Source organism: Lepisma saccharinum, chromosome 12 (assembly GCF_977018435.1).
Source record: "Lepisma saccharinum chromosome 12, izLepSacc3.1, whole genome shotgun sequence".
Lineage (NCBI taxonomy): Eukaryota > Metazoa > Arthropoda > Insecta > Zygentoma > Lepismatidae > Lepisma > Lepisma saccharinum.
The window spans coordinates 52,691,238-52,835,416 of NC_139240.1; the positions used below are offsets into that span (position 1 = coordinate 52,691,238).

Consider the following 144,179-nt stretch of genomic DNA (forward strand, 5'->3'; position numbering starts at 1 on the left):
AGGTATTTTTCGGTGAAGAAGGTTGAAACACTTCATACCCACTCCAAATCGACAAAACACAAGCACGACGCGCGATGATCCATGACGAGTGCACGCCATATTGTCTGTTACCCAAGCGGAACAAGGAAGACAAATAATATGAAAAGTTAACACTATTTTATGGAAAAAGGCATAACTTCACCTCAAAGAATCTTCCGCAATGCAGAATAGGCAAGTATCAATGCTAAAATTAACGAAATAAACGAGTGAGAGGTGTTCGGGCGACATCGCATAATTACAGATTTATTTTGGCAGCGCAAGCGCACCATTACATGGCAAGCTGCTGATTGCATCACCACGCTCTCGGTCACTTACGGATCACGACAGCGGATGAGGGTTTTTCCTCTTGTCGGTCAAGTTGTAGATAAACCTTATATAAATGCTCATTATTAGGGCTACGAAGTTGATAACAAATCATCCTTTTTTTCCAGACTTTGAAGACAATGCTAAACCTAATAGTAGTTTGTTTCACTTAAGTTAGAACCAGAAAACATTGTATTACTTTTTCATTTTCCGACCTTTTTATTGTTTTTAGGTCTTCTTTTAGTATTTTTTGCCGTCCTTATTGCGTTTTTTATCATGTTTTTCTTATTCCCAGTTGTTGCATGTATTTTAAATGCATTTGCTATCATAACTTATACATACATACTTAAATTCACTAACATGGTATTTTAGCATGTACGCAATTTATCGTAAATATGATCAATGCCAAAGCACAATACAGTAAAACCTCGTTAATCCGGACTAATGGGGGATAAGTTGACCGGTTTAACGAAAGTCCGGATTAACTGAAATAACCTAAAAGAGCAGTAGAAAGTGCATTAAAACTCTGTTCATAGCAACAAAACACGTTTATTATGGTGTATTTAAAGGGCATAGGCCTAAATACACTATACAGTACAGTAACATGTAAAGCAATACTGTGGAGCAATATGACGAATGCGATTGTTGACTTCTAGCTACATTTAAAACCTTGCATTCTGCTTTTCTTCCTTTTGCCAGTCCGGATTAAGCGAAGTCCGGCTTGTCAGGGTTCGGATTAATGAGTTTTTACTGTATAATTTTTAGTTGAAATTTTTGGCAATGCATTTTGTGCAATTAACTGTGATAAATTTACTTTTCTTCCAGAAAATTTAATACTTTGATTGAAGTCTACTTTGAGTTTCCCTTGTTGGCCACTGTTATCGCTTTAGTCTGTGATTTTAAAGCAAAATTTGTAACAACATAAGAAAAAGAAAAACTCTGAACCACACGAATCAAACCTTAATTTTCAGATGCTGATTGACTAATGTGTCGTGCAAGACCAACTCTGAAAGGAGGTGAATGTCTTGCGAGTATATTATGTAACCTCAGAGTTGAAATATAGAAAACTTCATTAGCACTAAAATTGCTTTTTTCTCTTTTCTTTGACAGTTTTATAAACCAACAAACAACAGATATTTTCCAAATTATTGAACTAGTCCTTTGTAATTTTTGAAAAACCAAGCTTTAATTTTAAGGACGGAAATTATTTTTAAGTCATAATTTAATAATTTTAAGGTCATTCAATAGGTCATTTTTAGGTCATCAACTTTCGAGTCCTACTCACTCATTACGAACACACTCTTCGAGATGGACTATGTGAATAGTCGACAACCTAAAAATAGAAACGTTCTTTAATGTACCACAATACTAAAAGCCAGTGGTGAGTTTGAGTTAACAGAGTATTACTCAGTATCAATAAATGTCTTTCTACAACAATACTTAACAGACAAATCTGCTTTATTAAAGACATACATATTTTTATTCAATACCTTATATCACCAATATTTCTGTCCAAACAACTGTCTTTTTCAATAATCTTAGATGGGGCGCCATCTTTAGTTAACCTTTGTTAAAAGATAAGTATCAGAGGTAAAAAAAGACTGTTTCTTCATGTAATGATTGTAATACCAGGTTGTACTGTACTCATGAACAGGGAACGGATTTTAAGGTGCAGCAATTTTCCCATTTTATCCTCTCTTTGATGCTTCAGCACCTTTTCCTTCCTTTTCTTTCATTTTTTGTTCAAAATTGAGCAGAAAAATAAATTATTTTGAGTCTTCTTGAGCAGCTACATAAAATCCTATAGTATCATTTTGTAGAGCAGAACGAGAGCTATAAATAGGTATGATGTAATCATTACAGACCCAATAGTTTCCAAGATAATGTAGCAAATCTCGTGAGAGAAAACACAAACTTCAACAAAACCTATTCGGCAGAACCAGTTCTCTACGCGGTCCGCGCGCAAGCACAGTTCTCTCTGCGGTCCGCGCGCATTATATACAGAAGGCGCAGAAAAAGAGAGCATTGAATAAATGCATTTTTTCAGCACCTTTTTGAAAACATTTTCCGAATCTTTTCTTCCCCTTCCCGTTCACAATTCTGCGCCTTAAAATCCTTTCCCTACAAATCAGATGGCGAGAAGTTCCTACTCTGCACGAACGCGACCGACGAAGCCTCCTGTCTTGCCCTTCCGCCAGTCTCACAACGCTACAGCACTGCTTCTCACTAAGCAGTTCACGCGTGAATAAGAGCGCGCGATCTCACAATCCCGCCAAAGACGATTACAACCATTCACATCGCATACCAATAGGGAAAATCGCTCATGGATTCGTTTGATACTGAAGAAGAACAACTTTGTTCATGAAGATATTGCATCCGCGAGCCATGTTCTGCTCTGGAGATGAATTTTGATCCCCCTGGCCACTGGCGTACGCAGGGTTTTTATTCGGGAGGGTCTGGAATTGTATGGGTGTATAGTACATAGCTGTTTTCAATGGCACCAATTTATAAGGACCCACTCAATAATTTGTCGTGTTATTATTATTTCATTGTTATACGTTTGCTTATTGAAATCTGTAAATAACGTTTTTAAAATAGTAAGGATTGTTGCATTAATATCATGGTACATGGAAGGGAGGTTTTATGAGTTTTTCTTAACTTTTTAGGAACACAATGCTTTTAAAAAGTTGGCACCCCTGGCTGCTTTGTAGAGGTCGACATGCACAATAAGATATTTCGTATATTTAGAAGTTTCAACTCTCAAAAATGGCAATTGGGAGTCATTTTAAGGGGAGCTGAATTTACAACCACTCCGAGTTCTTCAGTGCTTTTATTTGAAAATGTTGATTTTTCTCAAACTTTCGGAGAGGCTGTAGCCCCATCAACCCCCTCTGCTTACGCCAGTGCTCCTGGCCATGTACAATTCAAGGAATTTTCTACCAGTTTTGATATGCCATATGCCGATCTTTCCATCTAAAAACTTAACTCCAAGATGGTGGACTTCAAGACTGTCGCCATGTTGATGACGTAACCAGGAGTAGCTTAAGGGTTCTGTGGGAGAACCAAACCCCTTTGAGTACACCAAAACTATATATCTGATTACATAAGTGTGGCAATTTGTTTTAAAGAGAGTTTATTTTATTCTGAAGTTACTGCTGCATAGCATAATAAGCATATTGGGAAAATCATGTAACAATCGTATCATTATACTGAATGATGGGATCGAACCTGCCACTCCCAATGGGTGATGTAGCTAATCATCATTCATCCTCATTAATTATGAGAGCACTTGTTACAACGGCAAGTTAAATGCTTGGCAGCGAAAGGCACAATTTAAATAAAATACCTTAAACAACTAGATATGGCAAATAGTCACTCGTTGGATTTTAGAACCTTGAACCCGAATCATACATGGTAAGGATTGGGACAAATACCTGTCTAGACTTAGAAGAATTATGATGAAGTTACTATCGAAGAGTAAAATAAAACTATCCTTTCCCCACGCTTGGTAGGTAGTTCACCTAAGTCAGTCAGACTACTGTCCTTCTCTCCTTCCCAAAGTGCTCTTGCCTGTCTCTAAGCAAGTCGAAAAGTGAGTCCCCTGCCAGTCTGTCCGTTGCTCTAAAACCCAGTCCGTGGAGGCTACCTATACGCCGATACGCGAGTTTTTACCTTCCTATTATTGTAAACAGCTTACTACTTGTTTACCTGTTGTAAACCTTGTAGCCTCAATATACCAGGAAGTGGAAGTCTGCTTAACACTAGAAAGTTGGGCGGGTAAGGTGAAAAGGGGGGGGGCGGATGTGCCAAAAATACACATAGCCCTGGTAAAACTTTTATCTTGAACCTCCCCTGAACATAACACACTTTCACCCTTTTTCTATTTCCGGAGTTTTCACAAGTTTTCATAACACCACCATGTATTACGCAATGTCTCTTCCTCAATGTGCCCTGCTTATCTTTTTTCAATAGCACCTCGTGCTTAGTTCAATGAGACGGTGTTTCTTTTGGCCTTACCCAAAGATGATTTGACAAGCTTTTCTGAGCAATCTTGAGTCATCATGAGTCTGTGACAAAATATATGACAGCAAGAAAATTGCGTGAAGTGGAAGTTTTTCGTGGGTTGCATATGATGTTGAATTTAACGGAATACAGTTCCGGAGATACACGTCTTAAAATAGTTCTATTATATCCAGATCTCTTGTTTATATTCATTGTTTATCTAAGTATCTTTTTTTAAGAATTCTAACACGGGGCAGCTCGAATCAGAGCACAGCGCTTAGTGTGAGCTCTTCAAATCCTTTCGATTGCTTCAAATCATCAAAACTTTTAACCAACACCAAGATTTATATGTAGGCAAAACATGAGAAATATGAACATAAATATATAGAAAATCACTGAAAAATATATGCAAATATACTGAAATATGTAAAAATTATTTTAATATATCTAATCTGCCTATTCTTTTCTCACTTGTGTTTTTTTAGGTTCCTGGCAGTAAAAATGTAATTATACAAAATTGATTTCCCAATAATATACTGCTGGACAAAAGAAACGGACACCTCAATATTTGACATCTGAATTGCAATTATTTATGAATTACGCTCTCAGTTAAGTATTGAACATTCATTATTGAAAATGAACATTTTTCATACTTTTTTCCGTTTATTATTATTCAGGTTTTCGTATTTCCAATAATTTCTGCAACATTTAGAGCCTTCGAATCAGAATTTATGCGTTATCACAAAAATGCAAGAGTCCGGTTTTCCTTGTCCAGCAGTGTATTAAGAAGTTTCTGGAAATTATAAAATTATAATGTGCTAAATTACATTGGAAAATTCGGAATGTGATAAACTGATAACTCGAATGACTATAGTTTTGAGTACAGTGTGGACAGGCATTTCTAAAATACAAGGTAACCAAAAAAGTTCTTGCCGTTCTAGAGCAGTGATAAACAAAGAGCAATACAGTGGACGGTACATACCTTTAGGTTTCGAAGTAATCTCCATCAGCTTCCAACACCTTTTGCCAACGTTCCTGCAGATGCACAATACCCTGGTGATAAAACTCGGCGGGCTTGGATGCAAGGAAGTCCGTGAGTGCGTTCCGCAGGTCTCCCTCATTTGCGAAGGGTCTCCGACGGATGTGGTTGTCGAGGGAATGAAACAGGTTGGTGCAAGGTCCGGTGAATATGGTGGATGGCACAGGGTCTCCCAGTCAAGTTGCTGAAGGGTCTCCCAGGTCCTCTTTGCCACATGTGGCTTGGGATTGTCGTGCAGGAACAGCACACCCTTGCGATTCACCAATGCCGGCTCCTTCTGCCGGAATGCACGGTGCATCCTTTGCAACTGCTGAGAGTAGCGGTCAGCAATGATGGTCTGACCAGGTGGAAGGAGCTCGTAATGCACCACTTGCCAACAATTCCACCATACAGAGAGCATAACCTTTCGTGGGTGCAGAGGTGGTCTTGAGGTGTGAGGAACAGAGTCACGTGGCGACAACCAATGTGTGGTACGTTTGGGAGTGTCATAGAGGACCCACTTTTCGTCATTAGTGAGCAAGCGATTAAATATGGGTGTGTTCAGGTGCCGAGTGAGCAAGGACAAACAGGCTGTCACTCGTTGTTCCCTGTTGCCTGCCGACAATGTCTGTGGTACCCACTTGCTTAACTTGTAAGACATCCCAATCCCATGCAGATGCAGTCTTACAGTTTCAGCGGAAACATGGAACCTTTCTGCAAGTTCATCACACGTTAGACCACTGTCCTCCTCGATGGCTGCTTTCAGGGCCTCGTCATCCAACACACGTGGTCGTCCACTGCGAGGTTCATCCGAAAGGCTCACATCTCCCGAACGGAATTTCTGGAACCAATGCCTTGCGGTGCGTTCGTTTACGACATTCTCCCCCAATGCCTGGCAAATGCGACGACTTGATGCGGCAGCTAACAGGCCAACTTTAAAGTCATACAACAAACACACTCGAACAAGCTGCTTCGATACCTCCATTTCTCTTCGACACTGGACGAGCTATGACTGCTGTGTGTGCGCAACGTGCCTGTATTACTGACAGTCGATGGTCAGACTAACTCCCGAACGCTTGGCAGGCACGTGCGTCATCTCGTTTCCTCTCTGTGAGCGCTTGATTAACCAAGAACTTTTTTGGTTACTTTGTATGTATTCAAATTTTAAAAAATGCTGAAGAATATTCTCACTGATTGAACAAAATGGTTAGTAAGGCAAAAAATAAAATGTACAATTCATGCAAGAATACATCATTTCTTAAAAAAGTGATTCCGTTTCAGTGCACATCATGTTAATGCGATGCACAGTGAGCCACTAAATATATTTTGTGATTTTTTTTTTTTTTTTTTCATTTTTGGAGACATCAAAGTTCGAATGTTTGCCACACAATTATAGCTCCTTACTCATTGAAAATTGCGAAAGATGACCCAGACTCCGCATTTATGTAAAAACATGCAATGCAAACGGTAAATATATAATAATCCTCAAAATATATAACATGAAATGCACATATATATGGTTCCTAGCATTGTAATTCGCATACATTTGTAGTTTCTCCATGGGAAAAATATATAATTACATAAAATTCCGGGCCATACTTAAGACGATCTGTAAACAATACTATTTCCCAGTATTTTGTAGGCGCAAGAAAATATCGAATTTTATTTTTAAAAAAAATGCTCATTTTGAGATAAATTCACTAGACCAACCACCTCTGATCAACTGTCAATCTAGCCATAAATTCTTCTTATCAATTTTGTCCAGAGTAAAGTGCATGGTAGCCTATCATTAGAGATAGGTTTTGTATGTACACAATTACATATTCTATTCATTTCTAGATACATACCTTGAAAACGAAAATATCAACCAATTATGTAATTGCCATCATTTTGCATGAGTTTTATGTTACATATTTTTACATATTTGCCAGGATATTACATATTTTATATATTTGCTAATTTACTTTATATAAAACAACACATTTCGGTAATTTTTTCCTACCTTGATCTTTTTTTTTTTTTAATACGTTCGATCTCTGAAATATGATGTAGAAAATTTGTACCCCATGTGATGTCATATTTTCTAATCAATGAGATGCTTAGTGCTTACGGTCTCCTAAAATTGACTGCCAAGTCGACAGACATGCTGAGGACAAAATAAATAAGTAAATAAAAAACTGGAACCCCTCCCCCTTTCTGGTTACATATTTTCGTCTCGCTTTTAGGTATAGCCAAAGCACCTAGAAACCTCGTATCTGTGGACAAGAAAGCTACTTTCCTGTACGTAGAGAGTTACACAATATGTTCCCTTGTACAAAAAAGTACAAAAGTAGCTATGTATTTTCATTCGATTGTTCTTTCTGTAGACGCTTTTTTTTTTTGCAATTTGTTTCGAAAGTTACGAAGAGCTCAGGGCCGGATTAAGACGAAATTGGGTCTTGTAACGACCGCCATGTTAGGCAGATTTCAGTTGTATATTGGCATTAATATTATTCGTATACTTTCAAGTTAAGAACTTGGATTAAATTATTTATACTTAATTGTTTTCATAATTCATGTATATATTTATGTTTTATATTATATTATTCGCGTATTTTGCAACATTTATTCAGAATTTATAGGCTAATAATTATCCCAAATAATATATGCAACGTTTTCATTGTTTTTCAAGCACAAGTTAAATACATTTCTTATTAATATCGATTTTTGTTCAACAATGTACAAGATTGAAGTAATTTGTCTTCGTTATAAACTAAATCTTTATTTAATCATTTTTATGTGCAAGGGCAAATATGATTTATTTGATAAAATCAGTTTAGTTATTTCTATATAGTTTAACATTGTAATATTATAGCAAAGTATTTCTCCCTCGTTTTCAATAAAATATCGTTTTCCTACTGGCTGTTTATGGTAGGAGTGGGGGAACCACGCTACGTGTTTTTGGCGATGTAAAAACTTCCACGTTGGCATTTTTAATTGTTGCCAACCTGAACTTTAGCTTACTATCGCTAATTAACATTGATGTGTTATATAAATTATCAGTTTTTCTTGTGTTATTTTATGTTATGAGTTTGTATTGTAAGTTAGAACAATCTGTTGTGCTGCGCCTCGCGCTTGAGGTAGGCAGTTGTGGTCTTCCTATTAACTGTGAAGGCGGTGCGCGAACTCTCGTGTTGAATAAATTGCTTATGACTGCCTGCGAGCGTGCATGATCCAACAAATTATAACTTTTAACTTGTGAGAATCAGTATGTACGCGCGCGATTCGTGATTAAAGATTTTGGACATTTTAATTATAAAGTATTTGGAATTTTATTTACTGTTACGTGTCGCAATTCGGTGGTTACCTTCCTGGAGGAAGGGCGGATCGTCCCGATCCCTGGGTGAGAACTGGTGCTCCCAACTGACCAGCCGGAGCAAGGAGCGGTGTGTTGCCAATTCGGATCTCCATACCCTGGAGTTACGAGTGGTGGCACGTTGCGTTGCAGTCTGATGCTTGAAATCTTCGGTGAACAGTAAACACAACGACTTTATAGTTACGTCACAACGCAAAGAATAATAGTAACTGTATAATAAGTAACGCTGTGTCTAGGCGTCCGAAATTGGGGCTCCAAATTTCATTCTACGATGTATTTTTCAGGTTAATATAGCAATAGAAAACTGTTCAGCTTTAGGTAAATTCTGTTTCCATCTGGGCCTATTTCAGGAATGCGCCTAATTCTGCAACATCAATAGCACACACCTTAATCCGGCCCTAGAAGAGCTCTCGTTCATATTCTACCATAGTTTGCGATGTGAAAAGTAATTAATAGTTGACAAAATTGGTTTCTTTGCGTGCAAAGAAATCTACCCACCTTACACTTTTGACAGAAAATTATTTTCAAATAAAATAAGACAATAAAGGAGGTATGAAGTATGTTGTTTGAAAGATCATTTAATAACGCTTAAAGTTAACCTACATTTATCAACATTGCTTTATTCTGATAAGTAAGAACAAGTAAACATTTTATGTCAAAAGTGTGAGGTGGGTCTGTTTCCTTGCACGCAAGTATACGTGCAAGTTGCTCTGCTTTTTAGAGTTTATAAATTTGATCCAAATTTTAATTTCAACAACTTGTGTCTTTAAAATTACGTTGAATATGTTCAAATAAAATAAATATCTAACAGAATTCTTGAAATTGCTTGGATACTATATTATTATTAATATTATATATTCTATGATACTGCATATTTAGCTACATATCCTTTTGATAATACATATTTAGGTACATATTTTATAAATTATTGTTACATATTTATCAGTGGCGAAGTGTGACATTTTTACGTAGTCATCGAAAGACTTGTCAAACGTCAGGGTCTTTAAGCTTTCGATAGCTAACGTCACCCTCACTTCTACCCTGAAGATGAGAGTGACGTCAGCTCTCGAAAGCTTCGAATCTTCTCCACAACTCACTTGGTCGATAGCCCGAGAGAAACTTTTCGTCAAAGGAGAAAATGGCTTGAGTGAAAATATTGTTTGAAAGCATTGCAAAAAGTGCACAAATGCCCGGTCCATTTAAGATGCCATCACATATTAGAGACAAAAAGTAATTTATTGGCTCTCTGTACTGTTCAACTGTGTTAACTAAGCGGGATTTATAATACCACCTGGGTAGTGAAAAGGATGGGATGGCTTTCTTTTAACGTTCTTGTGTGGCAAAGTGGATAAGAATACATGATATTTCATTCATTCCCTGGACAGCACTAAATCTATACTTGAGCGTAGCAATGCGTAACTAACGCATTCGGGTACTCGTCCTGAACCTTCTTTTGCAAATCCGCTAAATGCCCCGACATAACTGCCGACCCGTCATAAGTTTGAGCAATAATAAATTTATCCTCCAGTTTCTACTTATTGACAATTTTTACATGAACAAAAAACCCGTCAGATATACAATCGGTACCCTCAACAGTAAAACCAGTAAACCCTCCTCCTTGTACATAGATCTCAAGACAGATGACAATCGAGACCTAACATAATTGAAAGTAAGTCTGATTTATCAGCTTATTATTTTTTTTCACTCACGACATCACTAATTGCATGTATTAGATCATTGCATTGCATGCTTTACAATGATGGAAATAGCACTCCGAAAATTTTTAATCCTGATGACGTCAGAGACACCCTGCCGTAAACATGGGAGCTGAAGAAAAAGGCCTTTTATGACGAGACCTTCAAGCGGTCGTCGGGTGTCTTCCGAGCAGGTAGATTCGCACATTTTCTGCGATGACCTAGACCAGCGAACACCATTACCTTCAATAGGAAACGTAGCGCGAGTGTTGGCCACGGGGAATAGTGCTGGGCTCTCATTTCGATGCGCTAAACTTAGCGAATCCCTTGATTATATCTTGCTAAGTCATCGCCGCATGTGCCGCGATATGTACATATTTTGTACTTTGACATTACATAAACAATCCGTGACTCTACTTATCGGTCACTTCAGTCGTTGCAGATTACTTATCTCCTCCTGTTTACTCTGTTGTCGAATATAAACAACAATAAAGTTTTGTGCGCATTGGCTATGTAGTTATCATTCCACAATGTGGACTTAGCAACTAAAGAACAAACTCAGATCTGTTAAAGATGTGATGCGTCATCTCTAAGTTCCGGCTTAAACTAACCAACACCATACATAATAAGAGCAAAACAAGAACGAATGGCTAACATGATTTCGCAAACCTAATTCTGATGTTTAGGTCTTCTCTGCCATTATTAAGGGCCTCTCCGATGGCGTAGTGGTAACGTCGCCGCCTTGTAATCAAGGGATACATTGCACACTGATTCGGATCCCACATTAAACTGTAGGTCCAGTACCGATTACCCAATTTCCGCATGGATTTCTGCCATTTTTAGCTAATCGCGAAGATGAGGATGAATGGACAATTTCAAATATATACACAGGGTGTCTCGAAAGTAATAGCGCAAACTGACACAGGTGCACGATAATAGAAGCAAGGAAGTCTCTCTAAACATGGGTCTGTAAACGAGCCGTTTTCGAGATAATCGCGAATGTGTGATTACAAGCTGCCACTGACTTAATTGTTTGTGAACGTCGTCTTTGTTGGTAAAATGCTAATAATACAGTAATAGTAATGTTCTCTGTGCGACTCTCCGGGTGCCTTTGAGCAGGGTATTTTTCTTGGTACAAGCGTGCAGCCTTCCGTGCATTGCCGTTAGCCAAATTATACACCAAATGCATATCCGCATACTCTTCGTTGCTGTAAGGTTCCATTTCAGTACGCAGTACAGCACAACTTACGTGATCGCCTTGTAATCAAGGGGTCCCGGGTTCGATACCCGGTGGAGGCACAAGTGGTTCGGATCCCACTTTAAACTGTAGGTCCAGTCCCGATTAGCCTTACTGTGCATAAAGTGGTCTTAAAAACATCAAATCAACAACAACTGACGTGACTCCCACAGTACGATTAGACTGTGTACTGATTGTAACCATCCTGTTTGATTACAACGCCAACTCTCGGAAATCTTCTGTTTTGCAAGCAAAGATCAAACATCGGAACGCGCAAGGAGTAAAGCACTCGGTGTTTACAAAGAGCAATCAGTGACGGCTTCTAACCACACATTCGCACACATTACGTATTAGCATTTTACCTGCTGCTTTCTTTACTTTTCTTGACTTTCATGACTTTCTTGACTTACCTGTTGCTTTCTTTACTTTTTCATGACTTTCATGACTTTCTTTACTTTTTCTTGACTTTCATGACTTTCTTGACTTACCTGTTGCTTTCTTTACTTTTTCTTGACTTTCATGACTTTCTTGACTTACCTGTTGCTTTCTTTACTTTTTCTTGACTTTCATGACTTTCTTGACTTACCTGTTGCTTTCTTTACTTTTTCTTGACTTTCATGACTTTCTTGACTTACCTGTTGCTTTCTTTACTTTTTCTTGACTTTCATGACTTTCTTGACTTACCTGTTGCTTTCTTTACTTTTCCTTGACTTTCATGACTTTCTTGACTTACCTGTTGCTTTCTTTACTTTTCCTTGACTTTCATCACTTTCTTGACTTACCTGTTGCTTACTTTACTTTTTCTTGACTTTCATGACTTTCTTGACTTACCTGTTGCTTTCTTTACCTTTTCTTGACGTTCATGACTTTCTTGACTTACCTGTTGCTTTCTTTACTTTTCCTTGACTTTCATGACTTCTTGACCTACCTGCTGCTTTCTTTACTTTTCTTGACTTTCATGACTTTCTTGACTTTTTGATCTATCTGATGCTTTCTTTACTTTTCTTGACTTTCATGACTTTTTTGACTGGTAGACAAGCTGTTACAATTCCTGAGAATCACTGTTGCAGTTGAAATATTGAAGTATAGAAAAAATAAGAAGAATCTACAGATGCTTATCTATAAAATAATAATATAATACAATTCATGTACTGTTAATACAGAGTTATATATAAAAGTGCAAATAGTGTACCTTTAATAGAGTGTGAAACCTATATCCAATACCTCGTCTGTTCATCCCAGCAAAGACAAAGCCAGACACTACTGCTTGGACAGTAAATGCTTCTTTAGGTATAATTTGTGGCTTGCAGGGTGGACCAGGAGACCCGGGATCTATTCCCTGGAACTATTACGTCTATGTTAAAGCCAAGTACTGAACTCTTAAGCTATCCATCGAAGATACCCATTTTTCGGAAAGCTTCTGGAACCATGAAATAGACTTGGTTTCCGGTGCAATTGCACTGAGTATCTTGATAAACCTTTTGTTAGCTTGACAAAGGTTTTTTCACTCATATGGGTTGTTGGTGCCCTGTCTCAGGAACCTACGGTTTGATTTTGATGGAACTTGCGGCATTTTAAAGATAATAATTTCTTCTTACCGCTTCATGTCCGTACAATGACCCCAATCATGATAAAATCAATATTTACAGCAAATATATGTAATGGCGGGAAATCTAACTTCTAAATTTGGTCCGAGTTAGAACTAGAGTACTGCATTGGACCACTTTTGTTCGCTCGTCCTCGTTCGACTCTCCCAGCCTCGAGTGTATGCAATGGAAAATCATTTTAATCTTACAATAATCGCAGACACATGTGTAAAATATCCGTCATGGCAGTTTCAGCCCACAATCATTTATTTCATTTTCATATATCACAGTAAACAAAACTACATTTTAACATGGAGATCATGACTATGTTTACTTAAGTTTCAATTTCACTGCGTTATCACTTCACGATCCATACTTGAGGACCCACTACCCCAGACATATTACGGTTATACGCGTACGACTGGGCTTCGAGCGTATACCGCTCGTGTTGCCTGTTGGAGCGTTATTAGCTCAAGCGTAGAAGCTCTCGACTCCGTACGCTATCTAGCGTCGTTCATGAGAACTATTTGGCGCTCGAACGAAATGCTCTCTCTGCGGCACTCTACATGGAACTGTAATTCGTGATATTACTCACTATTTCTCATATCACGTTATGCTTTACTTCGCAGATTTCTCGAGGTGCAAGGAAGCATGTTGGGTCTTCTGATTGCATATTTGGCAATAAGTGTATACCTGTACCTCACGTGGAACTATGACTTTTGGGAAAAACGTGGCGTTCCGTACGAGAAACCGATGCTATTGGTTGGAAAACTGAAAGATGTTGTTTTGCTCAGGTTCGTTGCGATATTCCTTTTTAGACAACTCGCCCTTCTCATCAGAGAACCGGAAATTCTGAAGTCAATCATGGTGAATGATTTCGACACGTTCGTCGACAGAATTTACGCGCCCGACGAGAAGACTGACGCTATCGCCAACCGCATGCTCTTGTCATCCAAGACAGCTGAGGGCGAAACTAACACCCACAGTCAGTTCCGGAAAAATTAAGATGAAGTTGATTGTGGATTTGTTGTTCTTAAGTCCACTTTATGCACAATAAGGCTAATCGGGAATGGACCTACAGTTGAAAGTGGGATCCGAACCACTATGTGTCTCCACCGGGTATCGAACATTGTGCTTCGGATTCGACTTTAAACAGTAGGACCAGTCTCAATTAGCCCACCTGTGCTTAATGTACACTTGAAACGGACTGACAAGTAAGAACAGAAGGAGCAGACAGAAGATTGAATGATTGATTGAATTGGTGTTTTAAGTCCACTTTTGGCACAGTAAGGCTAATCGCGACTGGACCTACAGTTTAAAGTGGGATCCGAACCACTTGTGTCTCCACCGGGAATCGAACCCGGGACCCCTTGATTACAAGGTGACAACGCTACCACTGCACCATCGGGGAGGCACAGCAGACAGAAGAGTAACAGCAATTAATGAAAGAACGGTGTCACTATCTTAGGGAGATTTCAGTCTGAAGCGACAAGCGAAGTTCACACCAAAGTGACAAGTAACACAGTCTGTAAGCAAGAATTCGCCACGCCTACACGAACAACAGACCGAGGTACCGGCCCAATCCGACGTGTCGTGTCTGTTCGTTTCGAAAGCTTGCATTGATTACTGAGGGTTCGCTTCCAAGCGACATGTGTCGCGCGTCGCTTCGGAATGAAAGTTCCTAAGTGTTTTCATTGCATTTCTGAAAGTTACAGTGCATATGCATACATTTCTATGATAAATTAAGTATTCTTACTAACATTCGATTATTTCATCTTTACGCCAATATACGAGGGTTGGAAAGAAAGTAGTGGTAACACCGCGCATGATCAAGAGAGGGTTTTGCCAGGGTTGTGCCATTTCGCGTAAAAAAAAATGTTTCTACATGACACTTAAATTACGCGCAAAAAACTCGTCAAATGCGTATACGTAAGAAACTTCAATCAATAAATATTAAAAGAAAATCTTTTTTTGTTTTGTTATGTATGGCAGTTGGCATTGGCAGAAAACAAAAAAACGGCTCTAAAAACTATCCTTCCGAATTCTTATGAGCTCTTATATATAAACATTTAAAGTGTATAACAATTTTTTCAGTGAAAATTAAAATAACGACAAAGTATTTTTTTTAGTGTTGGAAGCAAAATCTGCTAATTTTAAAATAAGTAGTTAAATGTTATAAATACTATTGCTAGACGTTTTAATCAACAGGTTTCCAAATTTTAAAAAATAAGTGAAAGTACAGTTGTTTTTAAAAAATCTGTTAGTGAGGCTGAGGAAGTGAGTTGGATTTATAAACAATATTCAGAAAATAATGATTTTTCCTGAAATATACAAGAAAATTAAAGTTTAGATTGTAATATAATTAAAGTAGTTTTTATATTACTAATTAACGGAAGAAAATTAGTTTTTTTTACATCTGCGTAAAGAACTGGCTTTCTACGTAATTTACGCGCAACTTACGTAAAAAACGTAACGAGTAAATTACGTTGCCAACCCTGTTTGTTGCTATTCCCAGTACGTCTAGATGGATAGGCGTAACTGTTCAACGCACTTACTGTCGTCCTAGTATCGAGGCTTATCCTCCACCCTATGGTGTCCTTATCGGAGGGCTGATACCCAACGGACCACCGTCCGATATGGCAAGGCTTCATTGCAACAGCCTTTTCAGAGACCCGCATGCCATCTTAATCCATGCATGCTGCTCACTCTTCGAAAGCATCGCTTTAGGGTGGTCAGATTTCACAACACCACTTCAATACTCACGTATTCTTCCGTCTGTACGCACTGCGACAATAGGTACGTCGAACAACTACTTCCCTCTAGACGCACTGAGATCAGCAACGCCCTATCTTGATCATAAGCGACGTGACGACAGTGTTGCCACAACTTTCTATCCAACCCTCGTACATTCTAATTGGAATACTAACTAACTAACTAACTCTCTAGCCTTCTTAAACCCGAAGGTTCATGGCTGCAGCAACACAGGCCTTCCATCTTTCCCTATCTTGAGCAAGTTCTATATACTCTTTTCCATCCCTACCGATTTCCTTTAGGTCCATCTCAACGTTGTCCCTCCATCTTCGTCTTGGCCTTCCTACAGGTCTCTTACCATCAGGTTTCCCAACAAGAATCCTGTAAACTCCTCTTTCCTCTCCCATTCGTGCCACATGGCCTGCCCACCTAAGTCTACTTGATTTAATTATTCTAATAATATCTGGACATGAACACAAATTATGGAGTTCTAAATTATGTAACCTTCTCCACTCACGTGTCTCCTCATCCCTTTTAGGTCCAAAGATTTTCCTAAGGATCTTATTTTCAAATACTCTCAATTTATGTTCCTCTTTCAATGTAAGGGACCAAGATTCACATCCATATAATACTACAGGCAAAATTACTGTTTTGTATATTTTAACTTTTAGTTTCTTAGATATTAAACGAGAAGACAAAAGTTTATGAAGAGAGAAGTAACATGCATTTCCTGAATTAAGCCTACTTTTTATTTCCTCTTTAATATAATTTTCATTTGTTAATATTACTCCTAAGTATTTGAATTTGGAAACTGGTTCAAACGAGTTGTTATCAATAATTAGATTTTGATTATTTCCTAACACTTGGTTTCGGCCTGTAAGCATATATTTAGTTTTATCTTTGTTAACTTCCAAACCTATCTCTTTAGCAGTTTTGAAAGATATTTTAGCATTATTCTTAATTGTATTCACATCATCCCCCAGTAAGTCTACATCATCTGCATATGCTAACAACTGAGTCATACCATTTAATTTTAGTCCTTCTTTAGTTTCTTTTACCTTCCTAACAGCATATTCTAAGGCAAAATTAAAGAGCAAGTTGCTAATTATATTCATTTTCCTATTTAGGTATTCGCTTGGGTCTACTGCAAACCAAACTTGGTGTAGCGAACATCTTGTCCAAATGTGAAGTCCATACATGCAAGGAGACGTCTGTTTCAATAAAGTACCTTAACGTTACGTCCAGCAGATGACATATTGCTTCGTATTAAGCCAATAAGCTGTTAATGAGTTTCTCCGACATGAACCATGACTATATTGTGTTTATAGTGAACATTTTTTGTTGTTTTTGTCTTTAAAATTGTAGTCACACTCTGGGGAATACGTCCAACTGTTTTTGGCGGTTTATAGCTTCGCGCAATGAAGGAGTGTCGCAATGAAGAGGGTGACAAATGAAAGCTATATGTTTTGTTATTGTTACCTATAAGTTTTATTACTGTAAGTCTTATAGCAAAATAACCATAGAAAAATAAACACATGAATTCCAATTTGGGCAAATCACCCCGTGTTCAAGGTAAAATGCCCATTCATTAGGGGTAAAATACCCAATACAAGAAACGTTGTAATACTTGACATGACATATTTAAAGGAAAATAATACACAGCATTAACTGGAAGATTATTAACGTTTGTTTCGTAAACAGAACATCATTTGTACAGACAAGCATAGCGTTTCTAACAACATTTATTTTGAATTGACCATAGCCTCTTTTACTGTTTACATTTGTGAGAAATTGCATTGCACTTTGGACAAATGGACATGAATTTGATACATATTTCATGCATCCACATACTACAACGAATACACTGGATCCAGTCACATTGTGGTCCTTTCTTATAATAATAATGCCCTTGGGCATATTGTACTTAATTTCTGTGGGCATATCACCCCACAGCTACAAGCAGAAAATTGAATCACTGGGTTGGCAACTCTGAGCACCATGTGGCAGTTTCATCTGCACATATGTTTCCCTGACTCTTGATCTTTACACCAAATATAATTCAGTTTCTTTTTCTCTTGGGAATATTATTGCACGCTGTTTGTACAGCAACGTCCAAAAAATTATTACCTCAAAAATTGTCTTCTTACCTCATGACATTAACCCTGAATGGCTTCAGATTCTACTCACAAGCTCCAAACCTGCTGCCTCGTCTCACCACGGAGGACGCTTTCAAACAAGAGTTGCCATAACATTAACGTTGCGCGAGATACGAGGGGGTGGGCATTTAACCCCTATGGGAATATTCCCCCCACTGACTCTATAGTTTTAGTGTAGTCTATGAAATATGCTGAAGCATTAATATTAATTGTTCAAAATAATGGATTTTGTGCAATAAGCTAAATGTATATTTATCAACACTAATAAAGCATGTCTGTTCCAAAATAATTATGGCGAATGTATAGAATCTTCAATTGGACTTTCTTAATCAACAATATTTACAAAGTCAATGCTTGCACTCAAAACCAGGTACTAATGGTTGTTGCTTGGATTTTCTGTCGGACGTCACACCAAAAACAATAGAAAATGTGCTGAGATCTCGAGAGAGAGATAGAGCATTTTCATTTCTTGGGGCTTTGCTATCGTGTCGTTCGGCTGCCTTCGTGTGTTTTCGGCAATCCATATGAAGGCATACGATTGATTGATATACAATCGACTTAATGTATTTTACTTCACTTTTCTGACACTTTTGGCTAATCGCGAAGATGAGGATGAATTGTGATAGTATAAACGTGAAGATAGAATCACAAGTACGTACATAGGGACGACACAACAGGAGCCCTACGGAAGAGTATACTGACTGTGAGTCTAGACGCCAGACCCTCGTTATTAGTCTGAAAAATGGAAGAGAGGTTGCCAACCTGGTGTCTTGAAACAGGATCACCCCTTATAGCCTTCAATTCCTTTGGCTACATGCCCATACAATTACATGTGTGTGTGCTTGTGTATGTGTATATTTATTTTATGTCACTTTTCTACATCTTAGGGAGAATTCACACGGAAGCGACAGGCGACACGTGCTTCTTGAGAATTAGCCAATCAGCAGCAACGTTCACACCGTAGCGACATGACAGGCCGCAAAAGCCTACGTTCAATTGGTGAAATGCTCAAGCCACACATGTCACCTGTGAATTCTCCATTAGATTAACAGCGACGGTGAGGATGAATGATGAACTTATGTACTGGATGATGGAACAAACCCAATTATACACCCAACAGCAATACCTTATGAGCACTATGAATTTCTTGCAAAAGCTCGCATGTAGAACATATCAATATTTTTAAAAGTGCAGTTGGGGTTATCACCTCTAGACGCGTAGAAGCTAAAATCATTTCTGTTACAAAGGTTGCGACCTTATACAAGTTCGTCTCAATTTAACAGTCGACAGAATTCAGAATAAAATGATGCTTTGTTTTCATTTGATGATAAGCTTCATTGGAAAGATATGGTAAGAAGAAAAAGAGGAGCTACTTATCTTGGGACAAACATAGTTCCTAGTAATTTGAGAGTTACGTACATAAGTCAAAACCAAGGTCGCTTTGAAAAACTGATTTTTGCAAAATCATCTTTTGCGCACTGATAGAGAGTATGTATTATAGTTGAAGTCACGACATGCTGTCGGCATTGTTAAGATAAGCAAGCCATTTCTTGAACGTGTGTTTTAGTAAGAACTGTGAACTAGATTCATCGAAATTTTACGTAGGTATAGATTTATCTCTGGTTATTATTATTATTTATAATGAATATGTAAGTTTATGCGTAAATACAGAAATATTAGGCAAAAATTTAATTGAATCACTTGACGTTTCTACCACGAATATTCATGTCTCATCATTAACGACTAATTACTACATACAGCCCGCAAAAAAAATATTAGAAATTGTTTTAATCTTGTTAGTCATTTACAATCCATGTGGTGTTGCAACAAAATTTAAGTGTCAATAATTGATTACTTGAAGATAAGAAAGGACACAAAATAAGTTTCAAAAGGTGGAATGTGTCAAAATTATTCCACGTTTTTCTTTTAAGATTCATTTTCATACTTTTGCTTCTAATTATCACACATTACTCTGACCATGATAATGTTTGCGGAAAGGTAGATGCACAATTCACAAGTGCATATGCATGAAAGTAATTGTTTTGAACTATTAAGAAGATGGAGACTACACTTCGAAAAATTATTTCAAAATATATTTGCTTCCCTTATTCCTGTGTACAACAGAAAATATTGAGAAACAGTTGTGATAAATATTTACCCCTTACGTGGATCAAGTAGAAGTATCTACAAGAGTTATTTTTTATTATAATAATAGTTCTTTTACATGCTGAGCACAGGATACAACCTAATAGAGCAAGCACTAAGTCACATAAAACTAACAAAAGTACAGGGATAAAATAATCAAGGTCCAGAACAATATTGCGAGAGTAAGATATTTACATTTCAAGTGATGGTCTTAGAAATGACCCTCTACGAACGTCTAATAAATGAATAACGCTGAGTAGATCAATGGCCAGATACAGCACAATATCGAGTTATTACAATTACTCATAATACATCATAATTTAAATTATTTATTAATGTTTATGTTAGTTCATAACCATTTTTCCTATTTACTGAGATTAAAGAATTTTTGTGTAGTGTTATATTTGGGAATCATATGCAATAGCCGTCATGGAAAAATCACCAATAATAATAATAATAATAATAACACGGAAAAAATGGATTTACGTTTATAAATTTATAATTATTATTGTTTTCTAATCATTATTACTGTTCTAACACACACAATTTTTAGTGATGTTCATATTTGTGTGGGGTGAACAATGTACCATTATGTGCTATCTCAACGTGGGTCAGTACATAAATACGTTGTAAATGTACTGAATATAGAAGCTAGGGAAATACAACATAATAATGAATTGCGTGAAAATATATAGAGAAAAGCCTGTATCCTCATTATAATTTCCCATTCTCGATTATTTTGCCTGACTCATCAGTTAATTGAAATGATATTTTGAGTAGCTCAAAGTCTTGATTCGAATTCCACAACGTCTAGGTATTTGTATTTTCATTCAATACATAAATATTTAAAAATAATAATAATAATACTTGGCGCTTGTACTCTGGTTCTTCTAAATTCAGATTATACTTTTGCAAAAAAGTTGCCACAAACCACAGGGACATGTACCACAATTGTATCTGTTTGTATCAAATTCCATACTTCTACGCCTCTTTCTGGTACAGTTCTCGCCACTACGTGGCCTGTCGTCTGCTGGAAGACCTTGACAGATGTCACGTGAGTGCTTCCACCCACTGACGGGAACGCTAGAGACAGCGCGTGCTTTCTTTTACACCAATCAGAGCTCGCCGTTCCCTTTTGAAGGGGAATTTGAACATTTCGTTGCCACATTTGCAGCGAAGGGGAGAGAAGGTGACCAACATACAGGAAGAAAGATTAAGGGCTTGCCATTTCGAAGGGCTCGTATAAAAGTCCGGCCAGTCGCCATTCTTGCACAATATATATATTTGTCAACAACAGCCACAGACGACAGACCACTCAGTGACAGTTTTACTGCATTTCCACATATTCGCCATACCCATTTAAGCACTTATTATAGCGTTATACCAGTTCGTTGATACCGTCATTGTATTCGGTTGCCGCCAATGTATTCAACCATGTAGTAATGTCATCGCCTTGTAATCAAGGGGTCCTGGGTTTGATAACCGGTGGAGGCACTTTGCACAGGGGTTCGGATCTCACTTTAAGCTGTAGGTCCAGTCCCGATTAGCCTATATTTGCATGAAGTGGACTTGAAAGAACAGTTCAAACAGTTCAACCATGTAGTGACACCGTCTTCGAGTTCATCAGCCGTGGCAAAGTGGTTTCCGGAAAGAAAGGTCTTTCAATTGCTAATGCATTTCACTGGCATAAATTTTTCTCGCATTCAGAAACATTATCACACTCCGCACCTCACCCTTGGCACTTTGACGCACAGGTTCAGGGCTCACAGCACATGTGCGCGTACACGTCTGCACCGTCTCGTTGCTTCGGTCAAACTGAGGGGACGTAGGTGGAATGTGCTGTGTGCTACATTAGAATGTTCCTTCTTTCCGGAAAGTACATTGGCGGCATTGAGTGCAATGATGGTAAAACAAGCTGGTATCAACCTATGATAAGGGCTTGAATGGGTATGGCGAATATGTGGATAAGTAGAGTAAGGTTTGCAGTTTGTTTTATACCAAAGCGTTCTTTTTTTTCTGGATGACCCTCGTATATATGTACATATAAAATATATGTGTTTGTAATATGGTTTACTTTATTTTCCAGATTTTTATTTGTAGAACAAAGCAACATGATCCTACTACTGGCTGGAGTTTTACCACTCCTACTTGGGGTGTACCTTTACTTAACATGGTACTTCGACTTCTGGCACAAACGAGGAGTGGCCTACGACAAACCTGAGACCATAGGCGGTACAATAAAAGACGTATTTCTATTGAGGAAGAATATCGCTATTTATCAGCAAGAGTTGTATCAAAAGTTCCAAGGCCACCCTTTCGTAGGTTTCTTTATGTTCAGGCAACCAGCCATTCTGGTAAGGGATCCAGAGATCCTGAAGTTGATCCTTGTCAAGGATTTCGACGTTTTCGTCGACAGGAACTTCAATCCTGACGAAAATTTCGACCCCCTCAATGGCAAATCGCTCTTCGCCATCAGAGGCAATCGCTGGAAGCATCTAAGAGTCAAACTCACCCCTACATTCACTTCTGGGAAGATGAAGAAGATGTTTCAGCTGTTGGCAGAGTGTGCGGACGAACTTGCGGACATCTTCGTGAACTATTCCAAGCGTCAAGACATAGTCGAGATAAAGGAAGTGATGGCCAGGTACGCCACGGACGTTATCGGTACGTGTGCCTTCGGGATACAGTGCCACAGTCTGAAGAATCCTGACGCCAAGTTCCGGGCAATGGGAAGGCTGATGTTTGAGCCATCTCTTAGAAACGGCTTCGCGACAGCTGGTAACTTCTTCTTCCCGGCCATCGTTAAGGCGCTCAAGGTAGCCATGATTCCACCCGAAGCAGCAAGCTTCTTCAGAGAAGCAATGAGGGAGACGGTTGAGTATCGTGAGAAAAACAACACTCGTCGTCCAGACTTCCTCCAGCTTCTTCTCGAGTTGAAGAATAAGGGTAAAGTAGAAAATGAAGGCGATGAAGATGACGAGGACAGCAAAAATGGATATCCAAAGATAAGTTCCGAAAGCGGTAAGTTTTCCTCGTAAGTCTTTGTCGTTACACCATCCATACATTGACATAGCCTACAACCGTCCACTGTCTTTCCAAATCGTTCAGTACTTCGACTCTGCTTTTCCTCTATACCTTCCAAAGGTTTCATTTCTATTTCCACAGTATTTAGTCACATGCAATCCTGCACTCCCATTAATACTCTAAACTACATACAGCGATATTTGAGTACCGTGACTGTCAAAAGTTAACATTCGCAATTATTATAAACTTCTTTAGTGAAAACACTTTAAAGCGTTTGCAACGTTGATACGTATTTCTTTTGTTCAAAAAGTTGTTGATAAAAATTGAATATCTAAGAATGGATGTTAAATTAATTCTATCATGGTGATTGTACAAAATATGTTCGAAGTTATGATGTGTCTATATATTTATTTGTGCAATATGTGAACTTAACGAAAAGGTAATTTGGGATTAGGAAAGGACCTTGGTCTCAGAATGACGTTTAAGTCTTTTACGCTATGCTATGCTTCTCAAATTTAAACTTTGCTTATTGCTATCAAACATCGCGTATTTTATACTGAATATTTAATCTTCAATTATTATATGTCACTTCTGCAACTTTGTTAATCTGGTATGTACTGGATTTATACTTTTGTCTTTCATATAACTCTATCGCAATTAATTGTGTCAGTATTAATGTTCTTTTCTGAATACATCCAAACATCAAGGTAGTACAACTTCGAGTGCATATTGCAGTTTCATAATCCTGTGTGTGGATCATGTTGGGTCTTATCCACGTATGTTTGCGATTGTCTTTTCACCAATTTCATCATATCGTCTTTCATCCTCATCTTTGAGATTAGCCAAAAGTGCAAGAAAAGCGAAGTAAAATAAAAACAAATCAGTCAATCCATTTTATACAATTTTAGTGATACAGCTCTCCTTGCTACCTCTATGATTTCAACTTCGAAAGCAATACAGTGTGGGCGAAAAGTCCAAGGACACCAGTTTTCTTGCTGACTTTTGTCTGCAAACAAATGTGTGCATGGAAATTCTACTCGTGATACCTTCGTCGGAGATCGGAAAACGTTGGAATTGAGTGACGGGAGACATCTGGTGGACGCTGAGGAAAACAGCACCTGAATGCCATTGTGAAGACGTCATAATGGTGGACACTAGCGTGTTCTGTGTAGAGGAGAGACTTGTGGCTGCCGTCTGGGGTGCATGAGCGCCCACAGATCGGTAAAACCATGAAGAACGTCATGCCGTTGTCTTGGCCCCCACGCAGTCCAGATCTCACCACATCAGATAATGCGTTGTGTTGCATCATTAAGGAGAAGGTGCGGCAGCGTCGATATGTTTCGAGACGCCTTCCAAGGTGTGACATCGATGATGCTTCGCAACATACATTAAAGAACATGGCCTAGTATTCGATTGTGTCATGATCACGGGGGAAGTCATACGGACGTCCTCGATACATAACAATCATATTTCCATTTGTATTTGTGCAGACATACAAATTTGTAATTTGTACTAATTATTACTATTATTGTTTGCACTCATCACGTTGCAATGTAATTTGTTTATTTGCTGCGTCTACGTCCAATAAATATTTCTGAACAGGTGTCCTGGGACTTTTCGCCCACCCTGTACTTGAAAGATAATTTAAATCTGACCAACAAACGCCTACTTCTATAATTTTGCTGTTTATAATAAGTTTATAGTCATACCTAAGTTTCACTATAATCTTGCAACAACTGCCAAGTTGAAACAAAGTTTACTTGAGTTATTAAAGGAATATATCTATTATTATACACCTGCTATAATTAAAGAGATTTTTCTAAAATGTTAAGCATTTCAACATTTAAAATTCAAATACGCGTACCTGTCGGTAGTTCTTTTGTTCTTTTAAACAAATTTTAATCTCCAGTTTATCTTAACGTTCAAATTTAATGTTACCGTTTTACTTCGTTTCAGTGAATTTCAAGTTCGATGAAACAGAAATGTTGTCGCAGGCATTGTTGTTCTTCAACGCTGGATTCGAAACGTCATCCACAACAATGGGGTTTGCCCTGTACGAATTAGCATTGCAGCCAGATATCCAGCAACGTCTGAGGGAAGAAATCCTATCTGTTCTTGACAAGAATAATAACAAAATAAGCTATGATGGTATAATGGAAATGAAGTATCTGGACATGGTAGTTTCAGGTAAAAAAAATCTACATTTTGAAGACATTTTAACTAAAACTGGTTGTTTATATATTTTTACAAAGCAATGGTTAAATCCTTAAAACTAAATCAAATTTCAATTGAGCACTTGTATATTCCAGTAAACATTCGAGGCAATTTTTGCTTTAAAATTTAAGAATAAAAACACAATTGAATATATTATTGGTACCCACAAATTGAAATTTTCAAGATAATAGTATTTGATCTGGAAGAAATTACATAATTTTGTTAAATATAAAGTTTGGACTATTTTTTAAAATCTACATTAACGCAATGCTTTCATGAAATGTGTATACATTTGAAACACATTGTAAGTGTTTTGTGAAACAGTTCAAATTGGACACATTAAATACTAAAAGCAATTGTCAATAACATTCGCAGGAAGTAAAGAAAACTAATGTTAGCGCAAAAGAGAAGATGAAGATATGCCTTTGGTTAGTGTGACTGAAAATAGTACTTACAGCTTTCGCTCATCAATCAATCATAGCCTCTCCTATGGCGTAGTGTATAAACTGTCGCCCTGTAATTAAGGAGTCCCGGGTTCGATCCCCGGTGGAGCATATTGCACAGTATTATATATTTATTTATGTGTTGTAAATTTAAATTGTAGGTCGAGGTCTCGATTAGCCTATGCCAGCATAAATTGAACCTTACATTTCTGATTAAAATTTTCTATTAAAACTTATTAATATATAGATGTGGAGATAGAGCTTCACATATTCTTGATCTCGGCCATATTTGGGATGATGCGATCAACATCATGCCCAGACGCCTTTACCCCCCCAAGGTTGCCCAAATACTCATTTTTATGAGGCTGGGTGAGCTCCAGAACCGCTTTTTGCGAGGACAGGGCCGGTAAAATTCCGACCTTATATCACCCGCCCCTGGAATTGAACCCGGATCTTCAGCGTAGCAGTCAACTTCAGAAATAACAAATTGAATTTAAAAACGTTACTTGTAGTACGATACATTAGATGACTTTCAATATACAATACATACACGATAGGCTATCGCATAGAACATAGAGAACCGAATCATAATACAGGGCTATTATAATTGATTCATTCGATTTTAAAACACTGTATTTTCCAAAGTATTGCACATACAGATATGAATGATGCATGAAAGCAACTGTAAAATCACCAAGTTTCCATCGTGACACACCAGCTGGCAGCACGAGCGCAGTGCCTGCACAAAATGGCAACAAACAGAGAAATTCGCCTGGATTTATGGAAAATTGATAAGTGTTTTGATGCACGTGTATGAAACAAATGTGGCAATGGGTGACCTTATGGTGCACCAGAAGTGACACCGGTACGACATGGTCTTTTTGTGATTCTTCCAACACCAATATCATCAATTTATTATTCACTGCAATGACAGATGAACATCTCGCATATTCCAACACAGAAAAACTCTCGTGCTGCCAACTGGTGGATCACGATGCAAACTGGGTGAATATACAGTTATTTTCATGTATCATTCATATCTGTATGTAAAATGCTTTGCAAAATACACTGTTTTAGAATCGAATGAATCATTTATAGTAGCCTTGTGCAGAAAAAGATAACTAATCAGAAGCTCATAGATGCTCATATAATCCGTTCAGTCTGTGGAATTCACAATAATTTGCTTTCTGTCTTACAGAAACCCTTAGGAAGTACCCACCGCTTGGATTCTTGGATAGAGTTTGCAACAGGGATTACAGAATCCCAGGAACCAAGGTCGTTCTTCCCAAGGGATGTCCAGTCTATATCTCAGTCCTTGGTCTGCAGCACGACCCAAAGTTCTACCCGGAACCACAGAAGTTCGACCCGGAACGATTTACAGAAGTGAACAAAAAATCGAGGCCCAACTACACCTACATGCCTTTCGGAGAAGGTCCCAGGAATTGTATAGGTAAGAGAAGTATTGGTATGAGAAGAATGTACGATTTTATACTAAACCTTTTGACATGGGATCGAGAGGACAATGTGCATTACACTATGCCTAATAATTCAATGGTAGCGTTGGATATGGTTTTATTTTTACAATAGTAATGTAAAGACACATTGCCTTACATCATAAAGGCCTCCCCGATGGTGCAGTGGTAGCGTCGTCGCCTTGTAATCAAGGGGTCCAGGGTTCGATACTCGGTGGAGGCACATAGTGGTTCGGATCCCACTTTAAACTGTACGTCCAGTCCCGATTAGCCTTACTGTGCATAAAGTGGACTTAAAACACCAAATCAATCAATCAATCTTACATGAACAACAACTCTTTGCATTCATATATGTTGCTTTGGATATACTTCAAGTATTTTTATAATTTCTACCTAACACATTTAGAAAGATCATCTCAGTCTATTCCTGTTGCTTTCTGTAATTATCCATACACTTTTTGAAATATCTACAAAATTTTCGTTGGTATTTCAAGTATGTTTGCACGTGATTGTGCAAAATGCAGGGTGGGCCGCGAAAAAGTAGCCTCAGACTAAAACAACGAGCAAATGGATAATGTATAACTACTACTTTATTATCAAGATTTTGATGTTATTACGATAATCGTTTTTTGTAAAAGATTGCTAACCTACTCACTTGTCACAAGAGGTGTTAGAAATAGTCCCAGTTTAAATGAACAATAAATACCACCATGTAGTATTGTGGAGCCTGGCTATATTTCCATCTCTTTTCAATAAATCCATCCTTTGCACAGTCAAATGTATTGTAGATCTGTGTCATCCACAAGTAATGGCTTAGTAGTTGCTATTATTACCAGAAATGCCTGCTTTTCTGGCTTTTACAACACATATCCTATTGTTTAAAATAAACCAGGGGTTCCCAAACATTTTCGTTTCACGGCGCCCTTAGTGGCTCAATATTTTTTCGCAGCACCCAAGTCAGAATGTAGGCCTATCTAACACTTGCAACGCTCTCTTAGTGTGGTTAGGTTGCATGCCTTAAGATAAAATATAAACATATATTTTAAATTCAGAAACATTTTATGTGTAAAAAGCACTAAATAAGCACATATTTGGAACAATCATATCATTGATAAAATTTCAGTGAAAATATTGGAACATTTCGCGGCCCACACTTTGGGAACCACTGCAATAAACTATCTTCTATACGTCTATATATCTTGAATATGCTTACATTGTTTAATAATATTGATTCTCGGTTGACTTGTCTCACTTTTGTAATCTGTAGTTTTGATTTTATAATTTACGGCTTTGCTTTCTGTTCTGTCTTGAAGTTCTATCAATTTTCTTATTACTGCCTTTGTTTCTGAATTCTGCACAACTCTATATCTGGAAATATCCGTGGCGAAGTGGTTAGAGTGGTATACAATAAAGGCAGAAGTTCTGAGATCTAATACATTGTAGGTGGCGCTGAAGTCCATGGTAAATTTCTACACGCAAAGTATATGTAATTGATTTAACTTCTTATATAGTTTGCTTTTAATGCACCTGTTAATGAGGTAAACACTTTTCACTCTCCTATCTATATAATAATGTCCAGTGTGATTGTTTGTAATAATTTGTAACTACCACTACATTTGTGCGCAATATTAGTTCACTCGGCCGATGTTGGGTTGGTTTCTACAATTTAAAGCTTAGGTTTCTTGCAGAAAACGTTGCAGATAAATTCTGCTACACCTTCAAATGTATCTTAGCATTTGTTATTAAAGCGAGAAAAAGCTAATTGTTTATTTCTAATTATCTAGGTAATCGTTTCGGTCTAATGCAAACCAAAGCTGGTCTGGCTAGCATCTTGGCCAAATGTGAAGTCCATGTCTGCAAGGATACGCCGATTCCTCTAGTCTTTGCGAAGAAAACAATATTGCTGCATTCAGAAGGAGGCATTTGTCTTCGAGTGAAACCGATAAACACCTAGAAGACAACAGAGACAATGTATAGTTGAAGTCTTGATTCGAACACCACTTCGGTATCGTTGACATAGATAGAAGTCGTCTCGGCGGTTTCGAGTCAGCACTTGTTTTTCTGAGAAGCGGTGTTGCCACTTTTACCTGAAGTGTTTAGACATCAAACACGAACTGAGACAACGTTACACTCCCAAGGTCTCCACATTGCGTTTTTTTTTTTAAAAAAAAATAGCACAATACATAAACACAACCAAGAAAAGATTGCCGCAACCTCACGTTAAGAAGCCTCTAAAGTAACTGAATTGGCCACATCTCATTTACTCCACGTGGACTTGACAAATGCTGTCAGTTCCTAAAATGGATGCTATTGGTGAGAAAGGTTTGAGGGGAGTATATAATGGGCTCCACGTAGACTAGACACATGGTTATCATAGGGGAAACTGATTTTTCAGAACTTTCTTTGAAGTAAAGTGGCGTTCGAATCAGGACTTCACCCTTACAAGGTCTTATAAGTTCCAACAAAGTTCTCAAAGTGCAGCTTCGATAAACCTATGAACACTAGTAGTGGTGTCCTCACTTAGACAAACTTTCCTAAAAGAAAACGAAAGCATGATGAATATACAATTACTATTTAAGAAAGATGATGATGTTAAAATCCCTTACGGAAATTATGAACACGCCACTAAATTCATGAACTAGCGTGATAGTTTCCTATCCACATCTCTGCTTCACGAAGTTTATAAACTTGAACTTGGTAAAATCTAGAAGCTAAATTTGTGCCTTAATCTAGCACCCATGAAGCGATGCAATATCAAATCTATCCGATGAAGTGAAATATGCTTGTGTTGATTGCGAAAAGTTATCTATAACGTTCGAAGACAAGTTTTATTTGTTGAAATTTAAACACTTCGTACACGCAAATGTTTGTTTTATACAGCTATCATTTAGAAAAAAAATAATTTTAAATGTTTATTGCTGCTTAATGCAACACAATTCAACGTGAAGCACGTGTGTAGTGGATTTGTATACATATGTAATAAAATAATGTAAGCGAACATTGTATATTGTTGAGCTAGTAATTCTTACTTAATGTGTGTACCATACCATTCATGCTAAATAGAAAATGAAGACTAAACCTTTCTGTAATGTATTTGTAACATACAGTTCGATTCCAGAAGAATAAATCTGATAAAAAATAAAATGGAACAATTTGAAAATGTTTAAACATGTACTTTTTACGGTAATAATCTAGAGAATATAGTTAAAACATGAGATTGCATAATCGTCTTGAATTCAATTTTTGTTTCAGTTTCGTACATTAGTTTGGATACAAATATTAGTAAGTATTATGTATTACGTTTGTCTATTTGTATGAAATGGATGAAAGAGTAATCCTAGTATGGAAACCTAAACCCTCAAAGACTTTCTAGACGTACGACTTCGGTATCGTGACTTTCACACCCCTTGCACAATCTTAAAAGTGCAAACGTTGACACACATAGTTACAACAGTAATTCTTGAAGATTTCCTGGCGCTGAATGAAGAATCATTTCCGCATATCAGTAAGGTGAGTTCTTGATATGCTTTGAAGTTTTCAAACGCTAAAATCATTCTCATCTTCACTTCAGTCCCTGATGTCACGTATTTGTTATCTGCTGTGTAAAATACTCTAACAGTGCTAATCCTAACCTACTCACATCTTTATTTCTGCTTGAGTGGGTTAGGCACGTCAGGTTTGGTGCTGTTAAAAGATACCTCTAACTTGATGTAGACCTAGTTATCGCTGGCTGGTTGTGAAGAGTATTTATACCAACCAGTTGGTACAATTGGATGCCAAAACTGGGAATCAAGGATTTTACTATCTCTTGTAGGCAATATCTAACATTTAGATGCCATTATGCGAGGGAGCACACAATGGGGGGAGCAATTGCTCCCCTATTGTCGCCGCTGACACCAACTTTCACAATTTGTATTTATTGGGATATTAAATAATGACCCGAGTCTCAATCATTTTTGACTGACCTTCGTAATCTACGGTAAGTTCTTAAAGGTGCCTTTACAAGAGGACATGGTGGGACGTTTGTGGATCGTATACCAAGCTTTACTGGGACTGTAAATCTACCTCATGTACAGTTGAAAGCGCTCTCGGATAAAAAAAATTCACATTAAAATTCTTCCTCAACCGTTTCATCAACCTATAATAGATGAATACGTAGACAGCAAGTACGTGTACAATACAATTTTAAATAAACAGCTTGTTAATTTTTGTTGAATAAGTGCATCGTAATACAATTATTTTTTATTTCTTTCAGTATCTACGACATATATTGACAACCTCTAGCGGCAAGCATGGTTTAAGTACTAAAAATCTACAAATTCCTATACTTGAATATTAACTAATCTATTAAACGTTAAAAAGTTCAACTTAGAAAAACGTTTTACCCTTAGAACCTTTTTTCTTTGCAACGGTGTGATTAATTTTGAAGTACTATTAAGTTCAAAATTAGTGTTCCTATGTTGTGTCAGTGGTATACGGTCAAGTTCTAATTTTCAATGGGCATTATAAGATTTGTAACAAACGCACTGACGAATTTAACACTGATCTGCTTCGTTTATCAAGACAGATTATATAAATTATCCAACAGAATGAAATGAATATGTCCAACATTTAGAAATAATTTCGCGCCAAAAAACGTGTCGAAGTTCTTCTTAATCTCTTGAGAATTATCATGCGGATAAAGATATCGTTGCATTTCTTGCAAAAGCATGAACATTCGTGTTTTATTTTAACTTCACCAATCCCCTGACTCCTCTCAGGTCAAGGCCTGCCAGAGGCTTTTCCTTGGGTGACACGTGGTCAGCGCATCGAGTCCCACCGCCGATGTTTTCTGGCTTTCGAGACCGGAGTTCATTAATAAAGACATTTTTTTTAATTATTATTGTTGTTAATATTATTATTAACAGGATTGTTAAAGGTCCAGCAATTTTAAATAAATTCAATTCCGGTCCAGGACAGAAAATCAACAAGCGTAAATGGGTTCTGGACAGTAAAGAACCTTTTTATCTGTACAGTATTTCAATTCGGTCCAGGAAACTTTTTTACGGATAAATTTAAATACGTCCAGGAACTTCTTTCCGGATCAATTTAAACACGATCCAGGAATATTTCTCCGCCTGATTTTAAATACGGTCCAGGAACCTTTTTTCAATGAAACAAAACGCAACTTGGACCGAATTTAAATTGTGCTAGAAAAAAGTTTCCGGTCCTGCTGCGGAACCCAATAGAACCAATTAGAATTTATCCTTAACAACCCTGGTTTAAACACAATCTTCTTAAATGTTTCTCGACGAAAAGTGTTCTTTAGATCAAACACCTAATGAGTAATAACAAATAAATGAACATTTTCCAGGTCGATTCACTTTTGAAGTCGCCAGCCTTAGAAAGAAAACGATTCTCCATCATTAAAATGTGTAGATTTGTCAGAAATTAATGTTATCCACGATTTTAACAAAATGCTGGGATGGTATAATTAACGAATACCAAGTGAATATAATTTCCTTTCCTTTTTGCGTTGTTTTCATTCTTTTTCACCATATTCACCGGTGTATCGTATATCTAGAGAGAGAAAAAGAAGAGATAGGAAATAAAATTTAAGGAATGGAGACAGAAAAAATAGAAGCACAGGAAAGGGGAGAATGACAAAGAAGGAGATGTAAAATTAAGGAAGAGACGAAGAGAAAGAATGAGGAAGGTGTATAAAAGGAGAGGGAAGAGTGCAAATTAAGAAAGAAAATGAGGAAAGAGGAGAAAAAGATAGAGAAGCAACCTCTTCCCCCCAAAAAAAACATCTTCTTACAAAATAGTAACATTGGCGATGCTAACTAGGCAGAGACATTGCCACCAATGGATCCAGTCTACCGTCGAAAAATCATGTATATTCCTTTTCCGGAATGTCTGGAGTAAGAGAACGCGAACGCGTCCTGCGCGCACGTTGCGGTGTTTTTTTCCCTCGTCCAATGAATGCGCGGAGGGGAAGGGTCGCGCGGGAAGGGGGCGACTCGACTGGTCATTCGCGGTCCAGTAGTTCTGTGGGAATTCTGCATTCAGGAGAGCGCCGCATAGTCTGGCCCCGCCCACAAGCTTTCGCCTCTGCGCGTCGCTACTCCAGAAAAGGAATTACACTAAGCCAAATAATGCACATACAGGGTGATTTTAAAGGTAGGGTACAAACGAAAACCACAGATACCTCCCATGAAATAGAGACGAAAGTTCCCCTTCCACTTTGCCGAGAGATGCCTCCGTGAGGAGCTAGACAACGCCGAAAACGTGTGAAAATGAACTTCACACCGCTGTACAGCCAGTACCAGTGAAGATAGAAAGGCGGAACAAAAGAAGTCAAAAGGAACAACAAAGTCGCCCATCCGAAAAACACCAGGCGGCAACTGCGCAACGCATGCGCATGGGGTTCCGCAAAGGAAATAGGAGTGTCCCACAAGACAAGTGAAGGGAAAAGGTAGCGATTGACAAAGGTAGGGACAAAAGAAGCAAGAAACACACCGAGAATGCAAGCAAAGTGGAGTGGTGGGGTCCGTACGACATTCCAGCAGCCTTTCGCCCCCTCCCACCGAGCGATGTGCCTCCGGCTTCATTTCTAAGAGGCTGATTGGATCCCATCACGACGTTTGTAACAACGTCTGTACGAGGTATGTGGTCCTATCTGTACGTGCACCTTTCATTGGCAATAACCTCCTGTGCCCGTAGTTGCTGTGTTTGTCCTGCTGGCGCAAGACCTCTGTGTGACATCCCCTCGGTGCTGCTACGGGGAATCCCTCGTCCCGCATTTGTTGTCTCCTTGGCAGGTACCATTCCCCGTCCGGTCCTCTTTTTCTTTTGTTGCACCGTGCTTTGTACTTGCTGCGGTGTCTCTACACTGTGTTTGAGGACTCCCCATGCGCTGCACCGCCAGCGCCGCCATTTCTGCTCCGAACCATGTGCGCGTCTGTTGCCTGTTGAGTGTCACGGACCACTTTGCTTCAATCCTCGGTGTGTTTCTTCGTCCTACGTCGTCCTCCCGCGGTTCTGCAACCTCGCGCTACTTTTCTCGACTGCACTGCTTCAGTCATGGTGTTTGTTTCCCGCTGTGCAATTGTTACTTCATGCTTCATTGTTTGTTTTGTACTGTTGTCGATCGCTACCCTTTCCCTTCACTTGTCTTGCGGGACACTCCTATTTCCTTTGTGGAACCCCATGCGCATGCGTTGCGCAGCTGCCGCCTGGTGTTTTTCGGATGGGCGACTTTGTTGTTCCTTTTGACTTCTTTTGTTCCGCCTTTCTATCTTCACTGGTACTGGCTGTACAGCGGTGTGAAGTTCTTTTTCACACGTTTTCGGCGTTGTCTAGCTCCTCACGGAGGCATCTCTCGGCAAAGTGGAAGGGGCACTTTCGTCTCTATTTCATGGGAGGTATCTGTGGTTTTCGTTTGTACCCTACCTTTAGAATCACCCTGTATATAATTTTCAGAATCATTTAAAGTAAAAAAGGTACCAGAATGAAAATGAAATGGATAACAGAGAGAGAGCGGGAAAGAAAGACATTTGTTAACATAGAAAGAATTAAAATGAGAGAGGGAAAAAAATGAAGAAAGAAATAAAAAAATAGAAAAAGAGAAAGAGAGGGATGCAAAATTAAGGAACAGAGAAAGAAATAAAGAGAAAAGGAGCTGAGGAAGAAGAAGAAAGACAGGAAGGGATGAAACAGAGACAAAGAAACAGAGGAAGGGGATGAAGGTCTCGTCTCAATTTAACAGTCGACAGACTTCAAAATAAAGTGCTGGAATTGTCTTCATTGGATGAGAAGCTTCATTGAAAAGATATGGTTAGAAGAAAAAGAGGCGCTACTTATCTTGGGACAAACATAGTTCCTAGTACTTTGAGAGTTACATAAGTCAAAACCAAGGTCGCCTTGTTAAAACAAATTTCTGCAAAATCATTTGCTGCGCGATTATAGAGAGTATGTATTATAGATGCAGCCACGACATTCTGTCTACATTGGTAAGATAAGCAAGTCATTTCTTGTTTTACTAAGAACTGTCAACTAAATTCATCGAAATTTAACGTAGGATTTATCTCTGGTAAGTATTATTTCTAATGAATATGAAAGTTTATGCGTAAATACAGAAAGATTAGCAAAAATTTAATTGAACCATGTGACGTTTCCACCATGAATGTTCATGTTTCATCATTAACGACTAATTAGTACAGCCCTTGTATTGAAATTTTAGAAATTGTTTTAATATTATTAGTTATTTACATTTCATGTGGTGTTGTAACGAAATTCAAGTGTTAATAATTGATTACTTGAAGATAAGGACATAAAATAAGTTTCAAAAAGTAAAATATGTAAAAATTATTCCACGTTTTTAAAAATCATTTTCAAACTTTTGCCCCTAATTATTACACATTATTCTGACCGTGATAATGTTTGCGGAAAGGTAGTTGATAGTACAATTCACAAGTGTGTGTGTGCATATCTGTGATTGTAATTGTTTTGAACTATTAGGCAGAGACTGCACTTTAATGTAAAAAAATATTTCAAAATATATATGCTTCCTTTATGTCTATGGACAGCAGCAAATGAAAAACAGTTCTTCTAGATATTCAGTCATCTGATGAATCGGGTACAAGTCTCCGCAAGGAAATAATAATAGTAATAATAATAGTTCATTTCAAGTGCTGAACACAGTGTACATACAAGCAAATACAGCACTAAGTCACATAAAACTAACTAAAGTTCAGGATAAAATATGCAAGTTGTAGAACAATATTGCGAATATTTACATTTCAAATTATGGTCTTCGAAAACACTTTCTACTCTACCTCTAATTAATGAATAATGCTAAGCAGTACAATGGCCAGATACACCACAATGTCAATTATTACAATTAATCATAACACATCATTTAAATTATTTATTAGTGTTTTTCTTTGTTTACCACCATTGTTCCTATTTACCGAGATTAAGAAATTTTGTCGTGTTATATTTTTTAACCTTATATGCAATTTCTCTCATGAAATAGTATCTAATAATAATAATTATTATTATTATTAGCCTGGATAATATGCTTTTATGTTTATAAATTTATAATTGTTATTATTTCATTATTATTATTATTATTATTACTACTATTGTTGTTATAATTTCTACTATATTTCTGAGAGGGAGTAGATGGGCAGACAACCAATGGATTTATTATTTTTCGCTTGACCTTTTGAAGGACTTTTCTACCTCCAGTCAGTCGCAATTTATGCACGAAACATACATTTGGCAAAAACAACCACATACACTCAGGGGTCAGTGTCCACTTCATGCACGTGTAGGCTAATCGGGACTGCACCTACCGTTTAAAGTAAGATCCGAACCACTATGTGCCTCCACAGGATATCGAACCCGGGACCCTTTGATTACAATGCGACGATGTTACCACTATGCCATCTAGGAGGTCCAAAAACTGTACCAAGATAAGCCTTCTGTCGTATATACAGAGTGCCCGGGATAGAGGTATGCATAAATACACATACCTAGTCTTACCATAAATACTGTCACAAAGTTTTAATAAATTGATACAAAATGCTGAGAGATATTGTAATATCCTAATACAATTACTGAAATGGATGCATGACAAATCAAAATCACAAATCATTATTCAAAATGGCCACCCTTAGCACGCACAAATTCCGTAAGTCTTTGTGGCCACGCATCAATTGAATTACGCAACACATCGACTGGAAAATCAGCAACTGGCTTCAAAACAGACCGCTTTAAACTTTCAATATTGAGATGTCTCTTCTTGCAAGCCATCTCCTGAAGCTTGGACCACAATTTGTAGTCCAAAGGGTATAGGTCCGGACTTGCAGAAGGCCAATCCGAAGTGGAAATGAAGCCTGGAACATTTGCCTCCAGCCACTGCTGTGCTGTTGGGCCTCATATGCTGGGGCTGAATCCTGCTGGAAGCTCCACTTCTGACCATGGAAGAGAGTGTTGTTGAGATTCTTGACTAGTCTCTCAAGCACTGTCTGCTGGTACACTTTGGCTGATGTTTTTACCCCTTTTTCACATAAATGGAGCGTGCCCTCATAGCAAATGTTCCAGACATCATTTCCACTTCAGATTGGCCTTCTGCAAGTCCGGACCTATACCCTTTGGACTACAAATTGTGGTCCAAGCTTCAGGAGATGGCTTGCAAGAAGAGATATCACAATATTGAAAGTTTAAAGCGTTCGGTCTCTTCTGAAGGCAGTTGCTGATTTTCCAGTCGATGTGTTGCGTAATTCAATTGATGCGTGGCCACAAAGACTTACGGAATGTGTGCGTGCTAAGGGTGGCCATTTTCAATATTGATTTGTGATTTTGATTTGTCATGCATCCATTTCAGTAATGTTATTAGGATATTAATATATCTCTCAGCATTTTGTGTCAATTTACTTAAAACTTTGTGACAGTATTTATGGTAAGACTAGGCATATTTGAGCATCTTTAAAGTTTATTAACTTCCTTGTCCTGGTTTTGTACAAAAAGGTATTTATGTACTCTGATACACCTCAATGTGGACACTACTTGTAGCTCGACAGATATCCAAACGATACACAAGCTCGTGCTAAGTGTTGACCAGCATTTGAGGCGTTATTAGCGCAAGGATACCCTGTCTCAAATCACCAAAATTGTGAACTTTCCTCTTGTACATAACGTCTTTATTGAAGCTCCGTGCAAGAAAGTCTAATGGTATCAAATCTGGGGATCTTGGTGGCCAGGCAGTTTCTGCGCATGCGTGACTCAACAGCACGATTGATCGTACAAGTTGGCTACTGAAATCTGGGATCGATGTTCTATCGACTGAGTTTCACTAGAAGACAAAATAAGGAGTAGTTTTCGCATTATGAGCCGTTATTTTTATATACCTCTAGCCCGGACACACTGTATATATTTGTAATGTGACTTACTTTTTTTCCAGATTCTCATTTGTATAACAAAAAAAAACATGATTACACTGCTGGTTGGAGCTTTAGCACTACTTCTAGGAGTGTACCTTTACTTGACATGGAACTTCGACTTCTGGCACAAACGAGGAGTGGCCTATGAGAAACCAGAGGCCATAGGTGGTACAATCAAAGATGTGTTTCTAATGAGGAAGAATATCGCTATTTATCAGCAAGAGTTGTATCAAAAGTTCCAAGGTCACCCTTTCGTAGGTTTCTTCCTGTTCCGGCAACCAGCCCTTCTGGTAAGGGATCCAGAGATCCTGAAGTTGATCCTTGTCAAGGATTTCGACGTTTTCGTCGACAGGAACTTCAATCCTGACGAAAATTTCGACCCCCTCAGTGGCAAAATGCTCTTCGCCATCAGAGGCAATCGCTGGAGGCATCTAAGAGTCAAACTCACCCCTACATTCACTTCTGGAAAGATGAAGAAGATGTTCCAGTTGGTGGCAGAGTGTGGGGACGAACTTGCAGACATCTTCGTGAACTATTCCAAGCGGCAAGACATAGTCGAGATAAAGGAAGTGATGGCCAGGTACACCACGGACGTTATCGGTTCGTGTGCTTTCGGGATACAGTGCCACAGTCTGAAGAATCCTGACGCTAAGTTCCGGACAATGGGAAGGCTGATGCTTGAGCCATCTCTTAGAAACGGCATCGCGACAGCTGGTAACTTCTTCTTCCCGGCCATCGTGAAGGCGCTCAAGATATCCACTATTGCACCCGAAGCTGCAACCTTCTTCAGTGCAGCAATGAAAGAGAATGTTGAGTATCGTGAGAAAAACAATACTCGTCGTCCAGATTTCCTCCAGCTTCTTCTCGAGTTGAAAAATAAGGGTACAATAGAAGATGAAGGGGGTGAAGATGACGAGGACAGCAAAAATGGATATCCAAAGACAAGCTCCGAAAGTGGTAAGTGTTCCTCTTGAGTTCATTCATATATTCACATCCTTTCCAGCACACACTATCAAATCGATTACTTTTCCTCTATGCCCTCTAACGGTTCCTTAATTAGTTTCTCTCTATTCTCACGCTCTTAATATTTAGTCACGTGTATTCCTGTGTAGCTGTCAATATTCTAAACCACATCTGGCGAGATTTCTAATATCTTACTACATCTTTTATGCTATGGTACATACATATCAGAGTCTTCTTAAAAAGAAATACTTAGTTTATTTCTACAAAACATTGTGAATTTTTAGGGTTTCTACCAAAATAACAAATCCAAAATTCTTGACTTTTCCACAACTTTTTCTTGACCATTCTTCCTCTTCTTTAATCGCTGCCAACTTAGGTATAGTTCCAAAATTAAGAAAATATACATTACTATTCAATAAAAAAACCCTATCACAAGGCTTGTTAAGATGAAAACTGAAGCTGTACTTTAACAAGAGATTCAGAAAATTATTTAAAAGTTAAAGCTTCAGACATCATCTTGTATGGGAAATGGCTACACTATTAAATATTTTTTACAAAACTTCAGACATACAAGAATGTTAAGAAACAAAGTGAACAAATATTAACCACAACCCAATTCAATTTTATATTTTCAATATTCAGTTCGATCAAATCCCAGTACAGGTAAGTTCACTATACTGTAAAAAAAAATTGCAGAAATTCTTGACCTAAAGTATAATTTCTTGGCTTTTTCTTGACTTTCTAGATCCACCTGTTGATTTCTTAACTTTCTTGACATTTTTGACTGGTAGACATCCTGATTTTATACTAAAAAAATGTCCTCTTAAATTACATTTCACCTCTGAAACTGTCAAACTGGGATTGTCTTTCATGTAACTCTATCGCCATTAACATTTTGCAGTCTAATGACTGACGTTTGGTATTATAATCGTATAAATCTCTATGAGGTATTGTTTTTATTTACTTTTTTATTTGATTTTAGCTTTTCAGTTATGCACAAGTTACAGTTGTATTGTTCATGTGAGTTTGCGATTGTTTTACACAAGTTTCATCGTATCACCTTTCATCTTTCGCGATTAGCCAAAAGTGGCAGAAAACCGAAGCAAAATAAAATTATTACTTCCAGCAAAGTAAAATGTATAAATATCATATTTGCTTGCAAAACGAGTTACAAAAGTTCAGAACCTGATAAATATGCTCCTTTTTATCGTATCGTACCCAAGGTATTGGTCAGACATGTGACAATTCAGAGAACAAGTGTGGAAATAACCTTCATCTAATTGTGAGGCAATTAATATCCTTTTCTAAACCAATTCATATCGGTTCAGTCATGGAGAGTACAGAAATCCAATTACTGTACATGTGAATTATTTTGTCATTCATTTCAATGTAAACTCTCGCATATATCATATTTAGGCTCAGCGAGTAATAACATGAATAACTACATCACCCAATACAATCTAAAGGTCTCTAGTTCGATCCCAACGCAATATTAACATTGCGTTACGTTATACGGTTTTAGTAATACACATCTCTCCCTAACCTACATGACCTCAAACGTACAACATCGAACGTAATACTTTAAATCTAATTCAAATTTGATCCAATCACCACCTTCTTTTATACACTGTAGATTTTGAGTTATCTACTTATACGTTTTCAGTAATACCTAGCATTTACTATAATCTTGCAACAACAGCGAATTTGAAACAAATTTGAGTTATTAAAGGAAGCGATCTACTATTGTACACCTGCTTTTACTATGACCATTATAATATCCAAAGAATTTTAAATATTTTCATTCTGCAGTTTATCTTATCCTACAGATATGTTGTTACCGTTTTGCTTCGTTTCAGTGAATTTCAAGTTCGATGAAACAGCAATGTTGTCCCAGGCATTGTTGTTTTTCAGCGCTGGATTCGAAACGTCATCCACAACAATGGGGTTTGCCCTATACGAATTAGCCTTGCAGCCAGATATCCAGAAACGCCTGAGGGAAGAAATCCTGTCTGTTACAGGCAAGAATAACAACAAAATAAGCTACGATGGTATCATGGAAATGAAATACCTAGACATGGTAGTTTCAGGTAAAGATTGTACATTTTGAAGGAATTTTAACTAAAACTGATTTTTACATGTTTTTATAAAGCGAATGTTAAGTCTCATTCAAAAATGTTCAATTTCAATTGAGCACTCGTCTCTTTCAGTTAACATCTAAGGCAAGTTTTGTTTAAAAATTTAAGAATAAAAACACAGTTGTACTCAAAAATTGAATCACTTTCAAGAATATAGTATTTGGCCTAGAAGAAATGCTATGCCATTTTGTTAAATATAAAGTTTCTACTTTTTAAGAAAATGTACATTTGCACAATGATTTTCATGTAATGTACTTACATGGATTGAAACACATTTCTAAGTGATTTGTGAAATCAGGGCACATTAAATACTAAAATCAATTGTCAATAAAATTCGCGTGAACTAATGTTAGTGTAACAGAAGAGAGGAAGATATGCCTTTGGTTACTGTGACTTTGAAAATAGTACTTATAGCTTGCGCTCATTGGTTACAGCAATGATGTACATTGTTTCTACACTTATTGCAAATATTATTTCTGATTCCATCAACCTTTCATTTATTGTAAATAATATTGATAGAATATTGAGTAATTTCATGAAGTACTAGTTCTCATGAAAATATTTACAGCCGACAATGTATAAAATAGGACGTAATTATTAACAATCTTGCTGATCTCGAATTTCATATCCTCACCTATGCCGTAGTGGAAAGCTATCGACCTGTAATTAAGGAGTCCCGGGTTCGATCCCCGGTGGAGCAAGTTACACAGTATTGTAAATGTATTTATGTATGGTATGTTTAAATTGTAGGTCCAGTCTCGATTAGCCTATACGAACATAAATTGAACCTTACATAAAGGTTGGGTAAGACACAGAACCGCCTTATGCGGGGACAAGGCCGGAATCGAACGTGGGTCTCCCGCTTAGCAGTCAACTTGAGAAATAAGAAATTGAATTTTGAAAACGTTACTTGTAGTGCGATAAACTGGGTATTTTGCAACATGCAACACAGAGGAGAAAGCTAATCAGAAGATGATAGAGACCTATATAAACCGACCAATCTATGAAATTCACAATACCTTGCTTTCTGTCTTACAGAAACTCTTAGGAAGTACCCACCGCTTGGATTCTTGGATAGAATTTGCAACAGGGATTACAGAATCCCAGGGACCAAGGTCGTTCTTCCCAAGGGATGTCCAGTCTTTATCCCAGTCCTTGGTCTGCAGCACGACCCAGAGTTCTACCCGGAACCACAGAAGTTCGACCCGGAACGATTTACAGAGGAAAACAAGAAATCGAGGCCTAACTACACCTACATGCCTTTCGGAGAAGGTCCCAGGAATTGCATAGGTAAGCAACACAACTGCAAAAAAGACGTCATTAGATTAGTACTAGAGCAATACACCATATTATATTAAACATTATTTTACAATGATGGGAACGAGAGGACAATATGCAATACACTATGTCCAATAATTCAAAGGTAGGGTTGGATATGGTTTTATTTATACAATAGTAACACATTCTCTTAGATAATGAACAACGATGTTTTGCATTCAAATATGTTGCTTTGGATACACTTTAAGTATTATTATGAATTATACCGAAACACATTTAAAAATATCATTTCAGTCATATCCATAGACACTTGAAATATCTACACAATACTCGATGTTATTTCAAGTATGTTTGTGTGTGTGTAAAATACAGAGTGAGCCGCGGAAAAGTAGCCCCAGACTAAAACAACAAGCAAATTGATAATGTATAACTACTGCTTTATTATCGCCATTATTATTACAATTATAGTTTCTTCTAAACGTTTGGTAACATAGTCATTTGCCATAGGTGCTAGAAATGGTCCCAGTTTAAGTGAACAATAAACACCGCGATGGGATACTGTAGAGCCGAGCTACTTATTCGTGAACCACCCGGTATATTCCAATCTCTTTTCAATATATTCATCCCTTGCACAGTAACATGTGTTTTAGAACTCACTCATTCACAAGTAATGGCTTATTATTACCTATTATGACCCGAAATACCTGCTTTTCTGGATCTTACAACAATGTCCTCTTGTTTACATTACAATAAACTATTAAATGTCCTCTTTTTTTACCATCTTCTATACGTCTCACATCATTTAATAATAATGATTCTCTGTTGACTTGTCTCTCTCCCTTAATCTGTATTTTTTATTTTATAATTTACGGTTTTGCTTTGTATCCCTAATCTTCATGTAAATTTCTTGAAGATTTTGTTATTTTCATCTGTTCCTGAATTCTGAGGTTTTGTCTTGTTAATCTTTGTACACAACTCTGTAAGAGTGGAAATATTCATGGCGAAGTGGCTAGAGTGGCATACCATGCAGGCAGAAGTACTAGTATCGAATCCACTGTAGGTGGCGCTGAAGTCCATGGTGAATATCTACACTCAAGTCTCGTTGCTGAATGACAACATGATTGAAATAAGTTTTGCTGTTTCAGCATCTTCTTTGTATCAGCAATTGGTTTACGTCTTAGTTAGCTTGCTTTCAATGCATCTGCCTATGAGGTAAACAGTTTTCACCCTCCTGTCTGCATAATAATGTCCCGTTTGCTTGTTTGTAAGCATTTTCAAGTACCACAACACTTGCATGCAATTTTAGTTCATTCGGCCGATGTTGAGTTGGTTTCTACAATTTAAAGTTTAGGTTTCATTGCAACAAAAAAAAGTTGTACATAATTTGTGTTACAAAATTATGCTTTCAAATGTATCTTGGCATTTGTTATTAAACCGATAAAATAGTAATTGCATATTTCTAATTGTCTAGGTAATCGTTTCGGTCTAATGCAAACCAAAGTTGGTCTGGCAAGCGTCTTGGCCAAATGTGAAGTCCAAGTCTGCAAGGATACACCGATTCCTCTAGTCATTGCGAAGAAAACAGTATTGCTGCATTCAGAAGGAGGCATTTGTCTTCGAGTGAAACCGATAAACACCTAGAAGAGAACAGATAGCCGCAACCTCACGTTAAGAAACCTCTAAAGAAACTGAATTGGCAACATCGCATTTACTCCACGTGGACTTGACAAGTAATGTCGGTTCATAAAATGGATGCTATTGGTGAGAAAGGTTTGAGGGGAGGATATACTGGGCTCCACGTAGACTAGACACATGGTTATCATAGGGAAAGTGATTTTTCAGAACTTTCTTTGAGTAAAGTGGCGTTCGAATCAGGACTTCACCTTTACAAGGTCTTATAAGTTCCAACAAAGTTCTTAAAGTTCAGCTTCGATAAACCTATGAACACTAGTAGTGTTGTCCTCACTTAACAAACTTTCCTGCAAGAAAACGAAAGGATGATAAATATACAATTACTATTTAAGAAGATGATGTTAAAATCCCTTACGGAATTTATGAACACGCCACTAAATTTATGAACTAGCAGGATAGTTTCCTATGCACATCTATGCTTCACGAAGCTTATACACTTGAACTTGGTAAAATCTAGAAGCTAAATTTGTGCCTTAATCTAGCACACATGAAGCGAAGTAGTCTCACTATCCGATGAAGTAAAATATGCTTGTGTTGATTGTGAAAAGTTATCTATAACGTTTGAAGACAAGTTTTATTTGTGTTGCAATTTAAACACTTCGTACACGCAAATATTTGGTTTATACAGCAATTATTTAGAAAAAAAATTCAATTTTTATTGTATTGCTTAATGTGGCACAATTCAACGTGAAGCACGTGTGTAGTAGATTTGTATACATATGTAATAAAATAATGTACTGAATAAAGCAAACATTGTATATTGTTGAGTTAGTAATTCTTACTTAACGTGTGTACCATTCCATTCATGTTAAATAGAAAATGAAGACTAAACTTTTCTGTAATGTATTTGTAACATACAGTTCGATTCCAGAAGAATAAATTTGATTAAAAACAAAATGGAACAATTTGAAAATGTTTAACCATGTACTTTTTGCGGTCATAATCGAGAGAATATAGTTAAAACATGAGATTGCGTCATCGCATCGTCTTGAATTCAATTTTTGTTTTAGTTTCATACGTTAGTTTGGATACAAATATTACTAAGTATTAGGCATTACGTTTGTCTATTTGTATGAAATGGATGAAAAAGTAATCCTAGTGTGGAAACCTAAACCCTCAAAGACTTTCGAGACGTACGACTTCGGTATCGTTACTTTCACAACCCTTGAACAATCTTAAAAGTGCAAACGTTGACACACAGAGTTACAACAGTAATTCTTGAAGATTTCCTGGCGCTGAATGAAGAGTTATCAGCAAGGTGAGTTCCTGATATGCTTCGAAGTTTTCAAACGCTAAAATCATTCTCATCTTCACTTCAGTCCCTGATGTCACGTATTTGTTATCTTCTGTGTAAAATACTCTAACAGTGCTAAACCTAACCTACTCACATCTTTAATTCTGCTATTAGATACGTACTTGAGTAGGTTAGGCACGTCATGTTTGGTGCTGTTAAAAGATACCTTCAATTTGATGTAGTTATCGAGCTGGTCGTGAAGAGTATTTATACCAGCCAGTTGGTACAATTGGGTGCCAAAACTGGGAATCAAGGACTTTACTATTTCTTGTAGGCAATGTTTAATATTTAGATGCCATAATGCGGGGGAGGGGCTCAAAATGGTGGGAGCAAGTGCTCCCTAATTGTCGCTGCTGACACCCACTTTCACAATTTGTATTTACTGGGATATTAAATAATGACCCGTGTCTCAATCATTATTGACTGACCTTCGTAATCTCCGGTAAGTTCTTTAAAGGTGCCTATACAAGAGGACACGGTGTGACGTTTGTGGATCGTATACCAAGCTTGCTTTTGTGGGACTGTAAATCTACCTCATGTACAGTTGAAAGCGCTCTCGGATAAACAAAAATAGATTTTGGTTTCGAAATTCACATTAAAATTCGTCCTCAGGCGTTCTCATTGCTGTGATCAACCCATACTCATAGATGAATCAGTAGACAGCAAGTACAATATAATTTTAAATAAACAACTTGTTAATTTAGTTGAATAAGTTGTAACCAAATATAAATTGAGCGCGATCCGGGATCTCAAAACTTCGGCAATAGCAACAGAAACGCACAAAACCGCTGGTTTGGAGGCTATCACCGTGTGGTTCACGATACCTTAGGATTTAACAATAATAATAATAGGGAGTCTTGTGCGGGACCCTTCGTGTCACCCACCCCTTTCTCCAATTTATGGTGACCTTTCCAAAATATCTATATTTAACGCTGCTCGAACAAGTATGCCAAGGATCAGAATAGTTTCAGAAAATATATGTTTAATTCAAGCAAACTTCCAATTTGCGTAGAACACAACAACAAGCATACACATACGTATCTAGAAAGTGCGTAATTTGCGTCTACCACTAAATACTCCAACCTATTTCTCTTAACGTATAGTGGGCGGTATATTCCAAGGTCTAATGAGGTACATATATATATCTTCATTTAATACTTTAACAATTTTATTCAATTAGATCTTTTCAACACGTCTCAAAAGTAAAGTAAAGTGTAAAGTGCTCCCCTGTGCATAGCACCACGCCATGAAGGCGTATAGGGGGTGTGGGGGTAACGCCCCACACTTTCATGATCCCGTCGTGAGTGGGGAGATGTGATCAGCATCACGCCCCTGACCGCCTTTACCCCCCAGGGTTTCCCCCAGGCACCCATGTTATTCGACGCTGGGTGGGCGCCGGGGCCGCTTCCATCGTTAGGAAAGTTCCCGGATTTGAACCGGCCGGGGTTCGAACCCGGGACCTTTAGCATGGTAGTCAGACGCGTTACCGACTGAGCCACCGCGGCCACGTCTCAAAAAGTATGCATTTTTAATGTAACAATTTATAATGAACTACTTGAAATAACGTGCACTTTGACACAACGTGACGTGTGCTTATTTTAATAATTGACACATCCTTATTAAAATTATTAACAACAAGAAAGCACTCGGTTTCAATTAATGCAACTCAGCCTTTATTGCTGACTGTAGGAAACTCTATTTGAATAAATACGTATACATATATATATATATGTTTCTAGTCTCGTCCACACGTAGTTTAGTTTATCTCTTATATAAGAAAAGTAATAATAATATTTCATAAAACGTGCATTTGGGTTTTTTGACCAGCAAAATTTATAACAATAATAATAATAATGTGTGTCTCCCTGGATCAATTTTACATTAACCTGCAGTTGGTTTAAAAATCTTTGTTAACCTTGTTCCATCTTGCAACAATATTCTTATACCTTTTTTTGGTAAATTTGTTACTGTTTTTAACAAAACGAAACAATTGCTCGTGTGGAAGGTATTAAAGGGTAGGTTAACAGGCGGGGCTATTTTATTTTATTACAATTTCGCGATCTTCGCATTGGGATTAGTAACATTTTTGTCAAATTATCTTTGTCTATTTATCACCTTTCTAGAGCACTAAATGTTGACAAGAACTTACGTGATTCTCAGGTTGATTTTTGCGACTCGTATTCAGGCGCAGTGTAATTATATGAACAAAAATCAGTACTTGCAATTTTATCTTTCTTATGTGTCACCAACACACGTAAAAGTACAGAGGAAAATTACACGCGAAGGTTAGCAATATCTTTTCGAATCCCGAGTCATTGGTAATTCGAAGTACATGGATTTGAGAACACTACAGTTCGTTTGCAACAGTCACTAACAATAAGTTCAATACCGTACCTTATATTGCAGAACTAGTAGATTGCTGGCGCCAGTAACACGACCGTTACCTCATCGTCCAAAACTGGGAAAACTGTCTTCGTGCATAACTATGGTAGTATCGTTACGCAATCTGTCTCCTCGCAATCTGCCACTGTGCTTGAAAAATGCGTATTCCTGCAAACTTTTATTGGTATGTTCGGTTGATGTAATTTGAAAAACGTGGCGCTTCGTTGTTAGTTTACAAAGAATATACATATACGTGTATACGAAGTGCTAAGTGTTAACTTGCCCCTTTTGGAGCGATTTTACAATACCGGGAATTTCTCCATTTTGTTTGAAATTCGGCATACTCACTAATTTTGGCCCCCTAATCACGAATCTGCAGTTAAAATTTGGCGCTCACACGTGGAAATAGCAAAATAATCTAAATTAAGTTCTTATTTCTACACCCTCGATTTCCAAATTTTCCACCGATTCCGGGCTCCGCCCTTGGGGTAATAGACCTACCGCCCCCAACCGCTAACGCGGCCCAGCCTCCGGTCCGCTCAGACTCCCCGGCTTTATCTATAGAGTCTCTGTTAAAGGCATGTTAGAAATTGGCCGGATTCACCTGCCCCAAATAAGCGACAAATTTTAAGTGCAGATTCGTGATTACGAGGCCCAAATTTCAAACAAATTGGATAAATTCCCTGTATTGTTAAATTATACCCCCCTTTTGATCGTTGCTCATTTTTTTGTACAGCCAAAAACACTGGTCAAAAGTTCGCGTTCCTTTCAACTTATGATGCAACGAGCAGGTTATGCATGTTCAAAAATGGCATTGCGAGTTCCGAAAAAGGCAACTCAAAGCACAAATACCACATGCTTGCATACAACAGTGTCTTACGGGTACGACCCATGTCACAACTTGTTGATGCTCGGGACGAACTGTTACACACTGAACAGCTGAGTCGAGACTGTCTGTCTGCTTCTGCTGGCATTTCGAGGAAACGTCATGCACAGCGTCATAGGCCAGGTGGCGTGATTAAGCCACGGAAAAGGAAGCGAAGAAGGGACTGCCATTTATTGCGAATCCACATTACTAAACAGCAAATACTTCGCGAACTTAGAGCGGACAGCCCATATCAACACTTGGGTGTTGAAATTGTAGCATTTTCGTTATAATTAGAATAATAAACACGAAGTTAACAGAAAATGCTACGAAGTGCATCGTAATACAAAATTTTGGATTTCTTTCAGCATCAACGTCATATATTGTCAGCCTCTAGCGGTAAGCATGGTTTAAGTACTAAAAATCTACAAGTGCCTATACTTCAATATTAATGAATCTATTAAACGTTAGGAAGTGCAATTTAGAAAAACGTTTTACCCTTACAACCTTCTTTCTTTTCCAACGGTGTGATTAATTTTCAAGTAATATTAAGTTCAAGATAAGTGTTCCTATGTTGTGTCAGTGGTATACGGGCTACTTATAATATTTAATGGGCATTATAAGATTTGTAACAAACTTACTGAAGAATTTAACACTGATGTGCTTCGTTTATCAAGACAGATTATATAAATTATCCAACAGAATGAAATGAATATGTGCAACGTGAAATTTAGAAATAATTTCGCGCCAAAAGACGTGTCCAAGTTCTTCTTAATCTCTTGAGAATTATCATGCGGATAAGCATATCGTTGTGTTTTTTGCAAAAGCATGAACTTTCGTGTTTTATTTTTACTTCACCAATCCCCTGACTCCTTTGAGGTCAAGGCCTGCCAGAGGCTTTTCTCTGGGTGACACGTGGTCAGCGCATCGAATCCCACCGCCGATGTTCACTGGCTTTCGGGACCGGAGTCTGTTAATAAAGAAGTTTTTTAATTATTATTATTATTATTGTTATTATTATTATTAACAATTATTGTTAAATTTCCAGGAACTGTAAATAAATTCAATTCCGGTCCAGGAGAGCAAGCGTAAATGGGTTCTGGACCGTAAGGAACCTTTTTATCTGTAAAGCATTTCAATTCGGTCCAGGTACATTTTTTTCCGGATCAATTTTAATACGGTCCAGGAACTTGTTTCCAGATCAATTTAAATACGGTCCAGGAACCTTTTTCAATGAAAATATACGCAACTTGGACCTAATTTAAATTGTGCTAGAAAAAAGTTTCCGGTCCTGCAACCCCCCAAAAACTATTTTTCTTACAAAATAGTAACATTGGCGATGCTAATTAGGCACAGACATTGCCACCAATGGTACCAGTCTGTCAAAAAATCATCTACACAACCAAATAATGCACATATATAATTTTCAGAATCATTTAAAGTAGAAAAGGTACCAGAATGAAAATGAAATGAATAACAGAAAGAGAGAGAAAGGGAAAGAAAGAAATTTGTTAACGTAGAAAGACTTAAAATGAGAGAAGGGGAAAATGAAGAAATAATTTTAAAAATTAGGAAAAAGAGTGATGTAAAATTAAGGAAGAGAGAAAGAAATAAAGAGAACTGAGGAAGAAGAATAAAAAAGGAAGGGATCAAACAGAGAGAAAGAAAGAGAGAGAAAGAAAGACAAGGAAACAGAGGAAGGTGAAGAAACACAGAAAGAGAGAGAGAGAGAAAGACAAATAAACAGAAGAAAGAGATGAAAGAGAGAGAAAGATGGACAAAGAAACATAGAAAGAGGAAGAAACAGAGAGAGAGAGAAAGACAAAGAAACAAGAGGAAGAGACAAAGAGTAAAAAATACAAAGAGACATTAAGAGTAAGAAAGACAAAGAAACAGAAGAAGAGGAAGAAGGAGAGAGAAAGAAGACAAAGAAACAGAGAAAGGGGAAGAAACACATGGAGAAAGACAAAAACAGAGGAAGGGGAAGAGACAGGGAGAGAAAGAAAGACAAAGACACAGATGAAGAGAAGAAAAATAGAGAAAAAGAAATACAAAGAAACAGATGAAGGGGAAAAGAGAGAGAAAGAAAGACAAAGAAACGGAGGAGAAACAGGGAGAGAAAGAAAGACAAAGAAACAGAGGAAGCGGAAGAAAAACAAAGGAAGAAAAAGAAAGAAAACAGAAGAAAGGGAATAAGAAAGAAATAAGATAAATAAAATTACGGAAGGGAGAAGGGGATATAGAGAAGCAGAAGAAGAGGAAGAATAGAAGAGAGAGAGGATAAGGGAAAAAGTAAAACTAAGGAAGAAAGAAAGATAGAGAATCTGAGAAATGAGAAGAAAGGAGAGAGATGGAAATAGAAGCAAAATTAAGGAAGAGAGAAGAAAATGGATTTAGAGAATGAACATCCGAACAAGAATATCTGGCAGCGCCATGTGGCCAGAACTCGAACTATAGTCAGAAGAGAGGTCCCGTCAAAATAAACAAATATCTTCACTCCGTGACAAATTTTCTCTGAATGACTAAAGTTAAAAATGTTCATGGGAAAATAACAATCTCAAATAAACATGTAATAGTGTATAACACATGGAAGGCAGTAAAAAAAATGTCCTCCTTCTTTAGAAAAGAAAAAAAACTTTCCTTCACGACCGGATAGATAATAACGGCAGCTGATAAGTGTAATTTGCGGAATCATTATTATCATAATTCCTGCCAAGAAACGTTTAATTTTTCTACTAGCATGAGAGAAACCCCAAGAAAAGTCCGTTCTGCTCGGGACCTAAATAATGGTTTTCTAGTACTTGGAAAATGACGTCAATCGAAAACAAACTCAAGGACACTCTTATTACAGTATCTGTACATGCATTGCAATTTGATGCACAATTCTGATTCAGACTTAGAAGAGGCGACATCTCAACTTGTTTCAGGTAAGCAAGGGCACTCTACCATTCTGTTACAAATAGTGTTAAAACGTGGTTTGCAGACCATGCTAGTCAATTAAAGGCTAATATGTCCTCAATTATATTCAATTTACCATTATGTAGGATCATAGTTTACATTCATAGGAATATTGATTTTGTATTACTTACATGCAGTAGCGGCTGATGCTGCTTATTGTTAGGAGGCCTGCATTCATAAAAACAAATACCAACAAATATACTCAACAATGGAGTTGGTCTTCCACGTATTTTTATGTCGTATTTCTCTTGCAGCGTTAAAGAGCTTAAACGAACAGACTTTAAATACTGTACTGAATTAATCATTATTAAAATTTCGGTAACCACCAAACGTCTCTAATTCCCTTATTTTCGTATTTTTCACATTGATACTCACATATTCTGCATTCGTAAGGATTCTTCTATTTCGCGTTTCGTTCTTTGCAGGCAAATAGTCTCAATTTTCGAAATATCGAGTATTTTTATTTTGTTCGCTTTTGCTTGCGTTACACGCGATATGGCGGAGAAATCTTGACTAGCGTAGTCCATGATCAGTGGTTATGCAGTGTTGCGACCTTCTTCATAGCAAAATATCTAGGTTCTAGTATGCAGAATACTTAAGTATGAATGTGAAAAATACAAAAATAAGGGAATTAGAGACGTTTGGTGGTTACTGAAATTTGAATGATATGGATAACAACATAGACCTTTAGCCTAAAAATAAACTTGAGTCTGCTGACGTCAGAACGGAAGGTAGCAAGAGTGTTGTGCGATAAGTGATTGAAATTAATCAAAGCAACTGATTGTGAAATAGGTAATACACGTCTCGTACTCTCATTTGATGTCAAAGAAAAAGTCTGACGAACTTTGGATTTTTTTCCCACCTACTCGGAGCGAATTGACAATATAGAGAAAGGCTCCAATTTTGTTAATTTTCGGTATACTAACTAATTTTGGCCTCGTAATCATGATTCTCTTGTTAAAATGCAGGGTATTTATCCGATTTGTTTGAAATTTGGGATAGTTACTAATTTGGGCCTCGTAATCACGAATCTGCACTTAAAATTTGGCGCTCACGTATAAATTTGGCGTTGATTTGGGGGCAGGTGAATCCGGCCAATTTCTAACATGCCCTTAACAGGGAGTCTATAGAAACAGGCGGGGCCGCGATAGCGGTTGGGGGCGGTAAGTCGATTACCCCAGGGGCGGAGCCCGGAACCGGCGGGAAATTCGGAAATCGAGGATGTGGAAATACGAACTTAATTGATATTATTTGCTATTTCCACGTGTGAGCGCCAAATTTTAACTGCAGATACGTGATTACGGGGCCAAAATTGGTGAGTATACCGAATTTCAAACAAAATGAAGAAATTCCCGGAATTGTCAAATCCCTCCTTAAAATTCCATGTTGAGTTACAAATTGTACTGGATTTTGAACCCCATCGAATTTCACCACGCATCCTTTGCACGTCATGGTGTCGCAAGTTCGTTATGACAAATGATGAACAGTAACGCAGGTTTATTTACGTTCTATAACTGTTACACAGTTACAAAACCGCGTATTTGGAAATACTGACCGGTTGTTACGTCATGAAACGCTCGCAAATATTTGGTTCACGTAGTAGACGGACAGCAAGGGAACAGCTTTCGTGCATCGGAATGAAATTAATGTCGAAAATTACATGATTTACCGCCAAAAAAAATTCAACGAGGGAAAAACAAAATTCCAAGACCTTCCTAAAGTATAAATAAACGCATTTCGGTAAGTAATTTCTCCTATAAAATTGAAAAAAGACGTTTTGGGGAAACGAAAATTTTACCTAATCATTTTTACTTGTACGATTTACCATTCACAACACTAGAGTATAGGGTAAGGACGGGGCAAACGGACACCCTAAGCACAATTTTCAAAATAACTGTGACACATTTTATTGAAGCATGAAAATAACTATTGGCATAAAAGTGTGAACCTTCAGTGAACACATGATAGCACATAGTATGCAAGCAAATGAACATCTGTCTCAAAATAGTCTGATCAATCCCCGGATGCGGCAGTGTCCGTTTAGCCCGCACGTTCGGGGCAGACGGACATTTGATCGGGGCAGATAGACACGTGATGATTTATGAACTATCATCACTCTCACAATAACAACACACATAATATGGGTAATTTCCTTTGCAACACAATTTACATGGAACCAGAGAGAACACTCTAAGCACTGCACCTAATTTTGACCCTGGTTGTACACATCTTTGCATTTACGGCACTCATCTCTTGTGGTGCGTTTGAACTTCTTTGATTTTTGCTGCAGCTTTCAGTTTTTTGTACTTGAGTCAAGCGACGAAGGAAGGATCCCTCAATACATGCGATTGCCCAGTTTTGCGTTTCCTGCTGCAGGTCCCAGAAGTTGATGGCAAAGGGTTTAGCTCCTCAAAACTTCCACGAAATAACACATCCTCTTCTCTTGCTGTAGGCTCTGATGATCGCTCATCTTGAACACGGAGAGTTGCAGGAACAAAGACATGCCCAGGCAGTCGTTGTGGATTAACGGGATATATTCCATAAGCATTGAACCCATTTACAGCATTGTTCGTTTTCGATGTCTCACCATCCTGTAACGAGGGCACAGTGTATTAGAAACACAAACATTTGAAGGGTACAAAATGCATTCTATACAATTCATACTTGCCATTTCCATTACTGAGTCAAATATACATTAGCATCTAAATCAAAAAGTACCTATCAATAGTGAAATGAAATACAATTAATCTGTGTCCGTTTGCCCCAACGGCAACCTGTCCATCTGCCCCACTTGTAGCATTTGACTTTACATTCCGAAAAAGTCCACCAGATGGCAGCACAATGTTGTCAACACGTGTGTATACATAAAGGAATCACTGCCTTCACCACACTTCAAATCACAACTTCGGCGGGACCATAGTAACGTATGCAATCCTTGAGTTCGCAACATATTTTTTAGTATTCAAGGTTTTGCACGTACATTACCTGCTTACCTGTTTAGGTTTTTATGCTGGATTCGCGTTTCCTCTTTACGATTTCTTCCGATGCTCAACACAACTGCTCGCAAACGTTCACGTTCGTACACAACTCCAACTGCTGCACTGTTGCTTACTTCAAACCGAAAATATTCGTACTTTTCTTAGGGGATGTCCGTTTGCCCCAGTGTCCGTTTGCCCCGTCCTTACCCTATAACTTACTGCCAGAAAACAAATAACTCCTTGAATCGATTCGAAAACTTAAACAATCACGCAGTTCCAGACAAGCAAAACGGACGCGTTGCATGGCAGGCCACTGTTTCTCTCGGTAATCGCATGTTTATGCACGACGTCGCCATATCATAGTGTGAGAGCTTTCGATTTCTACCACTTGGCAGCGCCACCGTACATTGGACTGCAGTGAATGCAGTTCGCTTTTTAGCATTGACAAGGACCTAGCAGGTAGGGAAGTGGAAGCAGTGCTTACGTTAGAGTTAACATGAAGATGTACTGCCAGTCCCCGAGGGGGAAGCGGCTTCACAAACCAGTTTGCCTCTTGTCGCGCGCCAAGTGAATTTGAGAGCTCCACACAGCGCAACGGGACGCAGTAATATAGGGTAAGTATAAATATTTAATTTTTGCACTAATGGCAACAAAACATAATTTGATTGGGGGGCTGCAGGACTGCAGCCTTCATCGGCCGCTACTGCTTACATGCGTCAAAAATCTCTTTTCATCTCACTAGTTTGGCACAGACATAACTGGAATTAACTGTTTCTGCTTGTCACACAGCAACATCTAGTAATATTTAGAACTGGGTCGAGAAGCAAATCGAAGCGTCTAAAGGACAATTAAATGCCCTGTGATTGCAAATGTTTATCATGTGGTGAATGACGTCATCTCGCGTTAATATTACAAGTCGCAACAACATATTAAAGTGTTACAATACGTTAAGACACACCACACCAAACGAGCTGTAGGTAAAGTATACAATTTTGTGGAAACATATTTACGCGTTCTGAAGGTAAGGTGAAAGTTTAAGTGTAAATTTCATATAAAGTGATTGATTGATTGATTTGCTTTAATTAACTTCGCTTTTTTGTGCCATTTTTGGCTAATTTCCGCAGATGGGGATGAGTGATGATATGATGAATGTACACTCACAAACATCCATGTCCAGGCCGGGATTCGAACCCGGGACAAATGGCGTCGTGGCGTAACGTGCTAACCACTCCGCCACGGGGGCAGGCTTCATATAAAGTGTTTATTTTGAAAAGCATGTGATATCATCCCTCACACCACAACCATATTAGCGCACTATGTACAGTGGGATCCATGAGTATTACAGTGCAAATTGTCCATGACTATTTTCATAAAATTCTCTCTTACATTCTGTGTGTTTTTAAGCAATGGATTTTTATGTATGCTGGTGCAGAAGTTGTAAACGGCTTGTTTTGAGTTTTCTTTTAATTCTTGAAGCTCTTATTGGGTCAAATAAAGTGCACGAACATGGTGATGGACAATTTGCACGGCAATACTCATGGATCTCACTGTACTACCGAAGATTTGTTTATTTCATTTTGTGGAGTATTTTTGTTTAATGATCCAAAAGCAGCGGGTGCCACGTTCTTACCCTTGGGTAAAATAAAAAATCACCCCCTTCCCTCAATTGAGCAAACAAATTATAGTATAATTGGAGAAATAACAAAATTGGAAGGGGGTAATAGCTCCACCACTAAATAGGAAATATTCGATATAGCTTTCAAAATTTCCTTAGATTTATGTAAAGTACATTTTCAAACAGTTTACCATAATCACGTTTCACCTTAACATACGAGGGTTGATCAGAAAGTTCGTGGAATGACTGATTTGTTTGAGAAATGTACATAAACTTTTCCCAAACTTCATTCACTTTACAAATGAATATACTCTGTTAATTGCTTCATCGATTCATTGATTTTACTTCGCTTTTCTGCCACTTTTCACTAATCACAAAGATGAGGATGAATGATGATATGATGAAATTGATGAAGGGACACTCATAAAGAACACATGGAGGTCGGCCCCATCTTTCCACAAACAACCCATTCAATAATTCAAGAACAAAATCGAAACTCTTCCAAAAACTGTAAAATAGTAAGTTATTTTCGTAGGTTTTTTTTTTTTTTTTTTTTTAGATTTCACATTAAAATATCTCATGTTTCAAGGGGTATGCCCCACTTGCCCCACTTTTTTAAAAGTGCCTGATGAGAAGACAACTTTACAACTGTGTTAATTCCGTTACATTATAAACAAAAGTTACTAAGGTTAGAGTCGTAGTTATTCATTTTAAAAACATTGCTAATTACAACTTACAATTAGTAAATAATAAATTAAAGTTAATACCGGTTTTGCTGCGATCTTCACGTTTCATTTCCGTGACGTCATGTTCGATTTGATTTGCGAATATCCGTGACGTCATGCATCGGAGGGCAGGCCTTGTGCTACACTTGTAAGTACAGAAGTATAAAACTCGTATTTCGGTAAACTGCAATTCATGCTGGTTTATCTTATCTGCTGGGGGAAGGCAGTTAGTTGGAAGGGGTCGACTATATTTGCTTCTCCTCCCCTCTGGCGAAAAAGTTAAATCCATTCTGAATATTATCTTAAAACTCTTTACAATCACGGCTTTTGTTGTAGACAAAGCACATTTTTTTTATTATTATCATTACCGAATGCACTTTCTTTCCGTAAACAAAGGGATACTTGTAACACTTGTATGTGCAGTGCACGTGTCCTCCAATCCCATGCGAAGAACTATTACCATAAACCAAACTACGCCTCAGAATATGAAAAGGAAGGACATTTTTATCAAGAGTTCTAATCGAGTCTGAAGTTCAAGGTTACGAAAGCCTTTGCAAAATCATCCGTGAGTTAGACTCAGTTCTGCAGATGCGGTGGAACTGGTAGCTCGTCCAAGGATTTCGCAAGGTGAGCCTATAACGTGAACCGCGAGCGTTTATTGGCTGGTTTGTCGGTGGGACTTTATTCAGTGCTGGCCCATGTGATCTTGCTAATATAATAAGGATGACCAATGGTGCGGTATTACATCTCGTATCTGGGTAATTTCCATAGGTGCGGAACGTAATGATGTGAGATAAGTTGAGGTGTTTAGCGACAATTAGTTTCGCCTCACTGTCTCGCTACACAAGGTTGCAGGTTCGAATCTCAATCAAGGCGTTAGTGTACAGCAGCTAAATGTAATCATTTCTCATCCTCACCGTCGGGATTATCCAAATGTGAAAGAATCGCGACGCAAAATAAGAAAAATTGCAAAAAATTGCAGTGAAATCTTAAGTGGTTATGCAATTATTATTTTTTGAGTCAACTTTATGCTTGAATAAGCTGATCGGAACTTGGCTCACGGTTTAATGTGGGATCCGAACCAGTGTGCGTCCACAGGGGATCGAACCAGGAACCTATTATTTCAAGGCGGTAGCGTTACCATTAGGCTATCGGCGAGACTCAATTGGATATCGAGTTCACACTTAACCTATTATGACTTTACATTATATAGGGCCACTATTCTCGTCCTCATGTTCGAGTTTTTGTTTCGTTAAGTCCACTTTGTGCACAGCAAGGCTAATCGGGAATGGACCGAATCACTATATGCCTTCACCGGGTATCTAACCCGCGACCCCTTGATTATAAGGCGACGATGTTTCCACCACGTCATCGGGTAGGCCCTCGCTCTCAGGTGAAGAATCTTCCCTGGTGGTGTAGTTGCTAGCGTCGTAGACTCGCAGTTGCGGGTTCGAATCACGAAGGGGCACACATAGTCAGGGGCGAACACTCCACATACCCAGGGGTAACGTGAGCTACTCCGCCTAGGGTGCGAGTGGTCGTCTGGTATTGAACAAATTTGTCAATCTAGTGAGAGTGAAGAGAAAGATAAGTTTGCTTTAGTTTTGAGGCTAAACGGGACTGAACTTACAGTTTAAAGTGAGATCCGAACCATTATGTGCCCCACGGGATATCGAACGCGGAATCCCTGGCTACCACTTCGCTCTCGGGGAGTACTATACATTTCGTTAATTATTTTTGTCGAAGCTGCGTTTTTCTCGCTTTTTGGCGCTACAGTAGCGATCTCCAGTTCTCTACGTGAGTGGTTGGGAGTTCAGAAGCCCATCTTTCCTATATAGCTGAAATCTAGACCCAGTCGAATCTACTCTACTTGGGTTTAATTTACGGATGTGGCGAAGCTGAAAATTTACCGATGCCGATATACTCACCGATAACTTTTGGAACCGATACAGATGCCGATATTTAACCGATTCCGATACATAATATTATTAAACAGAAACGGGATATTATTTTCAGCATGACAAAAATAAATTTGCTATGTACATTTCTATTGCATATCATGTATATACATATACCGGGTGTTCCGTTCAAATCTCCCTAATTTCAATTAATTACTGTGAACGAAGTACGATGAATTGTGAAATGACTATAACACCAAATGAAAGGCCAGATCTTCAAGTTTTGTTTTCATAACTTGAAGTTGTACGTTTGGTTACTACGCAGCCCCACTGTCGCATAAATTAAAATGGCAACTGTTCAACAACGCGCGCAGGCAGTGGTGTGGTATGCTGAGACAAAATCTGTGATTGCAACGCAACGAAATTTCAGACGAGTGTGCGGAGGAGTTGCACCTGATGCTAAATCAATTAGGCTGTGGTTTAGTAAGTTTCTGACAACCGGCAGTGTGCTAAAACAATCTGGTGGAGCTCGGCGTCGTGTGTCAGAGGAAAAGGTGGAAGACATTCAGACATTCGAGCGGTGTTTTAGAGAACCCCAAGTAAATGCATCCGCCAGGCATCTAGGCAATTCAATGTGACTCCAACAACAATGCATGGAGTTCTGCACACGCGGCTTCGGTTGTATCCGTATAAAGTGCAGATTGTGCAACAATTGAAGCCAGATGAAAAACGCGTCGCATAGAATTTGGTATGGAAACCCCGCTCGAATTTCTTCCACCTTTTCCTCTGACACACGACGCCGAGCTCCACCAGATTGTTTTAGCACACTGCCGGTTGTTAGAAACTTACTAAACCACAGCCTAATTGATTTAGCATCAGGTGCAACTCCTCCGCACACTCGTCTGAAATTTCGTTGCGTTGCAGTTGGTGTTGCAGTTATTTCACAATTCATCGTACTTCGTTCACAGTAATTATTTGAAATTAGGGAGATTTGAACGGAACACTCTGTATATTCTCAAGAGATGCAAATGTACATTTGCATCTACAAATGGTGGTTATGTGAACCTTTAAGAACATGGATTCTCAAGAGATTGAACATTAGTACACAAGCAGTTCTTTGAAATGCAAAATGAATTCCTGTTCTTAATGTTGGCAATTTACTGCTGCCAGATTCAACTTCACAAACACGAGTTTTGGAAGCACTTCAGGAAGTAACCTACTTCTTCTCTTATCGCAAATCTGTTCAGCAACACTGAACTCGCATTCACTGATGCAGCAGGTATGCCCAAGTATTTTCTCAGCACTTACTTCAGGTTTTAATACTCATTTTTGAATTTCCAATACAACAGCAGATCCTGGTTCAGCAATGTACTGTTTTATTTCCGATTTTGAGTTAGGTTGATCCTCTGAATGAGAGTTTGCAATAATTTTATTACAAAAACTCTACAATAATGATGAATCATGACCTAATTTTCAATAAATCTTACAAAACTAGAATATAAAACTTATTAGAAGGTAAAACTCTAGTATAATCTGTACCGGTTTAAATATCGGATTTTTGCCGATTCCGATGCGTCAATTTCTGCCGATATTCATACATCTGTAATCGGCTTCGGCACATCCCTACTTTAATTGCATACACTGCATTCAATAACCCGCCGGTTCGGTGGCCAAGTCATTTCTACTTTGGTTAGTTTACGCCATTTTCTTATCTCTCGGGTTAATCGCGACGATGAAGACGATCTGATGAAATTGTTACAGATATATAGACCACGGGATAGTAATGCCTTAGTAGGTTTCGAACTGCTGACTCTGGTTTCGTAGCACTTTGCGGTGACCTAAACCAGAGGTTCTCAAAATTTTTAGCGATTCTAGCGAGTGTGTGTTAGGTTGCTTGCCTTAGTTTAAAAATATACACATATTTCAATTTCAGAAACATTTTACACGTAAGAACTACTAAATAAGCAAATATTTGGAACAATCGTGTCATTTCAGTGAAAATATTGGAACATTTCGTGCCCCCCCCCCCTGTAAGCCAGTCACGACGCACCAGGGCGCGGCGGTGCACACTTTGGGTAACACTGACCTAAGCTATACATTGATTGATTTGTTTTATTTTACTTCGCTTCTTGTGCCACTTATGGGCTAATTTGCGAAGATGAAGATGAGGGATGAAATTGATGAATGTACACTCATAAACACAGGCCGGGATTCGAACCCGGGACCCCTGGCGTCGTAGCGCAATGTGCTAACCACTCTGCCACGTGGGCGGCGCCTAAGCTATATCATTGAACAGTCTCGCAAAGGCGTTTATATTATTATTTATTATAACCTATTCGCGAGAGAATTTTTCAATTGTGCTTGAAAGAGTAATTGATAATATTTGTTATCTGCGCTCTTCCAGCCTCTACGATAACTGGTTACATTGATTGATTTAGTGTATTAGGTCCACTTTATGCACAGTAAGACTCATCGGGACTGGGCCTACAGTTCATAGAGGGATCCGAACCGCTATGTGCCACCACCGGGTACCCCTTGATTACGATAAACTGTTTAGAATGCTGAGAAAATCAGGGATTCTATGTTCAAATAACACCATAGGTGTTCCTAGAGTAATGTTAGCACTTCATTTGTGCTCTTCTCTTCACGGTACAAATGGATATTTTAAAAAAAAAAAAAACATTAGAGAACAACTCTAATATTAGTCATCAGTCTGGGTTCGAAATACGGGTACTCTGTAAAAAATTGAGAGGTATAATGACGGTCGAACCACCGTAAAAATGACCATGTCCGTTTTCTTTATATTTACGGTCATTACATAGTTAATTTACTGGAGCTAAGTTTAATAGCTGCTTTCAAAAAAATATATTTATGGTGGACGGTACTGCAAATTATAACCAATTTATCATAACGCATGATAAAATATTTAATTTTAAATTCTACAAAACGGTCGTGTCCCATTTTTGTAAATTAACAGGCTTATTTTTTAACGGTAGAATGCTTAAAATTTTGAACCGACTTTAAATAGTGTACAACATTGATATTTATTGGCGACAGTTAATTATTTGCTTGTTTTATGTCGCGCCTTTCTACTAGTATAAGGTTAATCGCGACAGCAACAGTGAAACATGATACAACGAAATTGAAGGAATATAGTAGGAATTAGAATTCGTGCCGCTCATTGGTGGATTGAGGTCTTTGCATGCCTCCAACAGCTGACGCCATCTAGCGTAAATTCCTCTAACTTCCAACCTTGTGGTATGTGCCTAGGCCTACCTCACTGAAGAACCATTTACAAATGTTCGTTTAATAGCGTTTATAGCAAACACGTTGTTTTTTTAGGAATGGGGTCCCTTTTCCACTGATTTGATTTTCATTGTTTTTATTGTTTTGCGTCGTTTTTCTGTTGCTTTTGGCTAATAGCGACGATGAGGATGAGTGATGGTATTGTGCAATTGATGAAGGAATACGCACAAAGAATACCCATGGCCAAGTCGGTATTCGAATCTGGGCCCCGCAATTTACACAATCTGGTGCCAGTTTGAAACCAGAACAGTAAACCATAGTGCTCTCAATTACACACACGCATCATTTTTATCATCCCCAATGACTCATCGTCGCGAATATCGTAACAACGATAAACTTAAATGCACATGTATACTTCATTTTCCACCCTAGATATTTTGTATTTTCTATTTTGCCCGTTTTTACATGATTTTACACATCTCCAGGCCAATCGTGGTTATGAATATACTAAGAAAATCCAAAGAAAGATCCATGATTCTAAGAGCTATACCAACTACGTAGCTATGAAGGTTGTCACAGGCAGTTATCAGATGTCTTATGCTAATCTTTATCGCTCCTTGCACATCACCTTGAAGATACTCTTAAAGGTTGAGTAGGTTGTGACTCACAATCTATCTTGAATCTGACAATGGGGCAAAGAATGGAACACTTGAGAGTTTGAAGGGTTGAACAATTGTCCTCGTTTAAGAAGCAATTGTTATCAATGTTTTATCATTAAGAGTACAAGGGCAAATGTAAGTAGATATCGTAGGCTGAAACTGCACAGAATATCAAGTGCATACTATTTGCTTTCTCTTTAGTAGCAACTTTTGTTGCAACACAGTATATACACTATCTACCAAAAAGTAATTGGGCACCTATGATGGTGGTTAATTTAGTATCTAATTTGAATCATTTAGTATCATTTAGTGGGACCACTGGTGGTTGTTCGTGGCACAATGAACTCGCAGGCATACTGTACAATACTAGACAATGAAATGCTCCCAACCTTGTGGCGTTTTTACGGAATGGACCCCTGTTACTTCCAGGAAGACAATGTTAGGTTTCACGTTTCGGAGGCTACTATGCAGTGGTATGCCGACAACAATGTTCACCGATTGGTCTGGCTTGCACAGAGTCCTCATCTCAATCCCATAGAACACCTTTTGGAGGCATTGGACTGGCGGGTGAGGTCTCGGGAGATGCGGCCAAATTCCATTGTCCAACTGAGTGACATCTTGCAAGAAGAATGGCGACACATTCCAATGGACGTCCTCCACAAACTAGTCGAGAGCATGCCTGACAGAGTGGCTGCTGTTATAGCAGCAAGAGCTGTCTCCACGAGGTTCTAAAAGGATTCGCACCACCAGACAACCATTTTGTACACGTGCCCAATTACTTTTTGGTAGATAGTGTATATTGTATTAAGGGCATGCAGGAAGAGCTTCAGTCTATAGACGCAAGGTTCTGCCCTCTGCGTCCGCTGCGGAGCACTGTTGCCAATTTAGCTCTTTTGGAGCCAGATGTGGCTCTTTCGTGCACTCGCTTGGCTGTGAACTGGAGCGCCCGCCCTCCTGCCCACCTAGACTAACTTTTGCCATGAATATACATTATGCATGTGGTATCGTTATATTGGCTGCGTCGCCAAACCCCTCTTACCTCCATGCTTTCTTTCCTTTTCCAGTTTAAGCAGTGCTTCAGGTGGAAATTCCTAAAAGAACGAATGTTTGGTCTAACCTTGGTGCTCCTATGATTTAACATGGTGACGGGAAGGAAGCTGGGATACCAATCCCCCCGCCTCACTTCAAACATTACTACTTTGTCGTCGATTTTCATAGCTGCGGTTCAGCGACGGGGACGAAAAAATAAGTGGGGGCGACAATATTTTCTGAAAGGGCATACAAAAATGCATGTTTGGTCCGAAATAGCATTTTTAATTCTTCTTGTTTGCTGGGGGGCGTAAGCTCGCCCTAAACCCTCTCCGTCTGCCGCCATCGCTGCTGAGGGTAACTGAGCATAAAGTTGAACAAGAAAAGTTGCAAATATCGCCAATGTGTTTCATTTAAAACTGTTCAAACAAAAAAAAACATTGCACCCCTGTGCCTGTTATATTCAGTGTATCCTCCATTGTTCTATTTTGTGTTGATTCTTATCCTGCATTTATTACAGTTATGATTAATAAGACCAAATCTGTGTTTCCTTTACTCTTTCAACATTTATACTCGTGTTTATTACATTATTCTAGCGTTGACAGTATGGAACCTAGGATTTTATTTTGAGGGTAACTATACCTCGTAACAGAAAGACTTACGTGACGGAGTGGTATGGACAGCGCCCTACGACGCTAGGTCTCACGGGTTCGAATCCCTGCCTGGGCTTGCTCTTCATCATATCATCACTCATCCCCATCCTCGAGATTAGCCCAAAGTGGCAGAAAAGCGAAGTAAAATAAACCATATCAACAATAAATAAAGTCTGGTAAAAATATTTTTCAAGTGCAAGTGTCTGTGAGTGGGGTTTCGGGGGTTGATGTGGGAAAATTAGAAAAATATATACGAACATTTCTGATTAAGAATTTATATGGAATATCCATTTTTTCTCAAAAAATTGTTCCACTCATGGGAGGGTATAATCCAATTAGTCCTCCCCCCTTAAGTACGCCGTTGGGTGTTGAGTGTTAATTTCGTTTTATTTGCTTTTACTGTACGCTTCGTGTACCCGCATCCAACAAAAAAATCTTACAAAAACAAAGTAAGTATTCATTTCAGAATATTCAAATTCACAACTACATTTCATTTGAATTCTTAGATGACGCTTTTGTCCTTATTGTTATTCCCACTTTTTTCTGTTCGCATGTCTTCTCGATATTATCATGTCATATTCCTCTGATATTTAACTAATTTAACGCTTTATTGTTGTTATAGACTGCGATTAGTTCCATGAACTCCCTGTCTCTACTGCATTAGCAGCCTAAGAACGAGTGCCTCTTGTGCAGTAATCCAATCACGCAACGCGCCTCGCAGCAAGTCGATGACGTCATATAGACCAGCACCTATCCCTTGCCTTTCACGATCTATATCGCTAATAGAGTCGCTAGCAATGCTCGCCCAGTCAGCTGGATACGTTACGAAATCAAGCAAACTCTACCAATTGTAATGATATTCCTCATGGTGATTATGGCGTCACTACATTTAGAAATATAAGCGTGTTGATTGTTACATAAATAAACTAAATATAAAGCTGTTGAAACCTAAAGTTTCGTCGAATAAAAGTTTATCTAATCTGACACTAAACATTTATATCTGTTGTATATAACTTTCATAATGTAGCTTAGAAAGAATTGTGATAATCTTATGTTAGTTCAAGGCCAGTGCTGTTGGAAATTTTGGAGGTGATTTTAAATACGACGAATCCTGTTTGGTCATTATTATGCATATTCCAAGGGCAAAAGGTCGTTCAGAGTACTTGTAATTAAACAAATCTAATTTATATAATCCAGAAAATTATCTACGACATGTTTGCTAAAGCGTAAATATTTATTTTTATCTCTCACCAAACTTAATAACTAAGCAAATCAATGTTATGACTAGGTTTTAAAAGGTTATACGTGTTGAACGTATAATATTTAATTAAATATTTATAATTAAATATTAAACGACATAAATAATTAAATTAATAAATTAATTAAACGATAAGTTTCTTAAGTAACGAGAAAAATTAGATTTATTATATTTTTAAAACGTTGTCATAAAAAAAAAACACATTGGTATACATTAAGAAAATAAGTGTGAAAAGGTTTGTTTTCGTGATTTTTTGTACATCCAGTGCACCAATATAATCTTTCTTCAGAAATCATTTTAGAATTTTATTTCGGGGGATCATCATCAGCAAAATGCGAAAGTTGAATTTTTCAATATATTACAACTTATTAAAAGATGTTTTATCCTGCTCAGGAATTAAAATTAATTACCACTTTACAGTATTTAGATTAGATATTGTAGGATTTCGGGGGGGCTTCAGCCTGTTAGCCCACCCCCTACTACGCGTCTGTCCTGACATATAGACCAATAAGAACATAACGAACAAGAATGGCGTATAATACGCTACGATATTCATTAATATTCATAACAAATACAGGTAAACCATGTCTGCAAAATCTAGTGACTTTCTTTAAAAGAGTACAATCATTTTTGTTCATCGGCTGCTAACACTGTGTACATAATATTTTTGTACACTACTGTACTTGGACAATCACGTATATAATTTTGTGTGAAGATATTCGCATTTCAAGTAAAATGTGAACTCTAATATCTACGAGGTACTTACATGCAAAGTTGAACTAGTTTTAAACTTGTTTCTAACGGTCTTGAAATAACGTGTACAGTCGGGCGGATAAATAATACCAGACACTAGTTTCATTCACGAAATTTACTGATGATTGTGTAAGAAGCAACTGTTTCTTCGGCGTTTTGTTTCAATTCTTAAAAGTAGCATTCCTCAAAGTGAATGGAGACTGACAATTTGTCTGGTATTATTCTTGCACTGCACCTTCTCCAATCGTTAAGCATTGTTAATATTAAATCTTTACATTTCAGATTCTTCAGTGAGATTGCTCTAAAGGAGACACCATGATCGAGTTACTGGCCCTAATTACAGGGCTTATAGTCTTACTGTATGTGTACTTAACATGGAACTATGACTATTGGCAGAAAAGGGGTGTGCCTTTTGACGAACCAACCATCATAACTGGATCCGTGAAAGATGTGTTCATGATGAAAAAGAATATCGCCGTTTATCAAAAGGAGTTGTACGATCAGTTCAAAAACAGCCCTTTTGTTGGATTTTACCTGCTTAGGCAGCCAGCCCTTTTGGTAAGGGACACGGAACTGTTGAAAGCGGTCTTGGTGAAAGATTTTGACTATTTTGTCGACCGGAACTTCAACCCGGATGAAACTGTAGACCCTCTGACCGGTGCGATGTTGTTCAGCATACGAGGCAACCGGTGGCGACATCTGAGAGTCAAGTTGACCCCAACGTTCACTTCCGGAAAGATGAAGAGGATGTACCAGCTGGTGCTAGACTGTGCGGATGAACTCTCGGATATCTTCGTTCAGCACGCCAAGAAGGAAGAATCTGTTGAGATCAAGGAACTGGTTGCCAGGTTCACAACTGATGTAATAGGAACGTGTGCCTTTGGGATTCAGTGTCACAGTCTCAAAGACCCGGACGCCAAATTCAGAAATGCTGGAAGGAAGATATTCGAATCTACAGTGAGAAATGCCATTGCTGGAACGGGGAATTTCTTCTTTCCTGCCCTTGTGCGTCTACTACGAATGCCATTCATTCCAACAGAGTCAGGTGACTTCTTCAGCAAGGCCATGAACGAAAACATTAGTTATCGAGAGAGCAAAAATATTTACCGTCCAGATTTCCTTCAGCTTCTTCTCGATTTGAAGAACAAGGGTAAAGTAGACGAAGAAGGCGATGATGATGAGGACAAGGCGGCCAAAAATGGATTTTCCAAGTTAATATCGACTAATGGTAAGTGTCTTGTTTGTCTTGTACAATTTTATGTCTTCCAAAGATAGTTTATCATTCTTGAACAGAGATGGCAGTGCTAAGATATATACAGAATAGTTTAATGTAGAGGAATAACAAGTTTCTTACATTCAACTTTTAATTCCAAATCTATCAGTTTTCAATATAACAATGAAGAGAGCTACATATTTTGGTAACAGTTTCATACATCGGAGACACATTTCTTCAATTTTACACAAGAAACTACTTACGGAAATGAGTTTCTCCAAGGTTTACAAGGTATTTTCTTTCATCGTGGAATATATTTGACCGGGAAATTATGTATTTTTCAAGAGAAATATCTCACCGACGCACAATTGCAATTGCTTTCATTTGTTTGCTCAACGACAACCGGATGCTGGGTACGTTTGATGACGTAAGCCCCTGTCAGTGTTTCAATCCCCCTTTTTTTTACTATGCTTGCCTAACGTAACCAAACCTAACCTAACCTTATCGGAAATGGTTCGTGGGGCTATCGGTCAGCTACCGTTAATAATGGTTCGTGGGGCTATCCGTGAATGGTTTGAGGGGCTATCCGTCAGTTACCCGGGCTATCAGTCAACTACCCGTGCATAATGTATAATTTCCACCGGTGACGAACACGATAGTAGGTATTTTTCGGTGAAGAAGATTGAAACACTGCATACCCACAACGTGAGTAAAGATGTGCCCGCCATATTGTGCGTTCCGGAAGCGAAGAAAGGAATAAAAAAAAGCACTCAGAATGTGAAAAATTGAGTTTGTTTTCGTGTAAAAAGCATAATGGCACCTTGAACTATGTTCCGCAATACACAATTTGTAGTACGAACCATGCGAAACACAAAATATCCGATTTTAATGTGTCTTCGATCTATGAAACTGTTACCCATATTTTTAAAAGTAGAAAGTATATATTTATTTTCGTACGTTTTAACATACGTTCATCGTTAGTGTGATAATACATGTAGATCACACAATCAACAATCGTTTCTTCATTCTGTGACATACATGTATCTTCCCAAATAATTCTAACAACTGTTTTGCTCCGTTCTGTACAGATAGAAACGAAAGAATGCTCGCTCCTGTTACAGAAGACAGCGATATTGAGTTGGAAACACTTAATTTCTTGTGTATTTTGATTAGAAAGTGCACGGAAGGAAGGCCATCATCAGTGCCCTTAGCAGAGGCGTCTCCTGAGCGCATGCGTCAATTGTGGGAGAAAGGACAGCTTGCTCTGCGACGACATTCATGAGCATTTCTACATTCTAATTTCTTCATATAGGAGAAGCATTTATTTTACACAAGAGCGCTCAACTAAGCTTATATTACATTTATTGGATCTGAAGTGACGCATGCGTCAATTGTGGGAAAATAATTATTACTTTCTTTCACTTCAGATCCATGAAATGTAATATAAGCGTTGTTGAGCGCTCTCGTCTAAAATAAATACTTCTCCTATATGAAGAAATTAGAATGTAGAAATGCTCATTAATGTCGTCGCAGAGCAAGCTGTCCTTTTTCCCACAATTGACGCATGCGCAGCATGCACCGCATGCGTTCAGGAGACGCCTCTGGCCCTTAGCAACAAGGTCAGAAGTGTAGACTATGCATGTAAATTCGTTTCCTGCTAGTTTCCTGTTTGAAATCTTGTCAGATATTAACTGGATGGTTTATGGAAGAATTTTATGTGTCACATATTCTATTACCAATACAAAAATATATAGAAAATACGATATTTATGAAACGCAGTAATTATTTTGTTGACGTGGCAGCCTTTGTGGGAGAGTTTAGCTGCCTTAGATTCGTGGGTTTGAATTAGCTATAAGGAACGGATGTGTTTGGATTTTTTTTCAGTCATTTTTTTTACCCATTCATCACTTATCCTCACCGTCACGATGAATCTAGAGAGGTAGAAAAATGGACGTAAAAATACACTTCACTATCACTCACCGAAAACAATAACTTTCATTGTTCGTTTAAATTTTATATTTGTTTTTCCAGAGCTAATAATAAGCACTACAACAGAAAAAGAAAGAAACAAACTTTTTTTATTATTATTATTATCATTATTATTATTTTATCGCCAGCTCAGAAGCTGGTTTCTTGTTAGTTTGTTGAGGACTCGTGGTTAATACTTGTTCTCCTGTGGATGCTGACGACCTTGAAAGCTGCCAGCTCTGTCCTCAGTCTTGCATACAGTTTCGGTATTGACGCAGCAGTGTTTCCAATTCAATATCGTTTCCTTTTATAAGAGGTGAGGTTATTCTTTCGATTTTGTGTGTACCACGGCGCCGTCATTTACATCGGAAGTATTCTTATATCCTTCTAAGTCCGTTCCTTGCATTCAGAGTGTTGAGCATTCTTCTTCTTCATTTCAGAGACCTTCAGGTTCGAAAATATCGACATCCTCTCGCAGGCGATCTTATTCTTTAATGCCGGTTTTGAGACGTCATCTACAACCATGTCGTTCGCTCTCTACGAATTGTCTCTGCGTCCAGACTTGCAGACACGCCTGAGAGATGAGATCCTATCCGTCATGAAGACAAAAGGCAACAAATTGACCTATGAAGCCGTTAACGAGATGAAATACTTGGATATGGTCGTTTCAGGTACACATGGCGTTATTAATGCACAATTTACTTTGTACCTGTACTTCCGCTTCTCTTGCCTTTCGCACAATTTACTACAGTCCCGTGCGAATTAATCTGAACAAGATATTTTTATGCATAATAAGAGTCTCAAGCTTGACTATAGTTTCATGATGATGAATCTATGACAAATCGTGTAATACAAATTATATAACAGAAAGAAGAACAGATTAGCTATTAAGAAATATTACAAATATGTAATTTATTGTTTCTGAATAGTGTAATTGATGAATTAGGGTATAAGTACAAAAAAATACGTAACGTGCGTAGTTATTGTCGTATTTCAATTAATTCGCACGGGACTGTACGTGTGTGTGAATTCGTCCACTAATAAATATGGACGTTGAGAAAATATTTCAATTAAAGTAGGCCAATCAGAAATGAGGTCTACAGTCCCGTGCGAATTAATTGAAATACGACAATAACTACACACGTTATGTATTATTTGTACTTATACCCTAATTCATCAATTACACTATTCAGAAACAATATATTACATATTTGTAATATTTATTTAATAGCTAATATGTTCTTCTTTCTGTTATATAATTTGTATTACACGATTTGTCATAGATTCATTATCATGAAACAATAGTCAAGTTTGAGACTCTTATCATGCATAAAAATATCTTGTTCCGATTAATTCGCACGGGACTGCACTATAGTATCAATAGCTTACATAGGAGGGACCATAGTGAGTTAGGCATAACTTTGTTCCTTTCCCTGTCACTACAGCAAGCGACGTGAGTATGTTGTCAATAACGTCCACCTAACCTTTTGGCGGGAAGGCAACTAACCCCATATACTTCATGTTTTAATATTAAGTAAACAAACTTTTCAAGGATTCAAATTTGTTACTATCCTTGTCGAGTATCACGTTCAAGATACTACATAACTACATATTAATCTAATTCATTAAGATCATTCAACTGTTATCATGACGCCATCAGACATTAAGAAATGTTTAATTATAAATTTTCATAAGTATGCATTTCTTTGAATGTTTAAATGTCACGCGAATGTACAGGGGCGTAACAACTTGAAGAATGTAATTGGATATACTTCGTACCTACATTTCCCAATTTGTCTTGTGTACTAGGTGCATATTTGTTATATTTTCAGTAATTGTTTTGTTACATGAATTTTATCGAAACATGTCGAAGTAAAATTTTACATTTTATAAGATTTTGTTCCTTTTCACATAGCTCTCAAGTGAGTATTTACCAAAATAAATATATATATATGTGAGCCATGTTATCTTATAAAAAATTTTTGATGCTTACTATACGGAAAACAATTAATTATATAGAGATATTGCTGATATCACTACAGAATATCTACATCATATCTTCTTTATTTCATGAAGATGTGGATTACCTCAAAGTTCATACAAAAAAAAAAAACAGTTTCCTTTAAACTCTTTATTTTCTTGATACCATTTTCCTGCTCTAAATTCAAACATTGTTGAAATATAAACATATACGTAATATATTCTCTCCTTATGTTTATATGCAACCAGATTTTAATGGTCCTAATTTCTGTGGATTCATTCTGACCGATTCTGAAAGTAAGTTAATTGATTGCAAAGAACTCATTACGTATGTTACATGTTAGATTTATTTTGAACTAATACAATTCTATTTTATATTACAGAAACCCTTCGCAAGTATCCTCCACTTGCTTTCCTGGATAGGATTGTGAACAGGGATTATCGGATTCCCGGATCGAAGGTGGTTCTTCCCAAAGGAATGCCCATCTTCGTCCCGCTCCTTGGGCTGCATCGCGACCCAAATTTCTACCCTGACCCGGACAAGTTCGACCCCGAGAGATTTACAGAGGAGAACAAGAAAACGAGGCCCAACTACACGTACATGCCTTTCGGAGAAGGTCCCAGGAACTGCATTGGTAAGATATGTTGCAAATTTACTGGTAGTTGAAAGGTAGCGAAGTTAATGAGTTCTGGTAAGCAAGTGACGGTCCTTCCAAGAGATTTAAATGTTTACACGGACTTGTGTGTTGCCTGTTGTCCGATGATATGCACCTTGCAAGAGATCTTACTTTAATTTACGTATGACAAGTTTACCTCATTTTATACGCTGACTACTGTCCTATCCGAATGATTTGGTAGCTACCTGACCAGACTACTCTGCAACAAGACTAGTAGTTTTATATTTTGCGGTTGCAAGAGATTATATGCATGGTTGAAAGCTCTATCGAATAATATCCTAATGTTAAGAGAACATGATGATGAGCTTACGGTTTATTTAAGTGGTTGTCTTTCTTAAAATGACTTCACATCTTATCTATACCATCATCATTGAAGGAGGATATTGTAAAAGAAGCACACGGTTTCATTTCTTAGTAGTCATTCAAATAAATAACCATGTTTTCATGTCGGCAATGTTTCTTTTCTGTAAGAGTCTTAAGTCAAAGAGGAAACTATTTTAGATTAAATGTAGGCTAATTCTTCTTTAGACAGAGGTTTTGATATTACTTATTATATTCTCTTCCTTTCCTAATCTTCAGTATAATCTTGTATTAAATGCTATCTACAAGTAATTGAATATTCTCTACACAAGTGATCCATTTGCCATTATGTAATATTGAGACTTTACTATTAACGTAGAGAATACAGAAAAAGTTTAAGAGACAATAGTATGTGATATGTTTCAAATTAATAGTTTCTGGGAAAAAGTTCCACAGGTACGTACGTATACACCTCATATTGACCCAATAAAATGACATTCCGCCAGACAAACTCGGCACGTATTCTCTCCTCAACGTCCGTCTCCGGAAAATGATCGCAGCTCCAACACGAATACAAGCTTGCCAGGTCAATGAAGATGGTTGTCATCTAAGTCCGTTTAACTACAATGGTGCATTGCGGGAGAGCTTTGAATGCTAAAAATGTGACATATTATTAGTAACAAAGCTAGATTGTATCCGTCATCACAATTTTAGACACAGAAATATTACTAATTTCCTGGTTTTCTATTTACAGGAAATCGTTTTGGTCTTATGCAAACCAAGGTAGGTCTGGCCGCCATATTGTCTAAATGCGAGGTTCATGTGTGCAAGGACACTCCCATTCCTCTCGTATTCGACAGGAGAACAACATTGTTACATTCGCAGGGAGGCATTTCTCTCAGAGTGAAGCTTGTGAAAACTTAGTGAGCGAGTACGTTGATAACAAAAACTATACTATTCTGTTTTCACACCAATGTTAACTGAACTACTACATACACATGTTTGTTGGAATATATTATGCACTATCAATATTCAGTTTTAGGTAACATGTAGTTAAGATTAAACTGTGCTTACCAAACAGTGGTAACATAGACAATTAATGCAAAGTTTCAAATCTATCACGTGTTTAATACTTAGAGAATGGTGTTACAGTATGGATTTCAAAAAAGTGATTGTGAATTAGAATTAATTATGCTTCAAATTGGATCTCAAAATGTATGTGTTACTAAAGTATAATCAATGCAATACTAAACACAACACTTAAATAAAAGTTGTTACTGAAAATGTTTGTGATTTTTGTTGGTATTCTTTAATAGCGTATCAATCCCTAAGATTATATGTTTATTTTAAAAGTCTCTCTGAATGTTTCATGTTGACAGGGCATTCACTTGTTTATCTCAGTTAGTTGTCTCAACCTCTGAGGCATGTAAACAATGCACAGTGTTGTGCTATGCAAACCTCCTGAGGTAGTTTCTTCTGTCTATGGAGTCAGCGGTTTGCATAGTGGCTATTAAAAACACGATTCGGCATGGAGGAAGAGCTCCATGGCCTAGGGAATATAGATATGAGACAAGCTGAGAGGGGACTGACTTTGGATTGGAATTGAGGAGAGTGGAGAGGTTAGGAGAGCAGTGAAGCAGAAGTGAGGCGACGCGCTGGTCAACCTATAGAGAAGAAAACAGAGGACTTAGTATATTTTTATTCATCGTAATTATCTTCATTCGTCAGATAGACAGGTAACTATCCTAAAACAAAGTCATGATTCAGGTTCAAAGGTTCAGAAAACCCAACGAGTGACCATTGTCTTTTCTAGTTGTTAGTTCCTAAATCTAACTTGTACCTTTCGTACTGCCAAGCGTTAACTCGTCATGCCAATGACGAGTGCTCTCATCATAGAGGATGAATGATGAATAGCTAACATCACCCAGCAATTAATTGCGAAGTGACTGGTTCTGATCCCATCATTCTAAACAATGATACGTGGTGCAGTGCTTCGGGCCTTTTCATTTTTTTTCGGAAATGAAAAGAGTTGCAGTTAATTGTTAGCTTTGAAATTTCCCTCTATCTTCGTTTTGATACGTGATGGAGATGCTTAGGGCTTTCATCCATTTTTTCGGAAATGAGATGGAAAATTGTTAACCAGTTTTAAATTCAACCCCACCCAAAAATTTGTTTTGTTAATTTGTTTAATGTTTTTAGTATGTCCTTGCCATATTTGATTTTGAAAATACATAGGGCTTAAAGGTTTTCTTTAACCGAATGGGAATTTTTTTATTATTTATGTCATGATAGATGTCGAGCTTTCACCTTGCTGATGAACTCGATGAAACATTGGACCAGTTATTAGACATAGCACGAGGGACTACGAGTTTTAATTTAGATGTCAGCGGTCCAACTGCAAGTTCAACCCACAAATTTAAACGTAGCCCAATATTAACTAGACGCCTTCAGCGACAATTATTAGAAAAACAGGAATATGAAAAACAATTAGAGCAACAATGTCAGGATTTTAGAGATTTAGGCCCAACACAATTTGCAACTATAGCTCAGTCTCAGTTTGTTCCCCCAACAATTTTAAAGGGTATCCCATTTCAAGGGATAGCCGGGGAAGATGTATCAAAATTTTTGGATAAAGTAGATAGCCTTGCCATTTTAAATGGTTGGAACAGTACCAAAAAGCAGGAAATGTTCCCAGCACTTTTAGCCGGGCCAGCGTTGCGATGGTTTCAGGCTTGGAAAGACGTCCAAGAAAACCAAGACAGTTCTTACGAGAATTTAAGACAAAAAATTAAAGACGAATTTGCAGGGTCCTTGGATCAACTCCAGATCGAGGAACAAATATACAGGTTACATAGGGAAACTGAGCCAGTTACAAATTATGTTCGGGACAAGCAGTTACTTTTACTTAAAACAGATCCTAAAATGGGCATTCAACAACAGATCAAACAAATTATTTTAGGATTGCAGGTGGATTACATGAAAGACATCCATCATAAAGAATACGAGTCAGTGCATGGGTTGCTCAAGGATTTAAAATCCTTTGAAAAGCTTCAGTTTTTGATGATTCAGCGCAAGTTGAAAGAGCTAAGGAAGGAAGATCAAAGGGACAGTTTATTACTTCCTTTGAACAGCGCACCAACTCTCTCGCAACAGCAGCAGATTTTATTGCAGAATAACAATCTGGCTACTGCTGAGTCTGCACAATTGCGACCTACTTCAGAGATCGATGCAAGATTCAATGCCTTGCAGAAGGAGGTCGAACAATTAAAATTAGCTAACAATCCTCAAAGCAACAAGGCTCAAACCCAGGCTCAGGAAAGTGGTTTGGAAGCTAGATTAGCTAGTCTTACTTTTAGACTAGATAGCACTGACAATCAAAAACAGCACCCTAGCACCGACTCATCTGGACAGAGGCAATTTAGAGAACCATATTATAGAGGCAATTATCAATCAGGAAATAATTATAGAGGTTCCTGCCAGGGTAATAATAGACGACCACAGTATAATAGGGAGTATAGAAATGCACGCCCTAATAATAATAATAATAATAATTCAGGGCACAATAGGCGATATGGCAATGCCCAACAATGGCGAGGACGTGGAAACTTCCGCGGACAGAACTCGCGGGGTTCCTGGCGAGGCCAGGAATGTAGGGAAGAGCAACGGGAGAGAACATGCTGCTCTATTTGTAATTATCCCAATCACTCGGCAACCACTTGTTTTCAGAACAAGGAACAAATTGAAATTAAAGAGATTGTCCTGTTAACATTTGCAATAAACGGCCGCAATTTTACCCACCCTATTCGGATGATTCCAAATTTTGAACATGGGACAATCTTGGGTAATGATTTTTTAAGAGCTCATAAAGCAAATTTGGATTTTGAACAGAATCGACTCACATTGAGGAGATTTGGAACTCCTCCGCGAAACCAGTTAAGGACGGAACACAGAAAAACCTTTGACGTATCCATAAAAGTTGCTAGTCTGATCAGGGATCTATATGTGCCAGAATTTGTAACTTCCAGACAAATTAGAATTAAACCTAGATCTCATTTGTGTATTCCTGTCAAATTGAAAAATTCTAGAAATCAGAATTTAACTTATTTAGAACCAGATTTACAGTTTCAAATGGAGACGGGCTTAATGGTGCCCCGAGCCATTGTAAATCCGGAGTCATTTTTAATTTGGTTTACCAACCCAAACTTTTACAAAATTAAAATTAGGAAAGAGGCACGCTTAGGTACCGCAGAGGCATGGCAAAATCCAGTCCCAGCTTCGCGTCATGCTGCAGGTGACGAAGGACCTAACGTTATGGTGACCAAGGAAACTGGCACCATGACAAAAACAGTGCACGACATTACAAAATTTGATATTAACACAGCATTAAAACCCGATCAGAAGTTGCAACTTACATAATTATTAGAGAGGTATGTAGGTGTGTTTTCATGGTCTGAGCAGGACATTGGTTGTGCCACAAATTATACGCATCGCATTAAGTTAAAAGACGATTCTGAATTTCATGTCCCAGACTACCCTATACCTGTACACCTGCGTTCGGAAATTAATCGGCAAATTGACAACTTGCTAGAAGCAGGGGTCATCAGTCCTACAACATCTCCCTATAATTCTCCAGTCTTTCTTGTTAAGAAGAAATCAGGTGTTTACCGCATGGTGCAGGATTTTCGATTACTTAATGCCAGGTCTGTTTTTGATGCAGTTTCGATAGGAAACATTTCAGAAATATTACATAATATTGCCGATAAGAGCTACTACTGTAGTGCAGACCTTAAACAAGGATTCAATCAAAATCAAAAAATACACTGCCTTTACTATACCAGCTAAGGGGCAATTCGCTATGAATTTTAGACCCATGGGACATGACATCTCCCGCGGCGTTGACCCGGTGTGTCCAGCTCGCTACAGCGGGTATGAATGATAATAATTTTACATTTTATATTGACGACATGTTTGTATTTGCTAATACATTTAAGGATATGTTAGTGAATTTAGATAAAATGTTCCAATGTTTACGATCTGCCGGATTAAAATTAGCTGTGCCTAAATGTTCATTTGGACATTACAAGACAATTGCTTTAGGACATAATGTGGGCAGGTATGGCTATCGTATCAGCGACAGGATCTATCATCCATTAAGAATTATAAAATTCCTACCACCACAAAAAAGGTTAAAATGTTTTTAGGTCTTTGCAGCTACGTGAGGAAATACGTCAAAAAATTTTCTGACATTGCATCGCCATTACAAATTTTAATCCGTAAAGGTAAGAAATTTACATGGGGTCCTGAACAACAGTCAGCATTTGAGAAATTGAAAGAAGCACTAACTACTGCACCTGTTATGTTACCTTACAATCCAGCGAAGAACACCAAGATTTTTACCGATGCTTCATCTCACGCTGTCAGTGGCGTGTTGATGCAGCCCAATGCAGAAGGAGAGTACTTGCATATTGTAGTAGAACCTTGACGGACATTGAAAAAATTGAGTGTAATTGAACAAGAATTAACAGCAATTTTATATGCTCTAAAGTCATTTAGATTTTTTCTTGTGGGACGCCATTTCGATTTGCACACGGAGAATAAAGCAATTACGTATATTAGGACATCCCGTAATTTAAGCCTTAAGAAGATAGCAACATTGAAGAGGACATTCCCGAACCCAGGACACTTACATTATTTGATGCAACCACAGATGTCGCGGAACATCACAGATAGGATTCCTTTTTTGGCCCAATTATTAAAATTTTCGAGGACCCAGACAAGGACGATGGAACACAACCTTTATCCATCCAGAGGCAGGTTTATCATCATGTATTGGAGGATGGTTTATTATATAGGCAGGAGAAATTAGGAGCCACTACCAGGAAATTGTTATGCATACCAATGACGTTACGTGATTCTGTGATTGAGACACTCCACGCTTCACCCATAGGAGGCTCTCATCTTGGATTTACCAAGTGTTACAATGTTGCATTACCACGAATTTATATTCCGAATATGAAATTATTTATACAAAGGAAAATTAGGGAATGCATTACATGCCAGCAGAATAAACGCCGTCCAGGTCCACCAGTAGGAGAACTTTGTACTTTTCCCGCACAGAAGCCATTCCAGCGGATTTGCCTAGACTTTTCAAGTCCATATCCTCCTTCGTCAAATCTTCGTCACCGTTATATACAGTACTGTGCAAATTAATGCAGACAAAGAGAAAAAATATTTTTTTTTCCATTTTTTACTCTTTCTTGGAGATGTACATAACGTACACTTACACTAATATAAAATATGTCCTCCTTTGGCTGCTATTAGCTGCTTGATGCGGTTTGGCATTGATTGAACCAAATTTGAACACATAACTTTGATATCACTGTCATGAAACTACACATGAATCACATTGGTATTGACCTTTTGCTTCGTTGAACAGTCCATTTTTACAACACGTTTCTTCACAATAGCCCATAAGTTTTCTATGGGGTTCATATCCGGTGAATTCCCTGGCCAATCTAGAATCGTTTAATTGTTGTCAGAAGCAAATTTACGTACAGACTTTGATGTGTGACAAGGAGCAAGGTCATGCTGAAAAATTTCTTGTCCGTCGTTAGTGGGATTTTGAATGAGTGGGACAATTCTGCGCCTCAATATGTCAATGTATTTTGCGGAATTCATCATTCCATCCACTGGTACGAGCCCTCCAGGTCCACTGCAAGTAAAGAATCCCCAAAACATTTGCTTGGGTGGGTGTTTGACTGTCTGAATGCAATGTTCAGGTCGTAAAGGTTCACCTGGACTTCGTCGCACAATAGATGCTTTCTAGCCATGCACATCAAAGTGATACTCATCTGAGAATATTACCTTCCTCCAATCAGCGACTGTCCATTTCTGCTATTTCTTAGCCCATTTTAGGCGTTTCGTCTTCATTTTAGCTGTCAACAATTGCTTTTTAACCGGTTTTCTGGATTTTCTTCCAACTTCAAGTAAGCGACGTCGAACAGTTGATGCATCAATACTGATCCCAGCAGAAAGCAAATCACGTTGCAGGTCAACACTTGTTTTATATGGGTGAATTTTACTGTTTCTTAGCAGTAACGTGTCACTTCTAGGTGTTGTTTTGCGTTTTCTACCACATTTTCCTTTTCGCTTTGGAGAAAAACTACCAGTTGCCCTGTAGTTTCTGATAATTTTTGACACCGCTGATTTCCCAACACCAGCCTCTTCAGCGATTTGCCGCACAGTCATGGATGTGTTCTCACTCAGTGTAATAATTCTAGAACGTTTTCTGGGTGTTATATCCATAATGAAAACTCGTAGGAACACGGAGCCCAACAAAAGCGTGTTTACTACAGCCAAGCTCTCACAGTAGTCTGTTGGTTAATAATATTAGCATTGCACAACGACAACAATGAAACACCAACAAGAATGCTTCAAACCTTGCAACTGTTGTAAACATTCTCAAGTACGCATCAAAAAGTTAGCTGATACTACTAGTATAAATCTGTTACGTATTTATTCGATTATCTCACATAAAGAGCGTAAAAACTAAAAAAATGCATATATTTTTCTCTTTGTCCGCATTAATTTGCACAGTAATGTAATTGCCGCAACAGATTTTGGGACGCGGTATTTAATAGCCAAACCAGTTGCGGATTGTACGGCCAGTACAGCTGCTGAATTTGTGTATGAAGAGATAGTATTACGCTATGGAACGCCACAAGAAACTTATACCGATCGTGGTTCAGCTTTCAAATCTAAGCTTTTTCAGGAACTTGGCAAAAAATTGGGAATAACCATCAAGTTTTGGCCAGTAGGTTTACATAATTCCATAGGTCTTCAGGAACGCAATCACGGCGTTTTACAGAGTATAATTAAGTGTTATGTTAATTCAAAACACACTGATTGGGTCAAATATTTACAACAAGTGTGTTCAGCTATAACACTACAAAGAATCAGAATTTGCGGTATAGTCCATTCTTTTTAGTACATGGATTTCAACCTACTCTGCCCTGGGAGCTTGCATTACACACGCCAAGGTGTGAAAATGTGGAGAATGATGTACGGTTTCGAGTATTGGAAAAAGCAAGAACCAATGCTACGGATAACTTGGCAAAGCGACACGTTGAATTGAAGAAATATTATGATCGGAAGAGGAAACAGATCAAATTTCAACCAGGTGATCAAGTATTAATTTTTGACAGCACCCAGAAAATTGGTACCGCACGGTGCTTTTCGGGTATTTATAAGGGCCCGGCCACAGTCATTCGAGATGAGAATCCTAACACATACCTGGTGGAATTCCAAAACAAGAGAGGCAAGACAATAGTGGACTCTATTGCCGTCCAGAGACTTAAAAAAATATTAGGCACCAGATGACGGTGAAGGCGAGGAGAACTTGACAGGTCAAGATGAAGATGAAGGTTATCAGGAGGACAACGCGGACTCACGCATGGATAATGGTCACCAAAAATGAAAATTAATATAAGTAACAGGTTTAATATTTTAAATTTCACTTGCGTAACATAATATTCATTTATAATAAAAATGGCAATAATAATATTAAAGGTGAGATAAAAGCAGACTTATTATTTAATAATGTGCCTTAGGCATGAAAACTTTTTGCAGTATTAAAAATACTACCTCAGCAAGTACATCACTAAAAATTTATAGTTACACTTCAGAAGAAGGTATATAATTATATTAGCAAAGTTTTATTTTAAGCGCCAGTTATTGAGAATATTTATTTTATATGAATATGTAGACGTCGACGTCAAGATTTTATTGCGCCCCAATAACAAGTATTTTCCTTCGGATATTGGATCTAGACCAAAATCCTGGAAATCCATTCTGCCATCACAGAATGATTATGGTTAAACCACAACGGTTTTAGTTTCAAACTTTGCCACAATAATATGCTAAGCATATTTTAGAATGAGTTGAGAGAATGATAGATTCTTCAAGTTTTAGTGATGTTAGTATTTAAATGCATTTAAATATCGCATAAATAATAATTATTATTTTATTTCAGGTAGTCAGGAGTACATCAGTCTCAATTTTCATTACCTTGTACTTCAGTACGATTTGATTGATTTTAAGTATTTAAAAATAAAGATAACACTTGAAATTAAATAAGATAAGTTTGCAGTAAAATTTAAAATAAGATAAGTTTATAACCAGTGCTTAAAAATTTAGAGAATAAATAAATTACATCAGATAAATAAATTAAGCAGATAAATTGAGCCTAGATTCAGAAATAAATAAGTTGAGTTAAAATACCTAATAATTTAAACTAGGCAGGCTTAAAGTACGTTTTAGTTTTGAAGAACTGTTTGCTTTGTTGTTTAAGCAATATGAAAATCATTGCGATTTTAGTTATGTTTAACGGATTTCTTCCATACGTAAAAGCTTCAAATTTTATTCATCTGTTGAAAAAGTCTTTCGATTATCCCCATATTATTATTAGAAGTTTATTATTAGCAACATTTATTATTAGTATTTTTACAATTTTCGCAATTTGTTACTGTACATGTCAACGCAAAAAATCTATTACTTATGACCATGAGTGTACAAACGAATTAGCTTTAAGTGGACGTAAAAATGATTCACCTCCGTGGAACAGCTTTACGATGATGTTACATCACTTGTTGAAGTGGTACCGTTAAAAATAATTCACCCGCCAATATATCCACCCCTTCCTCAGTCCGTTATTTTTCAGCAAAGTGTAAAAGAAGAAGTTCAGGATCCGTCCCGAAATATATTAGTTACCAAAGACGACGTTTTAGATTTGCCTAAAAATATTGTATCTGTCAAAGATAGAGTTCAGAAGTTTGCCGTAAGCAAGGGAGCAAGTTTTGTTTAAAACAGCCGCAAAATTGAAAGTGAATTGATTAGTTCGACCTGTGTCCAGCCACTTGCAAAAGTTAAAGCTTATTTGTAAGTCAGCCAACAACAAAATTCCAAAAAGTTCCAAGTTTTATTCAAAAAGCAGAAAGTCAGCCAAATCCTCAGGTTTCCGAAAGTGTTGTATCTTTTACTGATCATATTTTTCGAAATTTCGATAGAAATCAGGGAAAATTTTATAAAAGGGCAATTTTAGCATTTTATGCACATAGATTAATCGGAATTTCCAGCAACATGCCCGGGCTAAGCGTCGGCGATTAGCACAGGCATGTGTGGCAAAAGTCGCCACGGCACCGTTAGCCTTTCAAAATTTTAACAGTGTGGACTAGCACAAATGTTAAAATTTGAGAATTTATTATTATTATTATTATTATTATTATTAGAAATTTAGTTCACTTACCCAATTTGCACCTTATTCGACGATGCAGCAATGAATTCATTACTTCTTACTGATTAACTTCATGTTAATTTTAGTACAGTAGGTAATAACTAGTTATTTGTATTTATATTCTAATATATTGCATAACTTTTCTCGACCTATTTTGTTTGGACAAACCTAAGTGATGGACACACCATTTTTATATGAGTCAAGTATATTTTTTTCCGCGGCGGGTCTATAAGACCAAGTGACTTGAAGTATACGGCGAACTCGAGAAGATTTGAGTGATTAAATTTCTTTTGTTTAAAGAAAATTTTGGAATTGAGAAAGTTTATTATCCTTATTGTGTTTAAAATTTGAATTTCACTCCTTTAATTCCCTGATGCTATATTTGTTACCGCCTGGAGTTTCAACGAAAAGTTCGAAGTCGCATTTACTGATTTTTTTTTATTTACATTGCATAATAATGAACCACGGTAAAATTGATCCAGCCTATCATTTATAGGAGGCCGTTAGAGGCTCGCCAAAGCAACCTTTTAAGACACTAATAGCTTGCTTTGCGCAACTCGAATTTTATATATATATATTTTAAGGGTTTACAACATAATAATATCTTTAAATTTAAACAGAGTTCAGAATATGTTTGCAAGACTTACTTTGGTTTATTAATTTCAAATTTTGTACTTTTGAAGAGAAGTCTATTACTGAGAACAATTTTTTTCAGTTTATTAGAACACGTGCTGGTATTTTAATATCAGGAACAGGTCGATTTCTTGTCATTCAGAAGTTAAATAATAATTTGAACACCCACAGATCAATTCAGATTAACGAGGGCAAATCTATATTTTTTAATTATCAATTTTTTTTCAGATTATTGTGGATCAACACATTTTACGTACCAGAACTTTAGCTTTTGAACAGGCAAATATGAAGGAAGTTGAGTTACCACCTGATATTCCTAAGAATTTATCTGATTTCACTATTCCCCAATGAACTCCGCTTGAACTTGCTTTAAAGCAACTTAATCAATCTATTAGTAAGGGCATTTCATTTCATTAATTAGTTTTAAACCCTTTGCCCATGTCTATTTTAGTTTTTATTATTTGGAATTTATTGCTAACTGCAGCACTTGTTTATTATTTTTATAAGCACCGTCAACTTGCAAGACAGGTAAATTCAGAGCAACATAGCAATAATTTATAATTCAAGGCAACACGTCAATCATGGACATTAATATTTTTATTTAATTACGGTTGTGTATTTTATTTAAATTTTCCTTATTTATTTTCAAAGAATTATGACAGATATGTAATCAATTTATTTTAATCATATTTTAATTTTGATGAGGCAATTTAATTTAATTTAATTTTAAGAAAAGGCAATGGAATGAGTTTGGTTTTGTGTGCATAACGTGAATCAATTATACCCATTCCCAATAGTTTCCTTTCATTATTATAATTTTCCTTTTAATTAACCTAACCTGTCTATACGAAACGACGTGGACGAGCAGTGCCTACACCAATCACGGGCATTCTGATGAAGGACTTCCGCAGCAGCAGTTAACTAAAGTGCGGAGAGACTCGTCACCAACAATTTGAAGGAGGCATGCAGACATTTTATTTTGTAATACTACAAGAGGACTACACTTTTCCCAGGAAGACAGAATTTAACCATGAATTTCCCAGTTCAGTGGATCACAGACTATTGATTTATCCACCACATTTTGTGAAGGAAACAGTTAGAATTTTCCTCCACATCGTTTGCAGTTGGGACAACATTTTCCCCTATCTCCCAAGTTCAACGGGTAATTTATTTCATATTTTACATTGCCCCAAACTAAGTTAAGAAGACAAATAATACAAAAGAAGAAGAGAAGCAGAGAGACCAGATATCCTACAGCAGCAGTTTTGGTTACAACAATAATTACAGAGTTGTTGTTCAAATTGTGCTTCAATGTTTCCCCACACATGCACATGCAAGCTTATACCATGTGTATTTATGTGGATATTTCCCATGCATCATGGAAAAGAACATTCTTCCATAGCCCTTCTTCATGTGTTCAGTTCCGTACCATTCATGCTAGCCAGTTTTTTAACATGCATTATAATATACACCATAATACAAGGAAGCAACAAGCAGTAGCTGTGCCAATTATCCAGTGCTAGCAACAAATAGTGTATATTTTTTTAAGAAGAAATTTTTATAACCGATACCCAAATGAACATGGAAGTAACAGCAAAGCATTCCTACAGCACTTTCGAACATTCCAGGAAGTAAGCTTTATTATGCCAATGTTTTATACACATGTTCAGTACAAGCAGTTATTTTTTTTTCATCAAGATGAAACATAGTAAGTGACACATTTTTTTACACATGATTCTTATGTGTGAAATTTCATTTCTGATGTATACAATCAGAGCAGATAGTTTTTGGACACTTGCAAGATCTTTTAATTGTGCAGTTATATATTAACAGTGTTTACAAGGCTATACTACAGTGTATATAACAACGCAGTAGACGAAATCGAATGTTATTTTGATTTTCTGGGCTTTTATGCCTGTAACAGTTTTATTATTCAGTGTAAATAATTATGTGCGTCGAATACTTTCTACTCATACATGTGAATAAGCGAAATAATCAGTGAAAGTTTATATATTTTGAGAGGCTTATTTGGCTTGCAACGAAGGGAAGATCTTATATAAACAGTGCATAACCACATTTTTCTTCCGTTTGGTAATAAGTGGCTATAAAATAAGTACAATGTACTATACCTTGGTGTACCCAGGCTTTTCTACATGCAGAAACAGTGATATGTGTCTTTGTGATAATTTTACAGCGAACACTTGTTCCACCATAAGATTCAATGCAACATATTACGTCTATTTTTTATATACGCTATATACGCTTATTTACGATCTTACTTACATATTTGAGAATCCACGATATTGTGAACTTCATAATAAACATTTTCTGTTCACGATACTTATTTTGAAGGGTCCACATCGGGCTCAATCCTATAGAAACATTGTGAACTATGATTTCCTTGCGAAAACACGTCGGCCATTTGCATGAAGTTTTTTTTGTTTATATCCGCTGGAACTCAAGCCTTGGCATAGCGCTGGCGATGGACAAAAGACGAACGACGAGCGCTCGCGACTTACTAGGAATGAGAATCCTGCATAAAAGGCTTACGTACGCAAAATTTTGTTACGTCGAAAGTTATATCATATAATGACATTAACTTTTCTAAATACCAGTCATGTAATAATATACAATACTTTTTTTAAGAAAACATCTTTGACATGCGTACTTATTATTGTAGATTGTAAGGTTTTGGGTAACAGAATATTTCTTTGGGTTAGGAAAACAAGAGAAAGCTATGTTATTTAATTAATTTTATTTTTGTTGTTTTTATATTATTATTATTTTAAGAAAATATATCGAATTGGCGAACCTGGGTGAAGTCAAGCTTTGTGATATTTTAAATTTTCAACATGGAAAATTTTCTATGCGGCGGTAGAACGTACCAATCCGTAAGATTATATGTTTATTTTAAAAGGCCTCTCTGAATGCTTCATGTTGACCAGGGCATTCACTTGTTTATCTCAGTTGTCTCAACTTCTGAGGCATGTAAAAAATGCACAATGTTGAGCTATGCAAACCTCCTGAGGTATTCAGGAAACAGGTAGTTTCTTCTGTCTATGGAGTCAGCGGTTTGCATAGTGGCAAATAAAAACACGATTAGGTATGGATAAAGAGCTCGATGGCCTAGTGATATAGAGGTGAGACAAGCTGAGAGGGGACTGACTTTTGGATTGGAGTTGAGAAGGGAGAAGTGGTTAGGAGGACAGGAGGGCAGAAGTGAGACTGTGATATAAATTATAAAACAAAATTTGAATGAAGGCTAAATAAAATAAAAGGCAGGAAATGTAATTTGACGCCTTAACCCTGGAACACTATTACAATGAAAATATGACTTCTTCAAAAGTAATATATGTATATATAGACTATTATATAGCCCCTGGCTTCTCCCAAAATATAGAATAATATGCAACTAAACTAAGGTTATGACATGGCACTAAAGGCCCTTTGTTGGCATGTGATCAATAAACAATAAAATAAATGAAAATATCTAGGATTAAATATTGATAAATATATAAAAGTAATATTTAGATGTTATAAAATATATCCCGTGGCATCAGAAAAGTAACCCGACGAAATCCATTAATATCATGTCAGAAATGTCAAAGCATTGTAAAAATAAGGAACTGACGAAAAAGAATAATTAACCCAAAATTTGGTAACGTCACAACTGTTAAAACGGACCTAGCCACAAGTAGATTCGGGATGATTAAGATATAATAAAAGAGTAGATGACATGGCTCCAATGAAGTTAGGATCATTAGTTACGAAAGATACATAATAAAATGGATGAATAAATCAAGGCGACATAGTGACACATTGTTAAGGCTCACTAGTCAAGGTTGGTTTGCGCCTGCATACGCCTGACGTATAGCATAAATAAACGGTTAATATGAAGTTCCAAATTAGTAATGGGATAACAGTTACTGGAAAATGGGACAAAAATATTTCATGAAATTTGGGTCGTTCGCGAGTGACTGATTCAATTTCTCCATGAGCAGGCGAAAGTCAGTCAAAGCTGGAAGAATTACATTTGAAAAATTTGCAGAGGTATTAAAAAGTGGAGAAATTGCTCGAATAGCTATTTCTGTATCTAAAGCCCTACGAGTGTGGATGATTTCATCATCAAAAATCAATTGATCAAAATTCTTATAATTACAGAAAAAGGATGTTCCTTCAGACACTGTTATTGTTTTGTGAGTATTTAAATTGCCGTTTAAAGTTTGTGATTGGATGAATTTTCCTGTGCCGGAAACTATCACTCCTGTTCGAGTGCGAACTTTCGTGAGGTGGCCCCCGACGTTGGATTTTATTTCTGTGGAACAGGAAATAGTGGAATTATGAAATAGAATATTTGTTAAGCATTTAATATTATCGTGAATTGAAAGCTCCGTATGAATACAAACGTAAATAAATGAATTAAATTTACAATGACTGTCAAGAATTTCTACGATTTGGGTTTGACCATTATGTTCTATTTTATACGATAATTGGGGAACCTTAACCCGGAACCATTTATTATCAACAAAAGTGCCAACATTGATAGTCCTAAAACGGGAGAAATAGCGTTATTAGGTAAATTTGGAGTTTCTAACAAAATATGAAAAGAATGAGTGGATAAGTCATAATTGACAAGGTAGACATTGGTTAAAGCGTAAAAGAGACCCAGATCCGTCATATATAGGGTGTCCACAATATCAGAATGAAGACTCAGAAAAACACGGAGCCAATCGGGAGAAATCATATGATAAGATAGTTTATTCATCGATAAATCGGTTACCATAAAATCAATACGGGTAAATAATTCTGAAGCGTGCAGAAGTGCCATTAGGTGCCATTCTTCCGTATAGATGTCAAAAAATTTCGAAACTAAATCCGCTTTAAGAGCAATAAGAGAACGTTTGAAGATTACCAAAATGTTATTAACAACTCGGAAAGCCTGGATTTCGTCTTTTTTCATTTCCTGTAATTCTGCCTGAATCTGATCTTGATTATGTTTTAGAGCTTGAACAGAAGAGCTAAGGTGATGAATTGAAAAGGAGTTATAAATTGAAAGGCGCGCCGAAAATAAATTCATTAAATTAAAGAAAATCGATATTTTCCCTCGAGTGCTCCCAGATACATTTCTCCACACCCCATGGCAGTTCGGCCGGCTATCGCTGGTTTTAAAACGACAAGGGAGGTAAAGTGAAATTTCGCGCAAGTATTGCTGAATACGATCATGGGTATCATTTTGAATAGCTGACCACTTAACACAGCCTGAGTAGTTATCGGTTCGAATGAATATTGGCCGTTGTATATATGTAATCGGAACTGTGAACCATAAGGCCTTGTTGCTCGTAAAATAAACCCAACCCACTTACAAAAATATCCTCATTTTCATTTGCAACTGTATATTGAAAGGTGGGAAAGATTGTCGGAAATAGAAAAAGACACCTCCAATAAAATTGCGCGATGTGTAAACAAATTGATCTAAATAAACGGAGAAAAATGGAAAAAAGCGATAAAGAATAATAACAAAAAAAAATCAAATTAAAATTACTCAAAGCAAACCATAAACACCCCGGGTGTGACCCTAGGTGGTTGCCTTGGCTGGTCTTAAAACCGTTGGCAAAATAGGGGGGGCGCATTTGTCTCCCTTAGGTAAAATGTAAATTCATAGGTGAAACTAATCTGGGTTATTGATTTAGAAAACATTTCTTGGCTATCTGTGAAGTAAATTTACGGTTCTGAGAACAAAAGGAAAACAATTATAAGGCATTATGTTAAACAGAAAAGAGGAAAAATTACTCTACGTCATGCTATAGCCCGCCGTGTATTTTCCTTGTCACTTAGCATAAATGCTCACCGCGTAAGAGATTACACTTGACCCATGACAACTGTAGGCGTATAAATCCAGTCTTTTGAGTTTTTTAGCCTAATAAGGTAAACAAAAAATACTACTTTTTTATGGTCGCCTTAGGAAAAAAATTGAAACGGAACCGTAAACGAAACATCATGACGCCGGGCCGGGAGAAAAGGTATAGGATTTGGCATGGGCAGTCACAATTAGCCGGGTTGATGTTGTGCGACGATTTCCTCATCGCTACAAATAACCTGGGAAACACGTTCCTTTCGTATGATATTACTTCAACTGAAGTCTATGACGTGTGGGAGATTAAAATATAAACACAATTACTCGCTATTACCTACTTTACGAAGATTAACACGAAATTAATCTGTAAGAAGTAATTAATTTTCGGGAAACTTTAGAAAATTCTGAAGGAACGAGAAAAAAATCGCACAAATAAGCACCCTTGAAGAGGCTCTTATTAACACCTTGGTTTGAGGCTAGGAATTTCAGTGTCGAAGCCACCTGAGTGTAAAGTTCATCTACAACAAATTCTGCATCCATCCCGACACTTGACGAAAAGAAAGGTGTCATCAAATTCTCTCTCTCGGAGACTGAAATAAGATATGTTTCTTCCGCTAACGCGAATCTGGAGTAGAAACTGAGCACCGAAGTGGCCTCGACGATGATAACTGCGAGGGAAGTGCACTTCAGCATAAAACATTAACTCGAGGAGTCTAGCTAAAGACATCTTTCAACTCTGCTGGAGGTTTGATCTGAGTCGGGGGGAAAGAGGGGGAGGGGGAAAGGTATATGGCGGCCGTTCTGGATGGGCGGAGCTCCCGTGAGTCATGACCAATAACAGGAACGTGTTCTTCCTCTGCGAGGAACACGACGATAGAAACTTAGGACTGGTAACGAGGGAGGCGGTACCAAGGAGCAAATAGGAAGAGGAAGAGAGTACCTTTCATGAACTTTTGGTTCTTGATGTACCTGGATATAAAGCGGAGAGGAAAAAAAGGGGGAGAAGTTTGCTCGGCGCCCCAAGCTGCTACGAACTCGGTTGCATAACTGCTAGGGGAGTGCGTGGAAAAAGCAGCTTGATTATATGTCGTCATAAAACATGTCTTGAATGAAAGGGACAATTGGTACAGAAAGGGGATGGGGGTCGTCGGTTCGAGACACATCTACGTTTTGTGTTTTCACCGTAACTCCTTTAACTTTCGTTACTTTAACAGGATTAGTTTGAACAGAGCGAGATGAGGTGTTAACATCTAACTTTAATGGATTAAGAGTTTGACATGCAACATTAAATGTATATAGACGGACGGGGAGAATTTCCAGTGGGAAAATTTTGTTTTGAGTACCTGCTTCGTCATAAAAGGGGTCTTGAAAGGTAAAAACTGACGAAAGATTTCGACATGTAACGGGTTGGTTGGGACCACTGTGCCAAGAGTCGCTATCCAACTGGGATATATTTAAAAATTGTACACTTGAAGACATATTTACTAGTTCCATTTCCCTTGGGCAATTATTTTCCAAAACTTTTAACTTTTTAAAGTTGTCTTCTCTGACAACAAATGAAGGCAATAATTAAAATACAAATAAAAACTAGTGTTAACGTAATTATTGAACAAATGATGTACGGTAGATTTTCAGCGAATTATTGAACCTAAACTAGCTTAAATTACCACAACTGTTATTTTTAGTTATTATTGTAAAAATGAATTACTTTTCGGCCAATAAATGTGAAATCAATAAATTTGATAAAGCAGATATTTTTACAGAAAATAAATTAAAATTAAATTTATTTGTTTTTTTGTTAGTTTTAGAAACAGCGCAATGGGTGCCATAAATAGGAATTATTCAAGGAGGGTCAAGAAGATAAAAGTCAAACTGTCGGCCAGGAATAATTTTAACTGAAAATAGATAAAAATAAAATATCTCGTCAAATGTATGAAACTTCACACCTTGCTTATTACTAGCACAAATTACATGTTCTAAATGAGAACTTGGTTCTCTGCTTCATTTTAGTCGACTTACGCAGATTTCTTTCTTTATTTAAGACTCGATGTCACGGGGACATTAACATTTCTTACGTTATTAACTATAATAACGGGTCTTTTCACACAACTACCGGTAGGTTTAATATACACAAAGAAAAGACAAATATACACTAAATAACGCTCGTGACGCACTTTCGTTGCTTTAATTAACTAAGTGAACTCACTGACAACACATTTAATTCGTTTTATAACTCATGCATGGATGGAAAAAATGCACATATATTTCAGAGCGTGTTTATAAATAACTTCATATATAAAACATGCAATTGCCTAACAAAATAGCTTTACATCTACGAGAAAACAACAATGGTGTGTACATTAGGTTTTATACGTTTGGCGAGAAAACGAATTGACGTATTGATACTTTAAGGAAATGGAATGAAAAATAACATTAAAATAAAATAAATAAAAATATAAAAATAGGGTTCACACAGAAAGTAAACAATTACGACATCTGCTTTGGGCTACGTATGGGCGGTTACTGGTTCGAAATCTTCCTCTTGAAGAGATACAATTTTCGTTTCTTCCTCACCCCTGAAGGGCGGTGATAGCGTTTTAACCTTTGTACCGCGACTGAATCGGACACTATCTTGCCCCGTTTATTTTCGTATTCCACTAAATAGGAATTGCTATTTTCCTTTCTTACTATTACTGCGGGCCCAAAATAAACACCTGAAAAGCATTTAGCCGTATTTGCCTTCTGAGTGGGGTTATATAATAATACCAATTCACCAGGAGCGTAACTTGTTGCTCAATGACGTCTGTCATAATACTTCTTTTGGGACTCAAATCGTTTGCGTAAATTTTCATGAGCCGCGTCTCGTGCCTTGTTTTAGCCTTTCAAGTTTGTCTGTGTTTGCACTATTTTCGAAGGGATCTGCGTGAAGCATACTTTCCCAGGGCAAACGGGCTTCGAACCCATGCATGAGGTAAAACGGACTAAATCGACTTGAGTCGTCGCGTGTAACATTATACGTAAACATGGCTGGTTGTAGATAGGTAATCCAATCATCATGTTTTGGGGTTACAAAATGCTTAATGATACTCTGTAAAAAACCGTGACTTGGCTTCTCTAATCCCGACGTGTTGTGATGATGCGCAGTAAAAAAAATTAACTGAATACAGAGTTTAGCACTAACTTCTTTAAATACAGAGGAATTGAATGAACCACACCTGTCAGAGTTGAGAATTTTTGGGCATCCAAATCTTAATATTATGTGCTCGTAGACAAAGTTAGGAGCCGTTTGAGCCTAAATGTAAATCCATTTAGAGAAAAATCTAAAAGTACAATTTATTTAATTGTTAAACAATTATTCGTGACACCTTTAACTAGAGTGTTAATTTTAAACCTTCTAGCATGGGCAGGAAAACCCTTATCACTTGTTACACTTATTTGGCTCCCACAATCGACAATAAACCTTTGACGTTCCCCATTTACATTATCATGTACACTTCGCAACATCTTATTTGACCGCCCTGAAAAATGTCAAAGTCCGGAATTCGTAAATTTGGCAACATAGCGCTTCAGAGCCAACTAAGAGTAGCCAAGTTTGCAACATTTCTTCTTCCTGAATGAAAACGCTCGTGATTTTTTTTCATTCTTTCATATTCCATAAACTAAAGATACCCTAAAGCAGTAATAAAATATATGAGTAGACAAAAAATGTTAAGTAGAAATACCAATGTTGAAAATATTTCAAGATTCTTCGTTCTGAATTTGAAAATAGGGAAATTTATGTGCATTGTGAAACACTGAACAGGTTCTCATCCACCTGGAAAGAATTACGGTCAAATTTGAATGCAAGAAGGCAAATTTATGATGATTTTATGCGAAATGTTTACTAAAGATACCTTGCATAACACCAAACGATTCTGCAAAGTGTGTCTTTTCCTTGGTTCTTTACGAAAAATGGTTCGAAACTCGGCACAATGTTGCTTCAACTGAGATTAACGTATTTTACTGAGCTTTCTGTTAGCAATCTTCTGGAGTAGTTGGTTAGATGACAACACTTTCGTTTTTTTACTGTGTTCGTCAAGATCGAAACATCGTAGGTTCAAATCCCACCCTTCCCTTATTATGTTTTCCTTTTTATTTACCGAGTACGAAGTGTTCTAATAACGTAATATAATATTATATGATATTACTGTAAATATTTATGTGATGCATGCTCATTGGCGGCGATTGGGTTTCAAAACTGATGGGCAAGGTGGGGGGGAGAGGGGAGGGCAAGGACTGTTTCTTTCCCTTGGTAGATAATGTTTAGCATAGTGCTGGGAATCAGGGAAAAATGCGCCCTCCCAAGAGTAACCACATTAGAAAGTGGGAAAAATGCGCCCAGCACACATGACCTTCACCAACTAATCCATTGAAGGGTTGGAATTCTCGGTTATCTAACTCTGTTCATTTGTTTGCTTCTATCGCAAACCTGGTAACTTTCCAATGACTCAGTAGTCATTACCAACCCATCTCTGGAACAGGTCAGGTGTGTGTGTTTGTGTTTCTATTTGTGATGGCTGATTTGACAATCACCGAGACGAACAGAGGCAAGCCGTGTGCTCTGTTCAATGGATTTCAATATCGAGTTAAGAAGAAGACGGATCAGAAAACTATTTGGCTTTGTGTTAAAGAGAAGAAAGAGAAATGTAGAGGACAGTTAGTCTTTCCCACTTTTATTGCGAGAGCGCACTTTTCCGGGGCGCATTTTTACCGACACCAGTGCGGGGTCATCTGCCCCTCCACACTCCATAATCGTCGCCAGTGTGCATGCCTCAAGTAATGCTTCTACTAATGTTTTTAATCTTTCAGTGATTGGCAGGATTTTAGGAAATACTTTTCCTTTCATTCAAGTTTCAGTAAGTTAACACATATTAAGAACTTACATGTCAACTTTCTGCATCCGGAAATCTGGACATAAATCGCATAAATATCAACGGAAATATCCAAGAAACGTATATAAGCATTCTCGTCCAAAGCCGTATACTTCCCGAAAAAGATTTTGCAAAGAAGTAGGTTTGAACCCATGACCTTCCATTCCATAAGCGAACGATCTTAACGATAACGTTTCACGTTATTTTAAGCACTAGGTTCGAATCCCACTTTAAACTGTAGGTCCAGTCCCGATTAGCCTTACTATGCATAAAGTTGACTTAAAACACCAAATCAACCAATTCATCTCCTTTCAGAGTGGGCCTTCTATGATACTGTAGTCGGCTAGCATCCGAAAATAGTTCTGTTTCGCGTATACCAGAGTGTAATTGCATTTAATATTGTGACTAATTTTACTTTAAAACTACAGTTTAAAGCGATAATAGTGTCCAGAAAAAGAACCTCAAAGTAGATCTTCACACAAAGTATTTTAATCCATTGCCATACATTTCAGTTAAGAATAACATTATGCTTTTCCACTGGCCGTATTTTCGATTCATGGTGAATTTGCTAAAAGGACCATGTCAAGAAATCTAAATATGTAAGTTTTACTAGTAAATTCATTTAAAATGCAAGAAACAACAGGGGAGGAGAAAAATAAACCTCAAAAATAAGTAAAAATGCAACAAAAACTGTTAAAAATACTGACAAATAAACTAAAAGCCAAAAAAGGCCGAAACATGCAAAAAAAAAAAAAATGTAAAATAGAAAGTGTTTTCCGGCTCTAACTGAAGGGAAACGGACATGATATCAGGTTTAGCATTGTTTTTAAGGGTCAGAAAAAAAGTTGATTTTTCATCAACTTCCGGACACTAATTAGTAATTATGACCATTGAAAAAGTTGGAGGTAGCTTACTTAAAATTTTCTTGCTGAGGGATCGTATCGTCCCATATCTCCACTTCATAATAAAGAAAAACATCAAGTTCATATTTCGAAAATGAGTTGGAGTTTTCCACCACGAAAATATGTTTTTCATAGTTTGAAGTTCGTTAGTATTATCTTTCAAGGCTTCCATTGTTTTAATTTCACACATATTTTATATTTGATTGATTGATTGATTGATTTGTTGTTTTAAGTCCACTTTATGCACAGAAAGGCTAATCGGGACTGGACCTACAATTTAAAGTGGGATCCAAACCACTTGTGCCTCCACCGGGTATCGAACCGGGACCCCTTGATTACAAGGCAACGACGCTACCACTGCGCCATCGTGGAGGCCTATTTTATATTTCAAACGTTCCTCTCTCTTTTCATACAGTCTTTGGAAAAAAGCTGAAGTTTCTTGTCAAACGGGGTCTGGTTCAAATTCCTCCTTTTTGCTATCCAGTTCCAATTTTAAACAAACAAGAAAATACTTCGTAACTAAACGATTGCTAGTTCAAAACACGGAATTTTTACACAATTTACAAAATATGACAAAACGCCAATAGACACGTTCATCATTTTCCCCTTTCAGCGTTTCTCGATTGCCATGAGGAAATTATAGATATGACATTATGTGTGAATTGGTTTCTTCAAACTGGTAGCAAATTTTAACATGAGCTATCTAGAGAAGAGGTAGCGTGCTTGATTTTCACCAGGGAGGTCGTAGGTTCGATTCTCCACCTAGGCAGGATTTTTTCAGGAGTTTATCGTTGGATGTAAAGTTTATCCACCGTGCTAAGAAGTTAACATTGGTCTCTGTATTTCACGAGAGGAAAGGAAATAGTAAGAGGAAGTTATTTCGATGATAGGAGGAAGTCACATACCACGTGGAATGCACAGAATCAAGTTACATAGAGCTAAGTCTGTAATGGTGGTTTCGAATATTGCAATGTTAGTGCGGAAAGTTTGTTATATCTGATACTCGTACTTTCTGTTCAAAGAAGACAAATATTTTAGATACAAAGCAGTGAGGAATTAACGATCATTATGAGGTTTTGGGTTTTTTGTTTGTCACTCACTATATAAATACTTATTAGTAGTTTCCTATCGAATCGGCCTTCGTCGCAATAACAATTTGCTTATGATAATTAGCTATTTACTATTAGTTTTAGACGCATGGTAAGATGGTGGTGAGGGGATTGACAACATTCATTACGAAGGAACGGACATAAAATTACCAATCTTAGCAATTTGAACTCATTAAACGCTCTCCTTCGTTACAGTACTGCACTACATCACTACTTAACATAACTGTATATCTTTTTTTTAGTACATCGAAATCAAATAATCAATATTTTAGGTGTCAGTGAAGAACAAACAATACATAATTTAAATAACATTACATTTTGCATCCTGAATACATATATATGTGATTTGTGAATTAATCATGATGTGTGTGTTAACACAACATATGAACAATAACTAAAAAGAAAAGTTTTAGCTTCAAATATTGGAAATCTGCAACTTCTAAGGGGAAGTATGCGCAGAAGGGACGTCCCTCAAGTGTGCATCGGATTCATTTTTTTTTAAATATTCTAATATCAACGGTATCTGTTCAGCAACCAAAAAAAAAAAAGAAGAAAAAAGAAAGAGGAAAGGGTGGTATTTGAACCAGCGACCTTTCACACTTGATGATAAATAAGGATAGTAGAGCGCCTAACCCACTGCTCTAAGTTAACTTAATGACGTTATACCCTTAAAAACATGTTGACGTTTATGAAGACTCCCACCTTCCTGCGTTTCAAGCACATTTTCTCGACAAGTCGTGTAAAATATATGTTTTTGAGAACTGTTCGATATTATGCACGGTATTGTAAATAAAATGTCGCATAAACTCCTCACTAATTTGCTTCTTTCTGCACAAACTTGATGGCAATTTCCTCCAGGTGGAGAAAAACTCTAAACCCCCAAATTTCAAGTCGAGCAAGTAGAATCGTAAATATCCCTCAAGGTTCTTCTTCCAATTTATTATTTCTGTTTGTTTGTGTCTGTTTGTGTATTACAATAGCGGTTTATAGTTTCTAAGTTCATGGAAAGTGTTAAATTGAAAACCTATCACCGCAGCGTTTTTCGTCTAGTGGAAGGACCTACTCAAAGTTGGCTACTCTCACCTGGAGCCGAAGTTCAATGTTGCTAAGTTTACGATTTCGGGACTTAGAATTCTTTCGGGGCGGTCAAATAAGATGTTGCGAAGTGTACATAAATGAGGTCTTCAGACGGGAAAGTAGAGACTAAAATATTTTTACTGCCCGCAGGTATGTCTCCATTACTTGCGGTTAATTGGCGTTTAAATCTTCTGGATTTTGAAGACAAAATTGTTGGTGGTGGTTAGGAAAACCACATTTATAACGAAGTTGTGGGCCACGCCGGTCACCTTGATTGGGACAACCGCGGGGGGCTGGTGACCCTCGCCCCCGGCCACATTGAAAATTAGAACGGTTCTGAAACCGGCCGTTGTTTGAACGATAACCTCTACTTCCCCTGCCCTGAAAGCCTCGTCTGTTGTTATTTGAACCACGATTGTGATTAAAATTACCCCTTTGATAATTTTGGCCTACAGTTTGAAAATTGTCATTATCATGTGACTGTAAAACTTCCTCGACTTTTAACGCTAGGTTGCTGACCTGCTTAGCCAATGCTTCTACAGTGGACGGTTCTGAAGTAGGGAGAGACGTTTGTTGTCTTTTGACAAGGTCCAATTCAGCTTGCAAGGCTTGCAGCTGATTAGTCATTTGTTGATTAGCCCGAGGTGCTGATTCCGGAACAACCGCCGTAGTGCTAACTACGGGGTTCTGGTGAGGAATGCGCAATTCAGCAAGAGACGGAAAAAGAGTTTCCTTCTGTGCCGTATGCAAGAGCTCTTGCACTGTTCTGCGGCGCATAAGGAACTTTGCTTTTTCATATTCCTTAAGGTCTTTCAAAAGCTCCGGAACTGTTTTATATTGTTTTTTGTATATTTCCCTTATAAATTCCGGATGAAGACCTGCGTTTATATATTTAAGCTGCTTATTCACAGCCATGTTAGGGTCCATCTTAAACAAGAGGGTCTGCTTATCCCTAACGTAAGATGATACCGGTTCTTCGTCCCTGTGGAACCGATATCTGATCTGCTCCTCGATCTGCAGCTGATCAAGGGAGCCTGTGAATTCTTCAATGATCTTTTTCTTGACGTCCTCATAGCTAACTAAATTGACGCCTTGTTGCTGGCTAATTGCATTAAACCAACGGAGGGCTGCCCCACATAACAACGCCGGAAACATTTGTCGCTTTTTCGTCTCCTCCCAATTATTCAAAATCGCCGCACTTTCGAAATGATCTATGAATTCAGTAACATCCTCCCCCGAGGCACCCTGAAACTGAATGCTCTCGAAAAGGAGGGGATGAACAAAAGGTATTTGAGCCATGGTGGGTGGGTCCATAAGAACTGTGGGACGATTATCAATTTGAAAATTAGCCTGCGCACGTGCGCGACTTCTAGTTAATGGAGGACTTCTGATTGGGGTGGATGAGGCACATGGTAGGCCCTCCACATCAAAAGACGGACCATCAGCATTATTGGCGAGAATGATAAGCCTATCCAATGTGGTATCAAGCTCGTCCTCCAAGTCAATAAATGACATAAGGCATTACTAACAATGGTGACGTACCTTATTTAAAAACATGAACCCCCCGTTAGTGAAAAATTCCGCGAAGAAACAAATCTAACATGATATTAACGAATTTCAATTTTCTTTTATTTCAGAGTGAAATAAATGAAAAATTCCGCAACTCCAACAGCGATGCCTATCCTTTCAATTTTCATGTCTGTTTAAGAAAACAAGCCAAGACGCTTTTCATTTTCAAAAGAAAATGAAAAGGCCCGTATCAATCCACCACGTAGCGTTCCAACATGAACGCGGGGATCTAAAATAGGGATGTAACTTGTCCCTCCCGATTAATACAGTTGATGGTAGAGACAGCCCTGAACGGGCCAGGTACAACTATCTAAATTAACATTAAAATAAACTCATGATTCGGTTTAGACTGAAGTGAGCAATGCGAATGGCAGAATAGGGTGTAGAATAGCTTACCCTGTTCGGTTTAGAAAATAGACCAATAGCTCCTGCTTCTCCGATGATTCCAGGTAAAAAGACCTCGTGTCGCTCTCATGCGCACTTATTTAAACCCTCGCTTGGCCTCTCGTCACCTCTCGCCAAAGGCCAGTGTTCTTACCATTTCCTGTGAAAGGCTTACCCTACACATTTCTGAGCAGGAGCTGACAAAATCTGCCAGGGTCAATATTTCTTAATCGAACGGATATGCTACGAAAGGGCTAACATCGGTTTGCGTTTCATCAAGAAGAAAGAAACGTTTTATGGTAGAAAAGAAGAAGAGAGATGAAAATGGCGGTAGAGGGGAGAACCGAAGAGAATTAAAGAGACCAGAAACACATGGCAGAAAGAGCAAAGGAGAGATAAGAAAACGACAGGGAGAGAGAGAAATAAAGAAGCGAGGCACAGAAGCGAGGCACAGAGATAGAGTGAGAAAGAAAGACAAAGAGGAAGAGACCAAAGAAATAAGGAGGAGGGAGAGGGTGAGAGACAAAATAAAGAACAGGGTGGCTCAAAAACTCTCTTAACACCCCCGGTACAAGGCCACTGCAGCGCGAAACGTGGAAATGGTGACGATCAATCGTTGCCAGGCCAAGTGGGAACCACATTGACGCCACCCGCACGGTTGGCGGCTATCTTGATGTCAGCCATCTTGAAACCAACGTGAAAATTTTAAATAGGAAGGGGGTTGTGCGACACATCAATGTAGGCTAGAATTTCACCAGGAAACCAATTATGACATTTGTTTGCACCTTACCGTACCACAGAAGTTATAACACCTGACGACAAGGGTTCTGGGTTCGAATCCCGGTCTGGAAATCGGTGAACGTTTCAAGATCCTCATCTTCGTGATTAGCGAAAAGTGGCAGAAAGGATAAGTATAATAAAATAAACCATATCAATCAATCCTTTCTATCAGCATTATCCTTTTACAATTTGATAGTAGGTAGATATGGCTATGCATAAAGTCATACGGAAGACTTATTGTAATTTAGTATCTGCTTCAGTGGTTACGTGTGTCGAATGTTGAAAAGGAGATGTCGCCACTCACAATATGGAATTTTGGGCATTGCCATGGACATGAATATTCCTTCGTACGAGTTATTTTATCAAATTGGTAAAATCATCATTCGTGTTAATCAAAAGTGTCACATAATAATACAACTACAAAATGTATTTCAATTCGCGAGACGTTTATAGTTTCTATTTCTCTCAAAAAATCTGTGGAAAAAATAGTATGCATTGATTGCTGTTATAATCGATTTGAAAATTATCGGTGTGAATATTCCATGTCAAACATTGAACAGGAAAAGGACTTTCATGTTAATTACGCTTAAAATTAACAACACGCATGGAAAAAAAGCACTTTTACAAAAACACAAGCTACATAAAATATTTGTGCCGACCTTTGTGACGGAGTGGTTAGCACAGCGCGCTAGGATGCCAGGGATCTCAGGTTCGAATCCCGACCTGGGAATTGATGTACTTCGCGAGTGTCCCTTCGACTATTTCATCATGTCATCACCCACCCTCATTTTTGCGATTAGCAAAAAGTGACAGAAAGGAGGCGTAAAATAAAACAAATCAACAACAAGAAGTTGGCATGTTTTCTTGTATGTTCAGAGGTTGGCAACACTGTTTATTCCTCATGGCAACTGCAACCCAATGCAGAATAGCAAGGAAATAGGAAATATGTGTGTGCAAATTTGCTGCCTCAAGCATGGTTGTTTTACGAAGAAAATATTTTGCAAAGTCACGACCTTCAACTGATATTGCAATCTAAAATACACAGAAACCTGTTGTATAACAATGTTGAAGTTTCTCATTGTCACATTTCACTACACGTGACGTTTCTCCTTATTTCATTCCACGTTGCACGACATCTTCAGATTAAGAAGATCGGTTTGGCGAATCCCTATCCTCCTCAGACCTTAAAAGCTAACAAGTTAGGGTAAGTAGCGCGCTATACTTTTGCGGAAATTGCGTTAGTAACTCGTTATACTATTTTTGAACTTGCTTTCTTAGAGTTATGCTTTTTCGGAACTTGCGAGAATAACACTTTTCTCTATCGATAATTGATTTAGCGACGCGTTATTACTCGATACTTACTTTAGTAATGCGTTACTTGCTCCAAACCGGTTTTAGTAACGCGTAACTTGCTCGAAACTTGATGTAGTAACGCTTTACTTGCTCGAAAAATTTTTCAGTAACGCGTTACTTGCTCGAAACTTCTTAGGCACGCGTTACTTGCTCCAAACTTGTTTTAGTAACGCTTTACTTGCTGAAAACTTGTTTTAGTAACGCGTTACTTGCTCCAAACTTGATTTAGTAACGCTTTACTTTCTCGAAACGTGTTTCATTAACGCGTTACTTGCTCGAAACTTGTCTCAGGAACGGGGTACTTGCTCCAAACTTGTTTTAGTAACGCTTTACTTGCTGAAAACTTGTTTCAGTAACGCGTTACTTGCTCAAAACTTAATTTGGTAACGCTTTACTTGCTCAAAACTTGTTTCAGTAACACGTTACTTGCTCCAAAGTTGCTTTAGTAACGCTTTACTTGCTCGAAACTTGTCTCAGTAACGCGTTACTTGCTCCAAACTTGATTTAGTAACTCGTTACTTGCTCGAAACTTGTTTCAGTAACGCGTTACTTGCCCCAAACTTACTTTAGTAACGCTTTACTTGCTCCAAACTTACTTTAGTAACGCTTTACTTGCTCGAAACTTACTTTAGTAACGCTTTACTTGCTCGAAACTTGTTTCAGTAACGCGTTACTTGCCCCAAACTTGCTTTAGTAACGCTTTACTTGCTCGAAACTTACTTTAGTAACGCTTTACTTGCTCCAAACTTACTTTAGTAACGCTTTACTTGCTCGAAACTTGCTTTAGTAACGCTTTACGTGCTCGAAACTTGTTTCAGTAACGCGTTACTTGCCCCAAACTTACTTTAGTAACGCTTTACTTGCTCGAAACTTACTTTAGTAACGCTTTACTTGCTCGAAACTTACTTTAGTAACGCTTTACTTGCTCGAAACTTGTTTCAGTAACACGTTACTTGCTCCAAAGTTGCTTTAGTAACGCTTTACTTGCTCGAAACTTGTCTCAGTAACGCGTTACTTGCTCCAAACTTGATTTAGTAACTCGTTACTTGCTCGAAACTTGTTTCAGTAACGCGTTACTTGCCCCAAACTTACTTTAGTAACGCTTTACTTGCTCCAAACTTACTTTAGTAACGCTTTACTTGCTCCAAAGTTGCTTTAGTAACGCTTTACTTGCTCGAAACTTGTCTCAGTAACGCGTTACTTGCTCCAAACTTGATTTAGTAACTCGTTACTTGCTCGAAACTTGTTTCAGTAACGCGTTACTTGTCCAAACTTACTTTAGTAACGCTTTACTTGCTCGAAACTTACTTTAGTAACGCTTTACTTGCTCGAAACTTACTTTAGTAACGCTTTACTTGCTCGAAACTTGTTTCAGTAACGCGTTACTTGCCCCAAACTTGCTTTAGTAACGCTTTACTTGCTCGAAACTTACTTTAGTAACGCTTTACTTGCTCCAAACTTACTTTAGTAACGCTTTACTTGCTCGAAACTTGCTTTAGTAACGCTTTACGTGCTCGAAACTTGTTTCAGTAACGCGTTACTTGCCCCAAACTTACTTTAGTAACGCTTTACTTGCTCGAAACTTACTTTAGTAACGCTTTACTTGCTCGAAACTTACTTTAGTAACGCTTTACTTGCTCGAAACTTGTTTCAGTAACGCGTTACTTGCCCCAAACTTGCTTTAGTAACGCTTTACTTGCTCGAAACTTGTTTCAGTAACGCGTTACTTGCCCCAAACTTGCTTTAGTAACGCTTTACTTGCTCGAAACTTACTTTAGTAACGCTTTACTTGCTCGAAACTTGTTTCAGTAACGCGTTACTTGCCCCAAACTTGCTTTAGTAACGCTTTACTTGCTCGAAACTTACTTTAGTAACGCTTTACTTGCTCGAAACTTGTTTCAGTAACGCGTTACTTGCCCCAAACTTGCTTTAGTAACGCTTTACTTGCTCGAAACTTGTTTCAGTAACGCGTTACTTGCCCCAAACTTGCTTTAGTAACGCTTTACTTGCTCGAAACTTACTTTAGTAACGCTTTACTTGCTCGAAACTTGTTTCAGTAACGCGTTACTTGCCCCAAACTTGCTTTAGTAACGCTTTACTTGCTCGAAACTTACTTTAGTAACGCTTTACTTGCTCGAAACTTGCTTTAGTAACGCTTTACTTGCTCGAAACTTGTTTCAGTAACGCGTTACTTGCTCGAAACTTGTTTCAGTAACGCGTTACTTGCCCCAAACTTGCTTTAGTAACGCTTTACTTGCTCGAAACTTACTTTAGTAACGCTTTACTTGCTCGAAACTTGTTTCAGTAACGCGTTACTTGCCCCAAACTTGCTTTAGTAACGCTTTACTTGCTCGAAACTTACTTTAGTAACGCTTTACTTGCTCCAAACGTACTTTAGTAACGCTTTACTTGCTCGAAACTTACTTTAGTAACTCTTTACTTGCTCGAAACTTACTTTAGTAACGCTTTACTTGCTCGAAACTTGTTTCAGTAACGCGTTACTTGCCCCAAACTTGCTTTAGTAACGCTTTACTTGCTCGAAACTTGTTTCAGTAACGCGTTACTTGCCCCAAACTTACTTTAGTAACGCTTTACTTGCTCCAAACTTACTTTAGTAACCCGTTACTTGCTCGAAACTTGATTTAGTAACGCGTTAATTACTCGATGCCTCTCTAAATTGATACTTGCTTTAGTAATGAGTTACTAGTTCGATACTTGCGTTGGTAACACGTTTTTTTCTGTACTTGCGTCGTTAACCCGTTACCGAAATCACATATATAATTTTAACGGTACTTCGTTACTTTGCGTTACTTTAAGTATTAATCTGATATATTCAGAACTGGAGGATTTATTTACCAGTATGAAACATACTTTATTGCGTTGTTTCAAACTTGTGTATGTAAAGTTAAGCTGGGAAGATATGAACTATAAAGAACGCATGCTATACAGTATTGGCCAAATTATTGGACTCATTGTAAAGATGATGACACATTTCCTTGTTTTGAAATAAATTTGACGATTGTTGTAACTTTTTATGGGATTAAACTGTTTGTCTCGTTTGATGTAATCTTGTTTCCCACAATCCTTTCTTTACTGTGTCCCAAGAATAGGTGGCAACGGGATTCTTTGCACATTCGCAAAAATCCCTGGAACAATACGTACATTGTTTGCCGTGTTATTTATGATTTTGGTTTGGTTATAACTAGATCTCGGATTTTTAGGTTCCTGAAATAGGTCCTAAAATCATAAAATAGGTCCTAAAAATCTTAAGTTAGACTTGAAAGATCTTGAAGTAGGTTCAAAAATACTCAAAATAGTTCAAAATTCCTGAAAAATGCTGATTAGGTATAATCATTGGCAATGAAAATGGGACACCTACATCCTGAAATATACACTATCTTGCTTAACTAAGCAGTCCAATAATTCACTGATTAACAAAAAAAAAATTGGCGGACATATTGGTATACAACACGCGTTCTAAGACAACTGAAACATGCTGATTCAAAATATGCAAACCATTTGTCTGTAACACCCACCATTCTTGAGATATACGACATCAACCATTTATATATGTTTAACATTGTATCAAGGCAAACAACTCACAGACAAAGGTTTCACTAGAGCACTTTTTGCTATTGAACATGGCTTTAGCAAAGAAAATTGTGCAAATGCATCACATGAAAAACTAAATATGCTGACAAAGGCAGTAATTTATTTCATTAAAAACATAAACTAAACGTAACGTTTCAACCTTCTAACAAGGTTCTTTTTGTGTGACAAAGTGACGGTAACAAGTTACCTTTCGAAACAAATTATCGGTAACTGTAGTTTAGTAACTTACCCAATAAAACTACACGGTAACGCAAGAAGAAGGTAACCGAAATGTAGAACCGTTCCTTACGTGTTCGGTTACCTTTATTGGGCCACCCTGTACAACATAGCAAAATGTTGACTGCTTCTGAATACTGGTAAAAATTACCAATATACTGCGAGAGTTAAAGACAAGTCAAGACACAAGCTTCAGGCTGTGTGTGAAAGAGCTAAAATAAGAAAACGAAAATTGTTTCTTTGAAATGGAAAATAAAGTTGCTGAATGGTGTTGCATAAAGAAGTGAGTGAGGTCATGTACACTGCTCATGTATTTCCAAATACAGTCCACGACATCTGTCGTATATTAGATAAAGCTACACCTTTTCAAAAATAATCTTCTTTGCATAACTTTGCTTTTTCCTTTCTTACACGTGACTAGGATAAGGAGTAAACAAAAGTTGAAAGGTCTTTAGGTTACAAACAGGTTTAAAATGTCTTAAAAATAGCTTAACTACATCTGTAAATACGTTAAATATGTCTGAAAAGTATATAAATAGTGACACAATAGATTAAATTAGTGCTGCCAAGGTTTAACTTGAAAAACCTGGAACAAAAAAAAATATTGGTGTAAGCATATAATGAACCGGTACAAAGAAGCATATCAACTAATATGTGTTTCACTTTAAAAATAATTTTAAACCAAGCAAAAGCTTAATAAAAATTGATTAGTAGAAAATAGCCTACGGTGGAATTAGTCACAAGGAGTGTTACATGGTTTTACCACAAAGGAAACTGAACAAATCCGTCACCTATAGAATTTTAAGGAAGGACACTTAAAAAAGCGGGACATATGGGATAAATTCGTGACACGGGACATTTTATCAAAGAATAACTATCCCTGGACGAATAGAAACCCTATTCTTTTTCTTTTTTCGAGTTTTTATGTCAACTTTATGCACGAATAAGCAAGTCAGGAGCAGAGGTAGTCACCCTCCGGAGGACGACCCTCATGAGAGGAGACCTCACCCTCCCTAGATTAAATACATCTGAGCCTACCCCGTGGCCGAGTGATCAGCACATCGGGCTACGACGCCAAGGGTCCCGGGTTCGAATCCCGGCCTCGGCATGGATGTTTGTGAGTGTCCATTCATAAATTTCATCATATCATCACTCATCTCCATCTTTGCAAATTACCCAAAAGTGGCACAAGAAGCGAAGTAAAATAAAGCAAATCAATCAATAGAGGAAAAGGTCTAAATATGGGTCCCCTTTTTGTGTTCTTATTTTCGGAGGAAATCAAGCACCTGCCTTTAAAATGCGTCTATGAAATATATATTTAAATGTAATAGTATGCTAAAGTATTAGAAGGTCTCCACTTTTTTTTTAAAAAAAAAAAAAAGCAATTGCCAAAAAATGGTAAAATGATGTATTTCGAAATTGTGGTCTAAATATGGGCTACTAGTGGCAATTTCACAAAAAGCAATTAAAATTTAAAAAACAGTCATTTATCGCTAAAACATTATAAAATTCATAATTATGAATAATCTGTTTTGAAAATCACGCGGAATGGGAAAAATCGAAATTAAGAAAAACATCCAAATATTTGTTGGAAATGTGATCTCAGCATTAGACCTCATGTCATAGCCCACATTTAGACCATCACGCTATTTTTCTTCTATTGATTTTCGCTCTCTGTGGTACATATTTCACAAACAAATCATGGCATTATAAAAGCCAACATTTGTTTTATGTACCGCTAATATCAAAACCTATACAAAGCAGATGAGAATTCAGAAAACGCTGAGTTAAAACATACCTGCAAAAAGTTTTCGGAGGTCGCAATTCTATAACAGCGTCCAAGGCTGAAACTAACCACCACTTTCTCTTGCGAATTGGCGCCGCAACCTTTGTCCTTGACAGATAACCAGTTCTCTCTGCCAGGCTGCAGCACCCGGGAGCGCTGATAACTCCAAAACCCATATTTAAACCTTCGCCCATACCTTCGCCCATATTTAAACCTTCTAATCTACATTTGAGAACGTGTCTTCTCATTTCGCCGAATGGCCCAGAGTCGCATTATATCAGATTTCAAAGCTAAGTAAAATTTTCGGCGAAATGGGAATTCCCGTTTTGCCGAATCCCCTTTCGCCGAATACTTTGAATGAAGGAAATTTTCCCTCCACAGGGAGATTTCAGGTGTTTCCGGCGTAAGCGCACTTGCTTTAACTCTTGTAATCGCCATTTGCAACTTCTGATTGTATCAGTGTAGTGTTTTTGGATTCTTAATGTTTTCCACAGGTATCATAGTTTCCTTCAAGGGAGAGCTGATTTCTTTTCACCGTGTTTCATTGTGTTGTTCATAACGAGTTCACCCCAAAAATATTTGGTCATTTTTCAAATACTATGTTTTTGCTAAGGGATTGAAGTCTCTGCATTAAAAGAATGGTGCGAATATCCTGAGAGCTGTAGCATCCATTGTAAAGTTCCACAAAAACAAACAGTAACAACCATTAGGTTTCCAATCAAGGACCCTTCAAACATTCTTTCCCACTACCATACGCGCAAACTTGCCTCCTCATCAAGTCTTCTTCATTTAATTAATCCACAAATGATTTATTATGAGCATGCATTATTCAATTCAGTGTTGCATGGTCTTCTCCACTCGTCTGTTTCTTCGTCAATTTTACCTTGAAGTATTTTGCAAATATTTCATTGTCGGTAATTTATTTTTAAAACTTTGTTTCCGCTTTTATAGTAAGCTAACGCAATTACACATTCAAATAACTCCAGCAGCAGAAAATATTTCTCAAAATAATTTAGACTTTGAATTATTTTCAATTACACCAGATGATAACAATTTACGATACAAAAGTAAGAGATAAAATAGCAGAATTACACTTACTGTTAATTTCACATGTAGCATTACTATAATTTGTTAATATCACTCCTAACTTGATTGATTTGTAAATATATTCAAATAGGATGTTATTTACAATTAAGTTCTGATTATTAATTATTATAAATGATAACGGTGTTAATGCAAAATGTAAAACGTTAGGATTTATTTTTACTCACAGTTAAGATCATCTGCATATGCTGAATTTATATATTTAATTTTAATCACTCACTAGTTTGTCCTTCCTCCCAAAGAACAAATTTTAAAGAGAAATTATAATGCTAGGGATGAAATGTATTTTACTGTTTTAATCCATCATTTATTGCAAATTTATGTGGTATATGGTTAATGGTAAGCATTTATTTTGTGCTTAATTGCCTTCATAAAATTTTAGTAAAATGTAAAATTTACCATTTTGTATTAGAATTAATTTAATTATAATGTCTTATTTGTTTCTGCACTTTGAAATACAACCATTAAAAGGAAATTTAATTTAATTTAAATTTAACCTTTACTCGGCCAATGGGTCACACATGACCCATAGAAAATATAGACGTAGTCGGCCGATTGGTCAATGGTGACCCATCGTGCTGATTAAAAAGTTCATGTGCTTTTAGCACCTTCATACTTGTATGTGAGGTTGTAAACTCTGACAGAAGTTCAGATTAAACTTTGAAATTTCATGTGGAAGAAACCCCACCCACCCAGGACCCCCCTCCCCCGACTCCAAAGTTATGTATGGAAGCTGGCGCGAATTTTAAATTTGTACACGTATTTGACATAAAATGTTATCACTCGTAGACTATTTGACCAATCTACTTCAAGTAACTTTTGTTTTGCAGCTAAAACATCAGGGCATGCAACCGTGCAGGAATCAAAACGCCAAAGGCAATAAGAGGGGTTGGATGGGCCGCGGTCCCCAACTTTCAATGAAAAAATCATAAAAATGGGGAGTTTGCCCCCTCTTCCCCCGCTGTTTTTGGAAGAGCAGGCAAACTTTAGCCTTATTTTCAAAGAATGGTTCTTTCTGAACCGAATGAAAGTCATTTCATGTTCGTGGGTGCATTACATTATTGAATATGTGAAAAAAATTCCCCATTATTATGATTTTTTTTCATTGAAAGTTGGGGGCCGCGGTCCACCCAACCCCTCTTATTAGCTTTGACGTTTTGATTCCTGAACAGTTGCATGTCCTGATGTTCTAGCTGAAAAACAAAAGTTACCCGAAGTAGATTGCTCAAATAGTCTCAGGGATATAACGTTTTTCTGAAATAAGTGTAAAATTGAAAAATCGCACACAAAGGCGGCGGCCACAGAGAGATTACTTTCGAAAACCAGCTCGGTGGTCTAAAGGGTAAAACCTTTTGATTCATAAGTTCCAAGGAAGATGGTAGGTCGAGGCCTACACCCCTAATTAATCAAATTAGCAAATTCTTTGCTGCCATTCTTCTCAGAAATGAGTAAGAGTTGTAGAGAAAAACTGTTATGTTTATGATTTAATTCACCACAAGAATCTAGCGTCGCTACCCTTTGAAAAAAATAAAATAAAGCATTCTTTGCATTTACGAGTTTCTGATATTCTATTACCTAAACCTTCGTACATTCACTTTCATCGTCAATGAAAATGCATAATGAGTTTTTGACTTGGTTGAAATATTTTTTCCCCATTCAGTTCCTGAAATTTTCCGGCAGAGGGAAAATTCCCTCGCCTCAGAATATTCGGCGAAAGGGGATTCGGCGAAACGAGAGCTAATCTTTGAGAATAGGTTAAATGCCGGAAACCTGGTTTAGTAGTGTAAAAATAGGTCATACACATTTGAGAATAGGTTTACTATATCTGGAAACAGGTTTAATAGTTTGAAAAAAAGTAGAAAACAGTTGATGTGTGCGAAAATAGTGTAAGAAGGTCTGAAAGAAGATACTTCGAAATCAGTTTTTTTTCCCCCTTATGCCTTTGGTCCCATCAAGTCTTGATTGAGATCAACAGTAATCACCAGTTTTCATATTGCTACTATATGGTATGAGGAAGTTCATTTTCTGACTTTTGACATTCAGTGTTCGTTCCTCTTATTGAATTTTAGGCTGATTCCGCCCACAACTTGTAGAATGGGAGATCCAGCCCCGAACGTCAATGGAACAGCAGTGTCCTCATATGTCACCACGTCAAACGAAGACAGGATAGACACCAGACCTGCCTTTACCTGCATGAGAGCGAATCGACTGCCTGGAAATAAAAAGAAAAATATCATATTATCATCACACCCTTGGATATTCCCCCTCTCAAAATTCCTTTTCGCATTTGTGCTTTTATTCTTTCTAAAATCTGCGTTCTGGAAGCTACAGATTTAATTTAGCATCGTGGTTTTAAGAAACGTGAGGTTGTTTAGAAAATCGCTGCCAATACAAAAAGGGGTAGCGAGGGCAATGGCCACCATTGGAAAATGAATATTTTGCGATAATTACGTGTGAATTCATCGCCTATGTCCGGATTTACATATGTGGAGGTCAGGAGATGACAACATTACGAGGTCCCTCTGTATATTATTATACAGGGTGTTTCACTTTATAACATCAAACTATCGGTCAAAATATAATGAAATTTACTACCAACCGTGAAAAGTTATCAATGAGGATTAAAATTGAAATGTCATGTCCTTTAAAGAAGTGTTTTAGGGGAGATAGAAAAAGAAAGATGAAAGAAGCGGTAGAGAATTGAGAGAAAGACAGAAAGAGAGAGAAAGGCGAAAATAGGCAGAGACAGATAAAGAGAAATAATGAAGCGCGCACACAGAATGAAGTAGGAAAGCAAGAGACGGGGATTAAAAGAAAGAAAGAACCGAGGGAGAAGTGGTAAGAAAAGAGAAGAAATATAGAGTAAGAACTAGAGAACTGAAAGAAGAGCGAAAGAAAGAAATAGAGATGTGTGTGTGTGAGAGAGAGAGAGACAAAGAAAGAAAATAAAAATATAGAAAAAAGGGAGGCAAAAGAAAGAGAAAAAAGAGAATTGGTAGAATGTCGATAGAGAATGAGTATAAAAGGAAGATAAAATGGGAGAGAAAATAAATAAACAAGAGGAGAGGCACTGAAACTGAGAAAACAAGGTCGACAGATATAGGAAAGACGTAGACAAGAGAGTTGCAAGTAAATGGAAAGAATGAGAAGTAGATAAAATTTTCTTATTCCAAGGGGAAATGGGGGTGTCACCACCCTGCGGATGCCCATACACATAGACAATTTCGCTTTATAACTTTTTAGCCAAGTTTTGTCAGATGGTTATTATATTTTACACACTTTCCAGTACATTTCAAATAATTATAGCCCCTTTCAAGGCAATTGAATCGGTGAGACCAAGAAGGGAAAGAGTTCACTCGACCTTACTTTCGGGGGGAAAAAACCCCTCATAGCAACCAAAACTAAAATCCGGATGAAGAAACTTACAATTACAAACTTATTCATCACAACCATAGTAACAAAAGTGGTTTGTTTTTAAAACCTTTATTTTAGCTCTGATATGTATTCAAAGTATTCAGCCCATTATGTTCAAAACGTGGAATTTTTCCCTTCTTCGTCTCACCGGTTCAATTTTCCCCAGTGGATATCGGTCTCCCTAAATCCTTGCCTGGGGCTCCCGTCGTAGCCTAATGGTTAGCACTCCCGCCGAACCCGGTTCGATTCCAGCTGGCAGCTTCTAAACTTTGATGTTGATCAGCACGGTGAGGAAAAACTGGACTGCTACTTGCAAAGAAGTACCGGGGACTGGACCCACTGACCACACGTCACCCAATGATATGTTCTACCCATGACTGTTCTGCGAGGAAGTTCAGAAAAAAACGGCCTATGTTGAAGAACAGGAAACGTATGGAACCTTACATGCAGGAACAAAATTGATGAACGCTTCTTCGATATCACCTCTTACATTGTACTGTACAACTCGTCAAAATGGAAAAATAATATCTAGATCCGTTCTTACCAATGCAGTTCCTGGGTCCATCTCCAAAGGGAAGGTACACGCTGCTCGGCCGGGTCTCCTTAACATCTTCCCTGAACCTCTCAGGATCGAAGCTCTTCGGATTGGGATAAAACCTGGAATCGTGATGGAGTGCAAAGACTGGAATGTAGACGGGTGTTCCTTTCTCTATGACGACACTCGTGTCCGGGATCTTGTATTCCTTCTTGCACAACCGCGTCAGGAAAGGTATAGGCGGATATTTGCGAAGTGTTTCTGCAAAAAGGAACAGTGAATAGATCAAACGCACGCGTGTAATTTTGCTATATGTTTGTCAATTTTCTTGTTTCTAACCTTGAGTTTGCCAGGGCGAAATCTTGTGGCTAACCCAACTTCATTACAGTCCACTGATGTTACTGCGCATGCGCTGGCTGGATTAGTCCACTTATAAAATTGGGGCCGACGCTTCAAATGGAACGCACAAGAGTAAGCAAGTTCCGTAAAAATCGTAAGGATGAATCGTATACCGAACTTGTTGGTAGACTTTTGTTCCCACAAGGCATTGCGCAGAGCGGACAGCCTATAACGATGGACGAGCGTATTGAGGAATATAATCTTAGGAGATAGGCTCCTGTTGCTAGATTCCCTTATGGTTGCCAAAATTAATCACGGTGTACTAAACATGCTTTTTAATAAACTAGGCTCGTAGGAGTTGTTAAAAAATGTTATTCAACCAGACGTGACAAGCATTTAATAACCTGGTAATGATAAGGATTTTCATTATAGGCTAGCGTACAAATCTTGTTGATATGAATCTAAATATTAACTAACACGAATGGGCCTTATTTCTGTATATTTTCATCGAGCAACAAACAAAAATCGTACAATCAATACTCAGACAAAAATAACGTTTCTCTGCCAAAGTCATAGCTATACATGATCAAACATTCTCTCTAATTCTCTGTTACCACAGCATCTAGAAAAGAAGCAAATTGCAATTAGAACACGGTCTGGTCGCTTAAACCAGCCTGCCAGCTTTCATTTCTAGCCTGGTAGCCAGTGCAGCGCCAATTAGAACATTCCAGTGGGAAATCTAGCTCTGCGTCATTCGGCCTTTCGTTCCACCCAGAGATAATTTGCTACGAGCTGTAACAGCCATAAAAATTACTAATCTGAAACGCATAGCGTAGTTCCGTCCACTTTCCACCTACCTGCCCTTTCGATGTTGGATCCGTCTATTCGGGCTAAGCGCATCTTCCGTGGTGGAACAGTACGTGATCATCTCCAAACAGAGTCCACTTATTTAAAAGTATTCTGTAAGCTTGTCAGTTTACACGACTTGCATTGTATTTATTAGAGCTCATTTTTTCTCTTGCATTGGGTTTAGAGCATTTATCAGCTTTTCTTTCATTGCGTGAGTGTGTCTCAAACATAATACAGGTTCTCACAGAAAATTCCGAAACATAAATTAAATGAGGCAGACTCAAGGTACTCTCTATACTTCCTGGGGGCTCGTCCGGGATTTTCAATATAAACGACTACATGACGTCACGTTGGAGCCTTTGACTTTATTACAAATTAATATTATCAATTTAGTACAATTAACTTCCCATATAAACATTAACTTTCATTGAGTGTTTCTTGAAAAGCTTAATTAAAAAAGAAAGCGCTCCACAGCAGTCATTTTGTGCTCCATCGTTCGACAAAAGGAATATCTGACGGTCCCTCCTCTACATATTACACCTTGATCGGAAAAACTTTCAAATGTCACCTTCCTGTGTTTCGAAAGTGGAACGCATACAGGCGGGTTCTATCAAGAGTAGGGAACGGTCATTGGTTTACTGGAAATGACGCGAATGTACTCGATTTTCACAGAATTCATTACAAGCTGGTACAAACCTGAAACTGCCCAATCTAAGTAGTGAATGTTCTGGATCGTCTCGTAGGATAATTTACCGCCATTCTTTTCTACAGCGGAATCTATCTCCTTCTGAAGTTTCCTCTGCACATGAGGGTTAAGTGCCAACTCGTACAGGCAGAAGCTCATGGTTTCAGCTGATGTATTGAATCCAGCCAGAAGAAACAAAATGCACTGTGCAAAGACATCTGTTTCGTCAATGGGCATGGAATCTACAATGGAAATGAAAACAATTGACATATAATTCTTATTCTGCATCCACAAGACATACTAGATACCTGTGTTTGTAACATAATTCGCCGCATTATAGAATAATAAGAGAAAAAGTATGTATAATGTCGAACATGTTTTTAACACTATTCGATCATACCAATTGGCATGCAATGTGCTGAGTATAAGTTATACATAAATTTTTTCTTTATTTAGCTTTCATGATCGTGTTAACACGATGGTGTAATTATTAGCACAATAGTATCATAATCTGACAATACGGAAGTATTATAATATTAAACTGTGAAGGAATGCTAGTGTTGCATAATATATAGACTTTGTCTTTGTCAATCTAATGAACATGGGCGTGTTACCACGTGATACGAAAGGAAGTTATTATTAAAAGAGCTCTGACCTGCACACACTTTACGAAAGTTACATGAAAGTACACACTTAAATGTACAAACAAATACTATATAAATACAAAATTTCAGCAATCTATGAGCTAAGATTGAGAAACATTGCAAGAGATTATGATAAAAATACTGATTTTTACAAGCCAGATTACAGATGCGGTGCTTCGTATGTTAGATATATTTGGTGAAATATGTTCAAGCTTTTTTGTTATGTACCCTGGACTGCATTTTGCAGACGAACGAGGCTCTGGCGACTGGCACTATTTCCAGTATAATTTTGTGTGTATTGTCCTGTTTTTTTGTCCTTGTGTGTGCTGAGTGCCCATTAACAGCCTCAGTTTTTAACGTGTCTTTTAACGAATCAGAATATTTTAATGTTTTAGTTATAACACGATGTTACAGTTATGTTATTTTAGTTATGGTAAGGGACTGGACCCCGAATAAAGTGGCGGGTGCAAAATAGCCTTTACGTGCTGACGCACCCAAAAATTTGAATTCAAATTAAATATTTTATTTTGTTATGTTTTCTCTTTCAGAGAAGAGAGAGAGAGAGAGAGAGAGAGAGAGAGAGAGAGAGAGAGAGAGAGAGAGAGAGAGAGAGAGAAAGAAAGTGGAAAGATTGAAACAGTATTTACGTTGAACAAAACAAGAGGAAACTGGAAATATACACAACTGTATGAGTTTTCGTTTTAAGCTTATTTTATGCACAGGCTGGATGTACAATCCCCGAGAATAAAAATGGGGCACTGTAGATATACTCGCTTTCCTGCAAAGCGTTATTTATTTGTATATTTATTTAATGATAGAGCTCTTATTTACATATGAAATTGTGTTGAAAGAGTTGCACGCTCTGTGTGTTGCATAACTGTACAGCGGTTGTAGAAGTTGTGATTGAAAATTTGATATTCAAATCCACTTATCTCCCTAGAGTTATGCAACACACATAACGCCATGCAAGGAAGCGAGTATTTCAAAATCTAGGTGTCCCACTTTCATTGAAGGTGAGTGTACAGTTCAAAGTGGAATCCGAACAACTGTGTACCTTCATCAAGGGGACGACTTTACCATTACGCCATCAGGGAAGCCCTCAATTACACACCAATAAAAATTGGAATCTATATACATAAAAATTAATTGCATATGACAATCACGCTGTATAAATTATAACTCAGAGAGCGATGTAAAGGAAAAGCATGGCAATCATGCTGTACAAATTATTACTTTGTCAGCAATGTAAAGGAATGCCATATTGGCAATCACGCATGTAAAAAAGAGAAATGGAAGTGTGATGATATTCTGTGACTTAGCTTATGGAAGCCTTGGTTGTGAGTAGTTCGAAGCATGTGAATCTGATATTTTTCTAATGAATTTCACCTGGTGGCCAGAATTAAAGTTTCCCAACTCAGAGTCCTCTGTAGCCTGTTTGAGGCATCGTATAACTCTGAAATTTGATGAATCCACTATGCAGACCATGGGGGAGAGGATGGCAATAAAAATTAGTTCAATTTTCCGCCACCAGGTTGAAATGTGGCGCTGTACTTCCATGATGGGTTGTAATAATGACGTAAACTGCTCAAATTGGTTATGCATTTGCCTTTACCTTGCAATCTTGCAATAAACGAGAGATTATTTTCTCGCAACTTCCAGCCACTAGCAGATGTCTTTGTAATTAATAACTCAGCTAAATCAATTAACGTGATTATTTGTACAAACCATCATGGAAGTACAGCGGCACATTTCAACGTGGTGGCTGAAAATTGAACTTTTTTATCGCCATCCTCTTCCCCATGGTCTGCATAGTGGATTCACCAAATTTCAGAGTTCTACGATGCCTCAAACAGGCTACAGAGGACTATGAGTTGGGTAACTTTAATTCTGCCCACCCGTTATGTAATGCATACACTGCTCCTTACGTTCTCCCTGGACAATTCCATTGTTACGGGTGTGGCAGTCAAGACAAATTTACATTCATTTCTAAATTATTTTCTTAGCACCTTCAAACATGTAATTCTATCAATTCGTGTAATTTAATTGTCATAGATGAAAGGTATTTAATTGCAGAATATACCTCCCCCATATCAATTCTCAGCTACAGAAAATATTTTTTCTGTACTTGTGATGGGTGTGACACTTCTGAGACATGACTCTAGGGCCTTACTCAGTCTTTTAAAAAACTCTGCGAAAAATATGGATTTACTGAAACAATTCCATTATTTTTTCTCAAAGCGAACTTTACTCGACATTTAGATGATTTTAGTTTCTAAAAATATTGCTACATGCTTTTTTTATAAACAATTCTTGCCTGTGACGAGTGTGGCAAATTTTGTGATGCGTGTGACATAATGCACATGTAGTATTATGGAACAATGTAAAGTCTATGAAAATTATCATAAATACTCGTAGATTCTTCAAACTAAGATTCGTATCAGAAATGAAGTATAATACTTCAGAGCTTAACTCTTTCGCTGAGGTCGTCGCATTTATGCACAGCACGCCAGGTGCCTTGCTCTGCGGAAGTCGCATTATTGCGACTTCGTACTTCCACTCGCTGCGGGTGTCGCATTTCTGCAGTACGTCGCTTTTAGTAGCCTTCTGACATCTGTTGATAGTATTTGGAACTATTTGAACTTGTAGTTTTGTTTTTATCCGTATGATGTCACTAATTACGCCTCCGTTTAGAATTCTTTGACATACGAGCGTTGAGTTTCTCTGACATGTCAGTTTCAAATGCATGTTCGAATGTAAACAACATGACTTCGTCAAGTTGTCAACACTTGTCTGATAATGATGTTACTCAACTCTTATTTGCCGACTCAGAATCAGAAGGTGAATTAAGTTGTGACGATAATAGCGACAGTTTTTATGAGACTTCAAGTGGTGACAGTGATTGTGTAGTGTCTGATGAAGAATTTGTACCTCCGTCCGTAACATCATGGAACAGATGTTGTTTTTTTTTCAAAATTTCAAAATTTTTCAAAATATCATACCACCAGGGTATACGTACAGAATGGTTTGCCAGTGCAAGGAATGACTTTTGTAAGTTCTCTATAACATATTTTGCAATGTAATTGTGTAAAATTATTGTTTCTAAAAAAATGTTTGTAAAATTGTTGTTTCTAAAAAAATGTTGTTGTTTTTTCAAAATTTCAAAATATCATACCACCAGGGACTACAGAATGGTTTTCAAGTGCAAGGAATGACTTTTGTAAGTTCTCTCTCATATATAATGCAATGTAATTGTGAAAATTATTTGTTTATAAAAAAAATATATTTTCAAATTTAATTACGCAGCCAAGGGATATTGTGTGCCAGAGAATTCCGCAGTGAAAGAGTTAAGATGTAGGAACAATAAATGAGACAATTAGAACGAAATTAGAATTATTTTAGTTTCCTTATGGTATAATGCTGTTATCATAATGAAACTAAATTCAGTGGAAACACCACACATAAATTCCAATTTCTAATATAAAAAGTAAGCCCATTACAGGGTGGACACTCTACCACAATGATAAAATTCAAGTATAATATCCGGTTTTCAAGGCGAACTTTCCAAAAATTCAAGGGTACAAGCAGAAGTTTTCTCTATTCCAAACTTACGTTTTACCGCCGCTTCACCACCCAGACACGCACACACAAATATTAACAATATAAGGGTCTGTGCGATTCCATTACATCCAAAATTCTAATTCAATTCAATTGAACAATATATTGAATTTAAGGTGAGTAATTTACATTAGCCATTTCGAATACTTAAGACTAGAAATACAGCACATTTACAAATACGTCACAAATTTAACTAATCAACTTCAAGATATGTTAAATTGCCATAATCTTCCGTCTGTCTGAAAAGGACACTAACAAAATCAAAGGATTGAGAGAATATGTATAACATGAATGGGATTTGGATTAATAAAAGTTATAATATTTCACGTCTATGGAGAAAAATTTTCGCAGAATTCGCACAATTCCCGGAATTCAAGGAATTCCCGGTGAGCAGCCACCCTGAATTAGTGCTACGACACCATAGGTGTGAAACAGTATGTTACTTAAAAGCCATTAAACTAATGATTGTATTAATAATTCCAAATTCTGCATAGTTTTCCTTTATCACTTTCATACATAAAAGGCACGTCCAGAAAGTAAGTTCCGTTTCAATTTATCTCCGCTGCAGCGCTGCGATCGCAGTTCCGCACATGCGCGGTAGACGCTCTGTATCAAGGAGAAGAAACGTGAGCCATTTGGAGATCGCTGTCAGTCACGTACGCTTTGTTGTGCTTCTTTACAATGTCGGTGTTGATTGAAAATCCCGCCGCTTGTGAAATCAGATCTGTGATTCGTTTTCTGAATGCGAGGAAAGTGAATCCAAGTGAAATTTATCGGCAAATTTGCGATGTTTACGGATCAAATGCGATGAGTGATTCAATGGTGAGAAGATGGGTCCGACAGTTCAATGACGGACGTAGTGATGTGCACGATGAAGAACGAAGTGGGCGTCCATCTTTGGTTACAGAAGAACTGGTTCACGCGATTGATGACAAGATCCAGGAAAACCGAAGGTTTACAATTAGTGCTCTCGTTATGGAATTTCCCCAAATTTCACGATCACTAATGCATGAAATTGTTACCGAAAAACTGAAATTTCGTAAACTTTGCTCACGTTGGGTACCAAAGATTCTTACTGAGCAACACAAAACAAAACGGATGGGTAGTGCACTTCAGTTTTTGACCAGTTATGCTGAAAGCGGCGAAGAATTTCTGACACAGATAGTCACAGGAGATGAAACTTGGGTTTCTTACGACACCCCTGAAAGTAAGCGGCAATCAATGGAATGGAGGCACACTTCATCCCCAGCAAAGGTTAAGCCGAAGCAAATCTTGACACCTCGAAAAATGATGTGCACAGTGTTCTGGGACTGGAAAGGCATCTTACTCATTGATTTCTTACCGCCTGGTCAAACAATCACAGCAGATGCTTATTGCGAGACACTTCGGAAATTGCGCCGCGCAATACAGAATAAGCGCCGAGGATTGCTCTCAAAAGGTGTTGTTTTTCTTCACGACAACGCACGACCACACACTGCAAATGTGACGAAAAACCTCCTACAGGGATTTGGCTGGGACGTGTTTGACCATCCTCCGTACAGCCCTGACCTCGCTCCTAGCGACTTTCATCTGTTCTTACATCTCAAGTCTTTCCTTCGCGGTCAACACTTCAACAATGACGACGAGCTGAAAGAAACTGTTTCCAACTGGTTGAAGACACAGGCGGCAAATTTCTACGAAGAAGGTATACAAAAACTTGTGCCACGCTATGACAAATGCCTGCAAAATTTCGGCAGTTATGTGGGAAAGTAGTTTAAGAGTTGTAGAATTTTGTGCAATAAATAACTTTTCTGTATCTGTACACAATTTAATTTTATTACCAAACGGAACGTACTTTCTGGACGTGCCTTGTAATAAGTGATATTTTCAATGAAAATGAATTAACCTTGTTTGTCAACTTTTACATGGAATGGCTTCCCTCCATTCCTGTTTTTAACCTAATTGTATATCTACGAGTAATATCTTCTACCGCGTCAACTATTTCATCTTTGTTTCAATTGCAATAACTTGGAACTCTTACCTGCGACAGTACCAGGAGGCAAATTCTCATTCTTCTCATTGTCATCGTCAGTGAGTTTCCCCTTCTTCTTTAGCTGGAGGAGCAAGTCCAGGAAATCATCTCTGGAAACTCCGGCCGACTCTCGGTGGGCAATGGAGGACCTGATGGCTTCCACGAGGAACTGCTTCACGTCGTTCGGAATGAACGGGGCCTTGACGAGACGCGCCAAACGTGGGAAGAAGAAATTCAAATTGACAGTAATACCCCGACGCAAGGTCCTCTCGAACATCTTCCGACCCATCTTCCTAAACTCAGCCTCCGGATCCGTGAGGCAGTTGCACTGCAACCCGAAGATGCAGCTGGCGATGACGTCCATGGTGTATCTTGCACAGACGTCCGCGGTGTCCACCGGAATGCCTTTTGATCGCTCCAGAAGCCCCTGGAGATTTCCAGCGCAGTCTAGCACCAGCGCCATCATCCTCTTCATCTTGCTGGAGGTGAATGTTGACGTCAGCTTCGCCCTCATCTGCTTCCAACGCTCGCCTTTAAGATTGAACAGGTTCCTCGACACCAGAAGGTCGACGTTGTCGCCGATCGTGATCGCCCTGTCGAAGAAATGGTCGAAATCCTTGATCAGGAAAGCCTTGATGATCTCTGGGTCTCGAACCAAGAGCGAGGCTTTCCTGAACTCGAAAACGCCTCCGAAAGGCTCGCCGTCCAGCCGTCTGTAGAGTGATATGAAAAAGTCTCCCCCGTGTTTTCTTCTCAGCGCCAAATCTCCGAAGTTGCCGAACAGAATTTTGGGTTGGAGGTACGGCACCCTCTTTACTTTCCAGTACTGGTGGTTCCATGTCAAGTAGATGTACGAGCAAACGATGCAAAGAATACCCCACAGCGTCCACTCCGTACAGATGAAATCAACAAAGCCCCACATCCCTCATCCACACACTTCTGCTGAAAAATGAAACGATATTAATAATAAACAATAAAATAGGTAGTAAATGAACACAAAACAAGTAAAAATCCCTTTACGGTTGAACCTCCAATAGTTCTTATGATTGTTTATATTACTTCGCGTTTCTGACACTTTTGGCTAACTGCGACGATGAGGATGAATTGTGATAAGATGAGATAGAGTAAGGGACAAATGAACAGCACGCAACACAAGTCCCAGAGAGGATGGGTCCAGTCGCCAGAGCCTCGTTAGTCTGCAAAATGCAGTCCAAGGTGTACTACGTGGAAGTGAGTTGGACATTTGGGTGTCACCCTAATCCTTACTGATGAAAAGACTAGCGGTTTTATTGATCAAATGAAAATTCACTAGTTGCTGAGGGAGTAGAGATTGAACTGGAATTTCCTTCAGGCATTGAGTGTAATATTTACTCTCTTAAGAAAAATATGTTAATTTTTAAGTGAATTATTTTTCTTTTTTAATAAGGGAAAGTGTTTCATGTATATGTATACGATCTTCCATCATTTATACGTTGTAATAATAATATGCGTGTAACAAAAAAATAATTGTAGCCAAACGAGTAGCATTACAAAGTAACAAAGTACATCCTTTCAAAGAGTAAAGTTGTAAGTTTTTTTCTCATTGCAGGTGTTACGTGTAGTTCTATATATCGTCGCTAGGTGGCGTCATAATCAAAATGGCGCTTTCTGGAGCTGAGAAGGCTTTCTGCGTGCTAGAATTTGACAAAACAAAGAGTGCAACGGATGTCCAACGAAAATTTAGGATGAAGTACGGGAAAGCAGCATCAACCAGAAAGGCAATCTAGAATTGGCATGTAAAGTTTGTTGAAACTGGGTTTTTGTGTGTCATGAAGAGAAGTGGTCGGCCAGGTGTGAGTGAAAATGACATTGAGCGAGTGAGAGAAGCTTCACAAGGAGTCCGAGAAAATCTATACGCAGAGCTTCACGTGAGTTAGAAATGTCAACAATGACTGTATGTGTAAAAAAACATTAAATATGAAACCGTACAGACTACAGTTAGTGCAAAAGGCAAAAGTTATATCCTAAAGAATAAGACCAGCTCCAGAAAGCGCCATCTTGAGTATGACACCACCTAGCGACGATATATGGAACTACACGTAACATCTGCAATGAGAAGAAACTTACAACTTTACTCTTGGAAATGATGTACTTTGTTACTTTGTAATGCTACTCGTTTGGCTACAATAATTTTTTTAAAGTGTTCCCGGGCTTTTGTTACGCTGTGTATATATAAAGATTATATTGCATACCAGAAACATAAATTAAACACATGTAAGTCTTCATGTATTTATTTTATTTTAATTAACGATCATTGATTGCGTGCAATCTGTTTTCAATGAAATATTCAGCAGAAAGTAACTGTAAAAGTAAGACAGTTACTTTCAAGTAGAAGTAACTGTAACGGAGTTACTTTTTAAAATGAGTAACTGTAACTCATAAAAAGTAACTTTCAGACAGTGCTACAGAGGAAGTGCATGTTGTACTGAAAAGTTTCGACAGTACATTATCTCTCCATCCCCTATCCCCTCCCCAAAAATTGAAAGAATACAATACATCCTGTATCCGCCACTTTAAAAAAATACAATCAAGTGACAGGAACTGCCAAGAAAATGTAAATAAGTGAGCGAACAGAAAAGGAACAACTTTCGGACAGATCAGAGGAATCGAGTTGAAGTCGTGGAAATTCGTGACAGTAGATGGCAATTTTAAGAAGATATTACACAGACTATTCGTTCCATCTACCACTTAACTCCAAACAGCACAGACTACTTATTTCACGCATCATTGAAACACAGAATACCATATCGTTCACATAAACGAATGCAGGTTTTGTCCAAAGAAAACATGCTATCCACAACAATGAAACTCTCATGGCTACAATGGGTTATACTCCGAACTTAAAAGAAATGGGCTGACTTCCAATAATATTACATAAAGCCCAACGTTACATAAGAATTCTTGCGTAGTCATTCAGTCAGGCGTAATATGGTGGGTGGATCACGCGCTGTCCTTTAAGATAGCCACGCGTTCTTTCCCCTACATTGCGATTCAAGGTAACTGAATTGTGTTGGTCTACAGGTCTCGGGGGGAGGGTAACAAGGGCACCGTTTCTGACAACTATAGCCATTGTCTAGTTTTACGGCTGGCGCTCTGCATGCTGGCAAGGGAAGTGAGGAGCAGCGGTGGCGCCAAGAGTTACGCCGTGGCGGGAGGAAGTACTACGCGCACTCGGTTCTACAGGCTTCTGCGCTTCTTATCTATAGTGTACGGAGGGGACTGACATTATTTTTCTAAAAAAAAATAATCTTAAACACAAGCCTAAAGTTTTCACAAAGGCTCAATTTACGGTCATTTTGGCTCTAAATTTACACTTACATCCTCGAAATTCGAACGTGCACTACCCCGGATGGAAAATTTTGGACAAACCATTGATTTGCATTTTCCATAATCTGCTACGCTAGCACAGAAACAATTGAAAAACGTTACGCCATGCATCCTCTACATTGAAAGTTACGAATTCCATCAATGCGCCCGACCCTGTGTCCGAGTGGTTAGCACATCGCGCTGCGACGCCAAGGGTCCCGGGTTCGAATCCCGGTCGGGCTTGGTTGTTTGTGAATGTCCATTCATCAATTTCATCATTTCATCACCTCATCCCCATCTTCGCAAATTAGCCAAGAGGCACAAAACGCGAAGTAAAATAAACTAAATCAATCAATCAATCAATCCATCAATGCCCCACCATCACTTTGCTTGTAAATTCCTTTCTTTAAACTCTCTATTAAAACGAAAATCAACTTGAACTTACGGTTACTGGCAAATCTTCACTCACTGTATACACTGCATGCGTATTCCTTCAACATGAAAGATAACATTATCGTATTTGTTTTATTCAGCAGTTCGAGAGAGTAATAGGTCTTTGTAAACTATCTTGAAATGCACAGATCTGATAACTGTGAAGGACGTTTGTTTCTAAGTTGCAGATAATTTATCTGTATCTGTATCCCAAGGGATGTTCAAAAAATAGTTTTCCGTACGCATGCGCCGAGTTGATGTGTAGAGTTTTCTGGCACTATACGTCTTTACCTTTGATGGAACATAACATGAGGCATTCATTCCGTGTGAAAGTGGAACCTCATTTTTTACAATTAAATGCAATGCTGCAGCTTTATCCTTTATTGTGAATGAACAATCTAAAATTGTCATTTGAATAAATATTCAAGTATTATGCGTAGGAGTTAGAAGGAAATTTACATATTGTTCGTTTAATTTAACTTTTTGATTTACTTGTGTTTTCTATTGTGTCCCGCCCTTGACACCAAAAAACAATTAATTTCTCCTTTAACTGTTGCATTTACCCCTCAACTCCACTAGAAGATTCAAAAGTCAATTACCTTCTCTCTTTATCTGAAACAATTTATTTTTCATCATTTGACAATTCACAGAAATTAAATGTAATTTCTTATTACACAAAATTTTTTACTTACAGCTACAAATCTGGGAAAGTATCATAAAGATAGTTATGTTTAATCAACAGTGTTGAGTTTGATATTTAATTGCACAGAAACTGTAAGAAAAATGTTGGTAAACTATCAATGCAATAGTTCCTTTAATATCAAAATTGTAGTCCGCGTGTTGTATCCGTGACAATGGTATGCCACATACATATATCTAATCTATATACAGGGTGTCCGGCTTAGACCTTTAACATTACAAAAGAGCATAATTTTGCAGAGAAACCCAATTTTATTACCAAAATTTACATTTTGGTAGAAAAACTCATGCATTTTTTTGTCCCAGCACCAGCACTTCACACAACCTCGATATGAACCCCCCTGTGGCACGGCAGATGTCGAACCGATATTCCAATTCCGTCCAGGTATTCATTAGCATTTGAGGGGTCACATTGTTAATCGCCTGACGAATTCTGTTACGCGGATCTTCCAAGTTCTCGACGGGCATACCGCAGACTTGGTCCTTGATGAACCCCCAAAAGAAAAAGTCTAGTGGGGAAAGATCCGGCGAGCGCGGAGGCCAAGTAAGTGGTTTAGAACCTCTTCCTATCCATCTTCTAGGAAAATGCTCATCGAGAAATTCTCGTACAGTGATAGCAAAATGTGCCGGGGCTCTGTCTTGTTGGAAAATGGTTTGTGGAGGCATTTGAGGCACAGCGTAATGCTGAAGTATGTCTAAATAATTCGTTCCTCTCACTGTTTCTTCAGCAAAGAAGAACGGGCCTATTATCTTCTCTTTCATTAAACCACACCACACATTAACATTTGGCGAGTCTCTCATAATTTCACGAAACTCATGAGGATTGTCACTTCTCCAAATACGGCAATTTTGCTTGTTAACTTTCCAACACGTGTGGAATGCAGCTTCATCAGAAAAGCACACTTTGTCCAGAAAAACATCGTTGTTGTCAATTTCAGTTAACGTCTGTCTTTTAGGCTTATCATCAGGATAAATTCCTTGATGTAAGTGGATCTTTTACGCCCGTAGACGTAATCTTTTATGCACAACGTCATGGATAGTAGACCGAGGAATGTTGAGCTCTAAACTTGCACGTCTTATTGATTTTCTTGGACTTCTTGTGAATGCAGTGCGAATCATTCAATGTTTTCCTCTGATACCTTCTGCTTCGCGTACTTTACTCCCACTGACACAACACTTCCAGTTTCTCTTAGTTGTTTATCCCACTTAGCAAGACTCAAATAGGAAGGAACATTGTCGTGACGTTGAAGATTGAATTCACGCCGAAAAGCACGTTGAACAAGCTTCACAGATTTGTTTCCTGCCAGTGAAAGAACGCAGAACACTTTCTGCTGAACCGTCAACTCCGCCATCTTGGAATTTATGCGTTATACGCGCATGCGTGTCACGTCAACTCGAAGTACTGGTGATTCACGCAAATGGCCACAGTTGCCAGTCCCATACAAACAATACATTTCATTTGAAATTGAATGTAACTAAAGTTATACTGTTTTGTAATGTTAAAGGTCTAAGCCGGACACCCTGTATACCGGGTGGTCCATTTATAATGACAGTATGAAATATCGCATGTAGAATGCATCCAATCGAAAAATTGCACAGAATAAAAGTTTGATACTATTGAGGGGGTAAGTCAATGCCGCAAAAATTTCGTCACCGCCACCCACCCCTTAGGGGGAGTGGGGGTAAAATTGGAAATTTCAAATGGAACACCCCCATTCGTTTTACATATTTGGATTCCGTGTTGAAATAGAAGCATTTTTTGTTTGAAAAATTTTGTAAAAAAATTGCAAAATTCGAACATTTATAAACATTTGGTAGTTTCAGATTAATTTTGTTCCCTTTATGTAATAACAGTTTTGGTTTCCGTTGAGAACATTGCATAAACGAATTTTATTCAAAAAATGCGTGCAAAGAATTCGGCAAAAGAAAATTGTTTGCAATTTATGTTTTTGTGTAACAATAAATAATATTAATTGATTTGTTCCAACTCTTTGGTTTCAAGGAACAATTTCATATGAACAACACTACTCACTATTCCATTCAGGCTCGACATGTTGGACACAAAGTTTCCTGGTCGATGGATAGGACGTGGAGGACCCGTTTCTTGGCCAGCTCGTTCACCCGATCTCACGTCGCCTGATTTCTGCCTTTGGGGGCTACTTAAAGAAAAGTGTTACACGAAGTTCCAACAACGCCAGAAAACATGAAACGAATTATTGTGGCTTGTGCTTCTATCACTCCTGACATTTTGGGACGAACAGTGTGGAGCTTCAGACACCGTGTTTTGAAATGGATTCAAGAGAATGGTCATCATTTTTAACATTTGCTCCTTTAAACATTTATTTGTGTACCTCAAATGATAACTAATTTGTTGTAACATACTTAATTTTGTTGTTCATATGAAATTGTTCCTTGAAACCAAAGAGTTGGAAAAAATTAATATTATTTATTGTTACACAAAAACATAAATTGTAAACAACTTTATTTTGTCGAATTCTTTGCACGCATTTTTTGAATAAAATTCGTTTATGCAATGTTCTCAACGGAAACCAAAACTGTTATTACATAAAGGGAACAAAATGAATCTGAAACTACCAAATGTTTATAAATGTTCGAATTTTGCAATTTTTTTACAAAATTTTTTCAATCAAAAAATACTTCTTTTTCAACACGGAATCCAAATATGTAAAACGAATGGGGGTGTTCCATTTGAAATTTCAAATTTACCCCCCGCCCCCCCCCCCTTAAGGGGTGGGTGGCGGCGACGAAATATTTGCGGCATTGACTTACCCCCTCAATAGTATCAAACTTTTATTCTGTGTAATTTTTCGATTGGATGCATTCTGCATGCGATATTCCATACTATCATTATAAATGGACCACCCGATATACCGGGTGATCTGTTTGGGATGTCATAAAAGTAAAGTGCTATATACAGGGTGCGGCACGTAAAACCAGCCCGCTGTAATACCGATGTATTTGCTTTGCTAATGAACATGTAAAACATCTAAATGAACATGTCAACAGAAGATGGCGTTGCATGAGTTACTATCTCTGTTTCTCACCAACAGGTGGCTTGTGAACCCGTGGTCGAGTGAAAGCAGTTGAGAATCAGGCCTTGTTGGGTGAAGCCGTGATAATGCCGTATTTGATTCCTGAGCGTGTTGCAATTGTTGAAGCTTTTGTGCGCACCGGATCCTTTGTGCAAACAAGGAAGTTGTTTCAGGAGAAATTTCCAGGACGTCCTGTCCCAGCAAAACGCACAATACAGGATTTGATTGGGAAATGGAGGCGTACAGGATCTGTTGCAAATGCTCCCAGGGACAGACGACCTGAATTACGGAGGCAGGTGCAGAACATAATGGCGAGAAGTCCTCGTAAATCAACGAGGAAATTAAGTATTAAATGTATAAATGTTGCTGATTAGTACAAATAGTGTTATTTTTGTAAAAAATTAATATCAAATTGTAAAATAATAAGTTAAAAGTTAAAAAAATGTCTTTGTGAATCCAGAATTTAATGAAAAAATGTTGCCTGAATAGTATAAAAAGTGTTATTTAGGTTAAAAATAGGTATAAAATTGTAAAATAATAAGTTAAAAAGTTGTAAAAATATCTTTGTGCGTCCAAAATTTAATAAAAAAATGTTGCCTGAATAGTATAAATAGTGTTATTTTGGTAAAAAATTAACATAAAATTGTAAAATAATAAGTTAAAAAGTTGTAAAAATATCTTTGTGAGTCCAAAATTTAATAAAAAATGTTGCCTGAATAGTACAAATAGTGTTATTTGAATAAAAATAAGGATAAGCTGTGAAAATGTTTGACATAAAGTCAAAGTTTGGTAAAAAATAAACTCAAACTTAAGTTAAATAGCACACAGTAACATATATTTACTACCTAAATCAATAATCAAAGGGTCCTAGGTTCGTTACCCCGTGATAAAAGCAAATGGTGAAAACTGTAGGCCCCGTCCCTGATAGCTCTCCCTTCTTCATAGTACAGATAAAAAAACCTGCGCTAAAGCGTCCTGTGCCTTGGGGCAACCCTGAGCGGAATATTAATTGGCGGCGGAAACCAGTTCTACAAGCGACGCATAGCTTCGGAGATTTGACCCTTGCTGTGCATTCCCAGACATCCTTTGTTGTCTGGATCAATCCCTTCGCATGCCCTACGGCGTTGCATAGCTTTCCCCTGTTCTTGCGTACTGGTTAACCTTGGAAAAACCGGTTCTGAAAATCTACCGACGCGTTCTCTGATTGGTCAATCAGATTCCTTCTTTGTTCTGACGTTCTGACGTCATTTGACCTTGAACGCTCTTCCCCCAAATTCCTTTCTCGTCTACCCTCAGAGCGGAGCTCACCGGTCTCCTGTCTGGCGTGTGAAACCAACGTGTTTCATAACATGATGAAATTACTGCATAGTACTAATTAATAATATTACATATCGCGGGTTCGAGTACCGGGACCGTCCCCAATCGTAATTGGACCTGTACCTACACCCATTACCACCTTTCATAGCGGTTCATAAACCATAAACTCTTATTTTCAATACTATAAACATTAATTATTAACATTTTATACATTACATACTTTGCAGTAATGAATATAAAAACCATATGCATAGCGTTTAGTACCTCTAATTACCTTCTATATACATATTTTTCATAAAATAAATAATTATATATTCATAAAAAGTTATAAACATGCAAATACATAAATGTAAAGTACTCTAAGTACATGCTAATGAGTTCTAAGTACATGCGAATTAATTAAAACCCGTGCAAATTAGTTATAAGTACATGCAAATGAATTGCGAATATTAAACGCCCGAGGGCACAAACATCCGTTATCTCATGTACCTTCTACTTGCGGGGGCAAAAGTGGCGAAAAATGGGTTGGCAATTGCCCCCCTCGCCCTCCCCCCTAATCGCCGCCACTGGCTGGATTTTACTTTCAGATACTGGCCGATACTTTTTCTGCGTTTGAGAGTTGGCGTGTCCATAAAAATACCACGCAACAATTTCACAGAGTCTAAGTTTCTTGGGTGTTCAGCAAAATTTAAGTTTCCATTGATTTTGTGCCAATATTGAATGAGAAAACTATATTTTGCGATTCCTTAACACATATATTTATATACTGGTACAATTTTTTAATAGTTGGATGTATTTGCTGGTTGTGGGGTTGTTGTTTTGTTGAAGGTTCAAACGGTGACGAAGAATATGCGCATACAGTTAAATGTGTATAATTCCCCTATAAATCGAATCGCTATTTTTAGAATAGGTCTAACAGGTGAGAAAATATTTTTTTATAAGCAGGAGGACTTTCAACAGTTAAAGAACCTTTAAGCTACATTTCTGTTCGTTAGTTAGTTCCTCATTCGAGTACCGACAATATTAGTGTTAGCAATGTTCTCGCATTCGTGTCATAAGTGCCTTTCACGGCCGAGGTGGCCGTGGAGCGACGGAAAGCGCGCCGGGAAGTAGGAACGCGTCTTCCGGCAAACTGGGTGCAACATCCGCGTAACTGGAACCGCTAGCTATGTAATTAAATATGCTCGTACAATTGCATTGACAGTTACAATTAAAAGGAACACATACCGTGTTACAAAAGGTGTTTGAAATGATGTACTCCTGCATCCAGACATTTATAGGAAATTTTCACTAACACGTATCAGTTCCTCTTTCGAAATTGCTTCAATTTATTTCTTCATATTTTCTTTCAATTCTTCTGATATATGGCTTCCGGTATAAAAGCTTGGTAGCTCGCCACGATGACGTTAGAAATATGTCTGTTTCTTGTGCAAGGCGTCGGAGAGATTTCTGAGGAATATGTTTGAATCGTGTTCCAACGTCGTCTAGTTTATCCTCAGCAAGCACATGCCGTTTTACCTTAACAAGAGCAGACCCTATTTTCCTAAATTTGTTCACAAGTAACAGATCACTGTCTCTGTGTGAAACGGGAACATCTGGGAATTCTACTGCAATACGCATTCTAACTTCCCTACAAGAATTCGTAATGACGTAAGAGTCGTATATAAAAATTCGTTGTTTAAAATTTTACGGATAGCGTGGTATTATTAGACTGCAGAAAAAAAAACTGGCAAAACGTAAACTAAAACAAACCAATCTAAAACACTTGTTAACAATTTAAGACTTCACAAACACGTGCAAACTGGACAACAGCTGTCTGGATACTGAAGGACTGACGTGTCCAATGCCAAGGTCAGCGTACAGTTGTGGGTTTAAATGCCGGTAGATGTGCTCTTACTTTCCGACGCGCTAGCCGCCTTCCAACGGCCACCTCAGCCGTGAAAGGCAGCGTATACATATATCCTTTTCGCTAAAAATTCCGAGAGAGAGAAATACAACGTTATGAAATCAAGGAGTTAACAAACTATGAATTAGAAATATTAAAATTGAGTTCCAGACCCAGGTAGTCTGGCAATAAGATTGCTGCCTTGTAACCAAGTGTACCCGTGTTCGATCCCTGGTGGGCGTACATTTCATTAAGTGGCTCGAATTCCAGTATAAAATACTGCAATTTGTGCAAAAGTCAGCACGCTTGGGCAAGTTAATGTTCTTCGGAGTCTTAGGAGTAGCTATGCCTACATTCCCCAAGCGTGCTGATTTTTGCACCGTATTGCAGTATTTAGTTGGTTGGATGTATATTAACCTCATTTCTGAGGTTAGAAAATAATTTGTGCACTGTCATAGTAGCCCATTTCGATTCCACCATGTGAAAGCAGAAGAGCTACATGTGAAGAGAATATTAAAATTATGATTTTTTAATTTCTAAATTAAAGGAAAGCTTTACTAAGGACACTAAGTGATGTGTTAATTGGATTTGGCCGTTTCAATTCAGAAAGTTCCCAATTTATGAACTACGCAAAGATACAATCTTTCGCCGCTCACTACTGTCGTGATATGGAAGGGAATTAGAAATAATAAACCTTCAGCAACTGCATGCAACAGTTAAATGCAGTGGAGGCGATTGGGTTCCAAAACTTGGGGGGGCAAGAACAATTTACTTTCTCTTGGTACATACGGTTTAGCATAATGCGGGGGTAAAAGCGGCATAAAGTGTGGGGGGCATCTGCACCTCCATGCCAACTTAATCGCCGCCACTGCACTAATCGAGAATCAAAAAGTTTTTCCATCCCATAAAAATATTATCCAGGACTATTTTGTTAAATAACTGTTACATTTGAGGGAATAAATACAGCACTCAACTTCTAGTTACCAATCCCATTACGAAGGTAACCCATGATTTGCTGCAAAGTAGAAAAATGTTCTTTCACATTTAACTAGTGGCGGAGATTATGGGGGCGTGGGGGGGAAGTTGCACCCCCCATACATTTTGCCACATTTTCTCTCGGGGAAAGTAAACTGTCCTTGCCCCCCCCCCCACCAGTTTTGGAAACCAATCGCCTCCACTTTTAGACATCATTTTGCCACGTATTATCTATTTTTTTGTTTGACGAGGAATTTCTCTATCCAAGTTCATGGGCGTAACTTGGAATCTAACTTTAGGGGGTCACAATCGAACTTGCCGCTTAACTTTTTTGGGGAGGATTCAAAAGTTTTCTAGGCCATAAAAATAGCGTCCAAGATTATTTTTATTTTGTGAAACAACTGTCACATTTGTGAAATCATAAAAATTGCTCCTCTGGCCCGAAGAGGTCAATAAGAGTACCATTGACTTGTAAATTTTAATAAACCTGAAAATTTTAGACGGCCAATGCCCCCCTTGCTTCCGCCATTCTCATTTGCGAAAGCAGTCCTCTTCTATTGCCTTCACTTCAGTTACTTTTGTATTTGACACTATTTCCTGATGTCAAATATTTATGGAAAGAATTTATGACTGTCAGAGCATTCGCACAGCAAGCCCATCTTGTTACAGATAGGATCCTTAAAGGAATAAGTTTCTATCCTTCATCTCTTAAGATGCTTTCGAAGATAATATGCCTTGTTGGGCTACTTGGAATTAAGCTATATATGTATTGCATTATTAAAAAAAAGATCACACTGTTTAAATTATATGTGACTTTAAATTAATCTCTCAGGTTCAGATTCAAAACAACTACACATAATTTATTAATTTCCAAGTATGAGCCATTTATTCGCCAGCCATATTAAGCTACACAGCTCACAACTCACAACTAACGTATAAAGTATGAGTGAGTGTTAATTACAAGAAATTTCCTAGAAAACGGAGTGGAGTAGTTCAATTATATACAAAGTAATACAAGCAATCCCCTCTCCCGTGTTGCTTGGACATGTATCGGCTTAAAAATAGGTAACATTCTTTTAGAGTATAATATTATAACTGCAATAAGATTATATTGCATTTATAAGTAAAGGATTAGGGGTGGGACAGTCGGCCACCCTTGCCTCCCTGTGCGCACGTCTATGAAAATGAAGCTTAAAGGTTCGTTAGGTGTTGAACGTCCTCCTACTCATAATAAAAAAATATTTTTGCACCTTTTAGTCCTATTCCTAAAAATAGTGATTCAATTTTTGTAGCAAGTTTGGTGAATTATGATTGGTCAAATGGAAGTTTTTTAATGGAAAATATTGAGTGAGAAAACTTCTAGTTTTTCAAATTTTTGGTCGAAATGCGTCTAACCTACTATAATAATCTTGGGGAGAAAGGAGCCAGAGATGTTTTGTGGGGCTTCAGTCCCCTAGCCCGCCTGGAACGCCGTCCCTGATGAGGTGGACATAAGGGAATAAGAGCAAATATTCTGAGGGAAAGTGACTCACTAGATGGACAGTTTGGTTCAGATGGTCATTGATACCCATCACTATAACATTTGTAAGAGTGCAGTGAAAAATTTAAAAATACTTTCAATCACCAGTTACATTATTTGCAAAAGAAACTAATTTTTTCAATTGTCTCTGCAATAAACGCAGTGTTACCCTGTAATCAATGGGTCCCGGGTTCGATACCCAGTGAAAGCACAAGTTGGTTCAGATCCTATTTTAAACTGTGGGTCCAGTCCCGATTAACTTCTCCGTGCATAAAGAGGATTTAAACTATTATTATTATTATTATTATTATTATTATTATTATTATTATTATTATTATTTTATGGGTGCACATGTAACATTGAAATTTTCGATATTTGGAATAGCCTATTATTTATTTTGTACTGTATATTTATTTTTTTTAAAGTGAAACATGCAATTCGTAGTTTTATACAATCTCAATTGTTTGCAAATATATTTATAACAAAAAACAATATATATTTAATCGTAATAATTGAGGATTTGGTATTTTAGACCTTTAATTTAACATATATTAAGAGCCCGGTCTCTGGCACCGCGAGCGATCAACAAGGTAATTTTTCTCGTGTGACCCACGAAGGGTTAATCGGAACTGAACCTATAGTTTAAAGAATCCATACCACTATGCAGCTATCCTCCACCGGGGATCGAACTTCGGACCCCTTGATTCAAATACAACAGCGGTACCGATACACAGTGACGGCGCTTCGTGGTGCGGCACCGAGGGAAAATGACTGGAGGGGAAGGTGGCAAGACAATATTGCAAGGGGGCAGTTATATTACTTGCACCAGTGCATGAACCGAAAGAAAGTCACTACGGAAAAGTCAAGTTGTATCTGGTCCTTTCGGTCTCCTGCGTTTAATAAACAAGGAATAACAATAGTCGGTGGTCTTTTCATCTTTCACACGGAGGAGCCTTCCTTTCCCTTTCCCCCGACCACAAACGCTGCCGGCGAGAAGTCATAAATGGTTACCAGAAACTAAACAATCACGTTCACTGCGGAATCTCATTGTTTGTAATTTTATCAATAATAATAATAATAATAATAATAATAATAACAACAACGTCTTTATTGAGAGGGCGTGTTTCGAACTCGCGGGCCGTTCTTACAACAATGACCATTGTACATTGGTAGCACGGTAGCACTATAAGTTGGCAACTTGAGTTCGCTCATTACGCATTGTTCGTTTCACTGAAACACTTTATAATTTATTTTAGCCATCTCAAAATATTCGGGTTTAGATTTGAATTCCTTAGTGTGGAAAACTTTGTCAAAAAATGATTTTCCCGTCGGTTTTTGGTGTCGATGTTTTTGCCGTCGATGTTTTTGCCGTCGATATTTTTACCGTCGATGATTTTGGCGTCGATGTTTTTACCGTCGATGTTTTTACCGTCGATGTTTTTGGTGTCGATGTTTTTACCGTCGATGATTTTGGCGTCGATGTTTTTGCCGTCGATGTTTTTACCGTCGATGTTTTTGCCGTCGATGTTTTTGGTGTCGATGATTTTGGCGTCGATGTTTTTGCCGTCGATGTTTTTGGTGTCGATGTTTTTGGCGTCGATGTTTTTGCCGTCGATGTTTTGGTGTCGATGTTTTTGCCGTCGATGTTTTTGGTGTCGATGTTTTTGCCGTCGATGTTTTTGGTGTCGATGTTTTTGCCGTCGATGTTTTTGGTGTCGATGTTTTTACCGTCGATGATTTTGGCGTCGATGTTTTTGCCGTCGATGTTTTTGGCGTCGATGTTTTGGTGTCGATGTTTTTGCCGTCGATGTTTTTGCCGTCGATGTTTTTGCCGTCGATGTTTTTGGTGTCGATGTTTTTGCCGTCGATGTTTTTACCGTCGATGATTTTGCCGTCGATGTTTTTACCGTCGATGATTTTGCCGTCGATGTTTATGGCGTCGATGTTTTTGCCGTCGATGTTTTTGCCGTCGATGTTTTTGCCGTCGATGTTTTTGCCGTCGATGTTTTTGGCGTCGATGTTTTTGGCGTCGATGTTTTTGGCGTCGATGTTTTTGCCGTCGATGTTTTTGGCGTCGATGTTTTTGGCGTCGATGTTTTTGCCGTCGATGTTTTGTACTGTCGATGTTTTGTGCTGTCGATGTTTTGTACTGTCGATGTTTTGTACCGTCGATGTTTTGTCGGCGATGATTTGACGCTACACCGTTAAAACCTTACCGGATAAGTGTAGTGCAACAACTGAGGGAGCTTGACCCGGGGAAGAGGGTGGATTTTTGTTCATGGCTATTGACGAATGTTGCCAGTGGTGTTTTGGATCCATTTATGCTCATCATGAGTGACGAGGCGTGGTTTCACCTGTCGGGATACGTAAATTCCCAAAAACAATCGCTATTGGTCGTCACAGAATCCACACGTAATCCACGGGCAACCATTGCATGACGAAAAGATTGGTGTTTGGTGTGCCATTTCCGCGCAACGCGTTATGGAGCCCATATTTTTTGAAACCACAGTAGACAGTAACGTGTATTTGAGAATTCTGGAAGAGTTTTATGAACAATTGACAGAAGAGGAGCGTCAGTTCTGTTACTTTCAGCAGGACGGATCAACAAGCCACACATCCCGTGTGCATGAAATGTTTACTCCAGAGAGGACAATTAGCAATGGCCTGTGGCCTCCTCGGTCACCCGACTTGTAAACTTGTGACTTTTACTTGTGGGGAATGTTAAAGGGGAAAGTATTCGAAACAAATCCACACACAATTGAAGAACTCAAGACCTCCATCCAGAATATCATGAACAGCATCACCAATCAAGAATTAACAAAGGTATACATGAATCTCCTGAAACGTGCTCAGACGTGTGTTGAAGTGGGTTGGAGGACACTTCCAGCATCTATTGTGAAGGTGAGAAATCTTAACACACAACATTAAATTTCATTTGGTGTATTGCTTTTGTTTGATTTTGTTTTAATTTCACTTAATCACTCAAATTGTTCATCTAATGATGTCTTATGAAGGGACGGGCTGGTTTTAAGTGCCGCACCCTTTACAAGAAACCATTCACATTTATTGCCTACTAGTGGTACATACATGTGTAGGAGAGTCACAGTTTTTGTATCCCAGCACATTACCACTCAACAGGTCCGCCTTTGCGGGCACGGCACATTTCATACCGCACGGACATGTTGCGCCACGTGGCGTCCAGCATTTCTGGAGTGATCTGTTGAAAAGCTGCTCTAATCTGCAATCGCAGGTCGGCTTAGTTTGTGGTTTTTGTGCATACACCAATGTTTTGACGTACCCCTAAACAAAAAAATCTGGAGGCGTTAAGTCCGGGCTATTCGCAGGCCATGGGATGGGTCCACCACGGCCACACCAGCGATCGTTGAATATCCCATTAAGATGATTCCGTACTATGAGAGCCCAATGTGGCGGATCACCGTCCTGTTGAAAGAAAATGGTGTCCAGTATCACAATTTTGCATACCATACAACGCACTGAGCACGCTGTTGTGGCATGACCACCATCTTGTCTCCCATGCACGCACGCTAGCGCCGCCACGCAAAACTCCGCTCACTCGAAACTTACTACCTTACTGCTTAGAGTACGGCAAACTCTTCAGAGTTATGTACATTAACTTCCTTGTGTGTATAACACTTTACTTTTATGATATCCCAAACGGATCACCCGGTATATATATATATAATGTGTCTCAAAAGTAATAGCGCAAATTGACACAGGTGACAGTACAAGCAAAAACGTCTCAGTGAACATGGTCTGCAAACGAGCCATTTTCGAGATAATCGCGAATGTGTGATTACAAGCCGCCACTGACTTCATTGTTTGCAAACGTCGTCCCAGTTCGTAAAATGCTAATAATACAGTAAGAACAGTGATTGGAGATTGTACAATTTTCTGTACTGATTGTATCCATCCTGTTTGATTACAACGACACCTCTCGGAAATGTTCTGTTTTGTAAACAAAGAGACGCGCAAGGAGTAAAGCACTCGGTGTTTACAAAATGCAATCAATGACGGCTTGTACCCACACATTCGCACACATTTTTAGCATTTTACCAACTAGGACGATGTTTACAAATAATGAAGTCAGTTGCGTCTTGTAATCACACATTCGCGATTATCTCGAAAACGGCTCGTTTGCAGACCCATGTTTAGAGAGACTATTTTGCTTCTATTATCGTGTACTTTCAACTGTGTCAGTTTGCGCTATTACTTATGAGACATCCTGTGTGTGTATATATATATATGCATACACACACTCTATATCTCGGGGTGTAACGGATGCTCCTTCAACATAGTGCACCCAATAGTCAACCTCACTTCCACGTAGTACACCCTGGACTGCAGACTAACGAGGCTCTGGCGACTGGCCCAGTGGTCAGTATAATTTTGTTTGTGTTGTCCTGTGTTTTGTCCTTATTTGTGCTGAGTGCTCCTTTACAGTCTCAGCTTTTAACGAAAGTCAGAAGATTTTAATGTTTTGATTTTAGTTATGCAACGTTAGAGTTGTTATGTGTAACGGTAAGGGGCTGGACCCCGTATAATGTGACGGGTGCAAAATAGCCTTAGTGCTGACGCACCCAAAAGTTTAAATTCAAATCCAAATCCAAAACACTCTATATCTCTTCCTCACACACACATATATATTGATTGATTGATTGATTTGTTGTTTTAAGTCCACTTTATGCACAGAAAGGCTAATCGTGACTGGACCTACAGTTTAAAGTGGGATCCGAACAACTTGTGCCTCCACCGGGTATCGAACCCGGGACCCCTTGATTACAAGGCAACGACGCTACCACTGCGCCATCGGAGCCCTACATTATATATATATATATATATGAAGCGGCCCCGGCGCCCACCCAGCGTCGAAAGACATGGGTACCTGGGGGAAACCCTGGGGGGTAAAGGCGGTCAGGGGCGTGATGCTGATCACATAACCCCCACTTACGACCGGATCAAGAAAGTGTGGGGCGTTACCCCCACACCCCCTATACGCCTTCATGGCGTGGTGCTAAGCACAGGGGAGCACTTTACCTTATATATATATATATATATATAGTGTGTGTGTGTGAATTGGAATATTCACACCCACTTTATACTCTTAAAATTGACTTCCCTGGGAATTGAATCCGGATCTCCCGTGTGGCAGTCAGACCACTACCGACTGGAGAACAGCGGTTCTCAACTACTTTGATGCATTTGGTAATTTCATATTAAACACCCTCCCCCAAGACCTAATAAAATTGAAATTCCAGGTGGAAATACCCCTTACAAACATCACACTTCGATTTTTCCGTCTTCTAGTTGTTCCTTTGTTCATTACACCAGCCTTAACAAGCAAATATCAACAATATGGCAGTAAGTAATTTCGTAAATAATTTTCTACGTTATAAATATTACTACATGCACATAAACTTTCGATGAAGTTATGTAAATGATATTTTTAGACAATTAATGAGCTAATCCAAGAAATAAACATGTTATTTTAGTACGGTAGTAATTAGACATAACTAAAGTTAACACGTTCTGCCATCTAGTGACCATAATACGAAGACCAAATGCAACTAACGTGGGTAATTAATCTTGAAACAGGAATTACATACCTGTGTGTTCCAATTGATTAGGACTACCTATATTCCCTTCACACTACGTACAGCTTCCACTCTTGATGTATTTTACACATTATTGATGTTCGTGTACAGAGAATTCGACTTTACAGATAGGGAAGCTATTTACTCTCTTACAGATGGCAGAAATGTTGAAAGTCATGGTCTTTCATATTTTTGGATAGCTGCCAATGTTCTGTGTACTAAGATTTGACAAGGACAAAACATGATAATCTCTCTTCAGTAGCGCACCAGGATTGATCTGATGGGGCTATATCCCCAACATTGCCTAAGAATTTCCACCAAAAAATCTCTAAATTTTATATTATAATGCAAATCCTGAACATACAGCGTGTTCACAATGAGACTCCAACATTTTGAAAGTCTATAACTTTTTCATTTTAAATTGTACAGCTGTGATTCCGGAAGCAGCAGAAGCAGAAACTCAAAAAGTTTATGTGGTAACGTTTTAGTGCACGCAATAGCCGTAGTGGCGCTGCAGCAATCGATTGTGTGAAAATTGAGATTCCAAACGAGCGTGCACAGGTTGTGTGGTGGTGTGCAGAAACGAAATCATTTATTCAAGTGCAACGAAACTTTCGTCGTGTGTACAATAAGGATCCTCCGACATTCACGACTATAAAGAAGTGGTGTGATCAGTTTTTGGCGACCGTCAATGTTTTGAAAGGACACTGTGGTGGTAAACCCAGAATCCAGGAACAGGTTGTAGAAAATGTGCGGAGGTCATTCGAAAGGAGTCCATAGACGTCAGTAAGACAAGCAGCGAGAGAACTTGGTATGAAACGGTCGACAGTTCACACAGTTCTTCACTGCTTGTCTTACTGACATCTGTGGACTCCTTTCGAATGAACCTGTGCACGCTCGTTTCGAATCTCCATTTTCAAACAATCGAGTGCTGCAGCGCCACTACGGCTATTGCGTGCACTAAAACGTTACCACATAAACTTTTTGAGTTTCTGCTTCTGCTGCTTCCGGAATCACAGCTGTACAATTTAAAATGAAGAAGTTATAGACTTTCAAAATGTTGGAGTCTCATTGTTGTAGCTTGCTATCATTCAGAAAATTTAAAAAAAAATATCCTCTAGTTTATTTTTCATCGATTTTCTATACCTTAGGTTAATTGAGACGGTGATGATGAATGAGGAAGAGATGATAACAGCACAAACACGAACCTCGGATCTCAAACATGTCCGTCCGATGGTAAAAGATACAGTTTGGTTGACTGATATACCTTACAATAGCAACATGCAATCTTTATGGAGATTTCACACACCGAAGCGACACGCGACAAAAGCCGCTTGAGGACTTCACCAATGGACCGCAGGCTTGAGCATCCTGTCGCTACGGTGTGAAACGTAGATCTTGATTGGCTCGTTCCCAAGCGAAGTGAAATAAACCAAAGGAAACAACCAATTCGACAACGAGAAACATAAAGCAAGGTTGTACAGACAAACAGAAACCTGAAATGAACAGGAAGTCAGACATCATAAGTCCTTAAGTTCTTTAGAAGCCAGAATCGGTTCTGGCAGTCCGCCTCCTCCCCGGGCACTGTACACTGCTTCTGCTGTGCTCGAAGCATCAAGTTTTGAACCCAGTCTCTCTGGTCACTTAGCTCTATACTGTATCCCAGCTATATCTTAAGCAAGGCAGCGCATAGCGGCAGAGAAGGGGAGAAATCGAGTATACAGAGTAAAGCAGTTCACGCTGCTGGAAAGGCTGGTAACTGCAGTCGCTTTCCACCCCTCCACGCAATCCCGTTCCCTCTCGCCCGTTCATTGGTCGAGCCGTTCCACGTCACTACTTGCAAATACACTTATTTTCGTTCGCTTGCCCCAGATATAACTGATTAGTGAAATGTTTTCTGTGGAGTGTAGCACTATATGGTGCAGAAACCTGGACGTTGAGAAGAAATGAAGAGAAACGACTCGAAGCTTTTGAAATGTGGACATAGCGAAAAATGGAGCGTGTAAAATGGACGGACAAGGTAAGAAACGAAGCCGTACTGAAAAGAGTTGGTGAAAAAAGATCTATACTGGAGACCATCAAGAAGAGGAAAATAAACTGGTTAGGACACTGTCTAAGAAGGAGCTGCCTGCTAAGAGATGCCTTGGAGGGAATGGTTGAAGGAAGAATGAGATATCAGCTTATGGATGATATTAAATTAACTGGGTCGTATGCTATTACGAAGCGTAAGGCGGAGAATAGGGAAAGCTGGAGATTGCAGTGAAAAACCTGCCAATTAGGGAGAAAACAATGAATGAATGAATGAGTATAGCAGAATCTAAGAGTAGCAGGACAAAAGGATACTCAAGATGGAACTAGTTTTCTTACAATTTTTCTTGCAGACGGCTTTGATTTAATCCTAATGAAAGTAAAAATACATTTCAAAAAATGTTATTGCTCGCGTCGCTGGCCATATCTGTTTTTCTTAGAGTCTCCTAAAGTTCAGAGCCATAGCTAGAGGGCGGCGGGAGTCGGCCCTGGGAGCAGAACGATCTAATTTAAAAAATGTTTAAAAAAAATGCCATGGCACCGCGTGAAATTATTTGCTCCCTAATCAATCAATATTGCTTTCAATTTGCAAGGAAATGGATCTAAAAATTTTCTTCTCGCAATATGATTCCTTTCTGTAATGCATTGTAAATTAGTAGAAAGAGAAGTAATACCAACTATATCTTATTCACCCTCCTTGCTGCTAAAAAAGTTTTGTCTTAAATGCATGAACAAGGAGCGCGATCACTTCAGAGATACTTTATATCATTTTTGCTGTTGGTGTGCATAGGCGTAGCTAGAACTTTATATTTGCGTACGCACAAAGAAAAAAATGAGGTCTTGTACATTTCGCAACACTTGGCTCTTTAACTGCACTGATGTTTGTAAAGGAATATAAATTCACTAAATGACAGTGTTGAAAATTTCTGAATATATGTAGTAGAAAAAATCGCATAGAAATTACACACACACAAAATGTTCATAAATGTTACAAACAAATACATCAAAATACACGTCATCTATAACAAGAGACGTCTGTCAAAGGGTACAATGTTCTTAAACTCATCAATAACTTCTTTACATCAATAGACAAAGCTTTTTCCTGTTCCACAAATAGCAAGAGCAGGGCTTCCAATCTATCGTGCTTCTGAGTTGCTCTTAATTTAGTTTTAACTTGGGTAAGCTTGGAGACAGCTCTCTCGCACGTGCGCTGTAGTACAGAGTAGAATGCAGTAAATATCTTCTTTCTCCAATGACATCAAAATATCAAAAATCTACAGACACTCGTTTCATCAGCGATAATGCACACGTTTGTACCAAGTAATGACATTTTTAACTTCTTACAAACTTCCGCTTATTTTCTCTCTTATTGAAATATCTGTCTTTAATTCTCTTTGCTGCCCGGCACACCCCGTAGCTACGCCTATGTTGGTGTGTTATGAGTAGGTTTTAAACGTATTTTTTCCTTTGCAGGTAAATAAGAAATTACAAGTTATGTCATCGTTTCATTAAAAAACGCAACTGACGAAGTTTTATAATGTCAAAAATTTTCTTGTTAGAACTTATTTTAAGTGTATGTGCCTAAATTAAACCTTTTCTTAAGGTTTTGTATTTCTTTTTAGGTTTTACATGATTTTTACAACTCTCAGAGGTATTTACTCGGTTTGGTAACTAAACAATTCAATGACTTAAAATCTATGATGTTCTCCTAGCTCTAAACAAAACAAAATGTCTGATGCCACTGTTACCTGCACACAGTAGTGACAATTAAGGGGGGACACTTCCCCCCCCCCTACTTCTTGCTCCCGCACTATGGACCCTTAATGTTAAGCATTGCCTATTAAGACAAGGTAAACTGTCCTTGCCCCCCCTTCAATTTTTGGCACCCAATCGCCTCTACTGCATGCACAGTCCAAAGTGCAAATTTCTGATACGTGTGGTCCTGCTCAATTTCGTGTCAGTTTGTTCCTGTTGTACCATTCACGCCTTGCGAAGTAACGTTTCATCACTGTTTCACTTGATAGTTATAAAAAATATAATAAAATATCTGCTTGTACCTTTTTTTAATGTTTTACCGAAATTCACAGACAATAATTCACGCATAATTCCCGGAATTCAAATAATTTCCAGTGAGAAGCTACCCTGATATTGTGCAGCAAATTATACATACGTAATTCATTTTTCATGCCAACAAGTAACTTTTGCCAAGTAGATAATTTTGAAAATTATGCATACAAATGAAAATTTGATTAGAAAATTAACATTTGATTGTTATACTAAAACTTCTTACGGTTCTTGTGATTTTTTAATCATTCTACCTAATCAGGAATTTTCAGGAATGTTGTATCATTTAAGTTTTTTGGAAATCTATACTTCAGGATTTTTCGAGCCTAATTTAATATTTTTAATGCCTATTTCAGAATTCTAAGAACCTATTTTAGGATTATTAGAACCTATTTTAAGCTTTTTAGAGCCTATATTAAGGACGCTTTTTGGAACCTAGAAGTCTGAGGTCTATAGTTATGAGGCGAATAAATTGAATTAAACGTGTTGGAAAAATATTTCAAATCGTTTGTTCCGACTTCTATGCCGTGACATACATAGAACCTATTTTGCTTGTTAAAACCTATTTTAAGTTTATGTACCTAAATTAAACCTTTTTTAAGGTTTTTTATATTTTTTTAGGTTTTACATGATTTTTACAACTCTCAGAGGTATTTACCCCCACCCCCACCCTTCCACAAGAAAATGTT

At 37.9% G+C, this 144,179-nt stretch overlaps 4 protein-coding genes across 13 annotated transcripts in view; 3 read left to right on the forward strand and 1 right to left on the reverse strand.

Moving 5' to 3' along the window:
- The first annotated feature begins 19,606 nt into the window (after positions 1–19,606).
- LOC145996071 (cytochrome P450 6k1-like) lies at positions 19,607–29,598 on the forward strand. 2 transcript variants are annotated; one of them, XM_083132306.1, is made up of 5 exons: positions 19,607–19,746; positions 22,373–23,307; positions 25,267–25,497; positions 27,166–27,417; positions 29,224–29,598. In XM_083132306.1, exons 2-5 carry the CDS (start codon positions 22,398–22,400, stop codon positions 29,391–29,393), a joined length of 1,563 nt encoding a protein of 520 aa, XP_082988432.1. In that variant the 5' UTR covers positions 19,607–19,746; positions 22,373–22,397; the 3' UTR covers positions 29,394–29,598. The 2 variants fall into 2 exon arrangements, with proteins under 2 accessions (XP_082988432.1, XP_082988431.1); XM_083132305.1 differs by having other exon boundaries at positions 19,607–19,742.
- Positions 29,599–35,354: 5,756 nt separating this feature from the next.
- LOC145996072 (cytochrome P450 6k1-like) lies at positions 35,355–45,335 on the forward strand. Its single transcript, XM_083132307.1, has 5 exons — positions 35,355–35,513; positions 38,391–39,327; positions 41,190–41,420; positions 42,507–42,758; positions 44,218–45,335. The coding sequence occupies exons 2-5, from the start codon at positions 38,418–38,420 to the stop codon at positions 44,385–44,387; spliced, it is 1,563 nt and encodes a 520-aa protein (XP_082988433.1). The 5' UTR covers positions 35,355–35,513; positions 38,391–38,417; the 3' UTR covers positions 44,388–45,335.
- A 6,416-nt stretch (positions 45,336–51,751) lies between these two features.
- LOC145996076 (cytochrome P450 6k1-like) lies at positions 51,752–74,173 on the forward strand. Of its 3 annotated transcripts, none has more exons than XM_083132319.1 (5): positions 51,752–51,906; positions 67,034–67,979; positions 70,373–70,603; positions 72,296–72,547; positions 73,644–74,173. In XM_083132319.1, the coding sequence occupies exons 2-5, from the start codon at positions 67,067–67,069 to the stop codon at positions 73,811–73,813; spliced, it is 1,566 nt and encodes a 521-aa protein (XP_082988445.1). In that variant the 5' UTR covers positions 51,752–51,906; positions 67,034–67,066; the 3' UTR covers positions 73,814–74,173. The 3 variants fall into 3 exon arrangements, with proteins under 3 accessions (XP_082988445.1, XP_082988446.1, XP_082988444.1); XM_083132320.1 differs by lacking the exon at positions 51,752–51,906 and adding an exon at positions 55,819–55,936; XM_083132318.1 differs by lacking the exon at positions 51,752–51,906 and adding an exon at positions 57,739–57,882.
- Positions 74,174–110,268: 36,095 nt separating this feature from the next.
- LOC145996075 (cytochrome P450 6k1-like) overlaps positions 110,269–144,179 on the reverse strand; it is a 58,248-nt gene continuing 24,337 nt past the window's right edge. Inside the window, exons 1-5 of one of the 7 annotated variants that reach the window (XM_083132312.1) lie at positions 139,411–139,558; positions 120,571–121,500; positions 114,303–114,533; positions 112,428–112,679; positions 110,269–110,681 (exon numbers count right to left, since the gene is read on the reverse strand). In XM_083132312.1, coding sequence (XP_082988438.1) covers positions 110,509–110,681; positions 112,428–112,679; positions 114,303–114,533; positions 120,571–121,483 — 1,569 coding nt within the window. In that variant the 5' untranslated portion in view covers positions 121,484–121,500; positions 139,411–139,558 and the 3' untranslated portion in view covers positions 110,269–110,508. Of the gene's footprint in view, positions 110,682–112,427; positions 112,680–114,302; positions 114,534–120,570; positions 121,504–124,351; positions 124,450–137,084; positions 137,159–139,410; positions 139,559–144,179 lie in introns of those variants that run through there. The other 6 variants (XM_083132310.1, XM_083132316.1, XM_083132315.1 and 3 more) reach the window with 6 other exon arrangements.

Excerpts from the sequence above, each read along its gene's own strand:
- LOC145996071 (XM_083132306.1), top strand. The coding sequence starts at position 22,398 with ATGATCCTACTACTGGCTGGAGTTTTACCACTCCTACTTGGGGTGTAC. Across the intron at positions 23,308-25,266 it reads AAAGATAAGTTCCGAAAGCG|TGAATTTCAAGTTCGATGAA; the intron begins GTAAGTTTTCCT and ends ACTTCGTTTCAG. Across the intron at positions 25,498-27,165 it reads TCTGGACATGGTAGTTTCAG|AAACCCTTAGGAAGTACCCA; the intron begins GTAAAAAAAATC and ends TCTGTCTTACAG.
- LOC145996072 (XM_083132307.1), top strand. The coding sequence starts at position 38,418 with ATGATTACACTGCTGGTTGGAGCTTTAGCACTACTTCTAGGAGTGTAC. Across the intron at positions 39,328-41,189 it reads AAAGACAAGCTCCGAAAGTG|TGAATTTCAAGTTCGATGAA; the intron begins GTAAGTGTTCCT and ends GCTTCGTTTCAG. Across the intron at positions 42,759-44,217 it reads AGGTCCCAGGAATTGCATAG|GTAATCGTTTCGGTCTAATG; the intron begins GTAAGCAACACA and ends CTAATTGTCTAG.
- LOC145996076 (XM_083132319.1), top strand. The coding sequence starts at position 67,067 with ATGATCGAGTTACTGGCCCTAATTACAGGGCTTATAGTCTTACTGTAT. Across the intron at positions 67,980-70,372 it reads CAAGTTAATATCGACTAATG|AGACCTTCAGGTTCGAAAAT; the intron begins GTAAGTGTCTTG and ends TCTTCATTTCAG. Across the intron at positions 72,548-73,643 it reads AGGTCCCAGGAACTGCATTG|GAAATCGTTTTGGTCTTATG; the intron begins GTAAGATATGTT and ends TTCTATTTACAG.